The sequence below is a fragment of the Silene latifolia genome, chromosome 2, assembly GCF_048544455.1.
Source record: "Silene latifolia isolate original U9 population chromosome 2, ASM4854445v1, whole genome shotgun sequence".
NCBI classification, from domain to species: Eukaryota; Viridiplantae; Streptophyta; class Magnoliopsida; order Caryophyllales; family Caryophyllaceae; genus Silene; species Silene latifolia.
In genome coordinates, this window is record NC_133527.1 from 175,019,732 (window position 1) to 175,163,910 (window position 144,179).

The 144,179-nt window shown below is 39.2% G+C and overlaps 3 protein-coding genes and 1 non-coding gene across 4 annotated transcripts; 2 read left to right on the top strand and 2 right to left on the bottom strand.

Moving 5' to 3' along the window:
• Window positions 1–11,251: 11,251 nt before the first annotated feature.
• On the top strand, window positions 11,252–12,724 carry LOC141631254 (2-oxoglutarate-dependent dioxygenase DAO-like). Its single transcript, XM_074443952.1, has 3 exons — window positions 11,252–11,586; window positions 11,701–12,016; window positions 12,414–12,724. Exons 1-3 carry the CDS (start codon window positions 11,276–11,278, stop codon window positions 12,660–12,662), a joined length of 876 nt encoding a protein of 291 aa, XP_074300053.1. The 5' UTR covers window positions 11,252–11,275; the 3' UTR covers window positions 12,663–12,724.
• Window positions 12,725–13,319: 595 nt separating this feature from the next.
• LOC141641671 (putative L-type lectin-domain containing receptor kinase S.5) lies at window positions 13,320–84,355 on the bottom strand. The gene is made up of 4 exons (XM_074450325.1): window positions 84,157–84,355; window positions 83,868–84,021; window positions 83,329–83,789; window positions 13,320–13,705 (listed from the first exon to the last, which is right to left on the bottom strand). The coding sequence occupies exons 1-4, from the start codon at window positions 84,353–84,355 to the stop codon at window positions 13,320–13,322; spliced, it is 1,200 nt and encodes a 399-aa protein (XP_074306426.1).
• Window positions 54,951–55,057, top strand: LOC141644932 (small nucleolar RNA R71). Its single transcript, XR_012544532.1, has one exon. It is a non-coding gene; the product is annotated as a small nucleolar RNA R71 (small nucleolar RNA).
• A 7,854-nt stretch (window positions 84,356–92,209) lies between the features above and the next one.
• Window positions 92,210–93,072, bottom strand: LOC141641672 (uncharacterized). Its single transcript, XM_074450326.1, has 2 exons — window positions 92,749–93,072; window positions 92,210–92,587 (listed from the first exon to the last, which is right to left on the bottom strand). The coding sequence occupies exons 1-2, from the start codon at window positions 93,070–93,072 to the stop codon at window positions 92,210–92,212; spliced, it is 702 nt and encodes a 233-aa protein (XP_074306427.1).
• Between the last annotated feature and the right edge of the window lie 51,107 nt (window positions 93,073–144,179).

A 144,179-nucleotide genomic window follows, 5' to 3' on the forward strand; every position in this document is an offset into this window, starting at 1 on the left:
AAAAAATTTACTTATTATGTAATTTTTAAACTTGTCATTGGCAAATTTTCTGGCGTCGGAGAAGTAAAACCAACAAAGGCCAGAAATAGTTGGATGACAATATACATTGAGAATATTCGGTAAAAATACCCATACTTTTACTATACAACGGTACATCCTCTTACTATCCATTTATTATAAGCATTTAAATAACCTATTAATCAACATATACACAGGAAGGAGAAATTAGCATGATCGGTATGGAACGACTACGTTGGTTTAGTTCAAGCTTATATTGATGCATGTAAACAGTCCAGTGAACCCGCTACCAATGTCATCCGATGTGTTCAACGTTGTCAGTAGGAAGATATTATATAACTATTTGTGTATATAAAATTTAATTTTATTAATGATAATCATTAACAAATCACATTTAATATTCGATGAACTATCCAGGTGGAGTTAGAGTGACAACTACAAGACACGCCACCCGCTTCTACTTCAACCATGCAATCCCAGATGTGGAAGCGTTCCTTGGAGAGTAAGCTTACACAACTATTGTTGATAATAATTTTCCTACGACTTTGAATTCTTTTTTGGAAAATGTTTGATTTTGACTTTTCTAATGCAACAAAGACTACATTCCGGTGAAGAACCAAGTGACTCAAATGTTATATCCTATATGTAATACTACAGTTTTCTATGTCTGTTGGTACTCTATCGACTGGGACTTACTCTGTCGAGTAAGTATGTTTTTACGCGAAACAGTAGCTGACCTGATAGGTACTCGATCGAATACGTGTGACACTCGATCGAGTAAGGGGCACTCGATCGAGTAAATCACTTACTCGATCGAGTATGTGCGTATTACGGGTTGTTTTAGCCGGGTTTTATTAATAACGCGAGATTAATATAAAAGGCTTCCGTCATTATTCTTAAACACTTTTAATCTTTCTAAAAACCTTTCAAAGAAAAAGAGGAGTTACGTAGTTTGTGTTCTTCACGTTGTTGACAAATCCCAAGGCTAGGATCGTCGGATTATCGTGTTCTTTATACCGTTTTGATCGTCGTGTCAAGGGTAAGCTTCTCGTATAATTTTTATAGCATTTCTTTGAGTTTGGTTAAAACCCTAATTGGGTAGTTTTGGGGGTTTGGGTGTATTGTGTGGATTTGGTAGTAATTGTATGTATATGTGTTATAGGAAGAGGATTCGTAGAGGAACGTTTTTGATTAGCTGCTGTGACGGTCTCGTGTGATTGTTATTCCAGGTAGGTTTTCCCTACTTAGTATTGTTTACATGGCATTGTGATAATTGGTTGTTATTGTTGTTGTATATCACATCGGTATTGAATTGGATAATAGTTGATTGTATTGTTGGTTGTATAACTGTCTGTGGTTTGCGAGGTGCGTCCTCGGCTGAGTGGAATCACTTGCGGGAGTGGCTTCACTCCCTTGATTCGCCTTCTGTGGAACCCGCCACAGAAGGGATGTGCACATTTAGGAACTTGGGTTTATCGCTCGGATGAGATGAGCGGGGCTTAGGTGGGAACGGCTGCGGTCCCCCACTAGCGGTGTGGAATACTTGTTGCGATGAGTATTCTGGAAGGACTACACACTTTAGTGTGTAGTCAGGTGTGTGGAGTTATGATGGAGAATGGTGGATTGGTTTGGATTGTATATTGTTGCAGCTGTGTTGTTTCGTATAATCAGTACTGACCTCGTTTAATTGTTTTAAAAACTGTGGTGATCCATTCAGGAATGGTGAGCAGTTATTGAGCAGGTATGAGATGATGCGCATGAGATAGCTGGGTTGAGTCATCACGAGCTGTTTAGAAGTCTTCCGCTGTGTCAAAACATTCTTTCACATCGTTTTAGTTGGCTTGACAGTTTTGAGGAACATTTGTACTTTAATTTATCAGTTTTGGTTTTGGACTTGTATCATGTTAAACATATTTAATAAAGTATGTTTCTTTATTGTCTATTTGATATACCTTGCCTCGGGTAACCGAGATGGTAGCATTCCGATGCCTTAAGTGGTCCTGATAAGGCACTTGGAGTATGTGGGTGTTACAAAGTGTATCAGAGAGACGATTTTGGAACCTGTAACTAATGAACCCAATGAACTTAGGGAGTCAAAATAAAATGAACCCGGGTAGGAGTTGTTAGAAGCTAATACAAAGACTTGGTAGACGTCCTAAAGTCGTGATCTCGCCCTACAACTTTGAACCGGTCACTATGGAGTGTGTGTGTCGGGATTATTATGTGTTTATCTTGTTTGATGCATGTTTATATAGAAATGCGATGTGTGAAGCGGTGGATGAATGCATGTGGAGGATAGGGGATGTTGTGGTGAAAGATGACGAGTACATGAGTATGTATGTTGATTGGATAACGTAATTGTATGATGAATGATTTATAACGTGGCTTGTTAGAAACATGTGAAATAGGGCGTTGTTTGTTACGTATACTCATATGTTTATTGTTTATATATATATATATATATATGTATATATATATATGTATATATATGTATATGTATATATATGTATATATATATATGTATATATATATATATATATATATATATATATATATGATAGTTGGTTGGAAAGTGGTTTTTTTTTCTTTTTTTTTTTGGTGAAGGGTAAATATATATATCAAAAAAATAGGAAACTCCAAGTTTGTATACAGATCAACTTATATCAGCCAAATAAACAAAACATTTCTTCTACAAAAAATTATTGTATACTGTCTATCCATGCTTTATCAAGGTTGGAAAGTGTTGAGATAAGCATGCGGGTAGTATACGAGTCAGCATGACTCGATCGAGTGGGGGCACTCGATCGAGTAGGTGAGTGACTCGATCGAGTGGGTGTGACTCGATCGAGTGGGGTGTTTTTAGTTTCTGGACAGTGTGCTGTTTTTGGGCACTCGATCGAGTAAAGATATAGCTCGATCGAGTGACGTTTTGGATGCATTCTGGTCAGGTTCTGGAGTCGAGGCACTCGATCGAGTGGCATCAACTCGATCGAGTGGGTTCTGTTACTCGATCGAGTAGGTTCTGCACGGGTCATATACGTGTTTGAGATATGGGATGTGTGTTTATGTTTACCTTTCTCTTATATAGTCTCAAGATGCCGCCAAAGAGAAATGCGTTATATGCTAGAGCTGAGAACATGAGTATCGATGAGATAGTTAAGATGTTGGAGCGCCAAGATGCTCTCACTGAGGCCCTAAAAAAGTTCGGAAAAGACAAAGAGGCGGGTGTGGATTTCGCCAAGATGAGTATAAACATTGCAAGGTTTAACCCAAAAGAGTACATGGGCACAGGTGCGCCAATATTGCTTGATAATTGGCACAGAGAGATGGAAAATATACTTAATGTGGTTCATTGCCTTGAGGACTTTAGAGTGGAACAAGCTGCATTCTACTTGAGGGATGCAGCCGGAGAGTGGTGGGACAAGGTTAGGGATAGTGCCTTAGACATATATATGAAACAGGGGTTCTCAGCTATACCTTGGAGTGAGTTCAAGAGAGCTATGCGTCGAGAGTTTGTGCCGGAACATGTGCGTAGTAAGTTGAGGGAGGAGTTTGATGACTTCAAGATGGCACCGGATATGACAGTAGCTGAGTACTATCATAAGTTTAATGAGAAGTCTAGGTACGCAGAGGATATGGGGCTGAGTCAGAAGAACTTGGCATTGAGGTTTGAGAAGGGTTTGACACCCAAGATTATGAGAAGCTGCCGGTAGGAGTCCTTATTGATGTTAAGGAGGTCTATGAGTGCGCTGGGAGAGCTGAGAGGTTGGTAGAGATGGCTAAGGAGAACAGGGAGAGAGCTTCTGAGAAGAGGAAGGCTGAGAGTGAGGGTGGTGGTCAGACTAGTTACGAGAGGGGCAACCATAACCAGGTGAGGGCTTACTCTTCGGGATCGGGGTTCAGTGGTGGACCTTCTTATGGGCGTGGCCGCGGTGGTGGTAGTAGCATATGGGGTTTATCTTGCTTTAACTGTGGCGGTGTGGGCCACAAGAGACATGAGTGCACCAGTGCTGTGGGCAGAGGTTTTCAGAGGCAGTCACAGGGGAGTTTCTCTCAGGGTCTGTCTCAGAGCTATGCTAGTAATAGGCCGGCTGGGTCGTGGAATAATAAGGGTGGTCAGAAAAACAACAGTGGGGCTAACCGTAATGGCGGTAATTCATATCAGAGACCAGCAGCGAACAACAACCAGGGGTCGGGGTCGGCTGCTAAGCCGTCTACTTCTGCTAGTACTGTCCAGGGAGGTGGACAGAAGACCAATGGTAAGCTCTTCATGATGGAGAAGAAAGCAGTTGAGGATGAGGCTCACGTAATCACGGGTAATTTTCTTGTTAATGGTGTCTTTACCTTTGTTTTGTTTTATTCGGGGGCTTCACAAGTTCACAGTCGTTTGTATCATCGAGTCATGCTAAGATTTTGGGTTTGAGGGAGTTTGAGTCTGTAAAAGAGGAGGTATTTATACCGTCGGGCGAGTCTGTATCGTGTGGGAGGTTGTATAAGGGTGTGTCTATGATAGTTGGGCAGGTTGACCTACCAATAGACTTGTTAGAGTTTCCTCTGGATGGTTTTGAGATGATAGTTGGTATGGACTGGTTGGGTAAGTACAAAGCTAGAATAGACTATTACCAAAAGAGAGTCTCTTTGAGGGGTCCTAAGGGAGTTAGTGTGTCTTATCGTGGGTTTGTTGTCAAACCCAAAGTCAAGTTGATTGCAGCGGTGACATTGAAGTCATATATGAGGAAGGGGTGTCCGTTGATCTTATGTCATGTGAGAGATCATAGTATGGTGAGTTCGATAGTTGAGCAGATACCGGTGGTGGGTGAGTCGCCAGATGTCGTTCCGGAGGAGATACCAGATTTACCACCAAAGAGGGAGATAAATTTCGGTGTTGAGTTGAAACCAGGGACGGGACCAATCTCTAAGGCCCCGTATCGCATGAGTCCTAAGGAGTTGGAGGAGTTGAAGAAACAGCTGGATGATTTGATTGATAAGGGATACATTAAGACCTAGTATATCACCGTGGGGAGCACCAGTTCTGTTTGTGAAGAAGAAAGATGGGAGTTTGAGATTATGTATCGACTACAGAGAGTTGAACAGAGTTACAGTGAAGAACAAGTATCCAATGCCAATGATAGATGATTTGTTTGATCAGTTGAACGGGGCAACGGTCATTTCTAAGATTGATTTGAGGCTGGGTTACCATCAGGTGAAGATTCGGGAGGAGGACATACCGAAGACAACTTTTACGTCGAGGTATGGTCACTATGAGTATGTTGTGATGCCGTTTGGGTTATCTAATGCACTTGCGGTGTTTATGGATTTGATGAACCGGGTCTTCAGTCAGTTTTTGGATCGGTTTGTGGTGGTCTTTATCGATGATATCTTAGTCTACTCTAAGACTAAGAAGGAGCATGAAGAGCATCTGAGGTTAGTGTTGCAGGCTTTGCGTGACAATCAGCTGCATGCAAAGTTGTCTAAGTGGGAGTTCTGGCTTGAGGAAGTTGCCTTTCTGGGGCATGTGATTTCAAAGAAGGGTGTAGCTGTGGATCCAGCAAAGATAGGGGCAGACACTCGGTGGGAAGCACCGAAGAATGTGGCAGAGATCAAGAGATTCTTGGTTTTGGCAGGGTACTATCGTCGGTTTGTGAAAGACTTTTCCAAGATAGCCAGACCTATGACAGCGTTGATGAGAAAGGAAAACAGGTTTCGTTGGGATAAAAGTTGTGAGATGGCGTTCCAAACACTAAAGGAGCGTTTGACCATAACTCCAGTCTTAGCATTACCTGAAAGGTGTGAGAACTTTGAGGTGTATACAGATGCTTCAAAGAATAGTTTGGGATGTGTGTTGATGCAGAACGGTAAAGTAATTGCCCATGCTTCTAGGCAATTGAAGCCTTATGAGGAGAACTATCCGACACATGATTTGGAGTTGGGTGCAGCTGTGTTTGCTCTCAAGATTTGGAGGCACTATCTTTATGGGGCAACCTTTAAGGTGTTTTCAGATCACAAGAGTCTCAAGTACATCTTCACTCAAAAGGAGCTGAACATGAGACAGAGGAGGTGGATGAAGCTGATTGGGGATTATGACATGGATATTATATACCATGAAGGGAAGACTAACGCGGTTCTTGATGCGCTGAGCAGGAAGAGTGTGCATGCTCTATGCAAAGCTATGTCTTTGATGAGGTTGAGAGATGAGGTGGGGAAGATGGGGATACATATGATACAGAAAGGGGATGCTAGAGGGGACTTGACAGTGGAGCCAGATCTTTACGATGACATTCGCATGAAACAGGCTTTGGATCCTAAGATTGAGGAGTGGAGAGCTGGAGTAGAGAAAGGGACAGTGTCTAGATTCTTTATTCATACAGATGACAGTGTGAGATTCGATGGCAGGTGGTGTGTACCCAATGATTAGAAGTTGAAAAAGGTAATTATGATAGAGGCGCATTGCACACCATATTCGGTACATCCAGGCGGTGACAAGTTATATAATGATTTGAAGAAGACTTTCTGGTGGCCTGAGATGAAGAAAGAAAGAGCTGAGTTTGTGGCCCGATATTTGACATGTCAGAGGGTTAAGGGAGAGCAGCGACGACCACAAGGTAAGATTCAGTCTCTTGAGGTACCTGAGTGGAAATGGGAGTCTATCTCTATCGACTTTATAGTGGGTTTGCCGAGAAGTCAACAGGGTAACAACATGATATGGGCAATAGTTGACCGTTTGACTAAGTCAGCTCACTTTGTTCCGATGAAAGATACTTGGACCAAGATACAGTTAGCTTTGGCTTATAGGAAACATGTGGTTCGTTTGCATGGGGTGCCTAAGGATATAGTGTCAGATAGAGATGCGAGGTTTATATCATGGTTTTGGAAAGAGTTGCAGGAGTTGATGGGAACTACTTTGAAGATGAGTACTGCATTTCATCCTGCGACAGATGGACAGATAGAGAGGCCCATCAAGACTTTGGAGGATATGCTGCGAGCTTGTGTGATGGAGTTTGGTGGTAGCTGGGAGGATAGGTTGGATCTTATTGAGTTCTCTTATAACAACAGCTATCACACGAGTATTGGGATGACACCGTTTGAGGCTTTGTATGGGAGGAGGCGCAGGAGTCCGATTTGCTGGGATGATAGAGCTGAGGCAGTGGTTTTAGGACCACAGATGGTAAAGAAGATGATAGAACATGTTAAGCTAATCAGACAAAAGATGAAAACGGCCCATGATCGACAAAAGAGCTATGCAGATTTACATCGTCGTGACATAGAGTTTTGGGTTGGGGACAAGGTTCTGTTAAAAGTGTCTCCTATGCGTGGGGTCATGAGATTTGGTAAGAACGGGAAGCTGAGCCAGAATTTTATCGGACCATATGAGATTTTGGATCGTGTGGGTGAGGTTGCTTACCGGTTAGCGTTGCCAGCAGCTTTGGATAGGGTACATAATGTGTTTCGATCATGTGTCCCAGTTACGGAAGTATGTGAGCGATCCTTCACATGTGTTAGAGGTGGCGAACATTGAGTTGGATGAGTCCTTGTCTTACCTTGAGGTGCCAAAACAGATTCTTGATCGCAAGGTTCGGAAAACTAGACATGGGAAAACGGTGTTACTTAAGGTTCTTTCGTCTAACCATGAAGTTGAGGAGGCTACTTGGGAGGCGGAGGAGGCTATGAGGGAGCGGTATCCGTCTCTTTTTGATCAGGTATGTGTGGTTACGGGGACGTAACCATGTTTCTTTTAGAGGGGTAGGAGATGGCCGCCTAAGGTTTTTATATGCTTTATGATGGTTTTAGTATAGTTAAAATTTGTTTTGAGTCGGTTTGGGTGTTGGTTTGGAGTTTTGTTTTGAGTTTTGGTTATGTTGTAGTGTCGGAGTGGAGATAGTACGTTTTGTTTTTGTGTATGGGTTGAACTTCGGGGACGAAGTTCTTTTTAAGGAGGGAAGACTGTAATACTACAGTTTTCAATGTCTGTGGGTACTCTATCGAGTGGGACTTACTCTGTTGAGTAAGTATGTTATTACGCAAAACAGTAGCTGACCTGATGGGTACTCGATCGAGTACGTGTGACACTCGATCGAGTAAGGGGCACTCGATCGAGTAAGTCACTTACTCGATCGAGTAAGTGCGTATTACGGGTTGTTTTAGCCGGGTTTTGTTAATAACGCGAGATTAATATAAAAGGCTTCCGTCATTATTCTTAAACACTTTTAATCTTTCTAAAAACCTTTCAAAGAAAAAGAGGAGTTACGTAGTTTGTATTCTTCGCGTTGTTGATAAATCCCAATGCTAGGATCGTCGGATTATCTTATTCTTTATACTGTTGTGATCGTCGTGTCAAGGGTAAGCTTCTTGTATAATTTTTATAGCATTTCGTTGCGTTTGGTTAAAACCCTAATTGGGTAGTTTTGGGGGTTTGGGTGTATTGTGTGGATTTGGTAGTAATTGTATGTATATGTGTTATAGGAGGAGGATTAGTAGAGGAACGTTTTTTATTAGATGCTGTGACGGTCTCGTGTGATTGTTATTCCAGGTAGGGTTTCCCTACTCTGTATTGTTTATATGACATTGTGATAATTGGTTGTTGTATATCATATCGGTATTGAATTGGATAGTGGTTGATTGTATTGTTGGTTATATAACTGTTTGTGGTTTGCGAGGTGCGTCCTCGGTTGAGTGGAGTCACTTGCGGGAGTGGCTTCACGCCCTTGATTCGCCTTCTGTGGAACCCGCCACAGAAGGGATGTGCACATTTAGGAACTTGGGTTTATCGCTCGGATGAGATGAGCGGGGTTTAGGTGGGAACGGCTACGGTCCCCCACTGGCGGTGTGGAATACTTGTTGCGATGAGTATTCTGGCAGGAATACACACTTTAGTGTATAGTCAGGTCTGTGGAGTTGTGATGGAGAATGGTGGATTGGTTTGGATTGTATATTAGTTGCAGATGTGTTGTTTCGTGTAATCAGTACTGACCTCGTTTAATTGTTTTAAAAATTGTGGTGATCCATTCGGGGATGGTGAGCAGTTATTGAGCAGATATGAGATGATGTGCATGGGATAGCTGGGTTGAATCACCATGAGCTGTTTAGAAGTCTTCCGCTGTGTCAAAACATTCTTTCACATTGTTTTAGTTGGCTTGACAGTTTTGAGGAACATTTGTACTTTACTTTAGCAGTTTTGGTTTTGGACTTGTATCACGTTAAACATATTTAATAAAGTATGTTTTTTTATTTTCTATTTGATATACCTTGCCTCGGGTAACCGAGATGGTAGCATTCTCATGCCTTAAGTGGTCCTGGTAAGGCACTTGGAGTATGGGGGTGTTACACTATATCTCGAGTGAGTCGGAAGATATGCTATCGGGAGATAATTTGAGTACAATCACGGAGATTAAGAAATGTCAAAAGGTATTATTGCACTTTTAAAGGGTTCTAATGCTGAACTATCAACTACCAGCTTTCCAGTATTTTGTTTTTTTGAATATATTGTGAATATTACTAAAAATATTTCGATGTCATGCAAATATAGGCTCGGAGACATGTGACGGTTGCAACTATATATGATGTTGATTTGATTGTCAAGTGGTACTATGATTGCTGCAAGCATTGTACAACCAAAGTTCTCAAGAATGATGCAGATAGGTTTGTTTGCAAGAGGGAAAAATGCTTTGGCAGTACGGAAAGGTTTGAAACTAGTATACCAAGGTATTATAGAGACTCCTAAAGGCTATTAAAATAAATGCTTTTTCCATTATAGCATACCTCACTACTTGATCAAATTCCTTTTACACGCAGGTATCAGGTAAAGTTTCGTGTCATTGGTACAGATAATGAAATCTCCTAGTTTGTCATCTTTCTGCCCATTTCTGCCGCAGAGACCTTGATGAAGCTTGCGACTTGAGTCTCCTAAAGGCTATTAAAATAAATGCTTTTTCCATTATAGCATACATGGGGATATCATTAATAATACGTATGATATGAGAAAAAAATACTCTGCACAATTTTCTTCATAATTCTATTTTCCTGTATTTTAATCCAAAGGTATTACAAGTTGACTATCTCCTATTGCAAATGTAATCGTATAATATTATTATTTTTATTAATGAAGTAATTTATATTTTTAGGTTAAGTTAAAATGTTATTCTTATTTGGTGTGAAAACTATTAAATTTTCTCTCTTATACCGCTTAGCATGTTACCACTTACCAAGTTATAATATTTAACGTGTTCGTACATTATTATCTAAAAAACCGCTCTTTTGCACGAGATCTACACATATCACAATATATACTTTAGTGAGAATATATTTTCTAAATATTTTACTATAAAACCATTTCAATAAACGTTTATGTGAAAATATTTTACAAAGAAAATCTTGAATTTTTTTAAGCAAACATTTTCAAAAATATTACGATAATAATTTTACCAAGATAATTAATATGTTAGTTAAAAAAGTAATGTTGTTTCCAAATTATATATATCAACTAACATTCTTCAAAAAAAAAAATGACATTAATTAACATAGATCTAACTATCTACTGATCTATACACATCATATATATCAACTAACATTCTTCAAAAAAAAATTTGAAATTCAATCTACTTGTTATTCAAGTTTCATGTTAATTCCTAATCTAACTAAAATATATTTGTTAGATTAAGCGAAACATAACGATTGATAACATGATAATAAATAACTCAACATCATCAAAATGTAACTAGTACTCGATATAAAATACTTCCTCCATTCCAAAATAATCTTCCTAATTTGACTTTTGAGATCAAAGTTCAAAACTTTGATCATAAAAAAAGTCTTTTACTAAAACTATTTTTTTGACTCGAAAAACATTTATATAAAAGGAGAAAAATCAAGTCAAAGTGGTGTTTTAGAGAGGTGCAAATTAAAATAGGAAGATAATATTGGGATAGAGGAAGTATATCCACAATTTCTTTCCAAAAACCATCAAAAATTTATAATTGACTTAATTTCAGCTCATTTCAAATCAGCTCATCTCCATTCAATTGAGTTCCGTTCAACTTCAATCAGTTATGCAGCTCATCCCTTCACAAAATAACTCTAATTTCAATTCAGCTCAACTCCATTATGTTCAATTCAGTTCATCCCCACTCCATTTAATTCAGTTCAGCTCATATCAGCCGAAAAGAACAGCCTTAAGTTTTGCATATAAAAACATCCAGGTCGTGCTTTAAAATTTCAATATAATAATATCAAACTTAGAGAAAAACAAGAGAAAAGAGGGAATATGGGTGAAGAAATCCCAGTAATAGATATGCAAAATGTTGATGAAAATAAACTTAGAGAAGCATGTGAGAAATGGGGTTGCTTCAGAGTTGTGAATCATGGAGTACCAACAGAATTAATGGCTGAGATTAAATCCGTCGTCACGAAATTATTCGTTCTTCCAGTCGAAACTAAGCAAAGGACCAAGGTAGGGCTACCGGGGACTGGCTACCTGAGGCCTAATCCTGTTAATGAAGCATTTGCTGTTGATATCTCCTCTTCTCTTTCTCTTCCTTCCTTTTGTTCTGATCTTGATGCCTCTCCTCAACAAAGGTACTTTTTTACTTTACGTATTTCCTCTGTCTCGATCATATCTTTACGCTTCTGTTTTAAGTATGTATAAGTTGTACATGTTTAATTTTAATCAAGTAAACCAATATATGGCAGGGAGATAATTGAGAGGTATGCTGAAAATATGCACAAGTTGGGAATTGACATTGCGAGTAGGATGGCCGGAAGCTCAGGGGTAGACGATGACAGTGTCAAAGTTTGTCCGTCACATATGCGGATGAACAAATACACAATTACTCAGGAAAACATCGGCACTGGTGGCTTAGAGACGCATACAGATGCTAGTCTATTCACCATACTCCTGGACGACGAACATTTGGGAGGCCTCGAAATTGTTGACCCGTCTGGTCAATTACTCGCTGTTGATCGCTTTCCTGCTTCATTTCTCATCAATCTTGGAGACATTGCTGTGGTAATTACTTCATTTTCGTTTCGCCTCCTTCATTATTTGATTTGTTTTAGACTATATCTCCTTTAGATGGTCTCATACATAGACGAGAAACAGGCAAATTCTTGTTTCAAACAGCCTGAAATAAGACGGACAAAAATGTGATCATTTTAAGATAAAATGTAAATGTTTTCTGATAAAATGCTACCATTGACTTAATGTTAAAAGGCGAAAACTTAGTTATAACATTAAAATTTTTATTATTAAATGGTAACTTTCTATTAAAATTTATGACATTTTTTCGTCTGATGTCTAAGACTATCATAAGTGAGACCTACTCATTTCAGACAAAAAAATGTGACCATTTTATAACAAAATGTAACTATTTCCTGATAAAATGCATTGCATATGTGAAATGAAGGCTTGGAGCAATGGCAAAATGCGAAATTTGAAGCACAGGGTTGTATGTAAGGATGTTGGGATACGTATGTCGATTGCAACGATCATAGTGCCAACGATTGATGAAGAGATAAAAGCTCATCGGAAATTCATAGAAGGTGACCGCCCACCCAAATACATTCCCTTCCGTTACGCAGAATATAGGAAACTTCGAGCTGCTACGAAGTTGATTGATGGTGAAGCCCTTGAACTTCTGCTTTGGAAAAACTAGTTTCCGTTCTCAATATTAAGGAATAAGGATGCATGCATGATAATACAATTAATAGATCCTACAACCAGTTGTACCCAGTTGTATGCTCTAGAATCCGAGCTATACAATAAAATTTTCGAGTTTTGTTTTAAAGAAGTCGAGCTATACCATAAAATTTCTGAATTCACTCAAACATAAAAAAAATATTAACTCGATAAAATTACACATAAGCTCGATAAGATATAACTTGGTTGTAGGATGCTATTGTACCACTGGAGGTATAATGTTATTTGTGGATGTATTGATGTAATAGCTAATGTACTACGCGTGGGCTATTTGTACTCCCTGAATAGTTTACACTTATTTTATTTTATGAGTGGAAAATGAAGCAAGTGTAAATTATTGACTGGGACGGAGGAAGTATTACATTTGATGAAATGCGTACATTTCGTTGAACATGAATTTTTCAAGCATTTAGAGTTAAGAGTGATAAGTCGTGACATTCATACTTCGTAGCTCTTTTTCATTGTTATGGTCGATATTTGTTAGAAACAGAACTCCTGTATGATTCAAAATGAAGTGTTGGTAGTCGAAAGAAGCACACTTTTGTATCGCAAATTAGCAAGGTAAGGCTCATGCACCATGGAGTACTGATCACTGGTTCATGGAATGTACATACTATGAGGAGACAATGGGGAAGGAGTCGGTGAAAGATTCTGACATGGTGTCGCCAATGGGGCATGTAGAAGGCCACACAAAGGAGGGCCTAAAAGGCGGTATATTAGGCATGGGTGCTAACCCGGACAAGATCTGGACCATAGCCTGCGTCTGGGGCCGTTGGCTAGAAATCGGGTGAGAGCAAGCCAAACCCAAGAGCAAAACCCGGCTTGCTTCCTCAGCCACGTACTCCATCCCAAGTCTTTCGTCAATGGCGCCTAAGATGGACCCTTCACGGTGCTTTGACCAGACCCAATCAACTAGGCACTGGTAGCCTCCTCTATTGGTCGATGGGTGAAGTCCACAAGCCACCTCGAGAATCACAGCGCCAAAGCCATACATGTCGTGTTACGAGATATCGGGATATGTCGAGATATCGACATATTCATAATTAGGAAATACGGTATCGTGATATATCGTAGAGAATAATATTGTGATTTTATAGCATATAATATATTTGGTTACCAATATTAAGAGATTTCGGTTGTATTATATATACACCGTAATTGTAATAGTTAGAATCACGAACTATTATCAATAATATTACGATTTCCTCTATACTTTCCTCTCCCTCCGATTCTAATATGGTATCAAAGTCATTAGTCTATTTTCGATGTATATATATGTTCCTTGCTAGCTACTCCGTATATATTTCGTGTATCTTCGTAGATTATATTCTCTTCTATATTTCTTTAGTTTAGGTTATTTACTTTCCTTTCTACTCATTGTATTGTAACTATATATACTTGTATTCACCATTCAATACAAATACACAATTCATATAATCTTTTCAATACTCTAATATGCTATCGAGCCAATAAAGATCCGTCATCTCTCCATTACATCCAATTTTTTTTCGGTCCTCAATTCTCCTTTAACCCTACCCTTCATCTCCTCCCATGGCACCTCACAGTAGCATCATTCCCAATCCGGGTAACCCTAACTCCCCTTTCATTGATGTCAATCTCTCCCAATGCAAAGAACTCACCCCACTTACCTACTTCTCATGGAAAAGCCAAATCTCCAACATCCTGTTTGGATACGACATACTCAAATTCATTGACGGAACACATCCTTGCCCACCTGCCATTCTCACTGATGACACCACCAAAATAACCAAACCGAACCCTGCTCACCACACGTGGCAGCGCCAAGATCGTCTAATTCTAGGAGCACTCATTGGCACGCTCCCCACCAACATCTCCTCCCTCCTCCCTCCTCACTAACGCCACCACTTCCCGTGAAGCATGGCTTCTCCTTGCCCAAACCTATGCCAATCCCTCTCGTGGCCATATACTACAAGTCAAAGACACACTCGAATCCCTCACAAAAGGCAATCTCTCCGTTTCCGACTACATGACACAAATCAAAACCTACACCGACAAATTAGCGGCCCTAGGTAAACCCATGGATTCAGAGGACATCGTAGCTAAGGTGCTACGTGGTCTTGATAGCACATATCAGTCTCTTATCGATGCTGTCCGAGCACGTGACACCACGATATCTTTTGAGTCCCTCCACGAAAAACTAATCACCCATGAACTCGCTCTAAAACAAGCACCTCCGCCATCCACCCCTCTTCCTGCCACCGCTCTTGCTGCTCAATCTCGTCCCTCCTACAATCGTCAAAACACTCAACCTGCCTACAATCCACTCCTCCTTCCTACACCTCCTTCCCAACTGATACCGTCGTCAGGTACCAAAAATAAATACCTAGTTACACTAACAGAAGCTAGCAGTAAGTAGGGTCGATCTCCACAGGGAGGCGGTCACTATCCACTTGTCTACTTGGTCCGTCTAAGGTCACAGTGGGGGTTTTGAGTTGTTTGACTAAACTAAACAAGATTAAAGGTAAGAGAAATAGAGATAAGAGAAATTAAGCAGAGGGAAAGGAAACTAGGATGTCGGGTCATCAATGAACGTCAATTAATTGCAGTTAAGGTCACATATTAGTCGATGTGTCGGTCTAAGGGGAAATGAATATCTCCTTCCGGTCTCAATTCGCCCTAAAATACTATTAGCTTAGCTTCCGCCCTCACTAAAGCATTCTATTGGTCACTGCGGGTCTCACCCCTTCCAACCTTCCGGTCTAGGTCAAGGTTTACCAAAATTAAAAGGCTAATTGCATCGATTCAATCAGCAAGATAAGCAGCGATTAACAGCATAGATAAAAACAGCGACGACAATCTGCAAACTAATTAGCAATTAACGTTCATTCATTGACTCCCCTAATCCTAGCAGGGAGAATTAGCTAGACATGAGTAAAATTAAAGCAAGAGCAAGGGAAAGAAGAACAATAAACATTAAATAAAGAGAGTAAAAGGGAAAGAAAGAGTTACAGAATAAGATCCGAAAAAATGAGAAGAACAAAGTAGCAGCAGCAACAGGGAAAAAGTATTGTAAAGTAGTGTATGAGATGATGGGAGAGAGGAGAAGAGAAGAGCGTTACAAATGACGTCTCCCCTTCCTATTTATAAGAAATAGGAATTTTATTTGACCTAATGACGAATTAAAGCTAAAAAGGCCCGAGCCCTATAGAAACCACTCGATCGAGCCTATTTAAACTGCTCGATCGACAGAACTAACCTCAAACCACTCGATCGAGTAGAAAATCTACTCGATCGAGTAAACCCTAAATTGAATCTATTCGATCGACCATAATACATACTCGATCGACCTATTATTCCATCCAAAACCACTCGATCGGCTAGTTAAGTACTCGATCGAGTGATATCTAACTTTAGCAGCTCATAACTTCGTTAGTTTCAGCTTCGACTTGTCTATTTAGCTCCCCAAATGGCTTCACGCATCCCAAGACAACTACATTTTCGCTCCAAAATCACTCTTCCTCTAAATGCATGCAAAACGGACGGTAAAAGGCTTGAATCTACTACTTTCTGGTCCATTCCTGCAAATAGAACAAAACAAACCAAAGTAGCATATTCGGGGCATTTCGTAGCATAAAACTACGATAATAGCATAGAAATACGTGCATAAAAAGGCCTAAAATGACTATATAAAATGCACGTATCAAATCTCTCCAAACCAAACCATTACGCGTCCTCGAGTAAACTAAATGCAAACTAATGGAACGGAAAAGAAAGCTCAGAGCTAGCTACAAATGCCCACTTAAACCAGTTTAATGCACGTAAACTAACACTTATAACAAAACAGTCAAATGCAAACGAGTTATAAGATGTTTATAATAAAGCTGAACCGTCGACCTTGCAAGACCTTTAATAATGGACTCTCACGGGTCACTCTTCTCTCATGAAGCAAAGGGTGAACATATATATGTAGGAGAGAAAGAAAAATAGTCGCTCACCTAAACTACGACCCACATAAACATGCATGCAACTAATATGATAGACAATTCTAGCTACCGTACACACATTCCAACCAAACAAGGTCCTGTCATAGCCGAGGGCTTACAAAGATATGGTTGATGTCTTAAATTTGTAACCCCGCAAGTGTACGGTCACCCGTTGTAGTATTGCGGGGGACGAACCCAAGAGACGGAAATTTGGTACTAGGATTGGTTACTCGGCTACTAGTTTAGTTCGGTCTAAGAGAGTGAAAAGAGTTCTAAGCTAATTGGCTAAAGGCAAACTAAAACAACAAGAAATTAAATAAGACTAAAACAATTGTGAGAAAACAATATTAGAGAAACTAGGACAATCAGGTTCACCAAAATAGCAAGGAGGGGGGGGGGGGGGGGAATATGGGCATGAACTAGTGGTTATCTAGGCTATCACAATGAGTAGATTTAATCTCTCGATTTAATTCTACACTTAAGTTAAGATCAATTGACTTACTCATTCAACTAACCTATGTGAGTCGGGAATAGGTTTTTTCATGGAGTCCATACATATAACGCATTCCTACCCCTTCAAACAAGTCAAGAGTCACTTGATCTAGCACTAACTCCCGCATGGATTGTCTATCAATGAATCGGGCCGGGGTAAGGGGACGTTGTTTAAATAAAACGAATTTACCTTTCATGGTAACGGATGTGAACTTAAGGCCGGGGAATGCCGGATCGGAGCTCATGTCATTAGCCGCTGCCGCCACCATCTCCGCTTGTTGAAGAGCAAAATCACCCTTTCTCACTCTCTTTTTTGGTGCCCTTTGTGATTTTTGTAGAGGGTTAAGGGTTAGGGGGTGGTTGTGGTGGCTTGTTGGTGGTAGGGTGGTGCTTGAAGGTGGTGGGAAGTGGTTGTTGGTGATTCCAGGGGAGAGGGGTTAGGGTTAGAGGGAGAATGAGGGAGTAGAAGTGTCGAAATTTATGAAAGATTGGGTGTTTTTTCGGGTAAAATCGAGTGTCAGGGGGTTCCCAGCCGGTCGCCCGACTGGGGAAACGGGTATTTTCGATTTTTTTCAAAAAGTCACAGGAACTTCCCAGCCGGTCAGAAGACCGGCGGCTGGTCGCCCGGCTGGGAGAACACTCAAACACTAAATTTACCATATATGCATTCCCAACCGGAGGACCGGCTGCCGGCCTACCGGCTGGGACTCCTCCTTCTTCATTTTGTTACATTTTACTCAATATGCGCATTCCCAGCCGGTGGACCGGCTGCCGGCCTGCCGGCTAGGACTCCTATTTCTTCCCCCCTTTTTTTCCAATTCACGTGTACATGTGTTCCCAGCCGGCTAACCGGCTGCCGGCCTACCGGCCGGGACTCACCATCCTTCAATTTGTCAAATTCCAATAAAATGTTCCAGGAACTTCCCAGCCGGTCAGAGGACCGGCTGCCGGTCACCCGGCTGGGAATACGTTCCTTACTCGTTTTCCTCAATATACCCTTAGATCCGTATCCCATCACCATTTGGCCTCGATTTTCGTGTTTTCGACTTTTAAAACCGACTCATAACGTCGGAAAAGGCCAATTGATGGTCAAACGCTTGTTCTTCATTCAAAATCCCAAATTTCTCAATAAAAGTAACCGACATCAATCAAAATGTCAAGTATCATCCGTCCAAAATTTCTCATTTCCTACCTATATGCATGATATTTACAATTGGTAGTTCTTGTGGGACTCCACCAAACCAAAGATTGCATGGTTTCAAGATTAATCATCCCCCAAGGGTGGGGGGTCTTCCAAATCTACTTCATTACGGGTCTCAATGGGTTGACCCTCATATAAATACTTCACCCGGTGCCCATTAACTTTGAAATGCTCCCCTCTAAGATTCTTCAACTCATATGATCCATAAGGGAATACAGTGACTACTTCAAAGGGTCCCGACCATCGGGACTTCAACTTACCCGGAAATAATTGGAACCGGGAATTGAAAAGCAACACCTTGTCCCCCACAACGATCTCTTTCCTCGTAATCTTAGAATCATGCCATTGCTTGGTTCTTTCTTTGTAGAGTTTGGCATTTTCATAGGCATCCATTCTCAATTCATCAAGTTCATTGAGTTGAAGGAACCGCTTGTTCCCCGCTACATCCAAGTCGTAATTGAGCTCCTTGAGAGCCCACCTTGCCTTATGCTCCAATTCAAGAGGCAAATGACAAGATTTACCATAAACCAATCGGTAAGGAGTAGTGCCGATCGGAGTCTTGTAAGCGGTCCTTAGAGCCCACAATACATCATTGAGCTTTGCACTCCAATCCTTTCTAGACTTGTTCACCACCCGTTCCAAAATAGCTTTGATTTGTCTATTTGATACTTCCACTTGCCCATTGGTTTGGGGGTGGTATGCAAGAGCTACTTTGTGCCGGACGCCGTATTTTTTTAGTAAGGAGTAAATGGTGCGGTTGATAAAGTGTGATCCACCATCACTTATTACGGCCCGGGGCACTCCGAAACGAGGAAAAATATAATCTTTGAAAAGCTTGGTGACTACCTTTGAATCATTGGTAGGGGCGGCGATTGCTTCAATCCACTTGGACACATAATCCACCGCAACCAAAATGTATTGGTTGCCAAATGAAGATGAGAATGATCCCATGAAATCTACACCCCATACGTCAAAAAGTTCCACTTCAAGAATGTTGTTCAAAGGCATTTCATCTCTTCTTCCAATGTTACCTCTTCTTTGGCAAGAGTTGCAAGAGTGAACCATAGCATAAGCATCTTTGAATAGAGAAGGCCAATAATATCCACAATGTAGAACCCGAGCTTGGGTTCTAGAAGGGGACAAGTGTCCTCCATAAGTGGTGGCATGACAAGCTTGGAGAATAGTCTGGCCTTCTTCTTGAGTAACGCATCTTCGATAGATCCCATCATTGCATCTTCTATATAGGAAAGGGTCTTCCCATACATATCTCCTAGACTCATACCTCAATTTCTTCCTAGCTTGGTTGTCAAATTCTTCGGGGATAAAGTTTAAGCTCAAGTAATTAGCTATATCCGCATACCAAGGGTCGGAGTGTGTGATAGCTAAGATAGAGTCATCGGGCAACCACTCTTCAATGGGGATTCCATCATCAACATCCCCTCTAGATTCCTTAGTCAATCTTGACATATGGTCCGCAACAAGGTTTTCGGATCCCGGCTTATCCTTGATTACAACATCGAACTCTTGTAGTAACAAAACCCAACGAATTAGTCTTGGCTTGGCGTCTTTCTTGACCATGAGTTGCTTGATAGCGGTGTGATCCGTGTAAACAATAACTTTTGAACATAAAAGATATGGTCTAAACTTCTCAAAGGCATACACCACCGCCAACATTTCCTTTTCCGTAGTGGTGTAGTAGCATTGAGTGTTGTCCAAAGTTTTGCTCACATAGGCAATCACATGAAGCTTCTTATCATGACGTTGACCCAAGACCGCTCCTAGAGCGAAATCAATAGCATCACACATGAGCTCAAAGGGGAGATCCCAATTCGGAGGTTGAACAATTGGCGCCGAGACTAGTTCTTGTTTGAGCCTACAAAAGCTCTCCATACAACTTTCATCAGATACAAAGGGAGTGTCTTTGGCTAGAAGTGAGGTGTGGGGCTTGGCAATTTTTGCAAAATCTTTTATAAATCTTCTATAAAAGCCCGCATGACCCAAGAAACCCCTCACACCCTTGACATTGGTGGGTGGGGGAAGTTTCTCAATCACCTCTACTTTAGCCTTATCCACTTGGATCCCCTTACTCGAAATGACATGACCAAGAATCACTCCCTCTTGCACCATAAAGTGGCATTTTTCCCAATTCAAGTTGAAGTTGTATTGGATGCAAGTTTGGAGCACTTGGGAGAGGTTCTCTAAACAATCATCAAAGGAATTGCCATGGACACTAAAGTCGTCCATGAACACCTCCATCGATTTCTCAATGAATTTTGAAAAGATGGACATCATTGTTCTTTGAAATGTCCCGGGAGCATTGCATAATCCGAATGGCATTCTTCGATATGCGAAGACGCCATAAGGACAAGTGAAAGTTAATTTTGCTTGGTCATCCAGGTGAATGGGAATTTGAAAGAACCCGGAATAACCGTCAAGGAAGCAAAAATACTCATGATTAGTGTAGATACCTCATTTCTGCACCTCCCGCAAACCACCCGGTGATGATTGGGCCGCATGTTTGGTACGCGGAACGATTTGTGACAGTTCGTAAGTTTATCGTCAAGTGATTGCTCAAACACTAATGTCTACCTCTTAGTTGTCATCTAAGCGTCAATACAGTCGTTTTGACAGTAATTCGAGTACATTTGGAGTCCGGGTCTAAAACCGTCTACATTTTCTGATAACCGCTAAATCCCGAGTCAGAATGTTCTGGAATGTTCCGGATATTTCTATTCCATATTTTATAAATCTTTCACAATATTTTATTCTTTGGTAAAGTATTTCTCGTAATATTCATACAAAATATTAAGGAAAATAAGATTACCCCGTCATTCCATAAACCAAACACGGAAATCTTTCTTTCGTAGGAGGAAACCACTTGGGAACAGACGCAACAGGTGTTGCGCCTCTTCCAAGAGACGTAGTGACTGCTGCGCCTCTTCCCAGGTTCTTTTCTGCGTATTTTTCGTATCTTTTTCATATCTTTTCGAGATTCACTTCCAAAGTCTCTCCGAAACCCTATTCCTTCACGTGATTAGTATAAATAGGAGCCTTCGCTTCTCATATTTCTCACCCGAGTGTCCGCCCTTCTCTTCTCCCTTTGCATTCTAGACCACGTTCTTACTTTTTGGCGTCTACGTGCTTGAACATTCGACCACGTAAGCTCGGATCCTTCTGAGTACCAGCCTCGTTTGCATGACCGACCAATTTGACCAACTCCACAATTACTCAACTTAACTAATCTTAATCGTTTTCCTCTTACGAGGGCACTTTCGTTACATTCGAGTCGAGCATCACTAATTATAAACTTAGTTCATCTCGTTTCCTCAAACATGTAAGTCTGAGGGTGTAAATCTCTCTTTTATTTATTGTTATTTACTTTTTGTATCATTAATGTAAGGTTTATGTCGAAAATACTCGTTAAAACCGATTTCTAAAACCATGCTTTAAAACTCTTTTTTACGGATTACCAGAAGATAACCGTCGAGAAAGGACGCAGCAACTGCTGCGCCTCTTCGAAGGAGCGCAGTACCTGCTGCGCCTCTTCGTGAGGCTGCCGCAGTTCCTGCTTCCTTCCTTCTTCCTTCGTCCTCTGTAAATTCGTTTGCTTTTATTTGTTTTCGTTTGTTCTTCAATTCTTTGACATACAATCACAATAATTTCACATGTATATTGTTTAAACATCCTTAATACGTTAATTTCATCATTAAATTCGACTTAAATCCCTTATAATCCAATATTTGCGGGTTTTCGTCATTAAACTCAATCCGGGTTGTAGAAATTCGATTCTTTCATATCGAGTTTCTGGAATTCGACCTTTGATATATTTCCATCTGTCTATTGTCATTAGTTCGTCTTTAATTCATTATGTTTAACCTATTTAGTTCACCTATGCCACTAATCAATCTTTCATCCATGTAAATAATTCATTTGCGTTCGTCTCATCCATGTTTTATTGCTTTTATGACTCATTTGCATGTAATTAATGTATTAAATCACTTTCATCCGAGTCGAATATTCATAATCAATCCTTAAAATCATCAATTAACATTAACGATTTGCAGTTCCGGCTTCACAACCAGAACTCACCCTTGGAACAGACGCAGCAACTGCTGCGCCTCTTCCAAAGGGCGCAGTCCTGCTGCGCCTGTTCCAGGTTGATTTCTGCCTCTGAACTTCCGTTCTGCCTTGACCTGTTTAATTAGTTTACGTACAATTAACTATTAACTGTATTATCACCTACTGATTTGTTCGTTGATTTTTGCCTTTATTCTTTTTCCCAAATCATCCGTTTTAGGAGTATTTTCGACATAAATCGCTAAACCCGATGTAATTATTGTATTCTTTATTGTATTTATCATTGTATTTTGTATCATTTGTATGTTTTCACATGTAATTGAACCTTAATCCTAACTTCGACCCAATTGTTTGCTAAATTAATTGTTCACCGACTTAGTTAATCTTCACATGTTAGGATCAAAACTTGGATGTTGCATTGCATGCATATAATCGGCAATATATCAAGTACGAATAACTTCCCTAATCATTAGTAGAGGCCGCTATCGAGGCGGGCGGGATTAGGTGTTCGATCAAAAGAGCTTCCTAATACGTACCCTCACCCCTTACTCAAGATCTTTGTGAACATCCGTGTTCATTGGCATCCAAGAGAGTCATTCTAGACATAGAATGCTAAGGGTAACGAGTTCTTGGTGTTCATGTCACTACTTTGTGTCTTGACATGACACGAGGTATTCGAACGGTTCCAATTTCCCATAAAAATTGGTGGCGACTCCACAAATGCAAACACTTGTTTCCCAAGCGCCCCCGTGGCCGCATGGCCACAGTTTGGCGACTCCGCTGGGGAATAATACACTTACGTGTAGCCAAAAGGGTGAAACTTGAACAAGGTTAGGGAATAGTTTGTACAAGACAATTGTCGGTTTTCATAACTCGGTCTTCCTAGATCGTTTCATTCGGCCTTCCTAGGCCCAACCCAACCCATTCGACCAATCGTCCCGTCTAAACGGTCCTAATTCCTATTTGGGCCTAAGGATGGATAGCGATTGGCGTCATCCATACCATGATGCTTACTCTTGTTTGTATCAAGGACCTTCACTACTTGAGGAAATGGACTAGGAATCGGCCTTACTCTTGTTTGGTACGAACCTCTCCACAGACTTCGGGTTTGATTGTTCGGTATGGCAACCCACCCTTTGAACCAAAACCCTTTTAAATGCACTCAGCATCCCATTATAATGCTTGTTTGTACCTTACGTGATCACCATTTCTAAACGAAACCATGACGATTTTTGTAAAATCAAAACCTCTTTTAAAGTGTAAATTTCGAAAAAGGCCCATCATTAGCGCAAAACCAAGTCGAAATTCTGTCCACTTGTCGAGTCAAATTTCGGGCCCAAGCCCATTTAAAAAAAACCTCACTTCGAGTCCACTCCTACAACTACACTATAGTTGACTAGGACACACATTTTCAAACTTGGTCTTTTCTTCAAAAGCTCACTGACACAAGTGGCAGACACCCACTTCACGAGTCAAAACTTTTCTTTCTTAGTAAGTGTGCTAGAATGGTCGATCGTGTTTTGATTCGTCGTCGATCTCTTATCCAGTTTCCAAGATGCCTGAAACAAGCGACGCGAACTTCAATCAACTCCAAGATAGTAATGATCGAATCCTAGCCGCGCTGGCTCAAATCCAAGTTACTCAAGACCAAGTGCATGATCGCCTTGACACCATCGAGGGCCGGATCTATACCGTAGAAACGAGGATTCCTCCTCGAGAAAGTGAAGTCGTTGATGACTTTGTGAATGATTTCAGGGACGACAGCCCTCCCATGGGTGTGACTGCAGTTGAGAAAAGACTCCAATACTTAGAGGAGCAATTGATGTACCTTAAAGGGGATGACATTTATTGGGAGAATAATCGCAAGTATGCGGCCGTAAATTCCAAGTTGCCAACCAGCTTCAACATGGCGGATATCCCTAAATTCAAGGGGCATGAGAACCCTTTGAACCATATCCGTGCCTTCAAGGATTACATGTCTATCAAAGGCATCAAACCCGAGATGTTCTTAAGGATCTTTCCTTCATCTCTTGACACCATCCCAAAGCAATGGTTCTACTCTCTAGAACACAAGAAGATCGCTACTTGGGAAGATGCCGCGATCGAGTTTGCTAAGCAATATGCGGATAATGCTGAGATTCAAGTTAACATGCGCACTCTAGAGGTTCTTACCCAAAATGACAAAGAAGGTTTCACCGGCTTCCTAAGTAGGTGGAGGAAGACTGGTACCCAACTAGTTGAACGCCCGGATGAGGCTACCCTTGTGGAGAAATTTGTGGACCACTTAAAGCCCATCTATGCCAATCATTTGAGGTACCAAAACATCAAAACTTTCAAGGACTTAACCGTACTAGGAACGAGAATTGAAGATGACATCCGTAAAGGGCTCTTGTCCAAAACTGTAGGTCGAGGATATCAAGGCTCAACAAGTCGTTCTTACGGCTCCACTAGCAAGACCGATGAAGTTAACCTCCTCGAGCCATCCAAGAAGAGTACCCCACCAAGGAAGTTTAAAAATCTTGGGGACACATACTCCAATGCTCTAAAAAGGCTAATGAAACAAGGCAAACTCCAACCCATAGGACCTACTCCCAAACCTGAAAAGAAGTCCAAGTTCTGGGACGAGAACTCATACTGTGAATATCATAGGGGCAAGGGGCACGACACAGAAAAATGCTACAAATTGAAAAATGTGCTTCAAGACATGATAGAGGATGGTCGACTACCAATACCGCCGGGAGGTAAACCCAACAACACTCAGAATCCTCTTGGAATTCTAGTGATCACAAGTGAAGAATCTTTCTTAGATTATTCACACCTCATTTCTCCAGTTAAAAATGAAATCCACGCAATCGAGAATGAAGGGTTTTACTCTACCATTTCCCCTACCATCACCGACTTCATTACATGGGCAAGAAGTGTGGATAGGCAAGTTTGGGAATTAGAAAATGTGGTGACAACTCTACATGACCTCAATGCGACACCCAAAGAACATACGCCATTAATCTTTTCTCAAAATGCCACTATGCAAGAAATAGTCGCCGTGGTTGACAAACTAGTCGACCAAATCACACGACTAGAAGACGAGATCATGAGAATGAGGGAACTAGCTACGATCAATGGAGTATGGGCCGATGATGATGAGGACGAGTATCTCATTGAAAACTCTCTAGTCAAAGAAATAGTCCAAAATGGTGAAGACCAAGATGTGGACCACCTAACTCGTTCGGGGCGCCCATATCAAAGTACTACTCAAAATGGTCCAACCAACGTTGTCACACCAAATGATAACGAAGTACTACTCAAAACTCTCCACTGATCATTTGTTTAAGCAATTACAGAAGACAAAGGCTGATCTTTCAGTCTGGCAACTAGTAGCAAGCTCATTCCCACATCGCCAAGCTTTACTTCAAGCTTTGGCCAAATTAAATGTAGCGCATAACTCCACACCCGACGATGTAGTCAACTTGGTCTTCCAAGAATCACCGAAGCTAAGTAATCCTATTACTTTCTCAGACGAAGATTTGCCACCCTTTGGCGCTAATCACAACTTGGCTCTTTACATCACCGTCGTTTGTCTAATGAAGAATGTGCCAATGACCATAGTTGATGATGACTCCGCGGTCAATGTCATATCCCTCAAAATGGCATACAAACTAGGCATGAAAGAGTCGGATTGGACCCCTACCAATCAAGGTGTCCGTGCATATGATGGAACACGACGATAGGTCGTAGGGCTCGTTAACCTGACCATAGCCACAGGGCCAATTGAGCGAAAGGTTAATTTCCAAATAGTGGACATCGAAGCTTCCTTCAACATACTTCTGGGAAGACCTTGGATTCACGCTTCCAAAGCAGTAACATCCACTCTTCACCAAAAGATCAAAATTCCACTAAATGGCAAAGTGGTGACAATCACTTCGTCACCCATTAAGGCGATAATCGAAAAGAAGTCAAATAATCAAGTCCTTGCAGATCCAGTATATGAACTTGGGGGCGTTCAAAGCATAAGTGTCATAGAAAGTGAATTGGCACCCCTATAATATGATCCCTATTCCAACTTGGTGGTCAACCACATACTCAAATCCCAAGGATACTTCCCTGGAATGCCTTTGAACCCTATCCGAAGAAACACCTTCGCACCCTACAAGGAAGGCAACTAAAAAAGGATACCACTTGGGCTAGGATACAAACCCACTAAAGAGGAAGTTCTCGAGATGCTTGCTCAAGTTCAAAACCGTAAGTACGTAGGAGTCCAAATGCGACCCTATCTCCCTACCCTAAATGGATACTTTGTTAAGGAAGGAAGTTTAGAACTCTTTCACGGATTTCCCGAACCTTGGCACTATCTCGAAAGGAAGCTAGCCGAAATCGAGATCTTTCACGAGCTTTGACCGTAAGTACGTAGGAGTCCAAATGCGACCCTATCTCCCTATCCAATCAAGACATAGGCCCTCTAGCCTAAGAATAGCTCCCACTGTTTTCACAGTGTGCGGAACTCATCCTTCTTGCACATCTCATGATTGCAAGTGTACTCAATTTCCGTTATAAATATCTCTCATTGTTCCTTATTGCCTAGAACGATTCTAGAAAATCTACTTCTTAATTAACATAGCCACAATGGTATCTTAACCATCTTAATGTGTTTTGATTATGGTTTTGTTGGAAACCATGCGCAATCTCAATTGTCAATTGTCACTTGTGTAACACCCTTACACAAAATTGCATCATAAACACTTTGCTTTACTTCTTTAATGCTTCTGCAAGCACTTAAGGGTAATCTTTACAGCTTACTTGGTAAAGATTACTTAAATTCGATTTTTGAAAACAATTCATCATACTCAAAGCATATGAAGTGTTATACATCATTTCTTTTTAATTGATTCGGCAGCGGAAGCAAATGAAATCAATCAAATATGTTCAATTTAATTGAACTAGTCATGAATCTTATCAACATAAGACTCCTTACTGGCGCTAATATCATGTGGATTTATCTTCATAAATCCGGATATTCAAGATGTATTATAATACTCCAAAAGTCTTAAATCATTCTCAATGATCAATATGTCATCCACATATCGGACTAATTAAAAATTCCGTAACTCCCACTAAACTCCATGTATAAACACAACTTCTCGACTTATCGAGAAATGTTTTATCGCATGATCAAAATGTTGATTCTAACTCATTGATGTCCTACTTAAGATCCTCTCTTAAGTTTCACATTATCTTAGGATTGCAAGAATCTATAAAACTTATGACATGTATTGAATACATTGCTTCTATTGAAGAAGTGGGTTTTAGATTCACTTGCTGTGTATTTCATAACCTTATAATGAAACACAATCCCTAAGAAGATCCAAATAGACTTAAGCATTTCAATTAGTGCAAAACCCTTTGCAACTAATCTTGCTATGAAATATCTCTTTATTAGTGCAAAACCCTTTGTCACTAATCAAGCCTTTTATTTCGGATTTTCATGGCTCTAAGCCTTGTATTGAGTTGTGACTTAAACACTCTTATGTAAGTCCTTTGTCGATTACTTTCCAGAAGTAATCAACTTGAATCAAACAATTTCTTTTGTAAGTTATAAGCTCTTTACTTTCTTAAAAGTAGCATGAATTCATCATTTTTAACAAGTGACGAATTTAACCTCCTAGGTTTTAAGGAAACAACGTCTTACACAAAACATCTCATGTAGCCAAGAAAGACCAGTTTCTTGCGACATAACATTTTTTGTGGCATTCTTTGTGGCTCTTGAATAATTTCTCCCACTCTGTCTTCTAAAAATAAACTTGTATTTTAGAAAGACAGCTTCACGAGCCGCAAACTCGTCGTACTCGTGATAATTGAAGAGGGAAAAATGAGCATTTGTTTCTTGTGAAAACTTACAAACATGGTACCCTTACCATTTCATATCTCATATGATTCGATTTAGTGGAAAAATAATTTAGACAAAATGATAAAATCCCCAAAAGGATCAAGTAACTCAAAATAACTTGATCGAAGTCCAAACCTTATCGAATAGCGTTTGAATTCTTATCCAATCATACATTATCCCATAATGCGTGTTAAGAGAGATTAATTTGTGATACTATATCACAATTCATTTGGCTTATATCAAAGTCTTCACTTTAATAATCCCATCACGACTAAATCGTGATTCCTTGAACTCTTTGAAATTCTTCAAAGATTTCTCTATTTACCTTATTAAGTGAACATATTAGTGTCAACTTAAATCGTTGGTAAAAGATAATGATCAACCTATTTTGGATAGATGATTTACAACCTCGATCTCCTTTTCAACCAAAAGGCATGAGACATCTTGCTTTGAATACAAGATACGCATATACCATTAACAATCTAATGGTTTCAAGAGTACTCGATAACTCTTTACGTTCATCATTCCAAAATTTAAGGTTTAATCTTGGGTTACCAATTTGAATCTTACATCATCTACATGATATATCATTCTAGTTTGTTTTAGAATATAATCACCTTGATAATGGGCTAGCCATACATCAAATCGTGGTGTATAGGGTCACAAAAGTGAAAACCCTTTTTGTATCTTAACAAGTTTATATTCTTATTTAGAGTTTATGCACTTAATAGTCACAATTAAGTACAACTTTAAATCCAAAAACTAGATTGAGTACACAATTACTCTATCTCTCGACATTATTGTTGCTAGTCGTCATATTCTAATCATCCTATGTATCAAGTACAATGATGAAAACCTCCACTTGTTTCTAATATTGTGAAGTGGTACTAGCAAAATTTATGTTTAATCAAATAAACATTTAAAGAAGAAGGTCCCATTAGATGTCCCACAACTAACTTGTTGATTCTTCAATAATTTGGGGCAGTTTCCTTTCTTGTGTCCAACATTTAAGACAATGGAAACTTTATTGGTCGGGATTGATAGGTTTAGTATCGTCATTCCTCAATGACTTTACTTTTAACATTACCTTGTATCAATTCCATTATTATCTTTACTTCTTGAACCTCGTCCTCATCTTAACGGTTTAAGAGAATGCTCCCACTCATTTCAATGAGTCTTTGCTTTGAGAAGCAAAATTGAATTCATGAAGATTACTCTTCATTTGTTCGTTTTAGTCTTAAAACTTTCATTAAAGTGGTTGCGTTATTTTGGTCAATTACGAATTCTGAAAATCTAATCACCAAAACAATTTATCGCTTCAAGGTACTTAATTCAATTAAGCATATGAAACATAGTCCATTGTAAGTAGAAGTCTTAGTCAAGAATCAAAAACCTGTTTAATAATGAATAACTTTAATCTATACTCTTTACAAGAGATCCTTAGCAATGGTTCGTTTGAGGTTTTAGAAGCAAATTCAAATTTTGTCTTTAGTTACGATGTTTTAATGGAGATTCGTCATCAAAATCGAAATGATATCGTATATGAATTGTGGTAAAGAAATAGAACAATATAAAAAAACGGAATAGAGGAAAACTTAACATTTATCGTTTTATTAATACTTGAAAAACAAGTATAGCATTTACATAGTGACCTCTACCCAACTATGATAAATGATTCCAAGACCCAAATTCATATTGACTTAGGCACGGTGGGGCCGATACATCCTTTATCAATATAACTCGGTGGATTAACGTTTAATCGATTCTACTTTTAGAACTCTTGGTCGATAATATTACATTAACATTTATCTTTAGCCCAAAACACATTCGACAAGGGCACGGTGGGGCCGATACATCCCTTATCAAAAACTTTTGTTGAGTTCAATCCAAATTTCGAATAAATGTGTCCATGATCCAAACCCACATTAACTTGGGCACGGTGTGGCCGATACATCCCTTATCAACATGAATTCGGTGGATAGACATTTATCACCCACTTCCCCTACGTAACAAGGTTTGTATCCCGGTGGGGCCGAGCGCACTCCCTCGCGAAATAGGTTTTCATGGTTTCTACTATTTGGTAAGGCTATGTCTCAATTGATTGTTTTAGCGAGAGGTCATGTCAATTTATTATCTATCACGTTTTAAGTGAACTAAAGCGGTGAACTACGATAATTTTAATTGACACGGTCGATGAACTCGATAAAATAAGGATGCATGTTTTAGTTATGGCGATTTAGCGATGCATGTGACATAAAATAAAATGCAAGCATAAAGATAAATAAATCCTAGTATGGCCTTTCCTAAAATAGAAAAACTATTTAACTATTACATATTCGGAAACCAACTCCATTGGTCCCTTGAACTTCGGTTGTGGCACGCATCTCGAGGTAACACCGTCTTTATGTATCACCATCTTGAAGAAATCCGTCTTTGGGAACTCCGAGATGAATTTAAATTACATAATAAATTACATAATTTCCTATTATACATTTGTAACTAAAATAAAATAAATCTATTAAATTACAAAACGGTGATACGAGATCACAATAAAATTACAACCGAATCGATATTCCCATACATTTCGGGCAATATCAATTAAAATCTAAGGCCATACTAAGTAAAAATTACATAATTCAAAATTACATAAATTAAAATTATGACAATCATAAAGAAAAATGCAGCATTATAATATGTATGAACATGCTCAATTTTATGCTAAATTGCCTTTAATTAGCCAATATCGTATATTACTCGGTTTTTACGGATTTGCGTGATTTCAACATTTTTATAATCACAAAAATACATAAACTCATATTTATGCATAAGTTAATTACCCTAACCTCTTAGGACTCAAAATTTAGTCTTCACTAATAATTTGACCATAATTAACCCATATTTATAAAATTGTTCATAAATGGACCAAAAATTACAAAAATAAGCTATAAACTTCAAATAAATCACAAAATTTCAAATAAATTCAAAATTTGAAATTTAAATTCATGAACATTCTGGAAAAATACCATGACACTCATAATGTTCAAAATTTTAGGTTAAAAATTTCGAAATTTTCCCGGAAAAACAATGTTGCGGTTTATCGATTTTTAATAAAAAAATCATAAAAACATGGAAAAATTATATTCATTAACTTTTCAATTTTAGATCTGAAAAAGATAACAAAAAGCAACATTAGACGTTTTTCCTAAGTCATAGATTATGTTTTATTAATTTTTCACTAATAATGTCACTATTTATGCTATTTTTCTTCAAAAATCCATAAATCATGCAAAAAGACTTTTTTATAGCCAATTATTTTACAAACATCTTTTAAAATTGCATGTGACAACATATTAATTTTCTATGACCAGATTCGAAATTTAACTCATATTAACATATTTTTCACCTAAATCCGAATTTAATAATGAAAAATTCATTTTTCGAGCATAACAAGTCCAAAAATTATGAAAATTTACAGGTTATCTCAAAATAATATATGTGACAACATATCCAAAAATCAACTGATAATTCGAAGTATAGCTAATTTTAGACAAAAAATGACATTTTTACTCATAAAATCATATTTAAATGACATTATTGTAAAATATGAACAATAAAAAACCGTAAAATTAACCAAAATATCCTAAAACATTTTAGGACCAGAAATATTAACATGCATGAATTAATTTCGTGATATATCATAATAACACAAATTTTACAAGTTTTATTTGTTATTCTTATAACTCGGAAAAACTTTTAACCGATTTGCATGCAAACAACCGTGGCTCTGATACCAATTGAAGGAAATGTAGATCTATATACATAAACATACTCATATATGTTATAAATTAATTTGTCATAAAATTAAATAAGGGTCTTATGCATGCAAACAAGGTAGCAAAATAAAGAAGAAATCACCCTTACATTGTAATTTCGGTTCTTATGGGCACAAGTGAGTTCTCCTACTCACTTGTTCTTGAGCTCTCCAAATGGAAGAACAAGGATTCAAGTATAGAATCCCTCCCAAAAGCATATACCCAAGGAATACTCATAATAACTAATATTATTTAGATCTAGTAATAATATTAATTTTACTATAAAATTGACACAATATAAATTGTAATTTTACTCTTGAATATTTCGGTCAAGAGAGGAGTAATTTTGTGAGTTTATTTCTCTAGAATTATCATAAATTGTAGAGAGTTTTATTATATTTTCTTACACTAGAAAATTGGATGGAAAGAATGAATAATGATGTGAAAGAGAAAAGCTCTTCTCTCTTTCTAGTGGGATGGCCGAAATCTTGCATTGGGTAGTATGCCCAATGCCTTTTGATTTTGCTCTTCTCAAAAGCTTAGGCTTGCAAGGCTACTACTTAGATATGATAATTATGTTTTCCACTCAAGATAAAAACACAATACATATCTTACACTACCTCCTCATTTTCGGTTTTTAAGTATAAAATGGAGAATCCATTTTATTTTGTAATTTGTCAAATTTGTCACATGTAACATGTTACATGACATGTCACAATGTAATGTATTTTTAACATATTAAAAATCAACATACTCATAAAATATGTCATTTACAAAATCGACTATTAATTCGTAATTACTTGTACCAAAAATGTTTCCAAATTATAAACTACAACATTCTGTATTTATAATAATTTATTCATTCCGTTTCAATTGTTTCTTTAAACAATAATTTCATTTAAGTAATAAAATAATTCGATTACTTAGACCGTGTCTCATTTAATCATATTTACAATAAGATACATATATTATACTCACAAAATCATCCGTCAATTTTAAGCAATTTAATTAACTCGTATCGGTATACGATTAATTAAATAATCAATTAAGAGTATTTCCCTATAGGTATGACCTAAGGGGATCAACTGATCACCACCGTCGCACGACAGTAATGTCAAACTCTAGTCAGCCAATCATTACCGATATGTGTTGACCAGTTGACAGTAAAATATTACATCCCACATGTATTCTTAAAATGAGATTTAATAATGATATTTAAATCATGTGATCGCACTATTGTTGAGGACACATTTCCCAACAATACTCACAACTTGAAAAGACATGCCTCGCTATTGTGTGGGCAACGAAGAAGCTACGACATTACATGCTTAGCTACTCCGTCAAAATATACTCCAACATGGATCCAGTCAAATACCTCTTCGAGAAACCCGTCCTCAACGGACGATTAGCGAGATGGACTTTGATGCTCTCAGAGTCCGATCTCAAGTACGTGCCCCTGAAATTTACAAAAGGGCGCGCCGTTGCCGAATTCTTTGCATAAAATCCCATCAATGATGCACAAACAATAGATATTTGGTCATTTCCAGACGAGGATATACTCCAAACTGATGTAGACTACTGGGACCTTTACTTCGATGGAGCATCAAACTTAAGAGGATTTGGAATAGGAGTGTTGCTCATTTCTCCTGAAGGCGAGCATACACCAATCTCTGTCAAACTCGACTTCGAGGTGACAAATAATGCTGCAGAATACGAAGCTTGCCTCATTGGACTACAAGCGGCAGTGAGTTTAGGCATTAAAAACCTCCGGGTACATGGAGATTCATCCCTGATCATCAATCAAGTTACGGGATCTTGGAAAATCCGAAGCGAAAGCTTAGCACCTTATCAAGACAGAATAGACCAAGTTGCCCAATTCTTTGATCACGTGACCTATCTACACCTACCTCGGGAAGAAAATCAATTTGCGGATGCTCTTGCAAAACTCGCATCTTTGATTAATATGCCAGATGACATGGTGGAAATACCTTTGTGTATCGAACGACTATCAGAGCCAGCTTATGTCCACCAATCATCGACGAAGAGGAAGTCACAGAGGAGCCTTGGTTTCAAGCAATCCTAAATTTCAAGCTCAACGGTACCTATCCACCAGATATGGACAAAAGGGGACAACGTGCTATACGTCTACTAGCTTCCCAATACGTCCTCATGCAAGAAGAACTATACAAAAGAACACCTTTTGGTGTAATCCTACGTTGCCTTGATCATTCACAGGCGCGTAAAGTAATGGAAGAAGTTCACGATGGAGAATGCGGTCCTCAAATGAGTGGGCCCATGATGGCAAAGAAAATCACACGTTTGGGGTACTATTGGACCACAATGGAATCCGATTGCATCAAATACGTAAGGCATTGTCACAACTGCCTAATCTTCGGGAATGTACAGCATGTCCCTCCTTCATTGCTCTATACAATGACATCTCCTTGGCCATTTTCTGCCTGGGGAATTGACATAATCGGGAAGATAACCCCAGCCGGAACTGGAGGTCACTGTTTTATCCTAGTGGCAATCGACTATTTCACCAAATGGGTAGAAGCGGCTTCCTACACTAGTCTCACGGCTAAAAACGTGGCAAAGTTCATACAGAACAACATCATCTGTCGATACGGTTGCCCACATGAGATCATTAGTGATAATGGATCACATTTCCAAGCTGAAACTGAGCAATTGCTAGCCAAGTACAAAATTAGGCATCACCACTCTTCGCCATATAGACCACATACTAATGGCGTGGTAGAAGCGGCAAACAAGAATGTTGTCACAATTCTCAAGAAAATGATTGACAACTATCGAGATTGGCCAAGCAAAATACCCTTTGCTTTATGGGGATATCGCACATCAGTTAGGACGCCCACTGGGCCCACCCCTTTCTATTTGACCTATGGCATGGAAGCGGTACAACCAGTCGAGTTAGAAATACCATCCTTGCGTATCTTACTCGAAAGTCAAATCCCGGAAGCCGATTGGAAGAGCGATAGATATGAAGAACTCATCCTCCTGGATGAACGTAGGCTACGCGCATTGCATAATGTCCAAACCTATCAAGCACGTATCAAACGGGCCTTCAACAAAAGGGTCAAGCCAAGGAACATCAAGGAAGGAGACCTAATACTCAAGTCGGTTAGAGCTCTTTTACCTGTCGATCCACGAGGAAAATTCAAACCTAATTGGGCCGGGCTATTTCTAGTCAAATCCATACTTCTAGGGGGTGCGGTTAGAATTACAGATCTAGATGGGAATGAATTTGCCAACCCGACAAACCTTGACCAACTAAAACGGTATTATGCCTAGAATAGGAACAAAAACGCGTCTCGCGTAACCTCACGTGTCGCTCTTGTGGCACCAAATAAACGGCCCCTGGCCAAGCTGAAATAAGCCAATGTCACTCTGCTCTTGCATTTTGACAATTCGTCATCCTCATATCATCAAATAAACTAAATTTGCACCTTAAGAGTAAGCAAAAAGCTCATGCTTATCCTCTAAGTTCATTACAAGCTCTTGCTTAGAACAATTATTCTTTTATATTTACTCGAACTACGTGCAAGGGTTTGATTTCATTTTTAAATGAATACGTAGGCAATCTTTCACAGGATACAACCCATTTAATTTCAAAATGTAAATAGAAGGACATTTGCAATCGCATTTGGAATTCGACAAGAGTAATAAATGGAAAGTCACAACGGTTTCATAACCAATTAACCTCTTTTATTTCATTTCTTTAATAATAATATGCCACATAATAATAATAGGCTAGGATTCTAAAAACCCCACCTTCTTATTACAATAATAATAATAAATAATAATAAAGACTTAGGCTATTCTTCCGTTTTTCCTTTTGCCTTTGTCATTTTTATCATATTTCTTATCCCGACCTCGAGCCGGACGCTCTTGCGCCACTTCGGACCTAATCACCAATGGTCTCTCTCGTGGCCTAGCCTTACCATTCTTGTCAACCACCATCTCGACGACAGGAGAGGTATTCGGTCTCTTCGAAGGATGAACAACTCGAAACCCGGCTTCTTCCTCTCCCTCAGTCAGATGCTTCTCTTTCTCCTTTTCCACTTCGCGCACCTTGTAGTCAAGGGGCTCGCGCTTCCTCAATCTCTCACGCTCCTCTGGGGTAGTAGCTTTCCTCCACCGCAGATAGGAGTCCGACACCCATAAGGCACTAACAGAAGAGTTCAAGAACCAGACATTTCTTTGAGCCCATTTAATGGCCCACTTCCTTCGACTCTCAGTAGTAAGCGCCACGGCAGTCTGCAGGACAGTGTCAAGCTTCGGGATCATCTACTTCATTCCAACTTGTCTCATCAACCTCTCCGGGAAGATGCATACCATGAATTCCAAGCCAGGAATGCGCACAGATCGGGTAGGATCCAAGGAAGATACTCCAGTGACAAATTTGAGATGCCACCATGGTACAACCCATCTAATCAAAGGGCCATCATCACTCTTTAGTTTGTTTTCCCAGTAATTGCAGACCCGAGTGAAGTCCACCAAGTAAAGCCTAGTCCTCATAGCAATCGAACGAACATGATAAGAAGGAACATAAACTAGGGGCTCGATCAATCGAAGGCGCTCCATAAGCCAGACCTACCAAAAGCGGGTATTAGACACCGAAAAAAAAAACGAACGAAAAAAAAAAAAAAGAAAAAAAAAACGAAAGAAAAAGAGAAGAAAGAAAGAAAAAGGAAAAGTGTTCTTTTACCTGCAAAATAGTGGGACTTCCCAAATACGGTAGGTCGCGATTGGCTTTCCTATTATCCAAGCCCAATAGGATCTATCCTAAACATAAACAAGCTGGCCTCCTGCGCAGCTCCATTTGCTCAACTAGGCCCAGGAGACGGGGATCACCTCTCAAATCTTCATCAACATGCCCTTGAAGGACATATACATGCAACACGCAAAACCCAAATGCCCTTCGCCTGGCAACATAAGAAACGGTGAGGTCGGCCTTGTTAATGAATCGATTAATAAAGTCCAACATCCGCACTCCTTTCGAGGTCACTAGACGGTCCACCTCAATTCTAGACAATCCAAGCAAATCTCTAAATTTGTTCTTATACCCTTGTGAAGTAAAAGGAATAGCAGGCAAGTGTTCTGGGTCCCACCCACCAATCGCAGCAATTTCTTCAGGAAATGGACAAATGTCACCTCCGGGGAACGCAAAAACATGATAATTCGGGTCCCAATAATCAAGACAAGCATCTAGGAACGGTTTGACAACCTTGATAAGCTTCAAACTCAACAAAGATCCAAGATTATAAGCACCCATAACGTGTTTCTCCATGTTGGAAAACTCGTTGGTCCACTCTTTTAGACGAATCTCCAAAGTATTCATGATGAGTGATTATATTGAGAATTTTATATAATAAGACGAAGAAGAGACGAAAGAATTGTGTGAATAAAACCTCCATCGACGTCTCTATTTATTCTAAAATCTGTTTCCAAAAATCCGCCAGAACGGATACACTTGGGAACAGGCGCAGCACCTACTGCGCCTCTTCAAAGGGACGTAGCTCCTGCTGCGCCTCTTCCTCAGCTTTGTTTCTGTGAATTTCCGCGTTGGATCTTTCCTAAATCCTTCAACGAATAATTTCCTATTCCTACGGGTTATTGTTTTGGTAAACACGTCAAAGTTGCCATATTTCGTGCTTCCTAATTTCGCGGATGCACATTTCGAGGAAATATCAGCATTTTCGTCATTTTAGCACACTTACATAATTCTTTCTATTTTTTTTCTTTTTCGGGGAATCATTTCTCCAATCTAATGTAATCTATTTCAAACTTATATTTCTTTATTTATTTCTTTTCTGGCGAATCATTTCGCTCCCGTCCTATACTACATTTCTAACTTATAGATTTCTATTTTTTCTTTTTTTAGGAGGTAACCCTCCCTACCGTCCGGTCATTTTCGTTAAATTTTTGCATTTTTCTACTTTTTTTAGTACTTTCGAGTCATATGGTTCGCGCTAATTTAGGCCATATGTATATACAAATGCATGTTTTGCGTGATTTCTATGTAAATTTCGGCAGCATGACGGCGTAAACCGTCATCTACCAAACCTGTTCAAAGCTAACCTCCAGGTACAAGCAACACAACCCAGCAGCAAAGGCACTCAGGCCGTCATATATATAATCAAAAAGGAAATGTACAACAAACTGGGGGCTCGAGCCCCAAGCAAAATCCAAAATGTCCAAAAAAGTAGGTCCTAAAGTGTACAAATGTGCAAAATACAAACAACAACAAAACAAGGCTACTGCCAGTCGCCCTCTAACTCCGCGACTCTCGCCTCGAGAGCGGAAACCTCGGCATCACGAACCTCGAGCTCCCTCAACAAGCGAGCAGTCTCCTCCCGAGACTGGGCCAACTCTCGCTCCAGCTCACTCCTCCCCTGCAAGCAACAAAATTGGCTCATGTCAATCATTTCAAACAATTACAAGGAAAGTTAGAAAATCAAAATTAGGAAGAAAAGACATAAACGAAAGGTTCATACCTGACGACCTCGACCACCGACAAGTGCCTCGATGGCAGTAGCTCTCAACCGGTTTGTCACCCTCCATAACGCCACAAACCGGGACAGCGCAACCTGCATTTTCAAAAAGAGGTTCTCAATAATGGGATAAATGCAATCAAATGTGTTCTTACACAAGAAAACCATGCAAATTGGAGGCTTACCCTCTGAATCAGATGCTGCCAGTCGTCCAGGCCAGCATCCGTCACAGCTACGTCAAAGTCACGCAGCTCGGAGATCGTCATCCTCCCGGTCGCGTCAGTGTACTCGAGGGTCTCAGGGTACTCTGGGGGCTCATGCCCGCCGCCTCGACCTCCTACAAAAGCAAATGATTCCCGTCAATCGATGATCTTTCATCGTATTCTCAAAATCAGCAAAAATAAAGTAGGATAAAGCACTTACCACAACCGGCCAGTACGCCAACCTCCCGTAGAGGAACGCCGAGTAGTCCTCACCAGGAAGAAGGAGGGCGTCACCACCAACGCCAGCCAAGTCAACCTCCCTCTCAGCCTCAGAAGGCTACCTGAACATCGTCCTAGGAGGATCGATGGGAACCGTCAAGACATCCCGAGAGCACTGACGAGCCAAACGCTCGCCCAAGTACCACACAGGACCCATCGACGTCCTCAACAGCAGCCGGCTCGAGCTCCTAGGTCGAAGGACCTCAGCTACAAAAGGAGCGCGCCAGCGTACTCCGCCCAAGGCCTGGGCACCCACTGGGAAAAGATAAACAAGAAATCATTCTTATGATCGGTTGAAAAAGTAATGAAGAAGCAAAACGAATATAAGTGAGATGCTCACGCTGTCCAGCTGAAGAGTGTTCACGTCCCGCCGGTAGACACCGTGACAGAAGCGCTTGCTCCTCGTCCGACACATCACCCAATCCTTCACGACGGGATAGGCCTTCTCCAACGGCTTCGTCCTCTTGGACGAGAGGCTCGGAAAGTAGGAGTACACCCACGCCAGTGAAGCAAGATAGTCAATAACGATCTTTCGTAACTTGATTAGAAAAAGAAGTAATTATTAGTCTAAATGAAGGTTCGTACCTCCAACAGTAGTCCATGGCCGACAGCACCAGGAGAAGTCCCATTTTCCATCAACTCCGGACGAACCATGGCCCTCATGAAACGGATGAGGACCGCAAAGCCAGCAATGACCCATTCCCAACGTCCTAGGGAGCTCAGGTCAGAAAGGAAAGGAAGGAGCTTCGTCGACAGCCTCTCTCCCTTGTCTCCGAGGTAGATCGAAGACAAGAACCACCAGAGCCACAACCGGACTCTCTACTCAGCTGTACAGGGTGGAGGAGCCGTCTCTCTCCCGTCAATCACCACCAGCGCCGGGGTCTTCCCCGCAAAGTAGTCTCAGACATAAGAACTCGGCACCAAACCAGGCACTGGAACAGCCTTCGGCGATAATTTCCAGCCGATCAACCTCCTAGCCTCGGCCGAGTCCACTCTCATGGAAGTCTCTGGCCACTCCACCTCCTCACTCCCACACGGCAGCCCAGAGATCATGCCGTAGTCCTCCAACGTGACTCCCACCTCACCAAAAGGCATGTGAAAAGTGGAAGTCGTGTCCCAGAATCGGTCAAAGAAAGCGAGGACCAGGCTAAGGTTAGCCCGCAGCTTCCTCTTCGCGATATCCCTCCAAGCCTACGCCAAGGCACCAAATGCTCCCTGCTCGATCATGGCGCGCTCCTCCGCCGACAGCCTCTCGTAGCACTCCATCGCCGTCGTGTAGCCCGAGAATGATCTGATGTTCCCGGCCTCCTATTGTGATTTGAAACAAAAGCTATTTTCAGTTTGAATGAAATTGGAAGAAATTGGAGTGAATGAAATGAAAGAAGATGAGTGATGAGTAATGAATTCCTATTTACCAAGCTCTTCACCGTCCTATAGGACAGGTGACCCTCCGCAGCCCAAAGCAAGTGACGGCTGTCCCAGATCTCAGCCCACGCGGGTGCTCCTCTCAGCTGATGACCTCCTCGTCCCACGTTGGCCCGTCTTGGGGCCTCCTCCTCCTCGGCAACCTGTTCCTCGAGGATCTCGTCCTCAGCAACCTCCCCGGCTGCCCTAGCCGCAGCAAAAGCCTCCTCGAGAGCACGAGAAGCGTCAACAGCAGTGTCTATCTCCATGGTAGCTCTCCCAGAAGTAGAAGCCTCATCAACTGCAACGTTAAAGCAAATTTAGGCCGCGTCAAGTGACGACGAGCCTTGATTAGGGGATTTTCGAGCTTTCGGAAGCCCTGAAATCGCTCTTTTCTCGCCATCTTTGGCCGTATTCCCACAAATCCGATCACTCTTGTGGTAATTTAGGTCAAGTCAATCCTAAGTTGAAGCCTAGTCATGGGTTCAAGTCGAAATTTCGGCAGCATTTCGTTATAATCGCAATTATGCCCTAGAAAAGTGTCCTGAAAAAGCCGTCACAAACCAAAATTCTGAGATGGTAGGAAGTTTACCCATCATTCTAGGATTCCAAATATCAATTTTCATCGCAAATGGGCAATCCTAAGGCCATTTTCGAAGCAATTTACGGTTTAGCTGTGAAACCGTCTCAATTTCACTCAAATGCTCAAAACTCAACGAAAATTCGATACAAATAGATGGTTATGATCCTTATACTACCAATTAGCCATTTACATGATCAATTTTACAAGGCAAGATCATTTGGGGGAAAAGCCCCAAATTTTCGACATTTTAGGGTTGGGAACCCTAAGTTTGTCGATCCAATTCATCCTTTATAGAAGACTAATGCAAGAATGATATACATACCTCGATTAGTCATGGCGAATGCAAGCTTTTAGATCAAATTTTGGCGGAAATGGTTGAAGTTTGAGAGAGAAATTGATGAAATCGTGTTTCGAACAAATGAAATGAAACCCTCTGTTTATCGCGTTTTTACGCAGGAAAGACACACTAAGGAACAGACGCAGCAGGTGCTGCGCCTATTCCAAGAGATGCAGCTCTTGCTGCGCCTCTTCCTTAGCTTCCCTCCATACGAGTTTTCAAAAATTCGTTATGAGTTCGTTATTTGTGGGCCCATCTTTGGTGCGCCTCTTCCCCGATGCCATTTTATCTTTTTTGGTCCGTTTGACGATAATTCTTCGTTCAGACCCGCATTTCTAAGCCAACTGCAGACTATTATACATTATTTATCGCTCCCAAGACCTTGCTTGTCACAACGAGTAGGTATTCTCTCACAGGTGTTTCGACACGCCTTTATTAAGTTAAGTTCCCCAGCGAGAGTACACGGATAGACTTTCCCTCTCGAGACATGGAGATCAGTTCCCGATTAAGTTCCCCAACGAGAGTTCACGACCGACAGTCAATTCCTCTCGAGACATGGAGATCAACATCGACCCCGAATTCTTCCGAAGTTTGTTTGAAGCTGAACACAAACAGATTTCTCCCAGCAGTTCGAGACTGTGTCCTGCTGTCTTCCCTAAAATCATCGTTTTCTTATTATTCCTCAGGCAAACCTTCATATCTCTTAGGTACCCCTTTTCAGGATAAACCCTTCAAATCTTTCAGAAATTTACCGTAAATCCTTCAGACGACCCCTTTCAGAATCCCTGTGACCCCTAATGCCTTCATACACCAAGTTATCTTCAGACCAAAGAGTTTTTGCCGAAGCGTCTTCAGTCCCGTTTCACCCAGGGGTATCTCACATATGATCTCTTCTTATGGCTGGCGAGCCTCCTTACGTAGTCTAATGGACTTTAAACGACCCTCCCCGATAGTCGACAGACTCTAAAATGTTCCCGACGACAGGTCCTTGGTTCAGACCCCTTTGAGCCGCCTCGCGTCGCCATAGTCGTCAGGTTGTAATCTTCGATTGACCTGATGGCTATACTTTGACTTTCGCCTTGTCCAAGCCTCAGTCAAAGTGGGGGCTCTGTAGATACCTCATTTCTGCACCTCCCGCAAACCACCCAGTGATGATTGGGCCGCATGTTTGGTACGCGGAACGATTTTGAGATTATTCGTAAGTTTATCGTCAAGTGATTGCTCAAACACTGATGTCTACCTCTTAGTTGTCATCTACGCGCCGATACGGTCGTTTTGACAGTAATTAAAGTACGTTTGGAGTCCGGGTCTAAAACCGTCTTCATTTTCTGATAACCGCTAAATCCCGAGTCAGAATGTTCTGGAATGTTCCGGATATTTCTATTCCATATTTTATAAATCTTTCACAAACTTTTATTCTTTGGTAAAGTATTTCCCGTAATATTCATACAAAATATTAAGGAAAATAAGATTATCCCGTCATTCGATAAACCAAACACGAAAATCTTTCTTTCGCAGGAGGAAACCACTTGGGAACAGATGCAGCAGGTGTTGCGCCTCTTCCAAGAGACGCAGTGACTGCTGCGCCTCTTCCCAGGTCCTTTTCTGCGTATTTTTCGTATCTTTTTCATATCTTTTCGAGATTCACTTCCAAAGTCTCTCCGAAACCCTATTCCTTCACGTGATTAGTATAAATAGGAGCCTTCGCTCCTCATATTTCTCACGCGAGTGTCCGCCCTTCTCTTCTCCCTTTGCATTCTAGACCACGTTCTTACTTTTTGGCGTCTACGTGCTTGAACATTCGACCACGTAAGCTCGGATCCTTCTGAGTACCAGCCTCGTTTGCATGACCGACCAATTTGACCAACTCCACAATTACTCAACTTAACTAATCTTAATCGTTTTCCTCTTACGAGGGCACTTTCGTTACATTCGAGTCGAGCATCACTAATTATAAACTTAGTTCATCTCGTTTCCTCAAACATGTAAGTCTGAGGGTGTAAATCTCTCTTTTATTTATTGTTATTTACTTTTTGTATCATTAATGTAAGGTTTATGTCGAAAATACTCGTTAAAACCGATTTCTAAAACCATGCTTTAAAACTCTTTTTTACGGATTACCAGAAGATAACCGTCGAGAAAGGACGCAGCAACTGCTGCGCCTCTTCGAAGGAGCGCAGTACCTGCTGCGCCTCTTCGTGAGGCTGCCGCAGTTCCTGCTTTCTTTCTTCTTCCTTCGTCCTCTGTAAATTCATTTGCTTTTATTTGTTTTCGTTTGTTCTTCAATTCTTTGACATACAATCACAATAATTTCACATGTATATTGTTTAAACATCATTAATACGTTAATTTCATCATTAAATTCGACTTAAATCTCTTATAATCCAATATTTGCGGGTTTTCGTCATTAAACTCAATCCGGGTTGTATAAATTCGATTCTTTCATATCGAGTTTCTGGAATTCGACCTTTGATATATTTCCATCTGTCTATTGTCATTAGTTCGTCTTTAATTCATCATGTTTAACCTATTTAGTTCACCTATGCCACTAATCAATCTTTCATCCATGTAAATAATTCGTTTGCGTTCGTCTCATCCATGTTTTATTGCTTTTATGACTCATTTGCATGTAATTAATGTATTAAATTACTTTCATCCGAGTCGAATATTCATAATCAATCCTTAAAATCATCAATTAACATTAACGATTTGCAGTTCCGGCTTCACAGCCAGAACTCGCCCTTGGAACAGACGCAGCAACTACTGCGCCTCTTCAAAAGGGCGCAGTCTTGCTGCGCCTGTTCCAGGTTGATTTCTGCCTCTGAACTTCCGTTCTGCCTTGACATGTTTAATTAGTTTACGTACAATTAACTATTAACCGTATTATCACCTACTGATTTGTTCGTTGATTTATTCCTTTATTCTTTTTCTCAAATTATCCGTTTTAGGAGTATTTTCGACATAAATCGCTAAACCCGATGTAATTATTGTATTCTTTATTGTATTTATCATTGTATTTTGTATCATTTGTATGTTTTCACATGTAATTGAACCTTAATCCCAACTTCGACCCAATTGTTTGCTAAATTAATTGTTCACCGACTTAGTTAATCTTCACATGCTAGGATCAAAACTTGGATGTTGCATTGCATGCATATAATCGACAATATATCATGTACGAATAACTTCCCTAATCATTAGTAGAGGCCGCTAATGAGGCGGGCGGGATTAGGTGTTCGATCAAAAGAGCTTCCTAATACGTACCCTCACCCCTTACTCCAGATATCTGTGAACATCCGTGTTCATTGGCATCCACGAGAGTCATTATAGACATAGAATGCTAAGGGTAACGAGTTCTTGGTGTTCATGTCACTACTTTGTGTCTTGACATGACACGAGGTATTCGAACGGTTCCAATTTCCCATAAAAATTGGTGGCGACTCCACAAATGCAAACGCTTGTTTTCCAAGCGCCCCCGTGGCCCCATGTCCACAATTAGCAAGTCTCTCGAGCATTTGATCAATAAATGGCAATGGGAAGTGATCCTTGATTGAGGCGGAATTGAGTTTCCGGTAATCAATGCACATTCTCCATCCCGTAAACGGACGGGTAGAGATGAGTTCACCTTCATCATTCTCAACCACGGTCATACCGCCCTTTTTGGGGACAATTTGAACCGGGCTCACCCATTCGCTTCCCGAGATGGAGTAAATAATTCCGGCCTCAAGCAATTTATCAACTTCCTTCCTTACCACCTCCTTCAATTTCTCATTCAACCTTCTCATTGGTTGAGCGGAAGGAGTGAATTCATCCTCAAGCTTGATGCGGTGCATGCAAACTCGAGGATCAATTCCTGTAAGATCATCAAGACTATACCCAATGGCTTTCTTGTTCTCCTTGAGAACATTTAAAAGTTTTTCTTTTTGAGGAGCCGTTAGGTTAGAATTGATGATAACGGGGAAGGCTTTTGCCTCATCTAAATAAGCATATTCAAGGGAGGAGGGCAAGGGTTTGAGGTCTACCTTTGGAGAGTTCTTACTCTCATCTTCATCAAGGATGGGTGGTAGAATTTCATAATCCTCTTCCAAATGCTCCCCCGAGCATTTATCCTTTGCATCTTCAACCAATTCTTCTAGCATGTCTACAGCATAGACACTCTCAAACATAGGTTGCGACATTGCTCCGGTTAGAGAGAATTCAACAACATTTCCTTCCACCTTGAAGGTGAGCTTTCCCTCCTTGACACAAATATTGACATCTCCGGTTTCTAGAAAAGGTCGACCAAGAATGATTGGTGTTTGTTGGTCTTCCGGAATGTCAAGCACAACAAAATCCGTCGGGATATAAAAGTTACCCACTTTGACTGGTACATCTTCAATAACCCCTATCGGTCTTTGTACCGATCTATCCGCGAGTTGTAGTGTCATGGAGGTGGGAATCATATCATGAAGTCCAACTTTCTTGGCAATAGGAAGAGCTAGGATGCTAACACTTTCACCAAGATCACAAAGTGCCCTCTTAATGTTCACATTGCCCACCGTGCAAGGGATAGAAAAACTACCCGGATCTTGTAATTTTTCGGCATGGGATTGAGTAGAATGGCACTACATTCTCCTCTAAGAGGGACTTCGCCATTGTGAGATCCCTGAAAAAATCTCCTTTTTAAAAATATGTAAATAAATATGGAGTCGCCAGTAGGTTTTATAAAAAAAACATACAAAAACAATTTAAACGGAAAAGGCCCCTTTTGATCCCTGGTATGGGGACTGATCCGTCACTCCGCCCTAAACCAAAGATTGCGGATTCGGGGGTAAAGGTACGATCAGGGAAGGTGTTAGGCACCCGGATCGCCCATCAAACTGACGACCTCTACTATTTATTTATAATATTATATATTTGATGAATCTAACAATAAAAAAAGATTAATTAATTATACAATTTTATATATGACGATATAAATTGGAGACAAGGACAAATAAACTTGGTTAGTAAATACAATAAAATAGAGAAAATGAATAAAAGACAAAATAAAAGAATTTAAGAAAAAAGAAAGAGTAAAGAAAAAACTTATTCGATGTCGGTACACTCAGGCCTATGTGGATGTTGACTATTAATGAATTTCGACTTTGTCGTAAATTATTGGCTCTTATTCGCTTATATAGAAACTGGGACAATTTGAATAGTTTGATTTGAAGCTGGAATAATTGTATTTGAGATGGAGTATAAAAATATAGAATTTATGGTCTGGTTTAAGGTTTGGATCTTTCGGTATTGTATTTGTGTCGCTGGTTTTGTGTTTGTCCGTCTGTCTTCCGTCTGTATATTTTTTGTGAGCCTCCCCTCTGTGAAGGTATTAGGATGGTATTTATACTTATATATCCGTCGCATGGAATCTGACCGAGGCTTAGAATTTGTACCCGATAAGAGTTTCAGCTTGTGTTTTGTTCTGTCCCTTATCACTTTGTCTCCTTGACTTTTTTATTTGTAATTAGGAGTTGTAGTACCAGTGGGGTACGTTTAAGTGTTTAACACTATTTTAATTTCAGGCCCGTTTTCTTAGAATACGTACGTAACCATTTGAATCGCATTATAGTCTGGCTCTTCGTTAGTCGGTAATATTATTCACTAATACTCCCTCCATTCAACTCCACACTACACTTATGCTTTTTGCACGGGTATTAAGAAACGGATTAAAAAAACGTTTAAAAGTACATAGGGAAAAGAATGGTGGGGTTAAAAATGTTAAAAAAATATAAATGTGGGATTTTATGGTGGAATAGAGTGGGCCAACAATGGCATTTGATGTAAATAAGTTGTTGGAATTAGGATAAAATTGTCTTTTTCATTTCCTTTTTAGAAAAGGTGTAGTGTGGAGTTGAATGGATGAAAAGAGTATATGTGTAGTGTGGAGTTGAATGGAGGGAGTATTGCACATGGTGAATTGTACGTAAAGTGGTAGATGCCCCCGGCCCATTTGCAGTTAAATATCGTCTTGAGTGCGACATATAAAAATGTATAATTTATCAGCTGTTTACGGTTTTGTGTCGTGAATATATTAAAGTGGGCTAAATAGGAATAAAGGGCTAAAGGGTGGTTTCATGCCAATTTAAGTGGTTTTTCGGGAAATAAGCGTAAAGAGCCTTTAATTATAACATTGTCAATTTTCATTTAGTCATTAAATTTGAGTCTCATCATCGGGTACCCGCAAGGCTAGGTAGACATTTTGAGGTGTCTACAGAAGCCCCCACTTTGACCGAGTCTGAGTAAGACGAAGGTCAAAGTAGTCCGGTCGGGACAGTTAAAGGATAAGAAACGTACCTGGGCCTCTTATATTACCTGTCTGGAGTAGCTGGAAATTGGCTTAGCAAAACTTCGTTTTACTAATCGGAATGAAATCGAATCGGTATAGCCAAACTTTGTTCATTTGATGCAGGATCGGCATGACAAAACTTTGTTTTGTCAATCTGGAATAGAGCTGGTAAAACTTTGTTTCACCATTCTGGAAACGGTCATGGCAAAACTTTGTTTCGCCGGTCTGGAATCTGGTAAAGCAAAACTTTGTTTTGCTGTCTGGAATTTGGAGTAGCCAAACTTTGTTTAGCTGGTATGGAATTTGGTTAAGCAAAACTTTGTTTCGCTTAAGGGTGAACCTGTAAAATTTGATTTCACAAGCTCGAATGCGTGGCCGACCGAGGAATTCAAAATTTTATTTTGAAAAGGGATTAGAATGTAAAATTTGATTTTACAAACTAGGATTTGCAAAATTTTATTTCGCAAAAAGGACAAGTTCAGAAAATTTTATTTTAAGAACTCAGATGCATGTCAGGGCCTGCCGACCAAAGGGTTTCAAAAGTTTATTTTGAAAAGGATGGATAAGAACGTAAAATTTTATTTTACAAACTTAGATGCGTGTCAGGGCCCGCCGACCGATAAGTTTGAAAATTGCAAAATTTTATTTCGCAAAAAAGGCAAGTTCAGAAAATTTTATTTTAAGAACTCAGATGCATGTCAGGGCCTGCCGACCAAAGGATTTCAAAATTTTATTTTGAAAAGGATGGATAAGATCGTAAAATTTTATTTTACAAACTTAGATGCGTGTCAGGGCCCGCCGACCGATAAGTTTGAAAATCGCAAAATTTTATTTCGCAAAAAGGGGTAAGTTCAGAAAATTTTATTTTAAGAACTCAAATGCATGTCAGGGCCTGTCGACCAAAGAATTTCAAATTTTCATTTTGAAAAAGGATGGATAAGATCGTAAAATTTTATTTTACAAACTTAGATGCGTGTCAGGGCCCGCCGACCGATAAGTTTGAAAATTGCAAAATTTTATTTCGCAAAAAAGGCAAGTTCAGAAAATTTTATTTTAAGAACTCAAATGCATGTCAGGGCCTGCCGACCAAAGAATTTGAAAATTGCAAAATTTTATTTCGCAAAAAAGGCAAGTTCAAAAAAATTTATTTTAAGAACTCAAAATGCATGCCAGGGCCTGCCGACCAAGAATGAATTTTAAAATTTTATTTCGAAATAGATAGGTTTGAAAATCGCAAAATTTTATTTCACGAAATAGGCTGGAAAATTGCAAAATTTTATTTCGCTGAAAGACTGATTGAAATTTTTTGATTGGCTTTGAAACTGGCAAAATTTTATTTTACGAGGAGATTAGACTTTTTGAGAAAGCCCCCACTTTGGCTGAATCTGGAAGATGAATGACAAAGTAATCGACTGGATATCTGGAATAGTTAGTGACAAATATATGACAACTAAAATGCAAATGCATGTCCTGGATGACTAGACATGATGCACTGATGAATGCAAAACGTTGTTTTTGAAAACATTCGAAATGAGTATTGAAAAAGTTTTTTTTTTTAAAATAAAAAAATATTTTGAAAAAGATGGGGTCTGACCCAAATGTGATCCAAGTAGAAGGACTGGACACGGTTACTCTGGAAATATCTCTGATGTGGAGAATATTTATCATTTTTATTTGACCTATTAGTTTGAGCTATTCTTTGATGAGTTCTGCCTTCTTTACAGTAACAAGCTCTACTAATTAAGTAAAACTAATACCATAGAAACAAAATACTTATATGACCGTATAAACTTAGTGTACATCCCCCGAATTCTTAGATGCTGAACGAGGGTGATAAATGGAATGGAGTAGAAGGTTCTATGGTGTTAGAAGACACTGGAGATCTGTGTGCCTCTCTCACTCACCTAGATGAATGAAAGGATCGTCCCAAGAGGAATGGAGATATTATAACTGTGGATTTGACTCGTCTGAGAAATGAAAATGACTACTCTGCAATTTGATTTGAATTGTAGTTTTGACTGGAATTTTTATTGTCTTTTTTACTGGAACTTTTTTTTTGTCTTGTGAATTTTTGAGATTTTTGACACTGAATTAAATTGCAACTTTGGCTTGATTTTTTTTTGTCTTGAGAATTTCTGAGACTTTTGACATTGGAGTTGTATCTATTTGAGATCATAGTTTTTTGTCTTTGACTTTTTGACACTTTTGTCGCTGGAGTTTATTGCAACTTTGACTGGAATTTTCGTTGACTTATGAGAGTCTTTGGTTGAATATTTTTTAGCTTGTATTGGTACTTGGACTCACATCTTAAGTTCATTTTAAGGGACTAATGGTCACCTCTCTTGTTTTAATAGCATGGAGTGTGCGCTCCCGTGTCTTATTTGTTATGTTTGAACACGGGTGTACTAGGAATCTGGTTTGAATATGTTCGAGCTAATTTTATAGCATGAATGGGAATGAATGATAATATTTGTTAAAATGGTCATATGAGTTTGTGCTCATCTGGTAGTCATTTGGAAATATGGAAATTGACGAATCTGGTAGATAAAGAGTTGTGCTCATTTGGTAGTCATTTAAAATATGGAAAGTTGACGAATCTGGTAGAAAAATGGAATCTCCAAACCTAGAGGTCACCTAGAGACACGGCGATCAAGAAATTATCACACCACATGAGATGGAAAAGGTGGTCAAATGCACGCCCTCGTTCAGGCTGATTCTAAGAGGTCGATTGATCTACACTACATAGATACGCCCTAAAGTATTTCAAGTCTATTCTACTAGTTAAGGGTAAAAAGTAGAACAAACGACTAATAAAAATGACATATGCTCTTTTTTGTTTGGACTCAAAAAGGACTAAGATGGTCCTATTTTATAGTGAAATGTTATGTAATAAATTATAGGTAGTGACAAATTAGTGATCACATGGTGCCCTTCCAATATAATTGTGGATTGCTCTTTCATGGCAAAAGACAAATGAGCTACGGTAGGTCAAGTTTGAATTCATGGAATGGGATTAGCCTGCTTTGACTACAATTTCTTTTTGTTGCAAAATGACGAGAGTAACTTGGAAGTGGCAAAGGCGTTTTATGTGTAACATTGTTGTACAAGTTTCTAACACAGATCACAATTGAGTCTTTTTTTTTCTTTTTTTTTTAAAAAAACAAAAATTATCATGGAGATTAAAAAAGGAAAAAAGTAAAAACAAAAAACAAACAAACTGTTTTTTAAATAAGACCCCTATTTTTAGAAGAAAGAAATAAATTGAGAAAAGAAGACACTGTTTTTTTTTAAAAAAAAGACCAGAAAAGGATTTTTTTTATTTTTGAAAATAGAAAATCGCAAACTTGAATGCAAATGAGACTAACGATTGTATGCTTATGCTTGCATGATTTTATGCTAATGGCCAGCCCAATGCCTAACTAAGTAACTATTTACATTGTTGATCCATTCTACACTACTCTGATGCAACGAGACACTAAGTAGTCATAAATTAGACACAACTAATTTTTATACTAAAATTCATATTATACCCTTAATAGTTAGTTATTTGTATGTGACTAATTGATGCATAAGCTACTATGTAAACCCAATTGCTCACCTTAATGACTCGGCTGAATGAAGTATTTTGACGCAACTAACAATATTACGCAAGTTAAATTTTTAACACGATCAGATGGCTCACGGAAAATGACAAATTTTATGAGATTATAAACAAAAAACAATGTACATACATATTATCCTAGTCAAAGGTTCTACGGGATCTATGGTTAGATTTATGGGTTGAAAATTGGGTACTCACGACATTAAAATACCACAAGGGCATCTCTCGCTTTTGTGCTCCCCCAGTCAAATGGACCAGACGAGTTGCCAAAACGCGACGTCATGAGGTGGAAAATATGTGTAAGGCCTAGTCGGTCGAATGGACCTTCTAAGTATACAACATACTTTACCAAGGGTAAATTAGGGTAGCTTAAGATGACATAATACGGGCTTACGGAGAGCCTATGCCTTTTTTGTCTTAAATAATATACAAATATACAAAATATAAAGTATAATAAAAATACCATATTAATATACAAAATTAACAACAGAAAGGAATAATAAAAATAATAATAATAACTAATTAGAAAAGTGGATGCGAGAGCATTGCATGCATGCGAGAGTTAGAAGATGTACGTATAATTCTTTTTAGTTTATCAATTTCTTCGTACCAGCATATTACGTCCAATATTTGATCAACCATGCAATCGCTATTTCATCTTAATCAATGCGTTAGCGGTGCTCGAGCTGGAAAAAATCAATGTCAAATATATATTATTACAATTAAATTTCAAGTCTTACCCTCCTATTAAATCCCCAGCGGAGTCGCCACTGTGAGATCTCTGAAAAAATCTCCTTTTTGAAAATATGTAAATAAATATGGAGTCGCCAGTAGGTTTTATAAAAAAAACATACAAAAACAATTTAAACGGAAAAGACCCCTTTTGATCCCTGGTATGGGGATTGATCCGTCACTCCGGCCTAAACCAAAGATTGCGGATTCGGGGGTAAAGGTACGATCAGGGAAGGTGTTAGGCACCCGGATCGCCCATCAAACTGACGGCCTCTACTATTTATTTATAATATTATATATTTGACGAATCTAACAATAAAAAAAGATTAATTAATTATACAATTTTATACATGACGATATAAATTAGAGACAAGGACAAATAAACTTGGTTAGTAAATACAATAAAATAGAGAAAATGAATAAAAGACAAAATAAAAGAATTAAGAAAAAAAAAAAGAGTAAATAAAAAACTTATTCGATGTCGGTACCCTCAGGCCTATGTGGATGTTAACTATTAATGAATTTCGACTTTGTCGTAAATTATTGGCTCTTATTCGCTTATATAGAAATTGGGACAATTTAAATTATTGGCTCTTATTCGCTTATATAGAAATTGGGACAATTTGAATAGTCTGATTTAAGGTTTGGATCTTTCGGTATTGTATTTGTGTCGCTGGTTTTGTGTTTGTCCGTCTGTCTTCCGTCTGTATATTTTTTGTGAGCCTCCCCTCTGTGAAGGTATTAGGATGGTATTTATACTTATATCCGTCGCATGGAATCTGACCGAGGCGTAGAATTTGTACCCGATAAGAGTTTCAGCTTGTGTTTTGTTCTGTCCCTTATCACTTTGTCTCCTTGACTTTTTTATTTGTAATTAGGAGTTGTAGTACCAGTGCGGTACGTTTAAGTGTTTAACACTATTTTAATTTGAGACCCGTTTTCTTAGAATACGTACGTAACCATTTGAATCGCATTATAGTCTGGCTCTTCGTTAGTCGGTAATATTACTCACTAATATTGCACATGGTGAATTGTACGTAAAGAGGTAGATGCCCCCGGCCCATTTGCAGTTAAATATCGTCTTGAGTGCGACATATAAAAATGTATAATTTATCAGCTGTTTACGGTTTTGTGCCGTGAATATATTAAAGTGGGCTAAATAGGAATAAAGGGCTAAAGGGTGGTTTCATGCCATTTTAAGTGGTTTTTCGGGAAATAAGCGTAAAGAGCCTTTAATTATAACATTGTCAATTTTCATTTAGTCATTAAATTTGAGCCTCATCATCGGGTACCCGCAAGGTTAGGTAGACATTTTGAGGTGTCTACAGCCATCTCCTCCAATGCTCCTCTTATTGGTCAACACATCCTTCAAGAACTTTGTGTAGAGTGGCATTTGAGTCACTACCTTGGTGAAAGGCAATGAGACCTCAAGCTTTTTCAACATATCCACAAATTTGGAGAATTTCCTCTCCTCATTCATGGCTCTACTTCTATTGGGAAATGGTATTGGAGGATTAATGGTGACTTGCTTGGCGTTTGCTTCCTCATTAACTTCATTTCCTTTCTCTTGATTTCTTTCAATCACTTTTTCTTGGTCTCTTTCAACCACTATTTCTTCCAACACAAAATTATCGTCATCCTCAACATAGGCATCCACTTTCCCTTTCTTGGTAAGATCAACCCGGCTTGATGGTGAAGGAGGTGGGCTCTCCTCACTACTTCTCATAACATCCCTCTTCCTCTTGGCTTCATAATCCTTGTAAGGATCCTCCAAGTCTTTACCACTCCTCAAGGTCACCAAATGAGCTTGTTGGTGTGGTGGTGGTCCATCCCTAGGATGAGAACCTTGAGGAGGTAATGAATGAGGTGCCCTTTGGGAGGATGCGGGATTTTGGCTAGCCATGTAGGAGTCAAAAGTTCGTTTGTGAGCTTGGACGTTTGACAACTCGGTTTTCAAGGTTTTGAATTGGTTGTCTACCTTAGCATCCATATCCCTCAAAAGTGTTTCAATGGATGCGTTGGGATTGGGTGGTTCTATGCATAGTTGGTTTTGTGGAGGTTGGTTGAAATTTTGTTGTTGTTGATACCCTTGTTGTTGGTATCCTTGTTGTTGGTATGGGGGATTTGGGTTTTGATTGCGGTAGTTATCTCTTAGATGGGGTGGGATGTAGTTTGGATTGTCTTGTTGCCTTTGGCCACGATAATTTGAGCCTTGGCCTTGGTTTTGATGGTATTGTCTAGAATGATCGGGTTTGGGTGGAGGCATGTATTGAGATTGTTGGTACTTGGGATCCAATGGTTGTCCCGCATATGAAAGTTTCGGATCTTGGTTAGGAAAAGCACGATAAAGAGTCTCATGGCGTTGGTAGGAGACTCTAGATGCACCTTGCCCTTGGAGAGCAAAACGCTCTTGTTGTTGGTCCTCTTCCGGTATGGAAGAACAATACTCAATGGCATGCCCCACACCACCACAATAATCACAAAACATTTGAGGAGGGTAATGCATGGGTGGAGACCTTGGTTCTTGGACGTAGTAAACCTTGGAGTGACTAGGCCCAAACTTATTAGTGCATTTTGACTCCCCTTGCTTCTTGGCCAACTTGAATTCTTCAAACTCCTTCGTCAAGTTATCCAACTTCGCTTTGTATTCCATCTCAATCTTGGAGGATCCTTCACCTTTGTAGTCCACATCTCTAGCATAACTACTCTCCATCTCGGAAATGTTTTGAATCATTTCCGTGATTTGAGCATTGTTCATTCCGTCAAAGTTCCCACCGGATGCCGCCACTATCATGTCCCGGAACCTTTGCTCAAGAGTTTGAAAGAAGGTTTGGGTGGTCATCCATTTCGGGATGCCATGATGAGGACATGATGAGAGAAGGTCCCTAAAGCGCTCCCAAGCCTCACTTAGAGTTTCCAACGGCCTTTGCTTAAAGGTTTGAATCTCGTGACGGATCCTAGCGGTCTTGGAAGGCGGGTAGAATTTGTTGATGAAGGCTTTAGAGAGGGCTTCCCATGTAGTAAACGTGCCCGGTTCGTGGGAATTGAGCCATTTCTTTGCATTATCTTTCAAAGTGATTGGGAAGAGCATTAAAAGAATTTTCTCCTCCGTCACTCCATTATGCTTAATAGACCCCGCCTTTTCCTTAAAAGTGGTGAGGTGTTGGTGAGCATCTTCGTTCTTCATGCCATGGAAAGTGTCTTGTTGCATGTAACTAATTACATGATGCCGGAGTTCAAAAGTGTTTGGAGCAATGGCTCCATAGTTAATAGCCGAGCATGCCCAATTGGGATCCGGCCTATTATAGTAGCCCATGGGTTGATCCGCCATGTCTTCATTGAAGGGATTGTCTCGTGGAGAGTTAGGTTCACTTGAGTGGTTGGAGTGTAGAGAATTTTGTGGTGAATTTTGTGGGATATGGAGGGGAGATAAGGTGGAAGAGGAGGGTGGTTGATCTAGGTTATCTATTGTGTAGTTTTGGTTGGTTGTCGGGTTAAAATTTGGTGGAAACCCTAGAATTGACGAGAGTACCAAACTCCGTAGTCTTCTTCTTGCTCGGAAGATTTTCTCGGGGTCAAGTGGATAAAGGGGTCCAATATAACACCTATTCATGCACTTCAAAAAGAGATCAAATAGTCCCAATGCAAGAATTGCACTAGGACAAGAGGAGAAAACACAAACAAACAAGTAAATAACAAAATAAAAGAACTAAGCCTAGATGAAAACAACTAATCTTATCCAATGTTACCGTCCCCGGCAACGACGCCAAAAACTTGATGTCTTAAATTTGTAACCCCGCAAGTGTACGGTCACCCGTTGTAGTATTGCGGGGGTCGAACCCAAGAGACGGAAATTTGGTACTAGGATTGGTTACTCGGCTACTAGTTTAGCTCGGTCTAAGAGAAAGTGAAAAGAGTTCTATAGGCTAATTGGCTAAAGGCAAACTAAAATAACAAGAAATTGAATAAGACTAAAACAATTGTGATAAAACAATATTAGAGAAACTAGGACGATCGGGTTCACCAAAATAGCAAGGAGAGGGGGGGGATATGGGCATGAACTAGTGGTTATCTAGGCTATCGCAATGAGTAGATTTAATCTCTCGATTTAATTCTACTCTTAAGTTAAGATCAATTGACTTACTCATTCAACTAACCTAACTCATACTTGTTATAAAGTCCTAATTGCTAATCAAGTTACTCACTCAATTAGTGGATGGATTGTTAGTAGAATTACTCAACTTAATCATTTGGGCAATTCATCAAACACTTTATGGGCGTAACAAGTGATGCATGCAAACAACCAAAGAATTACTACTAATTCATGCCAAAACCCCTTCCTTAATGCTACAAAGGATCCCCCTTCATCCTAGCAAGCCACTACTCACTCATGGGGATGTAAACAGTTGCAAAAGATAAAGAATTTAACATGGAACAAACAAGGAGGAAACATGGTTGCAATTACTATCAACTATACTATCAAAATGTAAATAAATGAACAAAGAACAAAAGTAGAAGAGAATTATACCAAAGAATGAAGGAAAGTTGCAATCTTGAGTAATATGGAAGAATAATCTTCAATAGATTCCAAGTTACAACCCAAACATGAAATATAAAGAACCCAACTAAATTGTTTCTAAATTATAATAACAATAGCTTAAGGATTAATTGAAGAAAGATTCAAATTTTGATTAAGGGTTTGTGTTCTAATTAGGAGAATAATTCTAGATCTAGGGTAGTGTGTACAATTGATTAAGGGAGGAGGTATATATAGTTTGCACCAAGATTAGGGTAGGATTTGTAAATGGGCTTGAAATACGGGTATGCGCTTCTAGTCGGTCAACCGGCTACCGGGCCTATGACCGGCTGGGGAGTTCCTGGAAGTTGAATTAATTTTTGACATCATCAGGTAGCTACGGCCGGGCAACCGGCTGCCGGTCACTGACCGGCTGGGGGGCACGTTGACTTCCTCTTGACTTCTGGGCTTAATGGGAACTCCCAGCCGGGTGACCGGCTGCCGGCCCCATGACCGGCTGGGAAGTTCCTGTAAGTTGAATTAAGTCTCAGCTTCAATGTTCTCCCAGCCGGGTAGCCGGCTGCCGGGCCACCGGCTGGGAATTGCCCCTTGCCTAATCTTGCTTGAATTGTATACATTTGGCGTCCCCAACCGGCTGACCGGCCTACCGGCTGGGAGTACTTCTCAGCATCAATTCCTCCTTCTTCTATACTTAGTCTAGACAACCCGTCTTCTTTACTTCATTTCTCCCGTTCCCGCCTCAATTCCTGCAAAGGAGCCACAATGTCATAGTAACGGGAATCGGGGCACGAAATGCAAGAAAGGACATATAAAACCGACTCAAATGGAGCCGGTAAGTATGAAAATAAGGGAGGAAAAGGGTGCAAAAGAATTCTATATCAATGGTAAAGTGAGGCAATGGGTAAGAAAAGGCAAAACATTTATGGGAATGTGGAGGTATAGGCGGCCAAGCTAGTACCTAAACAATACCAAATAACAACATCCATTTCCAACTCAATTATAGAATTAAGCATAAGTGTCCTTCATTTGGCACAAAACTCACCAAACCGAACTGAGCATACTCCTCATAAGATATAAGTAAAGCATAGGAGCAGAAACCGTCTCATCAAACAACATCTTTTTTTCCTCTTTTTCTTTTTCTATTTTCCACGGTTCCCTTTTCTTTTTTTTTTGTTCGAAATTTTTTTCTTTTTCTTTTTGTGTTTTTTTTTTCATCCTCCTTCTCCCATAAATTACCAACTCCAAATCAATGGATACAAGCCAAACTTGGCACAATGAAATACATACCGCAAAAACATACTAAATTAGCTTGACATGGCAGGCTAAATTTGGAATGTAGTTAAGGGTCAACATGCAAATTTGGCTAATGTGGAGTTAAATGGGTAAAAATGAAAGAAAAGGGAATGTAAGCACCTCCCTGCATGTGACACCAACCACTAACCCGAATGTATGTAGGCAAAAAGCAATTGAATTTCATAAAAGTGCAAATTGATGATACATGTTATGCAAGGAGTATACTACTCACAATCATACATGAAACCGGTCATGGACGACACCAGTTTATAAGGCTCTAATTCCTTAGAATTTATAAGTAGGTTGCCAAAATTTCAGATCAAGTCTATTTGTTCAGCTAAATTTTAACATAAACTCGTAGATATGCAAAAAGACAACGCTAAAAGGATAATAGTTTATACAAGGCTTAAGCAAAAAGCCAATTGCAGTGCAATTTCATCATTGAAATCTACCGTTCCGACTCAACCTATATGCAAAAATAAACGTGAAAATTTTTTATTTTTCGGAATTTTTCGATTTTTTTTATGGGATTTTTTTTTTTGGAATTTTATAAAAAATAAACAACAATGCAAACGGAAATTAAGTAAACGTGAAACAGAAATGCAATAAAAACAACATGCAGACATAGATATGGATGCATAACCTCCCCAAACCAAACCGTACAATGCCCTCATTGTACCAAACCATGGAAAGGAAATGCAAACTAAAAGAGAAAGAGAGTAAATACGGAAAGCTCACAAGATTGCGAGAATAAGGGACCTCCCCAAACCAGCCAGCAACGTGGGAGGTCGCTAATAGCTCAGAACATCGTCACTGGAAGCTAATCCAAGCAAAAGGCATCCAAAGGCACTCGATCAAGAGAGAATGATACTCGATCGAATGAACTGGGCATACTAACTGCTCGATCGAAGAATAATAGTGGTCGATCGAGTTGTTTCTCCTTGGCAGGTACTCGATCGAGTAGAATTTGTGCTCGATCGAGTAAGAACAGTAGCAAAAGTTCTCGATCGAGTATAAAAGGTACTCGATCGAGTCATCCTCAGTATGTTCTTGCAAGACGCAATAAAAACAGCCCGCAAAACTAACAAAGCAAGCATAACTGATATAGTCTATGGTACGAAGGCCAATTATTACACACAATGAAAGGGAAATGTTTTAGCAAAATAAATAAAAATAAAAATGTCCGGGTTGCCTCCCGGGTAGCGCTAGTTTCAGTCAGGTCTCAGCTCGACCTTCTTTTCTTCAACGACTGCTCCAGTCAATCAGAATCAAAGCAACTCAAAGCTCTTAACATTAGATCGTATAACTGCGCATGTGCTACACAAGAGCATAAGTAGCACCAAAGTATAATAGCAACATAGGAAAATAACATGTATAAACGTTTAAGTCTAACAAATTTCCTACGAGAGCTCCTAAATTTGTCAACAAAATAAAGGAGATCGGGAGCAATCAACAATAATTTAAGGCTCCGTTTCAGATTAACAAGTTTGTGACGACAAGTACGGCGAAAAACTATTAAATTACTTGTCCAGCTAAAAGGGGGTATGGCATTAAAATATGGAGCATGAGTCAAATGAGGCAATGTACTATTTAAACAAACAATAATATAATTATCGTCAACTACCTTGGTTTGGTCGCTCTTAGTGATGGAATTATCGACAAAGGAAGATATTACCTCTTCCGTGCTAGGAGCGATCATTGACTCAACTGTCTTCTCATCACCCTCCTTAGTGGAATCCGTCCCCTAAATCGCAGCCTCAAGCGCATCCAGCTCGGCCTTGAAAAGGAGAGATTCACCGTAACCATTATCTTCAGCAAAATCGTCATCTAGAACAAACCCACATGATGTTTCATTGCTCACACTGGCCAATTCAGTCGATCGAGTAGAAATGTTACTCGATCGAAGATTCTCCTCTTGATTTTCACTCTATCGAGCACATTGAACTGCTCGATCGAACGTTTTCTCTGGAAATCCACTCGATCTAGCACTATTACTAGCTCGGTCGAGTGATCTTTGCAGTGCAGCGCAGAAATCTTCATAGCTCGCTTCATTTTTGGATAGATCTTCGTAATCCGAGTCATCAAAATCATTAATAGCGCTAGGCAGCTCGGGTCCTTCATGGGAAAGACCACTCTTGGTGTAGGTAAAGTATACCTTCTCTGGTTGCCCAATATCCGACTCAGTAGCTAGCTGAGCTATCTGAGACTCCAGCTCAATGAGTTGAGCTTCTTTACGTCTATCATCTTCTTGCACTCGGAATGCAAGTGCCTTCACCGAAGACTTCAACTCAGCAATCTCTTCTTTCTATTTATCAGGAGGGGGAGCTTGTTGTTGCGACGGCCAGAGAAACGGAGGCTTGTGATAGCCTCGTTGATAAGGTAGATGTGGCAGCACAACTACAGAGGAATGGCTAGCTCGTCTACGGTGCTTGAACGCGTAGACCTCGTCGTTCTCTGCAATGCAATTAGCTGCATTGTGCCCAGCAGCACCACATCTCCCACAGTAAATCACTTGTTGCGCCATAAAATGAAACATAGGTGACGGGTCAAAGGTACTCAAGCCTTCCCTTTGACGATCTTTTACCTGGAACTCTCTAGGTAGGACCTGTAGGACCTATCAAAACAGCACTAAAGAAAAAGATGAGATCTGCCTCAAGGAATAAATCCTTTGAGGCTAAAAACAGACAAAATTAAACAAGTAAATAAAATAGTTGCCTCCCCGGCAACGGCGCCAAAATTTGATACCGTCGTCAGGTACCAAAAATAAATACCTAGTTACACTAACAGAAGCTAGCAGTAAGTATGGTCGATCTCCACAGGGAGGCGGTCACTATCCACTTGTCTACTTGGTCTGTCTAAGGTCACAGTGGGGGTTTTGAGTTGTTTGACTAAACTAAACAAGATTAAAGGTAAGAGAAATAGAGATAAGAGAAATTAAGCAGAGGGAAAGGAAACTAGGATGTCGGGTCATCAATGAACCTCAATTAATTGCAGTTAAGGTCACAGATTAATCGATGTGTCGCTCTAAGGGGCGATGAATATCTCCTTCCGGTCTCAATTCGCCCTAAAATACTATTAGCTTAGCTTCCGCCCTCACTAAAGCATTCTATTGTTCACTGCGGGTCTCACCCTTTCCAACCTTCCGAACTAGGTCAAGGTTTTCCAAAATTAAAAGGCTAATTGCATCATCAGCAAGATACAATTATAAGCAGCGATTAACAACATAGATAAAAACAGCGACGACAATCTGCAAACTAATTAGCAATTAACGTTCATTCATTGACTCCCCTAATCCTAGCAGGGAGAATTAGCTAGACATGAGTAAAAGTAAAGCAAGAGCAAGGGAAAGAAGAACAATAAACATTAAATAAAGAGAGTAAAAGGGAAAGAAAGAGTTACAGAATAAGATCCGGAAAAATGAGAAGAACAAAGTAGCAGCAGCAACAGGGAAAAAGTATTGTAAAGTAGTGTATGAGATGATGGGAGAGATGAGAAGAGAAGAGCGTTACAAATGACGTCTCCCCTTTCTATTTATGAGAAGTGTGAATTTTATTTGACCTAATGACGAATTAAAGCTAAAAAGGCCCGAGCCCAATAGAAACCACTCGATCGAGCCCTTTTAAACTGCTCGATCGAGCAGAACTAAGCTCAAACCACTCGATCGTGTAGAAAATCTACTCGATCGAGTAAACCCTAAATTGAATCTATTCGATCGACCATAATGTTGGAAATCTATATCTCATTACTTAACATATTCATATATGTTTCAAATTTAATTTAGTCATAAAATTAAATGATGATCTTATGCATGCAAACAATAAAAGAATAAGAAAGAAATCATCATCTTACATTGAAGATTTCGGATTATTGGGCACAAGTAAGATCTCCTTCTTACTTGTTCTTGAGCACTTCTAAAATGGAAGAACAAGGATTCAAGTATAGAATCCCTCCCAAGGAATAATACCCAAGGTAACTACTTAATAAAATTAATATTATTATTACTAGAACAATATTAATTTTTGAATAAAATTGACCAAAAATATTATTTTGTTCTCTTAATATTTCAGCTAAGAGAAGGGAGAAAAGGAAAGATTTTTATCTCTCTAAAATTCTTATTTTAGATGTATGAATGAATGAATGATACACTAATCTTTTTAGTAGTGTATATGGTAAAAATTATAAAAGAAAAACCCATGGTTTTTCCTTCAGAAAACCGGGTAGAAGGGGGAGGTGGTGATGCCCAATGCATGATCAAAGTGCTATTCACAATAACCACTAGGTATGCATGGCTTGGTTTAGGAAGAAATGATTATGTTTACCACTTACTTAATCAACATAATATTTTCCTAATATCACCCTTAATTTTGGTCCATATTAAGATAAAATGGATTCCATTTTATCTTTGTCAATTTGTCAATTTGTCACATGTCACATGTCATGTAAAATTGTTATGTATTTTTAACATATTAAATATCAACGCATTGATAAAAATACGTCATATACAAAATTGACTTAGTAATTCATAATTACTTGTACCAAAATAATTTACCAATTATAAATCACAACATCTTGTATTTATAATAAATTATTCATTCAAATGCAATTGTTTCCTTAAACAATAATTTCATCTAAGCAATAAAACAATTCGATCACTTAGACCGTATCTTATTTAATCAAATTATAATGAGATACGTAAATATTACTTCCAAAATCGTCCGTCAATTTTAAGTAATTTAATTAACCCGTATCGTCATACGATCAATAATCAATTAAGAGTGTTACCCTTTAGGTGTGACCTAAGGAGATCAACTGATCACCACCGTCGCACGACAGTAATGTCAAACTCTAGTCAGCCAATCATTACCGATATGTGTGGACCAGTTGACAGTAAAATATTACTTCCCAATTGTATTCTTTAAAATGAGACTTAAACATGTGATCATCATGATCGACAGTTCAGATCGCATTATTGTCGGAGGACACATATTCCAACAATCTCCCACTTGTCCTCGACAAGTGTGCGTCACCAATTCTCGTGTCCTATTACTATCTCCCACTCAATGCAAGGTGTCTTTCAGGTCGTACTTGCAAGTGATCATATCAAGAGTGGTTTCCTCGATCTGGAGAATAACTGATTGACCGGATTTATCTACCATGGATATCTTCCGAGCGTGGCCACGCATTTCCAGTTCATTACTCCTCGAGTGGCCCTGAGATATTGTTATAACCCTGACTAGGGGTGGACAATTCCTATCGCACTCATTCCCTTCGACTAGCCACAGCCATCATAACCCAAAATATGCCCATTTGACCCCATTTACGAAGGTCGTAGTAACACAAATCAAAGTTAATCTGAAACTGTGCCATCTTAGGTGAATAGTCTTTAGTCAAAAGAATCGACTCATTAGAATACTATAGTAGCTCTCGCCACGACCATGCTATATAAATTTGCCAGAACTCTATAAGCGGTCATAAGGCCCGACAAAGTGTTCCTAACAGTCTGCCTATGTGATCGAATAGTCATCACACATGACTCCATGGCACTTGAACTTGCCATCAATCGCATCACATTCTAGTCACTTCGAGACGTCACCTCGTGTAAGTAACTATGGGCGAATACAATGCTAATCCGTGTTCACTTTAATGGGGTTCAATTGTCTCTACAACCCGTTTGGATGTAACAAAGTATAAGGTGAGTTAATAATAACTCAAACGACAAATGTCGACATCACATTCGGGTAGTCAATACCGTATTTCAACCTTGTGATGCATATCATAAGTGTGTAAACACTAGTCGATTGCAATAGAAGTTTAACATACCATGTGTCCATGTGTTCAAACTTCTTTTATCGCATTTTCCTTTACAATCATGTTATCTCTCATAGCATGAACCTCACCAAGTACACATATACATTCCCAACCTCGGTTTAGGTTCGTTATCTTGAAAGAACTTTCTGGTTGTTTATCACATAACCAACGAATTTGTGGTGAATGATATAACTTGCACCGATCAAGTACTACACCCACACACAATGCACTAGGTATATGTTTTGTAGAGTCTTGCAACAATTGTCAAGATGATTAGCCTAGTACTTCTCACAAGTCCTAGCATTTTAGAAAATATTAGTTTTGAGTAACTTCTTACTTCAACTAAGTATCTTTCCAAACCTTTTATTTCTCCTTTTAGCTTGAAAAGCTTAGGATTTTCATAAATCCTTACGCGTGTTCGAACTTTAATATGTGCAACTTCTTGACACATAACATAGTGTTCTATCCAACACTGAAATCGCTCATCGGTTCTCCTCGAGAATTCATGACGATTCTTCTATGGCTCACCAATGAATCATAATGCTCTTATGCATATGATTCATTATTGAACATGTGCATGATTATTCTAATGGCGGAAACATTAGTAACTTTTAATCATGTCATCAACCATTCTTAGGTTCAATGAATGACCATGACTGCTAATGGCAATTCCATTTTCATTAACATGAATAACCTATGTTTCTCGTTGATTCGATGTGTATATCTCAATACTAATCCAATATCTCATGATGTGATTGGATTCATCATAGTCCATTTTCATCCAGAATTGAAAACTCAAATACTTCTTTGTGAAAGAATAGTATTAGCTCGTCATTCTCAATGAGTAATGAGTTATAAACCTTTACAAGATGATTGCTCCCACTAAATTCCATGTCTTCACACGATAATTTCCAACTCCCACTTAATTCCACATGTTTTGCAATTGACTACTCAATTGAAACATTTCAAGAATTGAAATATATTTTGCTTTGCTAAGTTATTAAGATAAAACCATATATGTTCCCATCATATCCTTTCAAAATACCTATTTTAAAGAGGTTTCATCTTAACCTTATGGAAAGAGATTTTAATCTCTAACTCATTCATTTTATAATGATGCGTAGCAATGTCATTATTTAAATATGAATAATATCTAATATACGTCCTTCTCAAAATACCCTTTTCGGAAGGAGGTTTAACCATTTCATTTTCATAATGAGGTTAAGTAATGACATTAGCGTGGTTAACATTTAACTTAGCTCTTGTGGATATCGGCATATCAATCTTTGCAACTTTTAGTCACAAATCTCATTTATTTTCTAGGATGCAACTTTGATTCATATAGGCTCTTAAGTAAATATCAATATTGAAACTATTGGTCAAATGTTGTTCATGAACTAGTCAAAACTCTTGTTAAGACTTTACTTTAGTCATTCTTATTCCAAAACTTTCTTTTGGTCTCCTCGTGTAGTTATCTTGAGAACATATTCTTTTGATTACTTCACTTGGTCTCTTTTCTCACGTAGATATCATCTATTCGAGACCATAGATCTCATCTATTCGAGTATACTATCTGTATAGGTATACAAATCATTCTTTCTTGCGTAGATATCATTCACACAAGTACACAAATTTTGCTTGGTGTTCTTTTTGTCTTCATTTTCTCCCACTCTATCTTTAGAATGAATACACTAGAGATTCAAAGATAGCTTATGAGACACAAATAATGATTTTGAAGTGTAAGGAGGACTATCTCATAGGTTGACTAATTGTTTTAAATTTGATAAGTGTACTTGGTGATTGACATTCCTTTAAGAGAGTTCATCAACTTAATATCACTTTATAATTGATCATACACAAGCCTTAAGCTTGTGGACATATCGAGACCATAGATCAATCTAAAGCCTTAAGCTTTATAATGAATCCCATCATTATAGTTGTCTATTAGATCACTTTAAGTTAATGATTATATGTTTCTATGAGCAAGCGTATAAAGACGAATTTTAGAACAAGGATAAAATACGATAAAACGGGTGACTTGGGTTGCAAACCACGCCACCATTATCCAAAATACAACCATTATCCAAAATACATTTCCATGTCGAACACGGAAATCAAAAGGTTCTAAAATCCGAAACATAAATTAAAATAAGACAATAAAAAGCCAAGCTTCATGGAAGCTACTCCTAGCTTCTTGATGGTTTCTCAAGCTTGCTTTTCTTTTCCCTTGTCCTTGCTTGGTGGAGGCCCTATTTACCATAAAAGGGGATATATTATCACAACTTTGTATCACAATACCATAGTTGAATTAGAAATATAAAAGAAAGGATAGTCATTTACCTACTGGAGTGATCTTTCCAGCTTTAATGTCACCAAGATATTTGGAACAATTTCTTTTCTAATGTCCAACACCATTACAATAATGGCATTTATCAAGAGGACCCTTCTTGATTTTGGAAGTGCTAGCTTCATAAGTCTTAGCTTTGGTGAAAGTGGGAGCTTGCTTCTTACCCTTCTTCCCATTCTTCTTGAACTTCCCCTTGCTTTTGGTGCTAATGTTAAGCACATCCTTAGGTGGGTTAACATTTAACCCCATGTCTCTTTCGGCTTGCACAAGTAACTTGTGCAACTCTTCAAGAGACACGTCCTTGTCTTGCATGTTGAAATTCACCCGGAATTGAACATACGCTTTGACTTTGGATAAGGAGTGTAGAATTCTATCTACAATGAGTTCTTTGGGGATTTCAACCTTTTGAATCTTCAAGGTCTCGACTAGCTCCATCAATTTGAGCACGTGAGGGCTAACCTTTTGGCCCTCCTTAAAGTCGAGATCAAAGAATGCCGCGGCCGCCTCATATTGGACGATCCGCGGAGTTTGTGAAAACATTGTCACAAGCTTGGAATAGATTTCATTAGCGGTGCCCATCTTAAAGGCTCTCCTATGGAGATCCACCTCCATCGCAAAGATCAACACGTTTTTCATTGCGGCGGACTCCTTGTGGTAAGCCTCATATGCTTCCTTAGTAGCGGCACTCGACCTAGCATTAGGTTCGGGTTGAGAGGCCTCGGCGAGGTAACGAAGCTTGTCGTCACCTTGGGCGGCTAATTTGAGTTGGGCATCCCAATCGGAGAAATTTGACCCATTCTTTTCAAGTTTACAACAATCCATAAAGGATCGGAGCCATAAAGTATTAGTGAGAGGCGTGGCGTTGGTGTTTGGAGTGGCCATTGGTTATGAGAAATAAAAGCGGTCTACAAAACAAAATAGAAGGAATAAAACATATGTCGTTTTCATAATAATAATACTCGTAAAAATTTTAATTTAAACAAGTTTTATTGCATTTATCTAGTGACCTCTACCCAACTTAGATAAATGATTCCAAAACCCAAATTCATATCAACTTAGGCACGAGGTAGCCGATGAAACCCTTCTCAATATAACTCGGTGGATTAACCTTTTAATCGATTCTACTTTTAGAACTCTTGGTCGATAAAATTACTCTAATGTTTATCTATAGCCCGGAACACATGCGACTACGGTCACGAATACTTCCGTTGAGGTCAATCTAAATTTCGAATAAATGTGTCCATGATCCAAATTCACATTAACTTGGGCACGGGGCAGCCGATGAAACCCTCATCAACATGAATTCGGTGGATAGACATTTATCACCCACTTCCCCTACGTAACAAGGTTTGTACCCCGGGGTGGCCGAGTGCACTCCCTCGTGAAATAGGTTTTCATGGTTTCTACTTTTTGGTAAGGCTAAGTCTCAATTGTTTATTTTAGCGAGAGGTCATGTCAATTTATTATCTATCACGTTTTAAGTGAACTAAAGCGGTGAACTACGATAATTTTAATTGACACGGTCGATAAACTCGATTATAATGACAATGCATGTTTTAGTTATGGCGATTTAGCGATGCATGCAACATATAAATAAAATGCAAAGCATAAATTAAATCCTAGTATGGCCTTCCTAAAATAGAAAATCTAATTAACTATTACATATTCGGAAACCAACTCCATTGGTCTCTTGAACTTCGGTTTTGGCACGCATCTCGAGGTAACACCGTCTTTATGTATCGCCTTCTTGAGTGACACCGTCTTCAAGGAACTCCGAAATAAATAAATTACATAACAAATTACATAATTCCCTATTATACATTTGTAATTAAAATAAAATAAATCTATTAAATTACAAAACGGTGATACGAGATCACAATAAATTACAACCGAATCGATATTCCCATACATTTCGGGTAATACCAATTAAAAACTAAGGCCATACTAAGTAAAAATTACATAATTCAAAAATTACATAAAATAAAAATATGACAATCATAAATAAAATGCAGCATTATAATATGTATGAACATGCCCAATTTTATGCTAAATCGCCTTTAAGGAGCCAATATCGTATATTAAACGGTTTTTACGGATTTGCGTGATTCAACCTTTTAAAATCACAATAAATTACATAAAATCATATTTATGCACAATTTAATTACCCTAACCAACTTAGGACTCAAAATTAGTCTCCACTAACTATTTGACTATAATTAACTTATATTTCTTAAAATTGTTCATTAATGGAATCAAAATTACAATAAAATGCTATAAACTTCAAATAAATCACAAAAATTTCAAATAAATTTGAAATTTGAAATTTAAACTCATGAACATTCTGGAAAAATACCATGACACTCATAATGTTAAAAAAACTTAGGTTAAAATTTCGAAATTTATCGGAAAAACAATGTTGCGGTTTATCGGATTTATCAAATATAATCATAAGAACATGAGAAAAATGTATTTATCAAATTTTCAATTTTAGATCTGAAATAGGTAATAAAAAGCAACATGTGACGTTTTTCCTTAGTCATGAAGTATGATTTAGCAATTATTCACTAATTAAAGTCACTATTTATGCTATTTTTCATCAAAAATTCATAAATCATGCATAAAGACTTCATAATAGCCTATTATTTTACACACATCTTGTAAAATTGCATGTAACAACATACTAAATTTATATGACCAGATTCGAAATATTTCTCATATTAACCTATTTTCATTTAAATTCGATTTTTATCATGAAAAATCCATATTTCGAGCATAAGAACTCCAAAAATTATGAAAATTTACAGGTTATCTAAAAATAATACATGTGATAACATATCCAAAAACCACTGTAAAATTCTAAGTTTAGCTAATTTTAGTCCGAAAATGACATTTTTATCATAAAATCACATTTTTAATGTCATTATTGTATAAGATGAACAATAAAAATCCATAAATTAACCAAAATATCCTAAATACATTTTAGGATCAGAAACTTTAACATGCATAATTTATTTCGTGATATATCATAATAACACAAATTTACAAGTTTTATATGTTAATCGTATAACTCGGAAAACTATAACCGATTTGCATGCAAACAACCTAAGGCACATGATACCGCTTGTTGGAAATCTATATCTCATTACTTAACATATTCATATATGTTTCAAATTTAATTTAGTCATAAAATTAAATGATGATCTTATGCATGCAAACAATAAAAGAATAAGAAAGAAATCATCATCTTACATTGAAGATTTCGGATTATTGGGCACAAGTAAGATCTCCTTCTTACTTGTATTCTTGAGCACTCCTAAAATGGAAGAACAAGGATTCAAGTATAGAATCCCTCCCAAGGAATAATACCCAAGGTAACTACTTAATAAAATTAATATTATTATTACTAGAACAATATTAATTTTTGAATAAAATTGACCAAAAATATTATTTTGTTCTCTTAATATTTCGGCTAAGAGAAGGGAGAAAAGGAATGATTTTTATCTCTCTAAAATTCTTATTTTAGATGTATGAATGAATGAATGATACACTAATGTTTTTAGTAGTGTATATGGTAAAAATTATAAAAGAAAAACTCATGGTTTTTCTTTCATAAAACCGGGTAGAAGGGGGAGGTGGTGATCCCCAATGCATGATCAAAGTGCTCTTCACAATAACCACTAGGTATGCATGGCTAGGTTTAGGAAGAAATGATTATGTTTACCACTTACTTAATCAACATAATATTTTCCTAATATCACCCCTAATTTAGGTCCATATTAAGATAAAATGGATTCCATTTTATCTTTGTCAATTTGTCAATTTGTCACATGTCACATGTCATGTAAAATTGTTATGTATTTTTAACATATTAAAAATCAACGCATTGATAAAAATACGTCATATACAAAATTGACTTAGTAATTCATAATTACTTGTACCAAAATAATTTACCAATTATAAATCATAACATCTTGTATTTATAATAAATCATTCATTCAAATGCAATTGTTTCCTTAAACAATAATTTCATCTAAGCAATAAAACAATTCGATCACTTAGACCGTATCTTATTTAATCAAATTATAATGAGATACGTAAATATTACTTCCAAAATCGTCCGTCAATTTTAAGTAATTTAATTAACCCGTATCGTCATACGATCAATTAAATAATCAATTAAGAGTGTTACCCTTTAGGTATGACCTAAGGGGATCAACTGATCACCACCGCACGACAAAGTAATATCAAACTCTAGTCACCAATCATTACCGATATGTGTGGACCAATTGTGAAGAAATATTACTTCCCAATTGTATTCTTTAAAATGAGACTTAAACATGTGATCATCATGATCGACAGTTGTGATCGCATTATTGTCGGAGGACACACATTCCAACACATAATACATACTCGATCGACCAATTATTCCATCAAACCACTCGATCGGCTAGTAAAGTACTCGATCGAGTGATATCTAACTTCAGCAGCTCATAACTTCGTTAGTTTCAGCTTCGACTTGTCTATTTAGCTCCCGAAATAGCTTTACGCATCCCAAGATAGCTACATTTCCGCTCCAAAATCACTCTTCCTCTAAATGCATGCAAAACGGACGGTAAAAGGCTTGATTCTACTACTTTCCGGTCCATTTCTGCAAATAGAACAAAACAAACCAAAGTAGCAAATTCGGGGCATTTCGTAGCATAAAACTACGATAATAGCATAAAAATACGTTCATAAAAAGGCCTAAAAGGACTATATAAAATGCACGTATCATTAGGCTAAATAGACAGGCTAGTCGCGTCTCTATCAAAAATAACCAACTGGCTCTAACTAATATAGCTAGGGAAGTCGGGTCGATCTCCACAGGGAGATGGGAAAATGTCAGCTTTACTAAGTCCGTCACGGTAACCAAATTGGAGGTTTTAAATTGTTTGTTCTAAACTAAGAGATTAAGGAAGAGAAAAAGGTAAGAAAATAAAGATCAAGCAAATAAGGAGAAAGCAGCTAAGACAGTCGGTTCACCATGATCATTCAGTCAAGCAATCTAGATCTCAGGTCAATGCAAGTATGGTCTATGGGGCAGTGAATATCTCCTTCCGGTCTCAATTCACACTAAGCACAAATAGCTTAGCTTCCGCCCTCACTACGATGCCCTAATGTTCGCTACGAGTCTCACCTTTTCAAACCTTCCGGTCCAGGTCAAGGTTTACTACGATAAAATGCCTAATTGCGTCGACTCAATCAGACATAAACAATTAATAGAAACGATTAACAACAGAGACTACACAAGCATTAACCTAATAATTCAATTACTGTTCCTTTATAATCATGGATTCCCTAGTCTTAGCCAAAGGGGAATTAGCTACACGCCATCATCGAATCAACAATAATATTGCATAGAAAATATGAATTAAACATGGTAAAATAAACAAGAGAGATTCAAATAAGCAATTGCAGAAATAAGAGAAGAAAAAGAAGTAATAGCAATAAGGTAAATTAAGATTAAGGATTTAAAGGAGAAAATAATACCGATTACAAGTTCCGAATTCGAGTTGTAGAATAGAAAAAGAGTAAAAACAGTGAAGGAAGTCTGTGTGTGGAAGAAGAGGTGTGGAAGAGTTACGCAGTCTACTCCCTAAAGTAGCACACGAAATCTCTCCCTAAACCTAATCCAAAAGCCTAATTACAAAATCCCATACGAAAATAGGCGGAAAAACACAATTACACGGTAAAACCACTCGATCGAGTGACTATGCAGCAAATCCCCTCGATCGAATGGAAAAACCATTCGATCGAGTAACTCCTTATATAAGCCTTCTTGATCGAGTGATAATAAAACTCGATCGAGTGAAATTCCAAGAAATAAAGCATTTGATCGAGTAAAAAGTACTCGATCGAGCTATATTGGCACGTTTAGGCACTATGACACCTTCCGAAATCAGCTCACGCGTCTTCAAAGTGATAGATTCCAAGCTCCGGGTCCTTGTTCTCCATAAATGTATGCAAAAAGGGACGAGTTTGGGCTCGATTTATCTCCTCTTCGGTCTATACCTGCAATTTACACAAGACGGACCAAATTAGACTATTCGGGGGTATTTGTAGCTAGAGGCTACACAAAATAGTACAGAAATGCGTGTAAAAATGAGGTAAAACTCTTATATAAAACACACACAACAAATCTCCCCAAACCAAACCTTTGCTTGTCCCCAAGAAAACTATGAATGCAACTAAGAATAGACAATGGAACAGGACTAACGCATCAGCTACAAATCATCCACCAAAACCAGTTTAATGCAACAACTAACAAAGGGGCAAAAGATAAGTGCAAACGAGTTAAATCAATGTTTCGAACTTACTGAACCGTCAACCTCGCAAGACTCAAAGATATCGGACTCTCACGGGTCGCTTATCACTCAATTTTAGGCACAGGGTGAGTATATATGTGAAAGATAGAAAGACGTAAAGACACTCACCTAACTCGACATATAAGGACATGCATGCAGTTTATATGAATAAAGTCTCTACAACCGTACATATGCATTCCAACCAAACTAATGACCAAGACACATGCTGAGGACTTACATTTGGGTAAGTGAGGTTATGGGTAAGAAGGGGCTAAAATGAATTTGGAAATGTTGAGTTAATAGCCAAACTAGCAACACGGATCCAAATTATGAAACTGCATCCCAACTTCGTACTCAATATAACAATACAGAACGGTGCAAATTCGATGCACTCAACTCACAAAACACCATAAACTTGTCAACTCCCCATAAAATATAAATAAAACATGGGAGTGAAAATCGTCTATACAATTTTTCATCTTTCGCATATGATTTTTCTTTCTACTTTTTTTCATATTTCCAATTTTTTTCCTTTTCATTCCTTTTTTTTTTCATTCATTTTTTTTTTCATTCCCTTCAATTCTTCCACCTAGTTCTGAAATCAGATAAATATAACCAAACTGCAGTAAAGCATTCCAAACAGCTACTCATCACCAGCTTGGCTGGGGTAGGAAAGGTTCTAGAATGTAGCTAGTAGGACAAAAGGCAATTTGGCTATGTGGGGCTCATGGGTAGAATGAAATAAAAGGGAACTGCCTCTCCTAACATGTATCACCATCCACAGACCGAATGCATACAGGTATTAAGAAGACTAGACTCATGCTTATGCAAATTGATGTTACATGCCTTACAGAGAGTACTACTCACATCCTAAATAAAACCGGTCATGAATGTCACCAGTTTATAAAGCTCTAACCTCAAAATGTAATGTAGCTTGCCAATATGTGAGTCAAGTCTATTCGTTCAGATAAGAGAGAAACAAAAACTCGTAAATTATACACATTATCATGCCAACTAAATGTCAAGAATATGCAGGGCTAAGGTAGGGATTCAATGTAGCGTCAAAGTTCAAACGTTCCGGCTCAATTAAACGTGAAATTTTTTGAAATTTATGTGATTTTTTGAATTTAAGAACGACAATGCATGCGGAAGTAAATAAACGTGCAAACGGAAATGCAAGAAAACATGCAGACACAGATATGGATGCATACCTCCCCAAACCAAACCGTACAATGCCCTCATTGTACCAAAAATAGTGAAAGAAATGCAAACTAAGGAGAAAAGGAAAGCAGGGGTCGGAATACTTACAAGACATCATGAAAAGGAACCTCCCCAAACCGACCATGAACATGGGAGGTCATAAGAAGTCAAGCAGTAGCTCAACAGACGAAAAGTAGCATCTTGAAGATGAAACAGCTCGATCGAGTGGCTTGGAATAGCTCGATCGAGTGGAATGGTGTCAGAAATGCTCGATCGAGTGAAAGTATTACTCGATCGAGTAGTCGTGGATTTGCAGCTTGTCGATCGAGTATAGATGTTACTCGATCGATTGATTATCAAAGCAAAAGTGCTCGATCGAGTAGAAAAACTACTCGATCGAGTTTCTGCACCTGCAAAACACGTATAAGAAGCAAGGGAAATAAAAAAGACGCATAGTTTAACGTTTAAAGTTCAACAAAAAGCTAAAGGCAAAGAAATAGTTCCACAAAAATACAAAAAAACAGTCCGGGTTGCCTCCCGGAAAGCGCAGGTTTAAGAGGTCCCGCACGACCTTTCTGGCATCAATTAACTGGCGCGGCAAGCTCGTCGAAGTACAAGACTTCAACACGATTGTCTGCTTCATTTGCTTCGTGAAAATGCTTCACATATTGCCCATTCACCTTGAACCGATTTCCTTCGGGACTCTCTAGTTCGACGGATCCAAATTTAGTAACAGCTGTCACCGCGTAAGGACCACTCCACCTGGACTTCAGCTTGCCAGGAAATAATCGCAGTCGGGCATTAAACAGCAGCACCTTCTGCCCGACATGAAATTGTCGATGTAGAATTCTTTTGTCATGACATCTCTTCGTCTTTTCCTTGTAAATGCGCGAGCTGTCATAGGCATTAAGCCTAAACTCTTCCAATTCATCTAGTTGCAAAAGACGATTCTGACCACACAACTTAGGATCAAAGTTAAGCTCATGAATTGCCCACCATGCCTTATATTCCAACTCAACAGGTAAATGACATGATTTCCCATAAACTAACCTATAAGGTGATGCACCAATCGGTGTCTTAAAGGCAGTTCTGTAGGCCCATAATGTGCCTTCTAATTTAAGACTCCAGTCCTTCCGTGATTTAGAAACTACCTTAGGCAAGATCTCTTTAATCTTGCGATTAGAGACCTCAACCTGACCACTGGTTTGGGGATGATACCCCAAACCACGCCGGTGTTGAACACCAACCTTAGACAGAATGGAAGTTAGTTTCTTCTCTTTAAAGTGCATTCCCCCATCACCAATGACGACCCTAGGTACACCAAATCGGGGAAATATGACCTTTTGGAACATTTTAATCACGGTCTTGGCATCGCAATGGGGTGAGGCGATTGCCTCTACCCACTTCGACACATAATCGACAGCTACTAAAATATACCTGTTACCTTTACTAGATGGGAACGGTCCTTGGAAATCAATGCCCCAGACATCGAAAACCTCAACCTATAAGATACCTTTTTGTGGCATCTCATGTCTCTTTTAAATGTTCCCTGATCATTGGCAGGTATCACAAGCTGAAACAAAAGCCTTAGCATCAGCAAACAAAGAAGGCCAGTAAAAACCAGACTGAAGTACCTTAGCCACGGTGCGCGATGGACCGTGGTGACCACCATAGGAAGAGGAGTAACAGCCTTCCAGGACTACTTTGGTCTCCCACTGCGGAATACACCGTCTGTAGAGACCGTCTGCACATTCCTTAAAAAAATAAGGATCGTCCCAAAAATACTGCTTAGCGTTATACAAAAAACGCTTCCTCTGCTGATGAGAAAGGTCAGGCGGCAGCTTGCCACTGACAACGTAATTAGCTATATCAGCGTACCAAAGTTCTTGGTTAACAATAGAAGACAATATGGCAAATAAAGAATCATCAGGAAAAGACTCATCAATAGGTAAAGAATCTTCCCCCTCTTGTCGCGACAGATGATCAGCTACAACATTCTCAGCCCCTTTCTTATCTTTTATCTGCAAATCAAACTCCTGAAAAAGAAGTATCCATCTCAATAGCCGTGGTTTAGCCTCCTTCTTAGCAAGGAGGTGCCTCAGAGCTGCATGGTCAGTAAAAACAGTAACTTCTGACCCAATCAAATAAGAACGAAATTTCTCTAAGGCATAAACTACATCTAGCAGCTCTTTTTCAGTGGTGGTGTACTTCGCTTGAGCCTCATCCAGAGTTCGGCTCACATAGTAGATTGCATTTAAATCTTTGTATTTCCTTTGGCCTAGCACTGCTCCTAATACATACTCACTGGCATCACACATTATCTCGAACAGCAAATCCCAGACGAGAGGCTGTATGATCGGCGCAGATACCAAAGCTTCCTTTGTCCTGTTAAAAGTAGAAAGACACTCGTCAGTAAACACAAAAGGGGCATCCTTAAGCAGCAGTTGTGTAAGTGGTTCAGCAATTTTTGAGAAATCCTTGATAAACCGGCGATAGAAGCCGGTGTGACCAAGGAAGCTTCTTACTCCTTTAACATTAACAGGAGAAGGTAATTGCTGAATCACTTTCACTTTTGCTTTATCAACTTCTATTCCCCTATCAAAAACTAAGTGCCTTAAGACAACTCCCTCGTTGACCATGAAATGGCACTTCTCCCAGTTAAGCACGAGATTAACCTCAATGCAGTGCTGTAACACTTTATCAAGGTTAGACTGAAAGTTAGAAAAATCACTTCCATAAACACTGAAATCGTCCATGAAAACTTCCATGATAGACTCAATATACTCTGAAAATATCCCCATCATGCACCTTTGGAAGGTGGCGGGGGCATTACATAAACCAAAAGGCATGCTGCGATAAGCAAACACGCCTTGAGGATAAGTAAAAGTAGTCTTAGCTTGATCATCTTGGTGGATAGGGATCTGAAAGAACCCTAAATACCCGTCTAAATAGCATAAAAACTTATGAGAAGCTAACCTTTCTAGCATCTGATCAATAAAGGGAAGGGGAAAGTGATCTTTCTTGGTGGCGACATTCAGCTGTCTGTAATCTATACACATCCGCCAACCAGTCACTACTCTAGTGGGTATTAACTCATCTTTGTCATTCCTAACCACGATAGTCCCTCCTTTCTTAGGGACCACCTGCACTGGACTCACCCACTTAGAATGACCAACAGAATAGATAATACCTGCGTCGAGCAGCTTTATTACCTCAGCCATCACAACATCTTGCATCTTCTGATTTAGCCGGCGCTGACCCTGTCTGCAAGGTTTGTGATCTTCCACCAGCTCTATCCTGTGCATACAAATGTCGGGACTAATCCCCTTGATATCGTCCAAGGAATAACCCAAAGCTTTCCTGTTTTTCTTAAGCACAGCTAACAAGGAAGTCAGCTATTCATTATCAAGCTTAACACTAACAATGACTGGATATTGCTCAGTATCATCTAAGAAAACATATTTTAGATGAGAGGGAAGAGGCTTACGCTCAGGCACCTTTACCTCAATGGAGCAAAGGGTACTGATCATTTGTTCCACTTGCTCTCCCTCAGCGTCGGTGAGTTCACGCTCATCTAAATCATCTTTAAGAAAATCCAACACAGCGTCATCGTCATCTGGGTTATCTGCACACTCATCCAAAAGCATAAGAGCCTCTAGTGCGTCCCTTGTAAAGGAACCGGACCAGAAGTCATAAAGAGATTCATCAATAATATCAACAGAATAGCATGTATCCTCTATCATTGGCCGAGCCAAAGTGCTAGGCAGACTAAAAGTAATCGCATCATCCCCTACTGAAAGAGTCAAACGCCCTTGTTTGACATCAATAATAGCCCCAGCTGTACAAAGGAACGGTCTTCCTAATATAATCGGGGTCCGGGTGTCCTCAGCTATGTCTAAAACAATAAAATCTACTGGTATAAAGAACTTGCCTATTTTCACAGGCACGTCTTCTAACACACCTAAAGGTCGCCTAACATATCTATCAGCCATCTGCACGGTAATGTTAGTCAATTTAAGATGACCTATATTCAATTTTTTGCAGATAGATATGGGCATGACACTGACACTGGCTCCTAAACCACAAAGAGCCTTATCAATTACCTCATTACCTATAATACAGGTAATAGAGAAACTACCCGGGTCCTTCATTTTAGGTGGAGCCTTATTTAAAAGTAAATTACTAGACTCTTCCAAAAATGAAACGGTCTCAAATTCACTTAGCTCTCTCTTACGCGTCACAATATCTTTCATGAATTTAGCGTAAGTAGGTACCTGGGTAATAAGTTCGGTAAAAGGGACAGTTACCTGGAGGTTCCTGACAACGTCCACAAACTTACCGTACTGTCGCTCGACCTTCGCGTCCTTCAGACGACTTGGGAAGGGTACTCTGGTAGCAACGAGTGGACCCGCGACTTTCTCTTTACCTTTATCAGCACGTGACGTCTTCACAACAGGGGAAGATGACACAGTAGCGGAATTAGATGTCAAAATAGGATCTCCGCTGGCTCTGGCACTCGATCGATTTCTTTTTTCACTCGATCGAGTGATTTTATCTTGGAAATTACTCGATCGAGCTGTTTGAACCACTCGATCGAGCTCTTGGATTTCTGGCTCACTCGATCGAGTATAATTTTCACTCGATCGAGTGACTTTATCTGCTAAACTGTTCGATCAAGAAGAATTTATTGGTCGATCGGGTTCTTCAAATTGAGCACTACTCGATCGAGTAGTATTTATACTCGATCGACCATCTAGATGGAAAATTTCACACGATCGAGTAGTATTTGCACTCGATCGAGTGCCAGGACAATATACAGCAAGGATATCGTCCGTATACTCGTCCAGCTCTTCTTCCGGGGCATTATCAGCTGTCACAACCCCGTCTTTTGGCATTTTTGGCCCCTCATAAGCAAGGCCACTTCGGAGATTGATGGCGTTAACTGGGTCACATGTCGGTGGATGGTTAGCTTGGTCTTTCGCGAGTGTTAACTACGCGACTTGTTCTCTTAACTCCATGATAACGGTATCATTCTTGTTGCATTTCTCCCCAAACTGTTGTGTTAAGTTCAACATCAAGGACTTCAATTCGGCAATTTCCCCGTTCGTAGAAGGGGGGTCTGGCTGCGGCGCTGGCGTAGAAGGAGTAGAAACATTTGTCATTTCTTCATATAATTGAGAAAAAGGAACTCCTTGCTTGTATTTCTGATAAGCAAGGACGCGCTCTATTCTTGCCATACAATCAATGGGGTCATGCCCCTCCATGCCGCATCTACCGCATATCTCCACATGTTCAGTAATTGCACAAACTTGTACATGCTTACCTATAGCCTCCGTAATCTCCACACTACCTAGACTTTTGCTAGGACTTTCCACTTCAGCTGCTACCAATTCGTTAACTTGCCCACTTCCTCGGGGATTTCCATATTCGGCAACATGAATGGGCATCTCCTCAATAAGACGCCACCCTTGATCATCCTCCACATTTTTCGTGAATCTCCCCTTAGCTACACTATCAAGGATAGCTCTTTGATTTCGATATAACCTGTTGTAAAATTGGGTACATAGGAACCAATGCTTGAAACCGTGATGAGGCACAGAACGGACGAGCTTCTTGAACCTAGCCCAAGCCCCATCCAAGTCTTCAGTGGGAAATTGCTCAAATGAATTAATCTGAGCTCTCAACGCATTAGTGCGCTGCGGTGGAAAATATCGCCTGTAAAAGGCCAAAGCAAGAGAACTCCTGTCGGTTACACCGGCTGCTTTCCTATCTAAATCCCTCAACCATTCCCGGGCATCATCAGCTAAAGAAAAGGGAAAGAGAACTCCCTTCACTTTGTCTTGTGTCACCCCAACAGCAAGAGGAATGGTAGAGCAATACTCTGTAAATAGCTCTATGTGCCTGCACGGATCATCTTCAGGTACCCCCCGAAGAGATTTCTCTCGACCAGCTGTATGTAGGATGGGTGTATTCCAAACGTTCCTGATTCAGTATTGGGTAGTAAGAAACCTTTTGGATGGGAATCCACATTAGGCTCTGAATGGCTGGCTATATTCGGCATCCTGGCAGATAGAATTTACAGACTGGAGCAGGTATGACAATGTTCTCTTTCTAGAACATATATCCTGCAAACTAATCAAAAACTTTGCAAAAAAATGAGATCAGTCTCAAGGAATAAATTCCTTGAGGCGAAAGATAAACCTAAATAAAGCAACAAATTTGCACCACCTCCCCGGCAACGGCGCCAAAATTTGACAGGTTAGTCGTGTACCTATCAAAAATAACCACTAGCTCTAACTAATATAGCTAGGGAAGTCGGGTCGATCTCCACAGGGAGATGGGAAAATGTCAGCTTTACTAAGTCCGTCGCGGTAACCAAATTGGGGGTTTTAAATTGTTTGTTCTAAACTAAGAGATTAAGGAAGAGAAAAAGGTAAGAAAATAAAGATCAAGCAAATAAGGAGAAAGCAGCTAAGACAGTCGGTTCACCATGATCATTCAGTCAAGCAATCTAGGTCTCAGGTCAATGCAAGTATGGTCTATGGGGCAGTGAATATCTTCTTCCGGTCTCAATTCGCCCTAAAGTACAGATAGCTTAGCTTCTGCCCTCACTACGATGCCCTAATATTCGCTACGAGTCTCACCTTTTCCAACATTCCGGTCCAGGTCAAGGTTTACTACGATAAAATGCCTAATTGCGTCGACTCAATCAGACAGAAACAATTAATAGAAGCGATAATTAACAACAGAGACTACACAAGCATTAACCTAATAATTCAATTAATATTCCTTTATAATCATGGATTCCCTAGTCTTAACCAAAGTGGAATTAGCTACACGCCATCATCGAATCAACAATAATATTGCATAGATAATATGAATTAAACATGGTAAAATAAACAAGAGAGATTCAAATAAGCAATTGCAGAAATAAGAGAAGAAAAATAAGTAATAGCAATAAGGTAAACTAAGATTATGGATTTAAAGTAGAAAATAATACCGATTACAAATTCCGAATTCGAGTTGTAGAATAGAAAAAGAGTAAAAACAGTGAAGGAAGTCTGTGTGTGGAAGAAGAGGTGTGGAAGAGTTACGCAATCTACTCCCTAAAGTAGCACACGAAATCTCTCCCTAAACCTAATCCAAAAGCCTAATTACAAAAGTCCATACGAAAATAGGCGGAAAAACACAATTACACGGTAAAACCACTCGATCGAGTGGTTTGAAAATACTCGATCGAGTGACTATGCAGCAAATCCCCTCGATCGAATGGAAAAACCATTTGATCGAGTAACTCCTTATATAGGCCTTCTCGATCGAGTGATAATAAAACTCGATCGAGTGAAATTCCCATAAATAAAGCATTCGCTCGAGTAAAAAGTACTCGATCGAGCTACATTGGCACGTTTAGGCACTATGACACCTTCCGAAATCAGCTCACGCGTCTTCAAAGTGATAGATTCCAAGCTCCGGCTCCTTGTTCTCCATAAATGTATGCAAAAAGGGACGAGTTTGGGCTCGATTTATCTCCTCTTCGGTCTATACCTGCAATTTACACAAGACGGACCAAAGTAGACTATTCGGGGGTATTTGTAGCTAGAGGCTACACAAAATAGTACAGAAATGCGTGTAAAAATGAGGTAAAAACCTTATATAAAATACACGCATCACCAACCCAATGAGGAGACCCCTGCCCCATTAAAAGGACGTTGCCAATATTGTAAACATATTGGACACTATCTCTCCATCTGTCGCAAATTTAAACGCGACTTCCCTAATGTTACACTCCCGTCTTTCGAAAATCCTTCACCTCGCTCCAACTACCGCAACCCCACTCCCCCACAGGCTCACACGGCAGCAGCTCCTCCTCCCTCCACTCGCCCTTGGATCGTAGATAGTGGTGCTAGTCACCATATCACTCATGATCTCAAAAACATTTATCTTCACAGCCCGTATGATGGCTCTGACGATGTCATCATCGGTGATGGTTCATCTCTACCTATCTCCAACATAGTTTCTTTTCAACTCTCTATTTCTAACACTACTTTACAATTATCTAATGTTTTATATGTTCCTCGTATCGCTCGTAACATACTTTCCGTTTCCAAGTTTTGTCTTGACAATAATGCTCGTATTGAATTCTTACACTCTTCTTTTCTTATAAAGGACATCAAAACATCCCAAGTACTTCTTCAAGGACGGCTTGAATATGGCATCTATCTATGGTATCCTCCGCCTCCTCAAGCACACTCCAGTCACCTATCGTCTTCACTTGCTTGGCACCACAAGCTTGGCCACCCCTCAAGCACCATTGTTTCCTATTTATGTACTCAATTTTCTTTAAACATTCCTACTACTAGTCATTCAAATTGTAATGCGTGCGATATTAATAAAAGTCACAAGTTATTATTTTCCGAGTCATCCTTACGCACCACTGCACCTCTCGAATTGATCTTTTCTGACGTATGGACATCACCTGTTCTATCCTATGACAATTTCAAATATTACGTAATTTTTGTCGATCACTATACTAAATATATATGGCTTTATCCCCTCAAAAATAAATCCGACACATTCGATGTCTTCCATCGCTTCAAAGCACTTGTTGAAAAATACTTCAACCATCCCATCATTCAATTTTTCTCTAACAACGGGGGTGAGTATCTAGAGCTAACTCCGTCCCTTTCTAATCACGGTATATCCCACCTCACATCACCACCCCATACTCCGGAACACAACGGGTACGCTGAGAGGTGCCATCGACATATAGTCGAAACTGGACTCGCACTCCTGTCTCACGCCCAACTCCCTCTTACTTTTTGGCCACATGCCTTCTCAACAGCTACATATTTAATCAATCGACTCCCAACCCCAACCCTCTCACACGCCTCACCCTACCTTAAACTCTTCCAAAAATCACCTAATTACCTGAAACTTCGAAGCTTCGGGTGCCTTTGTTACCCATGGCTTCGACCATACACTCATCACAAACTCGAGTCTCGCTCCAAACCATGCATTTTTGTTGGTTACTCTGCCACACAAAGCACGTATCACTGCCTAGATCCCGTCACTAACCGTGTGTACACCTCTCGTCATGTAAAATTCATTGAATCCGACTACCCATACACCCGTCTCACACAACTCTCTCCTGCAACTGATTACACCGCTGCTGCCTGGTGTCCTCTTCCTCTGCCTGTCATACCCCCTCTCATGCCTGACAATGCACCTCCCTCACCACAGTCCTCTCCCTCGACCCCTGCATCACCAATTCCCAACACTTCCTCCCCTGCTTCTCCTACTCCAAACTCCACCACCAACTCTACTGACCCTCCCATCACGACCCCTACCTCTTCACACCATCAGTCCGCACCTTCACCACCACCCCCTCCACCTACTCGAACTGTCACTACCCGTCTCCAAAACAACATTATAAAACCTAACCCTAAATATGCCAAGACCTCCATTCTCTCCTCCCCACATTACTTACCTACAACTGTCAAACAAGCACTCACCATTCCCCATTGGCCTCAAGCCATGCTTGACGAATATAATGCCCTTACTCGCAATAATACTTGGTCCCTTGTCCCTCCCAAATCCACCTGTGACCGCAATATCATTGGATGTAAGTGGATATTTCGGATTAAATACAATCCCGACAACACCATCCACAAATACAAGGCTCGTCTCGTCGCTAAGGGATATATTCAATGTGGCCTTACCGGTGTGGAAACACTCTGGAGCAATGTACCCTAGTGTACCATGCACCCCTCCGCCCTCAAGATCAGCATAAGAGGTCTTCTCATGGTCCACAGCCTGAGCAAGCCCAAAATCACCTAGGCGGGCATTGAAGTTGTTGTCAAGCAAGATATTGCTGGCCTTGAGATCCCGATGAATGACCTTTTCATCATACTTACAATGGAGGTAGTGTAAAGCAGATGTCACCCTTGTTAAGGCCTTGTATCGAAGTTCCCAGCTTAAAGGAGTCTGCGTTTTCTCACAGAAGATGTGCTTGTCTAGGCTTCCATTCGGCATGTACTCGTACACCAGAAAAAGCATTCCATTGTGATGGCACCATCCTAATAACTTAACGAGATTGCGATGGCGCAATCTGTTGATAATAGTAAGCTCAGCCAAGAAATCATGTTTACTCTTAATTCCATCCCTGCGGCCTCAACAGTTAGATTAGACAGCAATGTGGTTAGAATCGGGATCAAAGTCGCCATTCTTGTAGGTATCAAACTCGACAGCGAAAAGCTTGTTGGAGGCTTCACCATCAGAGCTAGCATTGGTGAGGCCAAGGAACTGGCCGAAGCTGGAAGGAGGTACGTCGAGGTCTGGTGCGATAACAAAGGCGAGACCCTCGCCTGCCGTAACACGACTACCGTCAAAGTTTTCTGGATGAAAAAAATTTAATAGGAAACTAGTATTAAAAGATGCGAAGACGACTCTGGAGTCGTTGTCGTGTTTCCATAAGATGTAAGGCTGGTTGAAGAGGACGCGGCCGGAACGACTCTCCAGGCTATATTTACCGGAATAGTCAGGGGATATTTGGAGAGCATTATTGCTTATTATCGCCGGCTCCACCACCGTAAAGATGTCGTAGTATGTGCTGTTGAAGGGTAACCCAAATGTGTTGTTTGAGTATTTTATGTTATCCAAGGCCCCGACAACCGATACCGCCACAAATAACACAAGCTGATAGAAAACTGGCATAGATGAGATTGACATGGACTTCATCAAATCAATTCCGTGAACTTAGTGTTTAGCTTTTTGGGGAAGGTCGGAGGAGAATTATCAATGGACTTTTGTCTAATATGGTACATTGGTATGGTGATTAAGATAAGGATTACTGGAAGACCGATCATTAGGGGTCGTTTGGTTACCCACCAAAAAACATAGAAAGTACAATTCATGTGAATTGCACAATGGGTAACTTGTTTGGTTACCTCAATTTACATGAATTGGAATTTCCCATGAATTCTAATTCCTGCATAATGGAGGAAGTTGCTTACCTAGACCCCCCTAGGTAAGTGGGAATGCCTACATGAATTGCAATTCTTATATGCAACCAAACAACATTTTCTAATTCACATGAATTCTAAATTCATGTGATCTTTCACTTCCTACTTCCAAGGCAATGAAGATTCCTGCATGCAACCAAACGACACCTTATTTTAGGAGTATTTTAATAAATAATTTGATCATTTTCATTCAATTAACTCCATTTGTCATCAAATAATTAATCATCTTCTATTACTTAGGTTTTTGACTATTTGTGCTAAAAATAAAGGTAAACAGAAGTTTTTGGGGGTTGACATCAAAGCATGTGCAAAGGGACAGCAATCATGAACAACACATATTGAGTACTCCCTCCATTCAACTCCACATTACAACTTTGCTTTTTCACGTTTGACAACGCATGTTTTACGCGGTTAATATCTTTAGCTATGTATTTGCAAAAATTATAAAAGTTAGATCTTCTTAATGTACTTCTAAAGACGAATCAAATAAGATCCCACATGAATATATTTTCACTTATGTATCGAGAGAAAATCAAGATTGAATGTTCACTTGTGAATAGTATACAAAATAGAAACTTGTAATGTTGAGTTGAATGGAGGGAGTAGAAGATTATGGTGAGATAGAACATCATGTGCAAAAGGATATCTCATTGCTAGACATATCAAACAAGTCCGAAGTCAAGTCAGATGCGAACGGGTCAAATGACTCATGTGCAATGTTAGGACAAAAAAGTCCGAAGTCAAGTCAAATGCGGACGGGTCAAACGACTCATGTGCAATGTTAGGACAAAAATGTTTTTTTGACGCAGTTTTATTTATAGTCCATCCATTCAACTTTATACTATCACTTTTTTTTCACATTTATCAACGCGTCTTTTACGCGTTAAATATCGTTAGCTATGTATTTGCAAAAAAATATAAAAGTTAGATATTTTAAATGTACTCGTAAAGACGAATTAAACAAGATCTCATATGAATATATTTCTACTTATGTATTGAAAAGAATTGAAATTGAATATCTAATTGTGAATATTGAATAGTGTATAAAATAGAAGGTGGTAGTGGGAAGTTTAATGGAGAGAGTATTTACTTATTCATCATGGAAAATCAATTAATTTTAATATTGTCTAATGTCTAATTTTTTACCAAATTTATTTCCCAAACTAGCCATTGTCAAGATTAATTATATTTTTAAAGTTTCAAAAATGGTTAAAATAAGAATTAAAATTTGAGAATGGTTAGTTTGGTAAATACCTTAAGAAAAATGGTCATTTTAGTAAAAGACCAAACTTAGAGCATATAAAGTGCAGGTTGGCCCGTTCCACTTGACCCAAAATTATAATTTAAATCTGAGTTTGGCCTTTTTAAACATCAACTAGTTTTGTGGCCCGTGAAATTCACGGGATGTTTTGTTTTGAGTGTGATGTTTCTAGTGTTTTTAGTAATTGAAATTTTATAAAATATCAAAACATATAGTAAACTCACCTTATGAATAAGTCATCATTGATTGCGTACTAAGATTACGGGCATTTACATGTTAACATAAAGATCAAAGTCGATAAATTAAATAAGCCAAAGTAAGTGAATATTGCTATTTTTTCGAAGGTAAATGATGAAAAAAAAAACAAATACCAAAATAAAATATACATTTGAAAAAAAAAAAAAAAAAAAACTATTAGTCATTCACGTTGACGATAACGTTGATGTCGTCCATTTTGTAGTTAGTCTCCAATATATAGTTATTTAAGCTATCCTAGTATTTTACTTCTCCATATAGTTTTTTTTTTTTTTTCTAATGAATCGACTCTATAATAAAAAAAAAAGTAACTCAGTAATTAGTTTGAATTAACCAACAAAATAGTGAAATTTGTTTTATGCAATATTATCGTTGTTAACTTAAGTTTCGTCTTAAATAGTGAAAGAAAAAAGGAATGAGAATGAAGTCGTAGAGATGTAAGTATATTACCTTTGAATATCTCAACACCACAAATCTTGATAGCTCCTAAATGAGAACAAAACAAACACAAACGATGAAATTGAAAATGTGATGAACATTTCACAACCCTATGGAACTTACATAAAAAGTAAATAAATTAGTTAATAATTTTAAAACCTTAATACACTTGGCTTGATGTTAATAGAATGATAAGAAAGTTTAGTAATACATTTAGTTCTACTGACGATAGAGATAAGAAAAATTTTGGCTTATAAATTTTGTCTTCCATCAAAAATATATAAAGAATATAGGATGCGTTTTATGACTTTTGAGCATCCTTTTTTCATTATTATCAAAATTAATATAGGTATAAATATGAATCAAGGTTCATGACTTTTGAGCATCATTGTTCATTATTATGAAATTTAATATAAACATTAATAAGGAATAAAGAAAAATGGAATGTATAAGTTTTGCTTGATTATTATTATTATTATAATTTATTTTTTTACAAGATCCACTTTACATGAGATTGATTTAAGATGTTGTCTTCTTATGTAATTAAAATATGACATGTAAATGATGATAGTTAGTTTTACTTGCCTTTTAATTAGATTTATATATTTTATATCTAGATTATTGAGTTATAGATTTTTCTCATTATTATGAAATTTAATATAGACATAAATATGGAGCAAAAGAGAAATGGAATGTAAAAAATTTGCTTTATTATTATTTTATTTTATTTTTACAAAATTCACTTTGCATAAGAGTGGTTTAGAAATTATCTTATGAAATTTAAAATATGACATTCAAATAATGGTAGATACTTTGCCTTACTTATTAATTATAGATTATAGTTTTATAAATTCAATTATTATTCCATGCATGTCAAAAATGAATAAGAATTAATGGGGTGTGAAAATGTCATGTGAAATGAAATTGAATGTTCTAAGCTACCCTTAAAGCGAAAGAATTCATTTAATTATCTATGTATGTATACTTTATCTACCAACTTTTTAAATAAAAATGAAAATTAGGATTGTTATAATAGTTATGTAGGAAACTTTTTGTTATTAATTATTGATTAATTTCAACAATTTATTCGAGGGAAGATGAACGATTTTGTGAATTGAAAGGGAGGTAAAAAAAATTATGATAACTACAAATTATAATGATGGTGTGAGAAAACCAAAAAAACCATCCTACTAAATAAAAGAAATTAAAGGTTAAATAAATAAGTAGATTAATAACCAAATTTATGAGAGGAAAATAAAGAGTTTGTATTAATTTATTTTTTGTGTTTGCAATTAATATTTTTTTAATTTTTTTGTACTTTTAAGAATGTGACAGTTTTAAAGTAGCCTTTTAACTGTATTGTATAGATACAATTTTTTTTTGTTTTCAACTTCATTTATTCTTCTTCGTTCTTAATTTCATGTATTCGGTTTTTTTTATTTCGAATACATATAATACTACTCCATATGAAATATCTCGAAATTTTTAGCTTATAGTTAATGCGTAGTTTTTTATTGTAGTTTTTATTTTAAGTTAATTAAGTTTAAAGTTAATGGAATATGGATGGATTTTTATAGGAAATAAGTGAATTAAATTAATGCAATATAATAATAAATTGATAATCCATATCATATTAGTTTGCCAAGTCACATTGTTATTGCTTACGTGGCTTTTTTTCATCCTATGTGGCATTGTCTACGTGGCTTTTTTAGGCTAGCCTTTTAATAATGTTTTATAGATTTGATTGGGTCTAGTTAATGATCACACTTAGAATTAACTCGAAAACGATTAGTTTACCGTATTATTTTTGAATTTTTTATGCGAGGAATTACAACTGGTTGAGCAAACGACAAGAGGGATAATAACAATAAGTTTTAAGAAAACGAGCAACCCAGTTGAATGTTAACTAGTTTGAAAACCCGTACTTCGTACGGGTTAATGATCTTAATTATTTTAAAACAAGTTATAACATTATCGAATAGGTGTTTCGAAGTTCAAATTCGGGTGTCAAATAATTCTAGAAAAAAAATGAAATATCCTAATCCCTTATGGTCTCTTGATACGTACTTGATTCTAAGCATTAAATAGCCTCTAAAGCTTTGTTATCTCGAAATCTAGCAAAATTTATTAAGTACTAATTGTCTTGGTAAGACTTTACCTACTAAAGATTTGTGAGTCAATGCGGCTATTCTAATTAAAATACGATATTAAAGACGTAAGTAGATCAGTAGAAAGAACATAGCGAGAACGGAAGTAAACATCTAGTAAGAAAGAGAAACAAACGACACAAGCAAAATGGTGACGCGGGAAACTCAAAAATGTGGGAAAAACCGCGGGGGGAATGGTATCCCGCCAATGATCCACTGGTAGCAATAGTATTCGAGGGTGAACCTAGCTGGAACGATCAGGAGGTACAATAATGACCTCCAAATGACTAAGTATTAATGATATGAACGATGTATAAAATTCTAAGTGTGTTGATGATGTTGATTGTTGTAGGTGATGAGTGATATTTCTTCGAGTGAAGTTGATTATGAATGAGATATCCCGAATGTCTTGAGTTTGCTACTCTTTTATAGCCTTTTTTAGGGTAGTTGCACGCGCTTCCTAAAAACTCTCAACCATATGTTCCACTTCCTATGAAATAGGAAGTGGTTGCTGACTTTGTCTAAGCTCCTGCTGATCTCTGTAATGTTTCTGCTGACCATTTTAACGTTCCTGCTGAGCATTTTAATGTTCCTGCTGACTGTTTGTTACTTAATTCAAACGTGGCCTTTGTATTACTTGAATGTCCAGGTTCATCCCCCCTTGTTCTTCCTTGCGTCCAGCAGCCTGCTGCCTTGTTATTGGTCCGTATGCCTTTAATTTATCCAATCGCGAGTTGCCACGTCATGATGAGAATGAGAGGGTATTTTTACCCATACAATTACCCCCAAGCAACTGCCAGGTTCTGTTCTCGCTTGATGGATGCTGGGAGTTGCTTCCCTCCTGGACGCTGCATGTAGTGGTGATGTCGTAGCGTGACATCAGCCCACTTGCATTCTTATCCGCCGAGTCTGACCATTAGAGGTCTAATCTGGGTGTCTGTTGTTTTTGTTTTATCTTAATGTTCTTACTGGTGTACTGCTGCAGGTTTGAAGCAGCCAGTTCCCTCAAGAGATCACAGCGTGATTAGCCGTTTATTTGCTCTCCCTGTTGCAACTCATTCTTACCCCGTTGTAATTTCTTCCCCTGTTGGCGCATCTGCCTCCAAGCCTCTTGACATTAATGAAGGATGGGATGAGGGAGAAGAAGAAGAAGAAGAGGAAGTTGATACCTCCAACAGTCAGCAAGAACCCCCAGCTGCCGAATTCCAGGTGTCGTCTGGTAAGACTTTGTTTTCTATGGGTTTTCGTTCTTGCTATATGGCCATTTGCGTTTATGTTCTGACTATGTTCCTGTACTAGGGAATACTCTTGTTTCCTCTCTCTCGCTGCTGGATAGAAAGAGGAAGCAAGTTGCTTCTGCCTCATCTGGTCCTTCTCCCAGGAAGAGGCCATCGCTCCCTGCTGAAATGGAGCCGGTTAGCACGCATGTCCCTATCGAGGTTGCTCCTCTGGCTGTAGTGGCTCCTAGGCCACTCTTGCCCAATACTTCCACCGTAATCCGACTTCCCAAGGGGTATGGCTCCAGTGGGGTACCTCTCTAGTCTCACGTGGAACATTTCCTGCTTCCGGCTGCTGCCCATTCTTTGGAAATACTCCCCTCCCTGCTGTGCTAGATGAAGCTCCTGGGCGCGCCCTGCAGGTACCTTTCTAATTCCCTTTACGTTTTACTGGTTTATTTTGTTCGTGCTGCTAACTGCTCCTCTAGCAGGTTTTGCAGGACGGCATGTTCCTGCGCAGAGAGGTTGTCAAATTGATTGGGGAGGTGAACAACCTTAATATCAACATGGGGAAGGTGGAGGCAGATCTGGCGCTGGCTAGAAGGGAGAGGGTGGTTGCCCAAAAGAAGCTGGCTGAGGAGAAGGCAGCTGCTCAGAAACAGCTGGATGCTGAGAGGAAGGTAGCAGAAGGGCGTATGGAAGAGGCTCGCAAGGAGGTGGAGCTGCTGAAGCACCTGCTCTTGATCTCTACATTGGTTTCCGCCTGGGAAACAAAGATCAAATATATTAAGGAGTTCGAGGAGGGTGTGCACTTCAACTGGGACCTCGCTGAGGGGGAACGGCTGTTTCATGCTGCATATCCAGTCAAGCCGGACTTCAGCCTCATCAATGACTTGCTGGGTGGTGACGAAGGAGATACCAGTGCTAGGACTGAACCACCAGCTGTTGCGTTGGTCGAGGAGGTCAGGGAGGAAGCCCTCGTTGCCCGAGGGGAAGATCCATCTGGAGGAGAGGCTGCTGTGGAGCCCAACATCCATATAGATGTTCCTGCTGGTGCCACCCCGGGTTCTACTGCTGCTGCCTAGTTTAGGCATTTTAATTTTTTATCTTGATGTTTTGTTGGGCACCCTGTATGGTGGCCCATTGTAATCCAACTCTTGGTACCTGGTAGTTTTGGGCATCTTTTAGTACTTTTGTTTTTGCCTCGTAGGAGGGGCAAAAATACTTTGCTTTTCAAGTTCCCCCTGCTAAGGGGTGTTTATGAAATTTTCGTTTTGTTCCTTCTGTTGTTTTGCTAGCAATTTTTTTGTTCTTTCTGTTTGTGTGCCGGCTTCGTACTTGTTGAGGTGTCTATGGTGGTTCAGGGAGCTTTCTGTCCATCAGGATGCTCGAATCCCTCTGTTTCGACCACGCGCACATTGGGTACTTCCTGCATGAGGGATAATTTTGCTAGTTCATGTTCATCAGTTAGCCTACTAGGACATTGCCTTAATATTCAACTTACCGTATCCAGATTCAATCCAAAAACAATGATAAAAAATGGAAGCATTTTCATAAATCCAAAATAGTTTAGGGAGCACAAAGTGTGTTCCCCTAGAGTTTTACAACAACTTAAAAGAAATAGAGTTTCGTTTTGGCCTTTTGAAATACTAAGTACGCTGCTTCCACATTTTGTTCCTTGTGACACCTTCTGAGGTTGACACCAAGAGAAAATAAGAAAAAGGGTTTTGACTCAAAGGATTTGAAAGATACGTTGTAAGTTGTCATTTCCTTAGTAGTACCCGCTGAATTCAGGAGACTTAGGATGTGCGTACTGAACGAAAGACCTTGCCTGTTGACTTAGTTGTTCCCGCTTATGAGAGAGTGAGCTGTAGCTCCAGCAAGTGGCTTCTGGGGTTGATCCCCTTCAAGCGATAGCTGCTTAATCAAGGACACTTTTAGCAAGTTAGTTCATGTTCCAAGGTTTCTGGAGTACTGAATGCTAGGATTTAAGGGTCTTGGGATGTACCTAGTGAAGGTGGAACTTCTGGGTCCTGCACCTGGAACCTCAGACATAATACGTTTTTAAGGTGAATGATGTTCCAGGATCTAGGGACAGCTTCCCTATCCATGGTCTCCAACTTGTATGCCCCATTACCCATGATGCCTTCTATGCGGTAGGGGGCTTCCCAGTTGTAGGCAAATTTTCCTGCACTCTGATTCTTGGTGTTTGGGAATACCTTCATGAGTACCAGGTCCCCTACCTACAGCGTTCTCAGTCGTACGTTTTTGTTGTAGCTCATGGCTGTTGTCTGCTTGTAGGCTGTCATCCTGATTTGGGCGCTGGTTCTTGGCTCATCGATGGTATCCAAGCTGCCGGCCATTTCTACCTGGTTCCTCTCTTCGGTGGCATTGACATACCAATACGTTGGTATTTGGACCCTAGAGGGAATAATTTCCTCGGTCCCATATACCAGACTGACTGGTGTTTGACCTGTTGTCACTTTGGGGGTGGTTCTATCAGACCACAGCACGAAGGGAAGCTCATCGGCCAAGTTGGCTCCTATCTCCTCCAACATTCTTTCAGGTTGTTCATGAGTATCTTGTTGCTGGATTCTGTCTGACCGTTGGACTGTGGATTCCTAGGAGTAGATTTAAACAGTTTGATGTTCCACCTGGTGCAGTAGTCTTCCGTTCTGTTATATATGAATTGTGACCGGTTGTCACAAATGATTTCTGAAGGGATGCCATATCTGCTGACTATGTTCCTCTTGATGAAAGATATCATATGCTACTCCAGGACCTGAAGGAAAGCTTCTGCCTCTATCCATTTAGAGAAGTAGTCCGTCATTGCCAGCATGTACGTCCTGTTTCCAGAAGCACGGGGTAATGGTCCCACATTATCCATTCCCCATTTCATAAAAGGCCAAGGCGAGATGATCGGATGTATATGTTCTGCTGGCTGGTGGCTGACAGGGGCGTGCCTTTGGCATTCTTCACATTTTTTGACGTAATCTATGGCGTCCTTCCTCATGGTAGGCCAGAAGTAACCCTGCCTTAGTATCTTATTGGACAAGCTCCTACCCCCTGTGTGATTTCCACAATCACCACTATGGATATCACACATTACTGCATGTGCCTCATGTGCGCTTAAGCACCTCAGATAGGGTCATGCCAAGGACTTCCTAAAAAGGATACCGTCAATGAGTACGAATCTGGAGGATTTCATTTTGAAACTCCTGGCGTCTTTCTGGCCAGGTGGTAATACCTCATCATGTAGCCAACCAATGTAAGGCGTGCGCCAATCATCAGTTTCTTCCTGGGGTGCGGTAGTACACAGTATCCCTGCTTCGTATGTCCACTGGGTGGTTGCAGCCTTACTGGCGTTTTGTTGTTCATTCTGGCGTATGACAGGTTTCATGACATGGATGAATGGTATAGAGCCTACTACCCCTGGAGTAAAAGCTGCTCCCAGGGTGGCGAGAGCATTTGCTTCAACATTCTGGTCCCTTGGTATCTGCTGGATGTGGAAGGAGGCAAAGAGGAGTTTGAGCCCCTTATCCACTTCTAGATAGGCTACCATTTTAGCATCTTTCGCCGTGTACACGTTATTCACGTGGTTAACAATCAATTGGGAGTCATTACACACCTTGATGTGGTTGATTTGCATTTCTAAGGCTAATTGGAGTCCTAAGATTAGGGACTCGTATTCAGCCTCGTTATTCGTTGCTTTGAACTCACATTGTACTGCCTATATTATTTGTTCCCCCTTAGGTAATTTCCGGACCAGCCCTACCCTGCCCCCTTCGTGTTGGATACCCCATCAACATGTAATTCCCATACCTGCTCCCCTTTAGCCTCACTTAGGGTCAAAATTTCACTGTCGGCTTGTTCTTGAAGGGTGGGACTAAAGTCTGACACAAAGTCAGCTAGGGCTTAGGACTTTACGGCTGTTCGGGGTTCAAATTTCAGGTTGTACCCACTCAGATGGACAGGCCACTTAACAATTCTCCCTGACAGTTTGGGTTTCCTCATTATGGTTCTCAGGGGGTAGTTGGTCACGACTGAAATTGCATGTTACTCAAAATAGGGACGCAATTTGTACGAAGCAGTAACAAGTGCTAAAACGAGTTTTTCTAGAGATGTATACCTGGTCTCTACAGGTAACAAAGACTTGCTTATGTAGTATACTGGTTTATGCATACCTTCGTGCTCTCGTACCAGTACAACGCTCACAACCGCCTCTGTTACTGACAGATACAAGTATAATGGTTCTCCCTGTTCTGGCTTGGAGAGAAGAGGAGGGGTGCTTAAGTACTGCTTGAGCTCCCCAAACGCCTTTTCATGCTCCTGCATCCATTCAAACTTCTAGCTCTTCCTTAGGATGTCATAGAACAATCGGCACCTGTCTGAGGTTCTTGATATGAACCGGTTTAGGGCTGCTACCCGTCCTGTGAGCCTCTGTACGTCCTTTGGCTTCTGAGGGGATTCTAACTAGAGTACTGCTTTTATTTGCTCAGTGGTGGCCTCTATCCCTCTTTGCGTTACCAAGTACCCCAGGAATTTCCTCGAGGAGACTCCAAAGGTGCATTTCAGGGGGTTCAACTTCATATGGTATTTTCTGAGGATCGAGAAGGTATTTTCCAGGTGGGACATATGTTGTTCTGCCTTCTCAGATTTGACTACCATATCATCAATGTAAACTTCCATTGTTCTCCATATCTCCTCCTTGAACATTCTGTTCACCAGGCGCTGATAGGTGGAACCGGCATTCTTGAGGCCAAAGGGCATAACATTGTAGCAGTACAAGCCTCTGTCGGATCTGAAGGCTGTTTTCTCGTGATCCTTAGGATCCATTTTTATCTGGTTATACCCGCTCCAGGCGTCAAGGAAGGTAAGTAGCTCATGCCCTGCTATAGCGTCTACCATGGAATCAATGTGCGGCAGGGGGAACGGGTCTTTTGGGCAAGCTTTGTTAAGATCTGTGAAATCAACACATACTCTCCACTTGTTGTTCTTCTTGGGTAAAACCACAACATTTGAGAGCCATTTTGGGTAGTTAACTTCCCTGATCTTGCCTGCTGCCAGGAGATTATCTACCTCCTGGTTTATCACCTCGTTCCTTTCAGGAGAAAATTTCAGCCTTTTCTGCTAGACTGGAGGAAAGCTGGGGTCTACGTTTAACCAGTGTGTAATTACACTTGGATCTATTCCAATCATGTCGCTATGGGACCAGGCGAAACAATCCATGTTAGTATGTAGAAATTCAATTATCTGCTCACGGAGGTTACCTGCACAATCAGCTCCTACCAGCATTTTTCTTGCTGGAAACTGTGGGTCCAGGACTACTTCGTCGAGTTCCTCATAGGGAGGTGTGATATACTCGCTCTGGACGCACAGTTTCTGTAATTGCTATGGTGGGTTTCAGAGCGTTCTTGTAGCAATCCCAAGCTATAGTTTGATCGCACCGTATCTCCTGTATCCCCTTGGGCGTAGGGAACTTCAGGCTCTGATGGTACGTTGATGGTACCGCTTTCATTTCATGGATCCAAGGCCTGCCAAGTATCACGTTATAAGTTGACGAACCATCAATGACCAAGTACCGTACCTGTTTGTTCATACCCCCTGCAAAGGTAGGAATCACTATTTCTCCAAGGGATTGTTTAGTTTCTCCGCTGAAGCCTACCAAGGGTACTGCGTTCTGCACCAGGTCTTTCTCGCTGAATACCATGTTCTTCAAGGTTTCCAGCATTATAAGGTTCACAAAGCTTCCTGTATCTACCAATATCTTTTTAACGAGCCAGTTCCCTATGGAAAGGGTAATGATCAAGGCGTCATGGTGGTGTTCTGCCTCATCGGGTATGTCTGCCTTGTCGAAGGATATTGCTGGTAGATCCTGTCTACTGACTCAGAGGGAGAACTCTGGTCTATCTCCTTTAGTCTCGGTTGCATGGTGCTTTGCTGCTGAATAAGTGAGACCAAATATTTTCGATCCTCCTGTGATGACGCTCACAACCTTTGAGTAAGGTGGAGGTGGGGATGGTTGGGCCTGGTCAGCAGTATTGACCTTTCCAGATTTCGCTCCCTTGGGGAGCAGATGATCCAAGCATCCAGCACTGTAGAGGTGCTTCACTTCCTTTCGTAGTACTACACAATCTTCTGTATTGTGGCCAATATCGTTGTGGTAATCACACCTTTTGCTGGCGTCTCTTCTATCGTTCTCCCTGGGTGTAGGCTTCTTGGGCCACCTGGCCCTCTGCCCCAGTTCCCTGATTGCCTTCAATACCCCAGCAAGTCCAGTGGTGAACCCATACTCGCTGAGCTTAGGTGGAGCCTCGGTGCTCTCTGTTTCTCCTGAGACTTTGTTCACTGTGTTCTTGCTGTAGGGTTTGGCTCTTTCGTTCTTCTTCTCCGTTGTGATTTTTTTGCTGGATGACTATGTTCCGTACAAGTCCCTCCTATCCTCATCCTCCTCTAGGCGATAAGTAGCCTCTGCCATTTGTTTGACTTCCTCGAAGGTGGCACATGGGTGCTTGATCCTTGTACAAATCTGAGTCGTGGTGCAGTCCCCTTTTGAAGGCATTGACTACTGTTGTAGGGTCGCACCTAGGGATATATATTTTTTCCACATTGAATCTAGCGAGATAATCCCTGGTGGACTCCTCAAAACTCTGGACGATCCGGTATAGATTAGTGGATAATTTTTCTGGCTTGCGACTGCTGGCGAACTATTAATTAAAAACGTTTACTAACCCCACGAAGCTGGAAATAGACTTGTTGGAAAGGTTAACGAACCATTGGAGTGTGGCTCCTGACAAGGTGGAACCGAATCCTTTGCACATGCATGCCTCCTTTTCAGGCCATGTTGCTGCAACCATCATTGTTTTGGCAGGGATTTTACTGAATGAGAAAGCCCTGCCAGGGGATTTAAGGAGGGGTGATCTAACTCAAATAACTTGCCTGACTAGTATTACTAAGTAAATAAACAAACGACAAATGAAGACACAAAGATTTTATACGTAGAAAAACCCTGGGAATAAGGGAAAAAACCACGGGCACCAAGCCAGGAGTGATTGTTACTATGATTTTAGATAGCCTGACAGAGTATTTATGTATCAGGCGTGACAGGTAAATATATTACTTAAGAATACAAGAGTGGAAGTGAGAATGAGAGTGTGTTCGATGTCCCTTCTGTTTTTATCTTAACTTCAATTTATACTAGCTTCCAAAGTCCTCCTTTTCTTCCGTTTAGGGTTTCCTGGTAAATAGGGCTTGTGCCCTATTTACCCGGAGGTAGTTGACAGCATTTTAGCCGTTGTCTTTGACTCTTCCCTCTATCTTTTCCTTCTGAATTACTCTTCCTTGTTTGTAGGTATTATATTTAAACAACCTGGTTATTGCATGCTTAGCTTGTGCAACTTTTTTCTTGTGTCTGACGTGATCTCCTTTCAGGCTAGGGTTAGTTATTGCTTGTCTTGTATTTTCTCCTGCTTGGTGCCTGTCCATATGCTGTTAGTGCCTAGTTTCAGGTATCCGTTGCTTGAGTCTTGGTTTTGATCATTGTCTGGCCTCTGTCAGGTCAGGCAGGATAATTCTGGGCCCAACAATTGCCCATTATCTGCTTATTCCATTATTGGGTCTGGCCAGGAATAAGGAGATAAAAATTTGGGCTAGGCAAAAAACTGTGTAGGAATCTCTTAACGGATTAGAAGTCGTGTTTGATTCAGCTTCTTGTAACGGCTATATTGCCATAAATAGGGTAGATTCACAAAACCCTAGGAGAGTCATGATTAGTCTCAACCACTTGTTTTCCTAGCCGTTTTGATTTTGCGGTTATAAATACTTTGCCTTGCCCCATCTTGCTTTCATATTCCAATCTCAAAATTTCTCCTTCCTCTTTCTAGAATTCTCTCTTTGCAAAAAATCAATTTTCAGCAAGAACTAAAATATGGTTGGTGGTAGAAGAAAGGCGGCTGCTTCCAAGGCTCCTGCTGAGGTTGAAAAGGTTCCTGCTGAGGTTGAAAAGGTTCCTGCTGAAGTTGAGAAGGTTTCAGATGTCATCCCTGAGGATGAAGTGGTGGAGGTGGTTGCTGCCCCAGAGATTTTATTCATGTCATATAAAGGGGTTGAATATACTCCTGTTAAGGCTTTGGCAGCTTCTTTCCACGAAGCCAATCAGTTGAAACCAACCTTTGAGCATTATTTGAAAGGTAGGGGCCTCATTCCTAGTGAGGCTTAGGTTTGGATCCCTGAGAGTGGTCCAGTCCGGGCTAATTGGGGTAGTCCAGGCTGGTTCTGTATTTTTGAATGGGCATTCAGGGGTGGATGTCAGCTTCCTCTTTCTTCTCTTATGGGTGAGGTGATTAGGGCTATCAGGGTTCCTCCATTTCAACTTATGCCAATGGTTTGGAAGATTGTTCATTCAGTTGAGCAGTTGTGTTCTAAACATAAGTTGGTTATCACCCTAGACGACTTTAAGAATGTCTACCACTTGAAGAGTCATTCTACTGGACGGTTCAACCTTCGAGTCAGGTCAAAGATGGCTCATCTGATTACTAACTTTGATTCAGGAGATGATAAGGGATGGGCTCAAACTTATATGTTTATCAAGGCTGATTCAATTGCCCTTGACCTGGATTATCTCAATTATCCGGCTGTTGAAGGAGGTAACTTTCTTTTCTATTGTATTTTTTTTTTACAGTGATATATTTTGGGAAATCTACTTACTTGCTTTTGTTTCTTGTAGTAAATGACTGGGTGAATAATCCTAATGCTGAGGGGTCGGCTGGCCAGATAGCAGCTTTTATGGCGTTGCCTGAAGAGGAGAGGGCATGGCCTGCCTGTCTGGGGCAAACACCTATGCCTTGTTTCAAGAAGGCTAAATTGAGTACTTATAAACCAGTGAAAAGTGCTAAAGCGTCAGGGGCTTCTTCGTCAGGGAGTAAGTTTTGCTTTCTTTTGTTTTGTTGATTCCTGCTTTGGATATGTGTTAATATTGCTGATTTAGAGCCTCGTCGTGCAGCTACCAGGGTTTCTGCTAGGATTGCTAGTTTTGGTTTGTCCTTGGTGAAGGCAGGGGTTTCCTAAATCACAGGGGAGAAGTCTAAGAGCAGTGAGGCAACAGGGAGTGACAGTAATGTACAGATTCAGGAGCCTGTGCAGGAAGTCCAGTTGGTGTCCCCTGAGAAGGTTGTGGATGAGGGTGGTCGTGCTGAGAAGAGGAAAAGAGTAGATGAATCATCAAGAGGGGTTCATGAGGTCAGGGGGGTTAGGGCTCGGCTGGATGAGGTTCAGTTTGCTAAGGAACAAATCCAGGCCCGGGCTTTTATGGTTGATGATCCTTACTACCAGTATCAGGCAGAGGATTCTTCTGCCCGTGTCTTGGCTGCTATGTATCGTACCAGGGATTATGCCGCCAACCTGATCACTCTGCTTCAGGAGGTATATTTTTTTGTTTAATTTTGTGTGTGTGTTTGTGTGTGTTCATTTGTTTTTGTTTTCTGGCTTAGATGGGAGTGTTTTCTTTGCTAGAATATCAATGATATGCTGAGGGGTGCCTGTCAACTGGATTCTGTCCACGGTCTAAAAAATACCCTGGATTGGGAGGTACAGATTTTGAAGAAAGATACTGCAAAGTTTAAGGCTGAATTGGAAGTATTAAAAGCTGAGAATCATTCGTTGAAGGAGGATAATGAGGTAGGGAAGGCTCGGTTGGTGGTGGAGTCTTCTAAACTGAAATCTGCTCAGGATGCCCCAAAATCTCTACAGGCCAAGTTTGACACCGTTCAGGAAGAGTTGAAGGCTGAGAAGCAGGCTATGCAGGAGCAGTTGAAGGTGAATGAAGAATTGGCTGTGGAGAGGGATCTGGTACAGGCCAGGTATAAGGATGCTGCACTTTACTTTTTTGGCAGAGGTCGTGTGGATGCCCTGAAGGAGCCTGTTGAAGTCATGCCTTTTTGGAATCCTGGCCAAGAATTGGCTAATCTCAACACTACTTATCCTGAGCTTTGCAAGCTACATGCTGATAAGGAAGTGGACTCTCCACCATCCAAGGAAAAAAGTGGTGATGCTGAAGAGGAAGGGGGTGAGGACGAAGAGGAAGAGGAGGTTGCTGATGAGGGAATTAGGCCCTGTTCTTTCTGGCTTTTTAGAGTGAATCGAATCGAATGAATCGAATGGAGCTGAATCGAATCGAATCGAGCTGAATGAATCGAATGGAGCTGAATCGAATCGAATCGAATCGAATCGAATGGAGCCGAATGGATCGAATCGAATCGAATAAGTGAAATGAATCGAATGAATTGAATAAAGTGAATTGAAATTTGAATCGAATGAAAATCATATTAATAATAATAATAATAATATTTAATATTATTGTTATTATCAACTATAATAATAATAATAATAATATTCATAGTATAATACTATTTATACTAAAATTAATATTTTTAAGAAAAAAATTATAATATTATACTCCCTTGTTCCCGTAATTTGTTGTCCTATTCCATTTTGGGGTGTCTCATTCAATTATTGTCCTTTCTATTTTAAGAATGAACTTGATGAACAATTTGATCATTCACACTCAATTTGGTCCGCTTGTCATTTTATAATTGGTCACTCCTCTTTCCTTGGTCTTTGTGCCAAAATCAAATGACAACAATTGACCGGGATAGAGGGAGGAGTATATGAATAATCATAAATTATAATAATGAAAAAATAGTAATTTTTTACTAATAATATTCCTAATAACAATAATAAATAATAATGTCAATATTAATAATGATATTAGTAAAAATAATTGTTTCGAATAAAAACACTCAAGTAAGCGTTGCTCGAATCCGGGTCGGGTCAACGCGCTCCTCTGAGACGATGGCACCTCGAACCTATGCTTGCTCTCTACGGATGGATCTTTCACGCGTATCAAATAGGGCCTCAGAGGGTTCGCAATAGGTCCTTCTCTGATGCCTTACGATACTGTTGGATAGTTGGGACCTTGCTTGAAGCTAAGGTTTCCGTGCCCTCTCATAGTAGCTCGAATAGTCTTACTTATAGAGAGAGGAAGTTGTTGGTGAGAAGTATTTTACCATTGATGGGTGAATAATGAGGTATTTATAGATTTCTATGTGTACCTCAAATGATGGCTGGCAAGCATAGTTACCATATTCGCTATGAATACGCCTTATCGATTCGCGATTCGTTTATAGAAAATGTGTTATATGTATTTTCGAATCGTTGATAGAATTCGCTTTTAACAATTCGTGATTCGTAGAGTATCAAGCGAATCCGTAACCATGTTGGCAAGCGTGTTGACTTGTATGACCCCGTATTGGCTACTGGGTCAAGTCGGTTGGGCGTGCCCCATCAATAATATTAATAATAAATGTTATTAATTTTAATAATAATAATACCAATAATTATAACAACAACAACAACAATACTACTAATAATAATAATAATAACAACAATAATAATAAATAATATTATTATTATTAACATTATTAACATTATTATTCATTTTAACAATAACAACAACAACAATATTATTCATTTAATAATAATATTCATAATAATAATAATAAATAAATTATTAATAACATTATTATTAACACTATTATTAAATATAATAATAATAATAATAATAAAGAATAATATTAAAAAAATAGTATTATTGATAACAAAATTAATAATAACTATTAAATTTAAGATGAGTAAGTTTGAAATGAGTGAACTTAATGGAGCGAATCGAATCGAATCGAATCGAATGGAGCGATGAATGAATCGAATCGAATGGAGTGAATCGAATCGAATCGAATCGAATGGAGTGAATCGAATCGAATCGAAATGAATCGAATCGAATCGAATGAATCAATCAAGTAGGTGAAAATAAGCCAGAAAGAACAGGGCCTTAGTTCTGCTACAGCTTCCATGGCAGGCTGACCTTTTTTGTTTTTGATGTTTTTGTGATGTTTTAGTTTGTGTGGTTTTGGCCTATCCAGGGAGGGATGTTCCCTGGACAAACAGTTAGTTTTTGGTTTGTTTTTTTGGAGGTTTGTTTTGTCTTGCCCCAGGAGGGATGTATCCCTGGGTAAACATTTTGTTTTGGTATAAATATGTCATCTTTTTCCCTTGATTTCCTTGATTTCCTTGACTGGCTTGATTTGTACCTGTAAATAATTCATTTGACGTTTTTCTGTTAGAATAATGCCTGTCAGGAGGGCTTATAGCCCTCATTCTGTTTTTGGGAAATGATGGCTCTGTTGCCTGTTAGGAGGGCTTTTTCTGAGAGGAGGGTGGTTGCCAGTCAGGGAGGCTTATGGCCCTCAGCCTGTCAGGAGGGCTTATTTGGACAAGTAGTCTGGTCTATTCTACCATTGTACTTATTTTTTATGTATTGAGCTCAGTTTAGTTTTTAGGTTAGGCAGGCAAGTGACAAATTTATTGTAGAGCATTTCAGGAATGCTTTTCAGATTGGGTGGAGTGGCCCTCAATCCTGAATATTTGTTTAAGCCTAAGTGTAGCATATAACAAATGAAAAGAAGGCGTGAAACAAGTTTTCAGGATTTGATATAAAATGATCTAAATAAGCAGACTAGACAGAGCTAAAAATATCAGGCATGTTTTTCAGGCAAATTGGCAAATAGCAGGAAGGCACATTTTGTAGGGGATTTACTATAAGGTTGTATTGAAACATATAAGGAGTTGATAGTTTTACCTGTTTCTGGTTTAAATATGAAATAACTTTAAGTGGGAAATGTTCCAGGATCTGGGGATCATTTCTCCTTCCAAGGTTTGCAGCCTGTAAGCTCCTTGTCCTACTATTGAATCAATTAGGTATGGTCCTTCCCATGTGGGAGCTAGCTTGCCTGCATTTGTCTCTCTGGTGTTAGGGAAGACTTTTCTTAGGATCAGGTCTCCTTCCTTGAATACTCTGATGTTGACATTCTTGTTGTAGCTTCTGGCTACTGTTTGTTGGTAGGAGGCTATCCTGACCTTAGCTGCATCCCTTAGTTCTTCGGTTAGGATCAGGTTATCTTGCAATAGTGGTATGTTCTCCTCTATGGTATTCAGGCTGCTTCTGGTGGTTGGTACATGAATTTCTGCTGGGATTACTGCTTCACAGCCATAGACCAGGGAATAGGGTGTCTAGCATGTGGCTGTAGTCCTGTCAGCCCATAGGACTAAGGGGAGTTCTTCAGCCCATCTTCCTTTTCTCCTTTTCAACTTTTTCTTCAGGCAACTAATTACTACTTTGTTGCTTGATTCTGCCTGACCGTTGGCTTTTGGGTAGCCTGGTGTGGATGTGACTAGGTTGATATTCCATTGTGCACAGAAATTTGCTGTCCTCTTTCCCACAAATTGTGTACAGTTGTCACAGACTATTTCTGAAGGTATTCCGTATCTACATATGATATTTCGTTTGATGAATGATATGACATCCTTCTCTTTGACTTGCCTGTACGAATCTGCCTTTATCCATTTGGAAAAGTAATCAGTCATTGCCAGCATGAAAACTTTTTGTCCTGGTGCTTGAGGTAATTTTTCTACTATATCCATGCCCCATTTCATGAATGGCCAGGGGGCTGAGATGGAATGTAGTAGCTCTGATGGTTGGTGGATATAAGGGGAATGAATTTGGTAGGCTTCACATTTAGAGCTGTATGTTATGCAGTCAGCTCTCAGGGTTGGCCAAAAGTAGTCTGTCCTGAGAACTTTACTTGCCAGGCTTCTGCCACCTTTGTGATTTCCACAGTATCCATCATGTATATCTTCTATAACTTGTTTAGCTTCGTGTGGTTTCGGGCAACGTAGGTAAGGTCCAGCCTTAAGTCCAGCTATCAGAGCTTCATATTCAGCTTCATTGTTTGTGGCTTTGAATTCACAACTAATAGCCTGTGCAATTAGGTCTCCCTGTGGTGATTTCAATACTAGTTCTAGACCAGTTCCTTTCATATTTGTTGCTCCATCTACATGTAGGGTCCCTTCCTGGTCTGATTTATGGGTGTCAAGGTGATTGACCTCTTTTATGAGGTCTGGACTGAATTCAGCCACGAAATCTGTTAATGCCTGAGACTTAAATGTTGTTTTGGGTTCAAAGGTTATGTCATAGGTGTTGATCCTGCCTGACCTGACAAATACCCAACAATTATCCTGCTAATGCAGAGGTTATGTCATAAGTCTGCTAATGCCTAAGACTTAATTGGCCGTCAATCATCCTGTCTCTGGGCCCAACAATCATCATTTTTTGTTTGTACTGGTTGATGTGCTCCAGCGGATCCTCTGTTCCATCATACAACATCATTATTGGCGTGGTGAACCCTTTTGGCATGCTGAGTAAGGCAATGTTGTCCACAAAGGGGGGATCCGCATAACACGTATTTCGGGGTTTCCATCTCCATGGGACGTTGTAACCCTGGAACCTTACTGAGTAGGGACCTGATATCCTGCAACTATTGTTCTACATGGCCTCCTACCCCCATAACCTGGTTGTGGGGTATTGAGTAGGCCCCATATGGATTTGGTGCTCCTCATGACATGTAAGGAGGGACCATGTAGCTTCCAGGTAATGGTGTTGAGTTCACAATAGGCCTGAACTGGCTGTCTGGAGTATATGATATGTAGGAGCACATCCCGGGATATGCGTTTCTTGCTGACTGTTCCCCTGGATTGCTTCCTGGTACCACTGGTGTACTGCTGTTGGCTGATAGGGGATATGGAGTCAGTGCTCCTAATCCCATAGGATTGAGTACCATGGGGTACGTTTGCGGCATCCTTGGTGGTGGTGAAACCCCTTGATGCGTGTCTTTTATATAAGGTTTTCACCTCATTTTTACACGCATTTCTGTGCTTTTTATGTAGCATCTGGCTACAAATATCCCCGAATATCCTACTTTGGTCCGTTTACTGTAATTTGCAGGAATTGACCGAGGAGGAGCAAAATCGAGCCTTGATTGTCCCAATTGTATGCATTTACGGGAAATAAGGAGCCGGAGTTAAGGAATCTTACACTTGGAGGACGTATGAGCTGAGTTAAGGAAGGTATTCAAGTCCTGGTGCGCCTATATAGCTCGATCGAGTGCTTTAGTGCTCGATCGAATGCTTTACACACTCAAGGCTGCTCGATCGACCAGCTTAAGGAGTCGATCGAGGATGTTCAGCAAGCAGTGCTCGATCGAGAGGTAGTTCTAGCTCGATCGAGTGACTTGGAGTTCGATCGAGTGATCATCTTACTCGATCGAGGGGATTTCGTGTGTTTTTGGTTTATTTCCGCCTAATCCTTTATGGGCTTTTGTAATCAGTCCATAGATTAGGTTTAAGACAATTTTTCAGTATAAGACTGAGGAGAACACTACGTTACTGCTATCTTCTTTACTACGTACATTTCATCTGTTACTTTTGTCACTGTTCTTTGGAATTCTACTCTCTACCTTGCTACTCGGATTCGGTATTATCAATTTAATTATTTCTTTATCGTATTTATTGCTTTTAATTCCTTTTCTCTCTTTACTTTATAATCGTTCAATCAATTAGATTATTCATCATGTTTAGTTTGAATTGTTTGGTTATTGTAATTGTTAATCTGATAATTATGAGTAGCTAAATCCCTATGCTAAGACTATAGGGGACCCATGATTTGAAGGGAGAGTAATCAAATTACTGGGTCAATACCGGTACCGTCTTTGTTGTTTAAATGCTACAAATAACTGTAATTGCCTAATTGAGTCGACGCAATTAGACCCTTATTCTTAGTGGACCTTGACCTGGACCGAAAGGTTGGAAGAGGGAGACTAGTAGCGAACAATAGAGTATTGCAGCGAGGGCGAAAGTTAAACTGTTTACACTTTAGGGTGAATTAAGGACCGAAAGGTGACGTTCGCTACCCCCCAGACCGTACTGCATTGACCTGGAACCTAGATTACTCGACCGGACGATTATGGCGAACCACTTGTCTTAGCTATTCTCTTTTATCTGTTAAACTCCTCCTTTTAATTTCTCTTTTCCTTGCCTCTTTTAGTTTAGAAATCACAATTTAAAACCCCCATATTGGTTACCTTGGCGAACCTAGTTAGCAGACAAATTCCTACCTCTCTGTGGATTCGACCCGACTTCCCTAGCTATATTAGTTAGTTGGAACCAGTTGGTTATTTTTGACAGGTACGCGACAGACGTGTCAAATTTTGGCGCCGTTGCCGGGGAGGTGGCGCAATTTTTGTTGCTTAAATTAAGTTTGTCTTTTGTCTCAAGGAATTTATTCCTTGAGGCTGATCTCATTTTCTGCAAGTATTGACAGTTTTGCAGATTAGTTGTTGCTTCGAAGGTTGGTTGACGATATGCCTACGATTACAGAGCATACAGAGCCATGTGGTAGATGTGGCGAGGAAGGACATGATCTCTACGAATGTGTAGCGAGTATAGAGCGCGCTCTTGCATATAAGAGGTACAAGCAGGGAGTTCCTTTCTCCCAGCTATATGAAGAGATAAAGAGCGTTGCTACCCCTTCTACGCCAGTATCACGACCGGCCTCTCCCTCTGCAAGAGAAGAAATTGCCGAGTTGAAATCCATTATGCTGAGTATGTCACAGAAATCTGATACGGTTATATCGGAATTGAAAGAACAAGTCGCACAGTTGACACAGGCGACGGATCAAGCCAAGTTTCTCCCAATTTGCGATCCAGTCAGTGCAATGAACTTCCAAATTGACCCTCCTCATGAAGAAGACAAGATATTGGCAGCTAATGATGATTCAGATGATGATTTAGACGAGTTCTTGCAGGAAATACTTGCTGCGTGTGCAGTAACCACTCGATCGAGCAACTCATCTACTCGATCGAGCAGTTCTAATCATCCAGTCACTCGATCGAGTGACACCGGCGGTCGATCGACAAGTACAGAACCCCAAATTGGTTGATCGAGTAACCACGCTGAAGAAGACACTCGATCGAGTGTCAAGGCAGGTCGATCGAGTGAAATTGAAGAAGAAACTGGTCGATCGACCAGTAAAGGTACTCGATCCAGTGTATTAAGTGGCGGAATTCCTAATTCAGTATCTAATACCGCCACCGTGTCATCTTCCCCTGCTGTGGAGACGTCACGCATCGATAAGGGAAAAGAAAAGGTTGCGGGACCCCTCATCGCTACCAGGGTACCCTTCCCAAGTCGTCTGAAGGACGCAAAGATCGAGCAACAGTACGGTAAGTTCGTGGACATCGTGAAGAACCTCCAGGTAACTGTCCCGTTTTCTGAACTTGTCACTCAGGTACCCACTTACGCTAAGTTTATGAAAGATATCGTGACGTGTAAGAGAAATTTGAGCGAATTCGAGACGATTTCATTTATGGAAGAGTCTAGTAACCTGCTGTTAAATAAGGCCCCTCCAAAAATGAAAGACCCGGGCAGCTTTTCTATTACCTGTGTCATAGGCAATATGATTATTGATAATGCCCTTTGCGATTTAGGTGCCGAGTGTCGGTGTCATGCCCCTTCTTGTATGCGCAAGAAATTGAAGATGAGTCACTTCAAGGTGACTAACATTACCCTACAGATGGCCGACAGATCTGTTAGGAGACCTTTAGGTGTCCTGGAGGATGTGCCTGTGAAAATAGGCAAGCTCTACATTCCAGTAGATTTCATCGTTTTGGATATAGCTGAGGACACCCGGACCCAAATTATTTTAGGAAGACCGTTCCTTTGTACAGCTGGGGCCGTTATTGATGTCGACAAGGGCGTCGACTCTTGCGATGAGGGGATGACGCTATCACATTTAGTTTGCCTAGCACTTTAGCCCACCCAATGATAGAGGACACTTGCTATTCGGTCGATATCATTGATGAGTCTATTTATGACTTCTGGTCGGGTTCTTTTATGAAGGACCCACTGGAAGCTCTCATGCTTTTTGATGAGTGTGCAGATAGCCCGGAGGACGATGACGCTGCGTTGGATTTGCTTGTTGATGATTTAGATGAGCATGACGGAGAGCAGGTGGAGCAAATGATCAGCACTCTTTGCTCCATTGAGGTGAAGGTACCGGAACGTAAGCCTCTCCCTTCTCATCTTAAATATGCTTTTTTAGACGATACAGAGCAAGATATCCGGTCATCGTTAGTGCCAAGCAAGCTTAGTGATGATCGGTGACTTCTTTGTTAGTCTGTACTTAAGAAAAACAGAAAGCAATGGGCTATTCACTGGATGATATCACGGGGATTAGTCCCGATATTTGTATGCACAGGATAGAGTTGGAGGAGGATCACAAGCCTTGCGAGACAGGGTCGCGTCGTCGGTGAACGAACCGGAAGATGCGAGGATGTTGTGATGGTTTGAGGTAATGAAGCTGCTTTGGATGCGGTATTATTTATTCGTAGGTAATTCTAAATGGGTAAGCCCAGTCGGGTAGTCCCGAAGAAAGGAGGGACGATCGTAGTTAAGAATGAGAAGAATGAATTAATACCCACCCGAGTAGTGACTGGTTGGCGGATGTGCATAGACTACGACATAATTTGAATGCCGCCACTAAGAAAGATCACTTTCCCCTTCCTTTTATTGATCAAATGGTAGAAAGGTTAGCTTCACATAAGTTTTTCTGCTATTTAGATGGGTATTCGGGTTCTTTCGGATCCCTATCCACCCACGATCGGCCAAGACTACATTTACTTGTCCTAAGGGCGTTTTTGCGTATCGCGAGAATGCCTTTTGGTTTGTGCAATGCCCCCGCCACCTTCCAAAGGTGTATGATGGGGATATTTTCAGAGTATATTGAGTCTATCATGGAAGTTTTTATGGATGACTTTAGCGTATATGGAAGTGATTTTTCCGATTTGTCTGTCTAACCTTGAAAAAGTGTTGCAGTTGTATTGAGGTTAATCTTGTCTTTGGCGGGAGAAGTGCCACTTTATGGTCAACGAGGGAGTTGTCTTAGGGCACTTAGTTTCGGATAGGGGAATAGAAGTTGACAAAGCAAAGGTGGAAGTGATTCAGCAATTACCACCTCCAGTTAATGTTAAGGGGGTGAGGAGCTTCCTTGGTCACGCTGGCTTTTATCGCCGGTTTATCAAGGATTTCTCCAAAATTGCTAAACCACTTACACATTTGTTGCTTAAAGATGCCCCTTTTGTGTTTTCGATGCTTGTCTTTCGCTTTTAACAGGTTAAAGAAGGCCTTAGTCTCCGCGCCGATCATACAACCTCCCAACTGGGACTTGCCGTTCGAGATCATGTGCGACGCGAGTGACTATGCACTAGGAGCGGTGCTTGGTCAGAGGAAAGACAAAGCCTTGAATGCTATTTACTATGCGAGCCGAACTCTGGATGAGGCTCAAGTGAAGTACACTACCATCGAGAAGGAGGCGTTAGTTGTAGTTTATGCCTTAGAAAAGTTTCGTACTTATTTAGTTGGGTCGAAGTCACTTTGTTTTTACCGACCATGCAGCTTTGAGGCATCTCCTTGCTAAGAAGGAGGCTAAACCGCTCTTCGAGATGGATACTCCTTCTTCAGGAGTTTGACCTGCAGATTAAGGATAAGAAAGGAGCTGAGAACGTTGTAGCTGATCACTTGTCGCGACTGATGCGACAAGAAGGGGAAGATTCTCTACCTATTGATGATTCTTTTCCTGACGATACTTTAATTGCTGTTATATCGTCTATTGTTGACCAGGAACCCTGGTATGCGAGATATAGCCAACTTTGTTGTCGTGGCAAGTCGCCGCCCTTTGACCTTTCTTCTCTCAGAAGAAGCGTTTTACGTATAACGCTAAGCGATTATACGGGATGACCCTTACTTGTTTAAGGAATGTGCAGACGGTCTCTACAGACGGTGTATTCCGCAGTGGGAGACCAAAATAGTCCTGGAAGGCTGTCACTCCTCTTCATATGGTGGTCACCACGGTCCATCGCGCACCGTGGCTAAGGTACTTCAGTCTGGTTTTTACTGGCCCTCTTTATTTGCTGATGCCAAGTCTTTTGTTTCAGCCTGTGATGCATGCCAACGATCAGGGAACATTTCGAAGAGACATGAGATGCCACAAAACGGCATCCTAGAGGTTGAGGTTTTCGATGTCTGGGGCATTGATTTCCAAGGACCGTTCCGTCCGATAAAGGTAACAGGTACATTTTAGTAGTGTAGACTATGTGTCAAAATGGGTTGAGGCAATTGCTTCACCTCATTGTGATGGTAAGACCATGATAAAAATGTTCAAAAAGATCATATTCCCCTGTTTTGGTGTCCCTAGGGTCGTCATTAGTGATGGGGGGATGCATTTTAAGGAAAAGAAACTCACTTCCATACTGTCTAGAGTTGGTGTCCAACATCGGCGTGGTTTGGGGTATCATCCCCAAACTAGTGGTCAAGTAGAGGTCTCTAATCGCGAGTTGAAAGAGATCTTGTCTAAAGTAGTTTCTAAATCACGGAAGGACGGGAGTCTTAAGCTAGATAACACATTATGGGCTTATAGAACGCTTTTTAAGACACCAATTGGTGCATCACCTTATATGTTAGTTTATGGGAAATCGTGTCACTTACCTGTTGAGCTGGAATGTAAGGCCTGGTGGGCAATCCGTGAGCTTAATTATGATCCTAAATTGTGTGGTCAGAATCGTCTTTTGCAGCTTGATGAATTAGAGGAGTTTAGGCTTAATGCCTATGACAGCTCGCGCATTTACAAGGAAAAGACGAAGAGATGGCATGATAAGAGAATCTTACCTCGGGAGTTTCATGTGGGGCGGAAGGTGTTCTTTGTTTAATGCCGGTTGAGACAATTTCTGGCAAGTCAAGTCCAGGTGGACTGGTCCATACACGGTGACGGCCATCACCAAATTTGGATCCGTAGAACTTGAAGACTCCGAGGGCCACAGATTCAAGGTGAATGGCCAATACGTGAAGCATTACCATGAGGCGAGTGAAGCGGACAACCGCGTTGAAGTCCTGCGCTTCGACGAGCTCGACGCGCCAGTTACTTGATACCAGAAAGGTCGTGCGGGACCTCTTAAACCAGCGCTCTCCGGGAGGCAGCCCGGACAGTTTTATTTATGCTTTTGTTGAACTATTTGTTTTCTTTGTTTTATTTGTTTTTCTTCAGCTTTACGTTAACATTAGACGCTGCTTTATGAACAATTTCTGTGCCTTCCTTGCTTTTATGCGTCCCTTGCAGGTTAAAGTACTCGATCGAAGGGTCTTTGTGTTCGATCGAGCACTTTCTGACGCGGCTGTTACTCGATCGAGGGAAGATGTCCTCGATCGACCATATCCATAACCGTGCTTACTCGATCGAGTGGGTTGTCAGTCGATCGAGCCCTTCCAATACACTGGTTCACTCGATCGAGCTGTTCCAGGCGCTCGATCGAGCAGTTATGATCTCCAGCCGCTGCTTTACGTCTACAAAGCCACTGTTTGATTTTCTTTCAACCTCCCATGTTCATGGTCGGTTTGGGGAGGTCCCGCTATATGAAATTTTGTAAGTTTTCCGACTCCACTCTTCCTCTTCCTTTCAGTTTGCATTTCTTCCCTATTTTTGGTACAATGAGGGCATTGTACGGTTTGGTTTGGGGAGGTATGCATCCATATCTGTGTCTGCATGTTCTTGCATTTTTGCTTGCACGTTTATTTAATTCCGTATGCATGGTTGTTTTAATTAATTCCACAAAAATCATATAAAAAAAAAAAAATCATAAAAATCAAAAATTTTCGAAATATTCATGTTTAAATTGAGTCGGAACGTTTGAACATTGACGCCACTTTGAATCCTTACTTGAGCCCTGCATATTCTTGACAGTTAGTTGGCATGATTATGTGCATAATCTACGAGTTTTTGTTTCTCTCTTATCTGAACGAATAGACTTGATTCTATATGTCGGCAAGCTACAATACATTCTGAGGTTAGAGCTTATTAAACTGGTGACATTCATGACCGGTTTCATTTAGAATGTGAGTAGTACTCTCTTTAAGACATGTAACATTAATTTGCACAAGCATGAGTCTAGTCTTCTTAATACCTGTATGCATTCGGTCTGTGGATGGTGACACGTGTTAGGAGAGGCAGTCCCCCTTATTTCATTCTACCCATGAGCCTCACATAGCCAAATTGCCTTTTTGCCCCACAACTACTTTCTATAATATTTCCTACCCTAGCTGAGCTAGTGACGAGTAGTTCTTGGAATGTGTTATTGCAATATGGTTATTTTATCTGATTTCAGAAGATGGTGGAAGAATTGAAAAAAAAAATGTGTTGAATTGGAAAAATTGGAACGAAAGAAAAAAAAAACGAAAAAAAAAGATAGAAAAAGAAAAGAAAAAAAGAGACAGAAAATTCAAATGAAAAAAAAAGAGGAATGAAAGAGAATGAGAATTGCACAATGTTTCACACTCCCATGCCTTATTTATATTTTATGGGGAGTTGACGACTTTTTGGTGTTGGTGAGTTTAGTGCATAATTTTGCACCGTTTCATCTTGCTGTTATGAGTACGAAGTTGGGATGCAGTCTATATTTGGATCCGTTGTTGCTAGCTTGGCTATTAACCCCACATATCCAAATTCATTTTAGCCCATTCTACCCATTACCTCACTAACCCAATTGTAAGTCCTCGGCACGTGTCTTGGTCATTAGTATGGTTGGAATGCATATGTACGGTTGTAGAGACTTTATTCATGTTAACTGCATGCATGTTCTTATAGGTCGAGTTAGGTGAGTGTCTTGCTTCTTCCTATCTTTCACATATATACTCACCTTGTACCTGATTTTGAGTGACGAGCGACCCGTGAGAGTCCGACATCTTTGAATCTTGCAAGGTCGACGGTTCAGTAAGCTTGAGACATTAATTTAACTCGTTTGCACTTTTCAGTCGCCACTTTGTCATTTTGTTGCATTAAATTGGTTCTAGTGGATGATTTGTAGCTGATGCATTGGTCCCGTTCTATTGTTCACCCTTAGTTGCATTCATATTTGCTTGGGGACAAGCAAAGGTTTGGTTTGGGGAGATTTGATGCGTGTCTTTTATATAAGGTTTTCACCTCATTTTTACACGCATTTCTGTGCTTTTTATGTAGCATCTGGCTACAAATATCCCCGAATATCCTACTTTGGTCCGTTTACTGTAATTTGCAGGAATTGACCGAGGAGGAGCTAAATCGAGCCTTGATTGTCCCAATTGTATGCATTTACGGGAAATAAGGAGCCGGAGTTAAGGAATCTTACACTTGGAGGACGTATGAGCTGAGTTAAGGAAGGTATTCAAGTCCTGGTGCGCCTATATAGCTCGATCGAGTGCTTTAGTGCTCGATCGAATGCTTTACACACTCAAGGCTGCTCGATCGACCAGCTTAAGGAGTCGATCGAGGATGTTCAGCAAGCAGTGCTCGATCGAGAGGTAGTTCTAGCTCGATCGAGTGACTTGGAGTTCGATCGAGTGATCATCTTACTCGATCGAGGGGATTTCGTGTGTTTTTGGTTTATTTCCGCCTAATCCTTTATGGGCTTTTGTAATCAGTCCATAGATTAGGTTTAAGACAATTTTTCAGTATAAGACTGAGGAGAACACTACGTTACTGCTATCTTCTTTACTACGTACATTTCATCTGTTACTTTTGTCACTGTTCTTTGGAATTCTACTCTCTACCTTGCTACTCGGATTCGGTATTATCAATTTAATTATTTCTTTATCGTATTTATTGCTTTTAATTCCTTTTCTCTCTTTACTTTATAATCGTTCAATCAATTAGATTATTCATCATGTTTAGTTTGAATTGTTTGGTTATTGTAATTGTTAATCTGATAATTATGAGTAGCTAAATCCCTATGCTAAGACTATAGGGGACCCATGATTTGAAGGAGAGTAATCAAATTATCGGGTCAATACCGGTCGTCTTTGTTGTTTAAATGCTACAAATAACTGTAATTGCCTAATTGAGTCGACGCAATTAGACCCTTATTCTTAGTGGACCTTGACCTGGACCGAAAGGTTGGAAGAGGGAGACTAGTAGCGAACAATAGAGTATTGCAGCGAGGGCGAAAGTTAAACTGTTTACACTTTAGGGTGAATTAAGGACCGAAAGGTGACGTTCGCTACCCCCAAGACCGTACTGCATTGACCTGGAACCTAGATTACTCGACCGGACGATTATGGCGAACCGCTTGTCTTAGCTATTCTCTTTTATCTGTTAAACTCCTCCTTTTAATTTCTCTTTTCCTTGCCTCTTTTAGTTTAGAAATCACAATTTAAAACCCCCATATTGGTTACCTTGGCGAACCTAGTTTAGCAGACAAATTCCTACCTCTCTGTGGATTCGACCCGACTTCCCTAGCTATATTAGTTAGTTGGAACCAGTTGGTTATTTTTGACAGGTACGCGACAGACGTGTCACCCCTGGTGGTTGTATTGTACCCTAGGTGGCCACCGTTCCTGCTGGATATACTTGCTCGGATGGCGTGGTTGCCCCTGGTGACAGCATATCCATATCGAGCCTGGTTACTAGATTTTGCGGTAGTAGCCTCCCTGAGTACTCCCTGGCATTCCCCTGGCCGAGTGTTGACCTTGCCATCTGCTGGGTCGTTCCCAGGGGTGACACTGCATCTATCTTATCCTGTAAGGACTGGTTGTCCCTTTGTAGCCCTATCACCTCCTGCTGCAGGGACGTCATCTCTTGGAGCATCAGCTGTACCGGATCCGGTTGTGACGCTCCTGGGAGACGGGCTTCTGTCAGGTGTCCTGTTGATCCTGGGCGCTGCGGGCTCCCATCCCTGCTAGGCTTGGGTACAGGATTGATTACTGGTGATTTGCCAGCCTTCCCTGCTCTCAGATCTGGGATTTTGAGGGAGTAAGGAGGTTTTGCTGATACCTGGGGCTGGGCATGGCCTGCACTCACTCTGCTGGTAGGAGCCGCCATTGTTGGAACACCGGAGGTTGCTGGCGTCGCCCCTACTACTGGAGTTTGCGCTGATGTACTCATTGGATCTGATGCGTTCTGATTGGATCCTGACATCACCAACTATAGAGATGTTAAGATTTTTCGAAAAAAGGTATTTTAACCAAGATTTAACCACAATGCCCCACGGTGGGCGCCAAATTGTTTTGGTAAGATTTTACTGACTAAAGATTTGTGAGTCAATGCGGCTATTCTAATTAAAATATGATATTAAAGACGTAAGTAGATCAGTAGAAAGAACATAGCGAGAACGAAAGTAAACTGCTAGTACGAAAGAGAAACAAACGAAAAGAAGGAGAGACAAACGACAAAGGCAAAATGGTGACGCGGGAAACCCAAAAATGTGGGAAAAACCGCGGGGGGAATGGTATCCCGCCAATGATCCACTGGTAGCAATAGTATTCGAGGGTGAACCTAGCTGGAACGATCAGGAGGTACAGCAATGACCTCCAAATGACTAAGTACAAATGACATGAACGATGTATAAAATTTTAAGTGTGTTGATGATGTTGATTGTTGTAGGTTATAAGTGATATTTCTTCGAGTGAAGTTGATTATGAATGAGATATCCCGAGTGTCTTGAGTTTTCTACTCTTTTATAGCCTTTCTTTAGGGTAGTTGCACGTGCTTCCTGAAGACTCTCAACTATATGCTCCACTTCCTATGAAATAGGAAGTGGTTGCTGACTTTGTCAAAGCTCCTGCTGATCTCTGTAATGTTTCTGCTGACCATTTCAACGTTCCTGCTGACCATTTCAATGTTCCAGCTGGCTGTTTGTTACTTAATTCAAACGTGGCCTTTGTGTTACTTGAATGTCCGGGTTCATCCCCCCTTATTCTTCCTTGCGTCTAGCAGCATGCTGCCTTGTTATTGGTCCGTATGCCTTTAATTTATCCAATCGCGAGTTGCCACGTCATGATGAGAATGAGAGGGTATTTTTACCCATACACTAATCATCATAAGTGTAAGGGAATTGGGGCGCTTTGATAGCCCTTATGATTAATATAAAGACACGTGTGAAATTAATGAATATTTTACATTTGCTGTATTTTGTGATGAGGGATAAAGCAAATGTAAACTATTGACTGGGACGGAGAAAGTATATATATTTTGTTTGAACCATATACCTACCCTTCAAATATGGACAATTTACTTACACATGTCATGCTTTTAAATTAATCATTTCAATTTTTTTTGTCCAATTAATAAAATTGTCTTACATAATAATAATAATAATTAATCTTCTAATTACCGATACGCAGAGGTCATTTTTATGTTCTTTCTTTCACAAAGCACATGTAATGTATACTCCTATGATCATCTTATTGCTATCATTCCACCGTGAAGGCGTAAAAGATAAACTCACCTATGATTTTGGTCACTATAAGAAAACATACAATTTAGTGACAACAAAACTATACTTTGTTAAATTTAATTTTAACCGTTAATAATAGAAGCTCTTAAGAACTCTCTTTCACAATAGTTAAGTGACTCAAAAGATTTTGAGTTGATTTCCAAGTTTCAAAGATGGCTTCTATTTAAAATCATAAGATCACTCTACCTTATGTTAATCTTCCAATGTGAGACAATTCTACTATTTATACGTAGTATATTCACAAGACCTTCATTATTTTTCAATGTGGGACAAATAATATACTAAGAAATACCACATCTTTTTCACACCTAGCTCGACATCCAACCTAAATACTTAAGAGACTCAAAAGATTTTACTATTTATAGTATGATGAGTTGATGACCCCACCTTTTCTACTATTTATACGTAGTATGTTCAACACATCTACATTATTTTTCAATGTATGACATATAACATACTAAAAAGTACATCTTATTTTTCGCACCTAGTTCGGCATCCACTCGATTTAATAACGATTTGATCTTTGGAGTCGGGCCTCCTACTGCCCCTTAATTGATGTATGAACTCCGTTTGTAAGTCTTGTAATTTAAGTACCTATTTAAACAAAAAAGGATTGAAGACGGATAATTCCGTCTCAAATAAAAATTCGTGATATAAAATATAAATAAATTTGGTATTAAGACTACATAGGTCGTTATAGCCTATGGGTCTTTTAGGAAAATGTTTTTGTAACATTTTATTTTGAGTGTGTTGGCCGTTTCTAAAGCAGTTTCTAAAGCTAAGATGGTAGCTGAACCATGAGCTCTTTGCTATACTTGGATTTCTTCAACTTTTGTCCACTTAATTATTTGACTAATATTCAGTGAGTTGGTCCAATTGTAATGAAATCATACCTAACTCATTTTTATATTTCTTTCTCATTAAATTGAATAATTAAAACATTATAACCCATTTTAATACAAGAAATATTGTTATAATAATTAAAACATTCTCCACATTAATTTTTTTATCATATTGTGAAGATAATGATACATAACCCTTAAGAACTCTCTAAGACAATACTTGAGAGGCTCAAAAGATTTTGGGTTGATAAATAAATTCCAAGGATGCCTTCTATTTATAATAATAGGATCATCCCACGTTGTACTAATCTTTCGATGTGTGACAATTTTATTATTTATATATGTTCATTGTTTTTTTTTTTTGTCTAAACCATCCGGTAATCCGAACCACATTGGGCCGACTAATCCGGATTTCGGGGTGTGTCCAAGGATTACGGTATTTAAACCCCTCCCAATCGCAGTTGTGGGGGATCGATCCGCAGACCTCCCTACCAAGCGCATCCCCATGCTACCACTGCGCCAACCAACGATTGGTTATATATATATGTTCATTGTGGAACATATAAAATACTAATAAGTATATCATCCTAAATATGTGCAAATAATATGAAATCTATACTCTAGTGATAGCATTTCTTACCACGAATCTAACTATACTATTTTCATAATTTTTTTAACGATACTTTTTTCTTTAAATGAAATGTAAAAAGTTTTTGTATAAAAATTAGAAAAATCACTTGAATATAATTTAGGAAATAAATATTATAAAAATTAAAAGATTTTTTACTTTATTTCTTATATAAAAAAATATTATTTATGATACTTTCCTAAATTGATTTTTGATGATGTGGAGAACTTAGAATCGCTTGAAAAAAGCCTCTTTTATAAATATACTAGATAGATTTAATGCTCGTGCGATGCACGGGCCGTGTTGTAATATCTTATGATATATGATCCAATAATACTATAATTACCAATAAACTTAAAGAGTTCATTTCGGCTGATATGAACTGAATTATTTAAATGGATTGAACTGAATGTAGCTGAGCTGAACTAAATGAAGCTGAAGTGGGTCATGTTCTTTTTCGCTGATAAGTGCTAAACTTAACTGAACTTAACTGAATGAAGGTGAGATGAACTGAATAGAGCTAAGCTGGACTGAATGGAGATTGAGTAAGAGTTGGTTTTTGAAAAGATAAGCCGAAATGAATAGAGCTGAACTGGACTGAAATTAAGCCAGAAAGAACAGGGTCAAAAATTAAATCAAAAAGAACGGGGTCTTAATCTGTGAAGGATGGGCTGGACTAAACTAAACTTGAATAAAATAGAACTGAACCAAAATGAGATGAATTTAAGTCAGAAAGTCTTAATTTTGTGAAGAGATGAACTGAAATGAACTGAACTGAAATGAGGTAAAATTAAGTCAAAAGAAGAGGGCATGCGAATTAATTTGTCACCCTTCGATATTTTTTTTTTTTGTGAAATTATTTATTTGTTCTTAGATAATATATATGATCTCATATCATATGAATCTTTAGCAATTAAGTAGTTGACAAAATGTGCGAGTTTGTACCTAGAGAGATTTATTTTTTTTTTCCTCATGATTTTGGTAGGTGATAAGTTGGCTTTTATTTTAATTCATATTCTTATATAAACACTACTAGTTTAGAACCCGTGCAAAATTGCACGGACATGCGTAGATAGTATATATAAATAACGTTTGAGAACTTTTGAGTAAAACATTCTATACTACATGCAAAAATCAATGTACTGTGTACGCAATTACAATAATCAGTAGCATTCTGTCATTTGGATTTAATCATTTTTCCTATCTTAGTGTTTGTCCATCACTACTCTAATTAACAAAGTCGTGTGCATAAATATCACTATAAATTACTTACAAAAGCATTTATAACATCTATTTCATATAAATAGTGTTAACTGTAAATATAGTGTTAACCAAAAACAGATAGCGGAAGTCGTTTTTAGCATCTTCTTGTCAGGAAACTCGCGTTTTATATCTAAATCAAGGAGAGTAGCCATGCTATAACTTCTACTTCCAAATGAATGTGACGCCTAGAAAGTAGAAACCTGCCACCAATTATACAATTCGTGTTACGCAAGTTCATGACTTGCAATTACCAAAGAATGAAATACACATACTTCAATTTCATACTTGTACATCATCACTCGTACAATTATACTTTTATAGTTTTATCTATGTAATGACATTAAACTATCACTCGTATAATGTACTTTTAAACATAAGAATCGTTAAAGACAAATGATGGTGGGCGGGGTGTTGAATCTGCAATTCATGGTTGCTTTGTTTTCTGTCAGTATAAATTAAAACAGATAGAAATAAGTCAGAAAAATTATACTATAGACAACAAATGTGCCTAGGACAGATACTGATCATTCGACGCTAATTCAGTTGCATTGATCAATTTACCAATGTAGTAATATGTTATTATTAGAGAAAATGTCCTTGGTGAAGCAAAATCTAATTTTTTATCACGGTATTTGGTCACTCCTATATAAAGACGATAAGAGAGGCAAGTAAAATTATGAAAACTAATTTTTTTGTCCTTTTTAAGCTATGTTTAGAGGAACAGGTAGACATTGATGTTAACGTTGACATGCTCTAAAATAAGCTATGAAGTTCCAATGCTCCAAGAAAAGTCATTTTTTTTATTCTTCGATCGTCAATCATCGCATACCTATATTGTAAACAGTGCCACAACAATCAAGATGCATTTTAGAATCCTCACTTGTACACTTTACATGTAAATTGAAAATAATAATACAACTGTAATAGTTCGAAGGGAAATCAGGAGAATTACCATGATGAGGCTCTAATATCATAGGAAACTGGTTGTGCACAACTAAACAAATCGTTAAAGTTCATGCCCACCTCGGTTTAAAATCAAAGTTGTACACAGAAAAACAGTACAACTCAGATTATCTGATGAATCATAAAATAAATTGGAGTCTCCCCAAAAACAATTACCCGTCTACCACAAATGTTGACATGCCTTCTATAAAACAATGAGGGTTGAGAAGAATAGAAGTTGTATTTACTGTCAAAAGAATGTTACATATTTATAGTGAACTATGCATGAGTAAATAAGGGAAGGAGCTTATACAATCAACCTAATTGTAGGATACAATATATTGTTGCTGTTGATACAAATATATGGCAAATATTGTGATATGATTGTGAAGATTTTATTGTGTGGGAATATTGACTGAAATATTGTTAATACGCCCCCTCAAGTTGGACGTTCTTGTGATAAGGTCAAGCTTGTCACGCAGTTCATGAAATTGTTGTTTGTGCAGTGGCTTGGTTAGGATGTCTGCTAGTTGGTCCTTCCTGGCAATGTGAGAGATACGTATTTGACCGAGCTGCAGTTGTTACTTGACATAGTGAAAGGAGATAGCCATGTGCTTCATCCGTGAGTGAAATACTAGATTCTTTGCGTATAGTGTGGCTGAAATGTTGTCGCAGAATATGGCAAGAGGTTTGATAACGTGGATGCTGAGTTCGGATAGAAGATTGCGAAGCCATAAAGTTTCCGTGGTGACTGAGGCAATAGCACGAAACTCAGCTTCTGTCGTGGAGAGAGCAATTCCTTTTTGTTTCTTTGAGGACCAAGCAATGGGGTTGTGTCCAAGATACGTGATGTAGCCGGTGGTGGATAGATAATTATCTTTGTCACCTCCAAAATCTGCATCACAGTAGGCATGAAGGCAGAGAGGCGTGTCTTTGTATAGTTGGATTCCATGGTTTGGGGTTCCTTGAAGGTATCTTAGTAGGCGTTTGAGTGTCGTCCAATGAGTCGATGTGGGATGATGAAGGAATTGGGCTAGTCGATTGATAGAGAAAGCAATGTCGGGCCGGGTGAGAGATAGGTATTGAAGACTCCCAACGATGGCTCGATAGGTGGACTGCTCGTGAATGGGGTGTTGATCTTCCCGGATGAGTGGTGGTGACGTAGCCATGGGTGTAGTATTGGGCTTGGCATCGGCCATTTTGTACTTTGTAAGGAGGTCTTGAATGTATTTGGATTGACTTAGGTGAATTCCTAGTACATTCGGAGTTACTTCGATGCCTAGAAAGTAGGATAAAGGTCCGAGGTCTTTTAGTGAAAATCGAGTAGAAAGTTTAGCGATAAAGGTTTGTAGGTGCGATGAGTTAGGTCCTGTAATTATAATGTCATCGACATAGATAAGCATATAGATGGTGAGAGTAGGTTTTTGTAAAGTAAAAAGCGACGGGTCAGAGATAGATTGATTAAAACCGACAGTGGTGAGGTAGGTTTTAAGTTCAGTGTACCAAGCTCGAGGAGCTTATTTTAGTCAATAGATTGCTTTATTTAGTTTGCAGACAAAGTCGAGATTGGTTTGGTTAATAAATCCAGGTGGTTGACTCATAAAAACATTGTCTGTAAGGTTGCCTTGTAAAAATGCATTGTTGACGTCGAGTTGCCTGAAAGGCCAATTTTTTGTTACAGCGAGAGAGAGAATAAGACGAACAGTGGTGGGTTTAATTACGGGGACTGAAGGTTTCTGTGTAATCAATACCGAGTCGTTGATGGAAACCTTTTGCAACGAGACGTGCTTTGTGTTGTTTTAGAGTTCCATCGGGATTGAATTTATTTCGAAATACCCATTTACAACCAACAATATTTTGAGCGGTCGAGCGTGGGACTAAGGTCCATGTATGATTGCGGGTTAGAGCATCGTACTCATCCATCATGGCTTTGCGCCAATGGGGAAGGACGAGCGCTTGTTTTTTACAGTGTTGGGAAGGTCGGTTGGTAGCGAGGTCTTAAGAGCGATTTTAGCATACTTTGGGTTGGGCCGGCGAATGTTATTATCCAGCTGGGTGGTGATAGTTTTGGTTGGTTAGGAAGGGTTAGGACGAGGTGTGTCGGGGATGGGGATAGTGGAGGATGTCGTGGGAGTGGTGACAGGGGGTTCGATGGAGGTGTCATTTGGTGAGGGAGTCGTGGAGGCAGATGGGATGGTTGTTGTTGGGGTGGGATCGACAGAAGGTGTGGAGGCGGTGGGAGGACGACGAGAGTAGACGTGAGTAAGGGGTGGTCAAGGATGAGGCGGCTGAGGTTGATGAGCAGGAGGTAGAATATGTAGAGAGAATGTGGTCCATTCTTCGGTGGTAGGAGATGGTAGGGTGGTTGTCGACATAGTGGCGAAGGGATAAATGTCATCGTAAAATTTTACGTGGCGAGAGGTTTATATACGATGAGTGTTTGGATCAAGATAATGAAAGGCGCTTTGCGTTGTAGAATAACCGACAAAGACACGGGGAATAGAGCGGTCTTCCAATTTGTGTTTGGTGTAGGGTCTTAACCATGGGTAACATAGACAACCAAAGTTATGTAGGTTGGTGTAGTCGGGTTGCTTGTTATGAATCATAAAATATGGTGATTTACCATTGAGTGATCGAGTGGGTAGTCGATTTATGAGGTAAGTGGCGGTGCTAAAGGCAAAGGGCCAATACTTGGTGGGTAAATGCGCATGTTTGAGAAGAGCTAGACCCATTTCAACAATATGACGATGTCGCCTTTCGGCATATCCGTTATGTTCGGGGGTATGCGGAGGAGAGGTCGAGTGAGAAATCCCGTTATTGAGAAGGGTGGTATTTAATTTAACATATTCGCCTCCATTGTCGGAATAGAAATATTTAATTGGTTTATTGAAATATTTTTCTACGACTGCTTTAAATTGAATAAAAACTTGGTTGGTGTCGGATTTTCGTTTTAATGGATACATCCAAATATACTTACTGAAGTGATCGACGAATATGACGTAATACTTATAATTATCAAATGATGGCACGGGACTCGTCCAAAGGTCAGAGAACAGTAGTTGGAGCGAGTCAGTGGTGCGAAAAGAGGAGTGCGAGAATGGTAATTTCTTGCTTTTGGTGATATTGCAAGACTCACAGTGCTCAAAATCATGAAGGGAAAAATGGAAATCTTTATTAATAGTTTTCATTACATCATATGAGGGATGTCATAGTCTATGATGTAAAGATAGCGGAGCGGATCCTTTGGTTGTACTGTATGCATGCGGTTTTAGAGGACTCCACTCGTAAATTCCGTCTCTAACTCGGCCCTGGAGAAGTGTGGTTCCCGTTGCCATCGCCTTAACAAAGAAACAGTCATGTGCGAAAATAACATATGCTTTATTATCTCTACATAGTTGAGATATTGATATAATATTGCGCGATATTTTCGGGACGTGAAGGACATTAAATAAATTAATACCAGGAAGGTTGACAGTACCTGTGTTAGCAATTGGGAGGCCGAAACCATCACCTATCAAGAGCTCATCAAGGCCGGAGTATGGTGAATGAAAGGCGAGTGTGTCGAGGTCGTGGGTCACGTGGTGACTAGCACCATTGTCCAGTAAATAACTCGGGTTGGGAGCCGAGTAGCCTGTGGGCATAGCAGCGGCATTGGCTTGAGGTGGTGGTTGATGGTGGCGGTTTGGTGGTGGGGCAGGGAAAATAATGTGGGGGTAGAGCTTACGGAAGAAGGGGCAGTTGGCAATGACGTGACCGGTTTCACGGCACCATTGGCATCGTCCTTTGAAAGGGCGAGGGTTGGCCTGGTTAGATGGTGCGGCAGTGGTGTGGGTTTGGTTGTTGTAAGTGGCGGATGGTCGATATTGATTGCGAGACTGGTTGTAGTTTTTATGCGCAGCATTACCAGAGGGTTGATAATGGTTGTGGATTGGTGGGTTTTGTTGAAGGATTAATTCTTGTTGGAGTAGTTTTTTGTGGAGCGCCTCGAATGGAATTGGTGTATCGCGGGCTCGAACTTGGTCTATGACAGATTTGTAGAGTTCGTAATCAAGGCCATTAAGGACTCTCGAAATTACGTCTTCGGGATCGAGTATTTTGCCCATAAGAGCAAGTTGATCCACGCAAGCTTTTATCGAGTCTATATACTCGGTAATGGTTTGATCCGTGGTTTTAGAAATCGAATCAAATTTGGTTTTAATTTGTTGTATGTGAATGCGCGACGGATTAGCATAGGTTTGGGCAAGAATGTCCCAAGCTTCCTTCGCTGTTTTTGCCCGAACAATTAAGGTATGTAGGGCAGCGGTTATGGTACCCATAAGGGCACCAAGGATGAGCCTGTCTTGTTTTAACCAAGACATATGGGCACGGTTTGGTATTTCCTGTTTGGCGGCATCCAAGGTGATGGCAGCAGGAGCGGGTTGGCTGCCATCGAGGAAGCCTAAAAGGCTGAGGCCAAACAGGATGTTAGTTAGTTGAAACCTTCATGTAGTGTAGTTTAGAGGGTTCAATTTCACTACATGGCTAAGATTAGGTGCCGTAAGTGGTTGGGCAGCATCATGGGGGTTGGGAATGATTGAGTCGTGTTGGGTGTTGGTCATGGCGGAACTTGGGTGTGCGTGGTGTTTAGAGCGTTTGAAGGTGTTGCGTTTTGGTCGAAGGAGGTTGGATCGATGGAGACTTCCTGATACCATATAAAACAATGAGGGTTGAGAAGAATAGAAGATGTATTTACTGTCAAAAGAATGTTACATATTTATAGTGAATTATGCATGAGTAAATAAGGGAAGGATCTTATACAATCAACCTAATTGTAGGATACAATATATTGTTGCTGTTGATACAAATATATAGCAAATATTGTGATATGATTGTGAAGATTTTATTGTGTGGGAATATTGACTGAAATATTGTTAATACCTTCAAACTAATGGACTTGGATTTGAATCAAGTCAATGAATAATGGCTATGGTTTGCTCCTTGTGCACCTACTTAATGTCAAGAATCATTTAAGATTAAGGTACCACAAATTCTTGCTTTAGACGGTATTAAGCTAAGACGTACTCACAATCGATTAAATAATGTTAGAATGAAAAAGAGATTGTGAGAGGTCTTAAACTCTTAACTTAAGAGCAGGTTAAGCAAGACCTATTATTAAGATACTTATCTAAGAATGTTAAAACTGTAATGGTAGTTGAAGTGGTACATTATACAGATATTGTAAGTGTCAACTAAATGAATCAAAATTTACGAAATTGGACTAAGAAACAACTTTTTTGGTAAATCAAGCATGTTGTAAATGATCATTACTGCACCATCCAAAGAAATTAACAAAAAAAGGGTAAAACCAAGAAAAATGATAGATTACTCAATGGTATCTCACATGTGTGTTTGGCGGCTATCTTTGAAAACTCTCAGGTTTTGGTTTTTAAATGAAGATTAAATTATTATAGACCTGTTAAAGTTGGTAATAGATTTTTCAAGTAAAAAGAATAAACCACGGATATGAGGGTTTGGTGCGACTAAATTTGGACTCGATCTTGGGAAATATAGATAAGATGCAAGCAAAAAGTGCAAATTCTGTATTAAAAATTAAATGATTATTAAAATCACGAGGGGATAACCTTACATAATATCCCGTTGATTCATACCTAGAAAACCCTTCCTATTATCTAACTTGACAATGAGATGCAACAAATGAAAAGGTAGGACATCTTGCCTTTAAGGTGTATGACCAAAACAAAAGATCAACTACATCGTGAAATTCGTAGACGATGGGGGTGAACAGTGCATAAACTCACTGTAAGTAGAGGTGATAGATTAGATTTTTTAATGTAAGAAACTATTTCATTCAACTATGAAGAAACATAGAAAAGTTTTTTTTTTTTTTTAATAGCACAATATTCCTGCCAGCCATACATAGAGCCGTTGCTCTCCTTCAATCAAGGCTCCATATCTTCCCCTTCCATACTTGTAATATATTATAGCTGTTACATATTCTTCCCGTAAATAGCTCGATATCGTTAGTGTATATATAGCAAAGCATGTATCCTGTACAACGCAAGTTCATTCAATACAATTATCTATGATCCTATAATTCTCTATTTACAATATGGTATCAGACTAGGTATCATTATTTGCACATCTCTGCCCTTTTTTTTTCTCTTCTATCTTTCGAAATTTAGTCTCAATGACGAACTCTGATTCCGGTCAAATTATCGATCCCACAAAAACATCTTCTCCTTCATTCGTTCATATTGCACATCCTGGCCATAGCATTTCACCGATTTCATTTAATGGCCATAGCATTTCAGGGGGAGGGGGACGTGATAACAAGACTGACCGTGGCACCTCCTCTGCTCCTTCAAAATACTTTTGTATTGCGTGTCAAAAACCGGGTCACAGCCTTAAATTTTGTTACCAAGTTACTGGGAAATATCCCGAATGGTGGGGAGATCGCCCTCGTCCCCGCATTCTCCTTAACCCCAATGATACGGACTTAAGTAACGTTGTTTTTGTACATGACGATCGTGGTAAAACCACGACTAATCATGCCAAACACCAAGCCTCTGCTGCACACCCAAAGGTAAGCATGGCATCCGCTCAAATTAATGTTGCAGGTACCACGGCATCGACTTCCCGTCCTCCTATCAATCCTCTTGATAAACTTGATCTTAATACCTTGTCTCCTCACGAATTAGAGGAGTTAAGTCACTTATGGCATTCACGAAAATCCGACACATCCTTGGAACGTCTCAATGGTAATGTTTCTTCCTCGTTTTGGATTATCGACACAGGTGTATCGCACCATATGTCGGGTTGTCTTGACCATTTTACCAATCTTCATAAAATAAAACCTTTGTCAGTAGGTCTACCGAATGGGGATCTGACTTTGGCAACACAATGTGGAGATATAATTTTGTCTCATCGTCTTATTTTAAAGAATGTCTTATATGCAGCTAACCTTTATTGCAACTTAATTTCCGTTTCAAGTCTTTTATTTGATACTTCTCTCACGATACAATTTTCTCACAATTTTTGTTTAATTCAGGACCGTTCCTCGAAGACGGTGATTGGAGCGGGTGAACAACGTGAGGGGCTATATTATTTGACGGGTGTTCGAGCTCAAACGGCCAAAGTTTGTACGGTGGGGTCACTCGATTCCATCGAACTCTGGCATCGAAGGTTGGGACATCCCTCTTCCAACATTTCTCGTTTTTTACCTTTTATTTCTCAAACTTCTCGTTCTAATTTTCACTGTAAGACTTGTGATATTTGTCTCCGCGCGAAACAAACTCGCGAACATTTTACGTTAAGTACTAATAAAGCCGACTCAATTTTTGATTTAATCCATTGCGATCTATGGGGACCATACTCCGAAAATGGCTCATGTGGGTCTCGTTATTTCTTAACTATTGTTGATGATTTTTCAAGATCTACTTGGGTCTATCTTTTACGTCACAAAAGTGCCGTACAACAAACTCTTTTAAATTTCTTTGCTTTAGTTGAACGACAATTTCAAAAGAAAATTAAAATTTTACGAAGCGACAACGGCAACGAGTTTAAATGTCTTATCACTTTTTTTAATGCCAATGGAATTATTTTTCAAACGTCCAACGTCGATACTCCCCAACAAAATGGCTGGGTCGAACGGAAACATCGTCACATTCTAAACGTTGCCCGCGCCCTATTATTTCAAGCTAGTTTACCTATCTTCTTTTGGGGGGAGTGTATCTTAGCTGCCGTACATTTAATAAACCGCACTCCCACATCGCTTCTTCATGGCAAAACACCATATGAGATGCTCTTCTCAAAACCGCCACCCATGGAAAATATACGGATTTTTGGTTGCCTTTGCTACGCAAAAACTTTGAACCGCACTCGTGATAAGTTTGCACCTCGTAGTCGGAAATGCATATTTATTGGTTATCCTTTTGGCAAAAAGGGGTGGCGTGTTTATGACCTTACAGATGGTTCCTACTTCGAGTCTCGTGACGTCGTTTTTATTGAAAATGAATTTCCATATCAATCTCTAAACATTCACGATAACGATGACACTTCGACATCTTTTCTGTGTGACACTCTCATACCCATTGACCAAATTGTCCATACTACTACTTCCACGGTTGACAACCCAACCATTTCCTCCACAACATCTTCCGCTGAACCCTCACTTTCTCTTCAGGAGACCGAAACCATCCCCACGACGACTGCCCAACCTACGGCAGCATCCCCCGACCCCACCATACCCACGGCACCCCCTGAAATGGGTCGTGGTCATCGCTTGAAGTTCCCAAATTCGAACCTCAAGGACTTTGTTCAACCGTCTACTCGCCCCTCATCTCACTTTCTCACCACTTCATCATCGTCTTCAGGTACTAAGTTTCCTATATCTCACTATGTTACTTATGATAAATTTTCTCCTAATCATAAAATTTTTTTATCGGCCGTGACTAACCACCACGAGCCTAGTTGTTTTAAAGAAGCAATGCAGGTTCCCGAATGGAAGAACGCTATGCAGCTTGAAATTGATGCACTCGAGAAAAACAATACTTGGACACTTGAGCCTCTTCCTCCTAACAAAAAGGCAATTGGTTCTAAATGGGTTTACAAGATCAAATATAATGCTGATGGTACAATTGAACGGTACAAAGCGCGATTAGTCGTTATGGGCAATCGACAAATTGAAGGGGTCGACTATAATGAAACATTTGCTCCTACCGTTAAACTTGTCACCGTTCGAACTTTGCATGCCATTGCCGCTGCTAAAAATTGGAGCCTACATCAGATGGACGTTCACAATGCTTTCTTACATGGAGACCTCGACGAAGAAGTCTACATGAAGCCTCCACCAGGTTTTCACTCTTCCACCGATGGCAAAGTTTGCCGCCTACGCAAATCTCTATATGGTCTTCGACAAGCACCCCGCTGTTGGTATGCTAAACTTGCTTCCGCTTTACTTAATTATGGTTTTAAACAGTGTCCATATGACCACTCTCTCTTTTCTATATCAACATCCACTACCGAAGTTCACGTTCTCGTCTATGTTGATGATCTTGTTATATGTGGTAACAACAATGCCATGATTACCAAATTTAAAAACTATCTCAAGTCGTGCTTCTATATAAAAGATCTTGGGGCGCTAAAATATTTTCTTGGTCTTGAGATTGCTCGCAATAAAACGGGAATTTTTGTATCTCAATGGAAGTATGCTCTTGATATCCTTACTGAAACCGGGTTACTCGGGTCTAAACCCGCCTCGGTGCCCATGGAGCCCAACCACAGATTGGCTACATCAACTGCTGCTCTCTTAAAAGACCCACAACCCTATCGTCGACTCGTGGGCCGCTTGGTTTACCTATCCATTACTCGCCCGGAGCTCATCTACTCGGTACATATTCTAGCTCAATTTATGCATGCTCCAACACAAGAACATTGGAACGCAGCCCTACAAGTTGTCAAATACCTTAAAAATTCACCCGGCCAAGGAATTCTTCTTAGATCCGACAGCACTCTCAGTCTTCAGGCCTATTGCGACGCAGATTATGCCAGTTGCCCCACTAGTCGACGGTCCATCTCTGCATACATTGTTTTCCTTGGCTCATCCCCTATCTCATGGAAGACAAAGAAACAAGCGACAGTCTCTCTTTCCTCGGCTGAAGCCGAATATCGTGCCATGGCCTATACAACGCGTGAACTGAAATGGCTCAAAGGATTACTTACCTCTCTCGGCATACCCCACAAACATCCTATTGAACTTCATTGCGACAATCAATCCGCACTTTACATTGCCCGCAATCCGGTATTTCACGAACGCACAAAGCATATAGAGGTTGATTGTCATTTCATAAGGGATGAGATTCAAAATGGTACAATCTCTACAAAATACGTTCATACAAAACACCAATTGGCAGATATATTTACAAAGGCCCTCGGACGTACTTCATTTGACGACCTTCTCTCCAAGTTGGGCGTTTCTAAACTCCACGCTCCAACTTGAGGGGGGGTAATAGCACAATATTCCTGCCAGCCATACATAGAGCCGTTGCTCTCCTTCAATCAAGGCTCCATATCTTCCCCTTCCATACTTGTAATATATTATAGCTGTTACATATTCTTCCCGTAAATAGCTCGATATCGTTAGTGTATATATAGCAAAGCATGTATCCTGTACAACGCAAGTTCATTCAATACAATTATCTATGGTCCTATAATTCTCTATTTACAATATTTTTAAAGTCAAAATTTAGAAGCTTATCAACAGAAGAATTCATACGCATCAAGTATGCAGTTATGATTAAAGTTAGAACCAAAAAACATAGGAAAACTTTGAGTTTTTTTTCCAAAATGAGGTTTAATAACAAATAAATTAACGAAATGGGGTAACTTTGAAAGTAATTACCAAAAATGGGTCCACGTAGGTTCGGTTTTGGTGAAGCTAGGTTCTGGATTATAGTCGCTTAGCCGGAGGACGACTTGAGGTAAAATCGCTCTCGAACCCGCGTCAAACTAATCCAACAACCACGTCCTATCCTCTACACCAAGTATAATTACTTGATATTTAATGCACTTAAAGCTTCTTAACAAATACGGAGTATAGTATATGAAACAAGATGCAGCAGTTATAATTTTAGATAAATTAAAATTGAGCCTTAATTAAGGCATAAATGGCCGCTTGGTATAGTGGTTAGAACTTTATTATCAATGTTGTTGATCTCAATTTCGATTCTGGACGAGGTCAGTTTTCATTTTTTTTTTTTTAAAATGCTATAGTCGCTGGGCCCCTAAGCGACTTTGGTTAAAATAGTTGGCCCTTAAAATTAACCGTAATTCCGTGTCACCCAAAATGTAGTCGCTTAGCGGGAAAGCGACTTCCATACAAGTCTAGCTTCGGGTGTGACGTGGACCCATTTTGAGTAATAACTTTCAACAAAGCCTCATTTTGTTAATTACTTTGGTTTTAAGCCCTAGTTTGGAAAAAAATTCGGAAAACTTGGCATAGCTAAACCAACAGTGAAATCGTTAATCATGATAAGTATAACACGCAACTTGAAATCAATAGCGAGAAAACTACAACTCACTCTGTCCCGGACCTCACAAAATAAGGCAAACGTAAACTATTCACTCAGACAGAGGGAGTAATAATAGATGTGTATTAAAGATCTCTAGAATAGAATGAGGATACGCGAACTGAAAATAAAGCGTCTTTTAGATGAGTAAAAATTGCCATGAAAAAAACACAACCCATGCTCATATTCCTATTTCCTTGAGCATACCGCTTCCACAATACTATGGCGCCGCTTTTTGTTGATAAATTTTTTGTTTGTATAGCTCATAAAACCTGCAATATCAATAGCAGTAATTAGTACTCTATACTCCTGATTAATTGAATGAATTTTCAAAAAATAAAATTGTATTTGAACATATTTTGTGCACCGATAAAGAAAGAAACTTACCATGAGAAATGCTAGGCTAATATATGGAGAAAGACTGTGGGAGAAAGTAAGATAGCCTCCATGGGATAGAGAACGGAAAAGAAGATGTTAAGCCGGGATGGCTATAGGCCTATAGTCAGTGGTGTTTAGACTTTTCTTTTCTAGGTTTTTTAATTTTATTTAGGTGAGTAGAGAGGTACAGGCACTACAGGGTATAGTCAATAGCGTAGTTGGGCGGGAATAGAATTCACCAGGAGTTGAGACGTGTACACTAGGATATTTAGTGGTTCTTCTATTATATTTATACTAGTATTGGTGCCCGGCTTTGCCCGGGCTACCTTTACTTAGCATTAATTTTTTTTTTCAATAAATAAAATTACTTAAAAGTTGCATAACCCATAAATTTATCATTAATATATTTTTCTATGACATATCCTAAAATTATGATGAAATAAAATTTGAGATAAATTCACTACTCCCGTCATTAATATTTTACTCTTATTAATGAAACAATACTAATAACATTTTACTACTTGCCCGTAATCATTGTTACTTTCACTACTCCCGCCGTAATTATTGTTACTGTCACTACTGCCGCATTAATATTGATAATTTCACTACTCCCTCCGTAATTGTTGTTACTTTCACTATTGCCGCATTAATATTGATTATTTCACTACTCCCGTTGTTTCTACCACTTTCACTAATCTCGCTGATAATATTGTTACTTTTACTATTCAAATGAGTGATTACTATCATATAACTATATCCAATGTTACTACACTTCTTTTCTTTACTGACGAAATTACTTTTACTACTTAGGCATGCAACTTTAAGAGAATTATATATTTATATAAATATATTACATATATGCATTAAATCAAATCGAAAGAATTATGCAATATTATATATTATGGAATCTAACTTGTATTATTTATAACCTATTTATATTATATTTTTGTATGTTAAATAATTAACATCTCTATACATCTAATAAACTATAAAGTTTAATAAAATTGCATAGATTTTAAATTTAATATATAATTTTATAATGATAATAGTTAATACCATAAGTGTGCATGTTTATACTAATTAATTATTTTATTTTAAAGAAATTTACCATCTTCTAGTCTTCTATAAATATTTAGGAAAATCACCAAGCATCTTCTTTCTTTTAGTCTCCTTGAAATTGACCATCTTAATTAATTATTTTATTTTAAGGAAATTGACCATCTTAATTAATTATTTTATTTTAAAGAATTGACCATCTTAATTAATTATTTTATTTTTAGGAAATTGACCATGTTTTAGTCTCTTACAAATTTTTAAGAAAATGACCAAGTTTCTATATAATTTAATTTTAACCCAACAATATAATATTTGCATTGAGAACCCTTAATCGGGTCCATCACACGGTGCTAGTGATTTAAAACTATATAGTATAATTAATTTGTATAACTTTCTTTAATTACATTGAAGTCCCTTGGTTTCTAGATTTAATATATAGTATTGATTAGTCTTAAACTTGTGCAAATTGCACGGGTTTGTTGTTTAATGTTGTGTATTAAATTATGTAAATAGAAAAGATTGCTCTTTAATTAAATTCATATTTAAATTTTTTTCAATGAATATCATTTCATTTGAAGTTACCAAGTTTGTGCCAATTGGAGGTATCAAAAATATTGGAATAATAATAAAACTATATTTTATATAAGGGTTTTTTTGATAACTTATACCTACCTAAGATAACTTTCTATAAAATCTTATACCTAAAATAATACTTTCTTTCAAACATGATCCCAAATCTTTAAATATAGCCCTAAATTAACAATTTTGCTCTTACTAATTTGATTGTTTTAAGTGGTGGTAATCGTGGATGTGTGGCTTAATAGGTGAGAGAATGGATGATGATGTTTAATTAGTAAGGGTAAGATCGTCAATGTACGACTCTTTTTGAGATTTGGTATCAAGTTTATAAGAAAATTTTATTCTAGGTATAAAATTTTAAAGAAAGTTATCTTACGTATAAGATTTGAATAGTGATTTATTCAAGGTACTCCCTCCTATTCTAGATAAACCTCCCTATTCATGGGGGGCACTAGAATTAAGAAGAGGGATTAAAATAAGGTAAAATATTGTAGTGTGGTTTGATAATTGGAGAGAGGGAATGTATTGTGGGGTATTATTGTGGGTGTGTGATTAAAATAAGTATTGTTGTGGTATAAGTTGATTAGAATAAGTATTGCTGTGGGGTGAGGTGGGGTATTGTTGTGGGTAAAGTGATTAAAATAAGTATAAAACTTTACTAAATACGGAAATAGGGAAGATATTGTGAATAGATGAAAAAGGAAAAAGGGAAGTTTATGTAGAATAGGAGGGAGTATAAGTTATAAAAAAAACCTTTATATAATCATATATCAAAATTCAAAACATAACAAAAGGTAGACAAAATTGAAGAAAAAAATAACAACAATTGTTACAGTGTACAATGCATTTTGTTTAACAATTTTAATTGGCCAATGCAATACTCGTAGTTATAAAAAAAATAGATTTGATTTAAAAGTTTGAGTTGCAATTTGTATAAATGATATATTAAGATTAATTATAGTAAAATACGCTTTCCAGTGAGCTAAATTTGAGTTTCTACTCGGTTTTGTTATTCAGGGAGTCTTCAAATAAACCCACTTATATAAGATGAAACAAAATTATTCTGACGAAAATTAACATAGACTTAGTGAAATCACAGATTGTTACACCCGTTTTTCATTTAGTTAAACTCGTTCACATGATAAAATGAATTTTTTAACCTGTGTATATCTAAAAATGATTTTTTTCCTCATAGTTTTTGACCCGTGTATATCTAGTTTTTTATCCGTGTATATCTAGTTTTTTATCCGTGTATATCTGGAAGTTTATGTAGAATAGAAGGGAGTATAAGTTATAAAAAAAACCTTTATATAATCATATATCAAAATTCAAAACATAACAAAAGGTAGACAAAATTGAAGAAAAAAATAACAACAATTGTTACAATGTACAATGCATTTTGTTTAACAATTTTAATTGGCCAATGTAATACTCGTAGTTATAAAAAAAATAGATTTGAATTAAAAGTTTGAGTTGCAATTTGCATAAATGATATATTAAGATTAATTATAGTAAAATACGCTTTCCAGTGAGCTAAATTTGAGTTTCTACTCGGTTTTGTTACTCAGGGAGACTTCAAATAAACCCACTTATATAAGATGAAACAAAATTATTCTGACGAAAATTAACATAGACTTAGTGAAATCACAGATTGTTACACCCGTTTTTCATTTAGTTAAACTCGTTCACATGATAAAATGAACTTTTTAACCCATGTATATCTAAAAATGATTTTTTCCCCATAGTTTTTGACCCGTGTATATCTAGAAATGATTCCCCCCACCCCCCAACCCCTCTTTCATTTAGTACAACTTAGTAGACGAAATAAATGAAAATTGACCCGTGCATTTTTAAATTGATTTAGTCAATTTTTTTAATGTTCAACCAATGAAATTATTAATATACTTCTTCTGCCCTAGTAGATAGTTTACATTTGTTTTATTTTGTGATGAAAAATAACGCAAATGCAAACTATTGACCGGAAAAAAGGAGGTTTATTATAGAGTTCATAAATCTCATTAAATGTAAGTCACAATATCACTTATGTGTTTAAAAAATTATATGAATAATTAATGTTAAAAATATTGTATAAATAATCACTCATATTTACCATGGTTTTTTTTTAAATTTGTACAAACAGTTACTCTATAAATAATTAGTACCAACCCAAACTTTTTTCCTTATAAAGTAATAGCTATACAAAAATACACTTAGTCTTACGGTCAAATATAAGCCTCACTTGAGCATATAAGATGAATAACATTCTGCTTTTGCGGTAAGCCAGTCAGTATCCATAATTCCATACTACTTAACCCATCTTTAGCTTGAGACGGATACACCTGTTTTAATAAAAAATTATGTAAAAAACACACGTAAGACTGATGAATATAATTCGAGCGATAGGTTTAAACGAACACAAAATCTCATTTAAGACGGAACTATCTGTCTTAAGCTTAATACGGGTAAAATAGTATATGATCATTTGCAAAAGACAAAAACAAATGTTTAAGATATTAGCAAAAAATTTAATAAACTATTCAAGTTGTAGATTATTTAACCCGTTTAATATTAAGACGGATATATCCGTTTTGAGAGAGATTTATTGACGAACGAATTCGATAGTACCCATAAGACCATAAGCCACGCGGCCCGAGCCCAATAATACCTTACCGCTGCCATATGGCCAAACCCTCATATTCATCCCAAATTCATATACCCTAGTAACGCTACCATAACTAGACCTGGCAAACAGATCGGGTCGTGTCGAGTTCGTGTTCGTGTCACATCTAAATGTATTAGGAGATTGGGCCTATACTAGGCCCAACTACCATTAGGGTTTGCCATTAGGGTTAGGGTTTGTCATTAAGTTGGGAGGTATTATAAATACCTCACCATATAGATATAAAACCAACACAACTCAATAATACATTTCCTTCTATACAATTGTCCCCCTATAATCTTAACATGGTATCAGAGCCTCACGCTTTTAAGGCCTAAAAATACGATATTTTGCTACCTGCCGGTGGGCATATGATATACAACGCCCACCGGTGGGATTCACGTTCGATTTCAATTTAGCCGTATTTTTCATTTAAAAAAAATGAGCGGATACAACCTTGCAGTCGTGATTCTTTGGGTAAATCTTGATAACAATGTTTGCTTTGACATGTGCAATGATAAAAGATGATGTTAGCCCTCTAATAAAGAGGGCACCAGAAAATCTTTGCAATTTGAAAGATTCAATCACACTTGAATATATTTCTCAAGTTACACAAAGTGGCGGTAGCATTGTTAGATAGATACCCATATTTATTTTAACCTACATACAACCCGAGAGAGCCTTTTAATGAAATACCCTATCACCCTCATCAAAAAAAAAAATCTCCTTGGTTTATCTTTGAAACTTGGTTACTCTTTTCAATTCCGTTCAAGGTGGTGTCTAAATCAATTTGGAGTCCGAAAAACTTAGCGTTCTCCTAATATTGAAATTGACGGATAATTTTCCGTTTTATTGATATTTGTCAGGTTCGATTAGGGTTCCTGCAAATTAACTCGTACTTTCGACAAGTCCGAAAAAATTAACGTTCTTGTTCGAAGAAATTTTCTAGCGAGTCTTATACTTGTTTATCTTACCAACCAACCTTGCGGAGATGAAGAGAATTAATGAAGATTGAAGAAGATGAAGATTGAAGATTTCAATTTTGTTATGTACTTTTTTCTTTGTATTTCTTCAATCGTAAAGTTCGTACTATGTACTGCCTTTACGATTGCGGGAGGGTATTAGGAGATTGGGCCTATACTAGGCCCAACTACCATTAGGGTTTGCCATTAGGGTTAGGGTTTGCCATTAAGTTGGGAGGTATTATAAATACCTCACCATATCGATGTAAAACCAACACAACTCAATAATACATTTCCTTCTATACAATTATCCTCCTATAATCTTAACATGGTATGAGAGCCTCACGCTCTTGAGGCCTAAAAATACGATATTTTGCTGCCTGCCGGTGGGCATATGATATACAACGCCCACCGGCGGGATTCACGTTCGATTTCAATTTAGCCGTATTTTTCATTTAAAAAAAAAATAAAAAAAAATGAGTGGATACAACCTTGCAGTCGTGATTCTTTGGGTAAATCTTGATAACAATGTTTGTTTTAACATGTGCAATGATAAAAGATGATGTTAGCCCTCTAATAAAGAGGGCACCAGACAATCTTTGCAATTTGAAAGATTCAATTACACTTGAATATATTTCTCAAGTTACACAAAGTGGCGGTAGCATTGTTAGATAGATACCCATATTTATTTTAACCTACATACAACCCGAGAGAGCCTTTCAATGAAATACCCTATCACCCTCATCAAAAAAAAAATCTCCTTGGTTTATCTTTGAAACTTGGTTACTCTTTTCAATTCCGTTCAAGGTGGTGTCTAAATCAATTTGGAGTCCGAAAAACTTAGCGTTCTCCTAATATTGAAATTGACGGATAATTTTCCGTTTTATTGATATTTGTCAGGTTCGATTAGGGTTCCTGCAAATTAACTCGTACTTTCGACAAGTCCGAAAAAATTAACGTTCTTGTTCGAAGAAATTTTCTAGCGAGTCTTATACTCGTTTATCTTACCAACCAACCTTACGGAGATGAAGAGAATTAATGAAGATTGAAGAAGATTAAGATTGAAGATTTCATTTTTGTTATGTACTTTTTTCTTTGTATTTCTCCAATCGTAAAGTTCGTACTATGTACTGCCTTTACGATTGCGGGAGGGTATTAGGAGATTGGGCCTATACTAGGCCCAACTACCATTAGGGTTTGCCATTAGGGTTAGGGTTTTCCATTAAGTTGGGAGGTATTATAAATACCTCATCATATCGATGTAAAACCAACACAACTCAATAATACATTTCCTTCTATACAATTATCCCTCTATAATCTTAACAAAACGGGTCACGCACCCTTCAACCCAAACCCGACCCAATTAAATTCCGTGTCGTGTTCGTGTCGACCCACATACATAAATGAGTCATCAAGCCTCAACCCTAACCTGTTAATTTCGTGTCGGGTTCGTGTCGTGTTTTCGTGTTTTGTCTATATTTGGAAAGTGTAAGTATATTTATGCGATGGAAAATTAAGAAAAATTAGGATTAATTTAGTAAATAGGTCATTCGTGTCGGGTTTGTGTTTAGAGAGCTCAACCCAAACCCGACCCAATTAAATCTCGTGTCGTGTTCGTGTTAACCCACTTACATAAATGGGTCATTAAGGTTAAACCCAAACCCATTAACTTCGTGTCGGGTTCGTGTCGTGTTTTCGTGTCGTGTCATTGTTTGCCGCCTCTAACCATAACCTCATCACTAAAACTTGAGAGAGACGGTCTCTCACTAAGTTATTGAGAAATCAATCTTTCGTACCCTTTTATTTGTATTTCGTACCTCTTTTGTTATTGATCGTACATAGTAATTTCGTAGTATCCATTTTATTATTAATCATGATTTGTACCTATTTTATTACCTTAAGTACCACTTTTTCTTAAAATTGTACAATTGTCTCTTAATAAAACTTATTTAGAGACCGTCTCTCAGAAGACCTACTCTATCCTCATATTCTCGCCCCTACCCTCCCCCTCTCACCTCTCTCCAACTGCAAAATTTTTACTGTTTGATTAATTACTACCCTTGATACCTTCACAAATTTATCGCATGTATGATACTTTTTTTTTCTTTTTCTTGTGTCATATTCCGTATTTTATTATCAGTTTAACGAAATTTTTTTACAATATTTTATTGTTATAAAAAGTGTTCAATTTTTTAATTTATTTTTTACTAATTCCAGATTTATTTTACAATAATTTTTTTTTTGATTTTTCATTTTTTTTAAATAAAATTCACCCATAATTAATTAGCTATTTTTTTTAGGGTTATTTAATGAAAATACTCCAAACTATTGGGGTACTTCTCAAAATACTACAAACCTTTATTTAACTACAAATATAATCAACTATTACACCACTTCTCTTTGAATAGAATTGACCCTTTTATTAACTTGTAGTAACTGGTAAAAGCAACTACGGGTCCCACATTTATAAGATCTTCATCTTCCTCCTATTCTTTATTCCCTATCACTGATATCCTGCAACTTTTTAAAAAAAAAGGTGAAAAGAAGAATTCTATCGTTCCCTACGTTTTAATTGCTCATCTCCTACAACATTATCTCTACTGGAGTTGTGACTCTCCTGCTCACCAAAAGACCATCCGGCAAGCTAAGACTCTCCTGCATTTAAAAGACATACCACTTCTACCAAATCATCAATCATCATATATGGATAAACTATACCCACAAAAATCAGGAAACAAACAAAACATAAACACAAAAAATGAAACACTTACCCAGATCATTTCTTGAAACAATGAAAAGAAGAAGAAAAAAGGATGGAATTAAAGAAGGTGAATGAAAATTAGGAAACTTGAAAGGCTTAGAAATCAAACAAATTATAAAACTAAGATCTTGATGTCTGAGTACAAAATATATCATCTACTCCATTTTCCCCCAAATTCCTCGGAATTGTCACCGTCAGCGGCTTCTGTAGGTACAAACCCGAGCCCCCTTAGATCCTAATTTCGTCTGCAATTTCAATTACGAGCATTGCAATTTCAATTCTGGCGCCTCGTCATCCTTTCTGTCTATTAATAAAATTATAGTGATTCCGAGATAACGCGTTTTCGGTCAGTGTGCTCATCTAATGCTCACTTGAATGATATTAGTAATTGTAATGATAACAATGCTTTTGATGATCAGTTTTGAAATAAGAGCTTTGTTTTCATGAAATTCGAATAATGGAGTAAGGAGTAATAGTTGGGAACAATTGACATGTTGTGGAAAAACTTGAAGGAAAACAATTAGATAAACAAATTAATAGCACTCAAAAACATACCCAGGAAAAAATTTGATTAAAAATGTACAGAGATCAAATACTTTCCCAGTTGGACTGAGAATAGAAGAAGAGAGAGAAGGGTAAAAAAGAAAAAGATACCGGTTCAGCAGGTAGCCCTTCCCATATTTTAGTTAAAGATGAGGGGTGTAATAGTTGGGTATATTAGTAGTTAAATTATAATTCGTAGTATTTTGAGAAGCACCCCAATAATGTGGAGTATTCTCATTAAATAACCCTTTATAATATTACAATTATATTTATGGATATCATTGAACTAGTATCTAATCCAATTAATAGGCATGTACGTGGAGTGAACTATAGATTGGACCAGTATGATAAAATCCAATTAATGGTGTTGTATGTTAGTGGAGTGAACTATCGAGCCAGCAAATTAAGTCAAGGGTATTTGACTTGTAGAAATTTGTGGCCTTGTATTTCATGAAAATGACAAAAAAGTAGATCTATGAATTTTTTTTATATTTGTAAAATATTTGCTTTTATAGAACAATAGTATTTACAATAGTACTTTTGTCAGAAATTTTTTTCAATTTCTCATTGTCTGATTCCGTCATTCGTCGAAGTTTTATTTTTTTATTAATTTTTTTAATTAGTTTTTAATGTTTTTTTTTTTGACAATTTTTCAATTCTTGATTACATCACTGGTAATTTTATTGATGCGGACTAATCAGATGAATAACTTGTATCATATTTTTAAGTTCGGCAATTTTGGTAGTATTATTTTATGTTGCATTTAATATTTTTGTCAGATTAAAATTTTTTAAATCACTGTCATGGAATTTGTAGAGTACAATTATAATTCTCTTTTTAATAAAGCAAGTAGATTGATCATTTATCATTATAGTATGAAACAACAAACAGATGATACCAATAAAAGGATTCAAAGAATGTGGGTACAATAGTTTTGCAATAAACAATTAGCCTTTGACATTTTGACTTTCAACCACAGTCTGACACATCAGCTCTGTGGTTGTTCTTTTAATAAAGAGGATATAGATATAGATATATAGATAGATATACATGACTAAGCTTAGAATAAAGTTCAACGCTATAAACAATGTTTTATAGCAAATCATCCAACGATTTTACTTACATGTGAGTTATGCCACTTAACAATTGGCATTTAATCCAAAGAAAATTGTATAATTAACATCATAGAGTAGTTAACCAATTCTTAATATTTTATGTAAGGTACAATATTACTATATCATAACTGATAGAATAACCGTAAATATGTAAAATATTTACTGGATTATTTGTTACCTCTATTGTATATTTAGTTCCTAAATTAGTTGCACAATTATAGGGCACATTTTATATTTATACTAACTTGAGATATCAATGATAAGGATCCATCAATCTCTTTCATGGTATCAAGACAAGGGTTCGATCTTTAATCGCTTCCGCTCATCCTAGTTTTTCTCCTCTCTTCTTCTTCTCACAAAGACCTCACGTCATCAACTCACCATGACCAACGATGCTAAGACGTCGTTCCACCTGGCTCTCTCCGTCAACAGCATTCGGAACCACATCACGGTTGTCTTGGGCATGGACAATGACCAATACCTGTTATGGGCAGCGTTGTTATTGAGTCACGCTAAATCGAATCGCGTGCTTCATCACATCGTAAAACCGAAGGGCCCTGCTCGCAAACCCCTTCTACTGCCGATGAACAGGAACTTTGGGATACTCTTGACGCTACGGTTGTAATACTACGGTTTTATGAGTCTCTGGGTACTCTATCGAGTGGGGCTTACTATGTCGAGTAAATATGTTTTGATTTACGAAACAGGAGTCTACATGTAGGGTACTCGATCGAGTAGCCTTGGTACTCGATCGAGTAAGTGTCACTCGATTGAGTACGAGACTTACTCGATCGAGTAGGTCGGTTTACGGGTAATGTTTTGACGGGTTTTGTTAATAATGCGAATTAGTATATATAACTTTCCGTCATCTTCTCTAAACACGTTTATAAACCTAATACACTCAAAAGAGATTTCAAACTACGTTCTTCGCATCATTCGCATTATTGGCAAATCCCGGAGTTAGAGAGGTCGGATTTCATTGTTCTTTACATCCTTGTGATCCTTGCGTCAAGGGTACGTCCTACATACCGTTTTTGTAGCATTTGGTTGAGATTGGTTAAACCCTAATCTTGGGGATTTGGGGTTTTATTGCTTATATTGTTGTAGTAGTAATTGTATGATTATATGTATAGGAAGAGGGTTCGTAGAGGAGAGATTTTGAACAGCTGCTAGATCGTCTGCTTTGTGTTTGCATTCCAGGTAGGGTTTTCCCTACTCAGTATTAGTCACATGATGTGTTGGTGATTTAATTATGATTGTTGGTAAAAGTATAATATCAGTATTGTGACGGTTGTTGAATATTATCGTTGTTGATTGTTGTTGGTTGTATATAACCGTCTGTGATCTTCGGGGTGCGTCCCTGGCTGAGTGGAGTCACTTGCGGGAGTGGCTTCACGCCCTTGATTTGCCTTCTGTGGAACCCGCCACAGAACGGATGTGCACATTAATGGACTTGGATTTATCGCTCGATGGAGATGAGCGGGGCTTAGGTGGGAACGGCTGCGGTCCCCCACTGGCGGTGTGGAGTACCTGTTGCGATGGGTACTCTGGCAGGGCTACACACTTTAGTGTGTAGTCAGTATGAGGAGATTGATTATGGAGTTTGGGGTTTGATGTGATGATTGAGCTATTTGTTGATTATCTTATTCTGATTGTTTGTGTGATTAGTACTGACCCCGTTTAAATGTTTTGTCAAACTGTGGTGATCCATTCGGGGATGGTGAGCAGTTGTTGAGCAGGTTTGATTAGAGGCATTTGGGCTAGCTGTGATGTGTCACCACGAGCTGATTAAAGTCTTCTGCTGTCGTACTTTAGTAGTTTGAGACTTTTGGTTTTGAGAACAATGTATTGTACTTTTGGTCAGTTTGGATTTGGATTGTAATCACTTTAAACTTTATTACTATTTAAATTCTGTTTCGTTATTGTCATTTGATTATCATTGCCTCGGGCAACCGAGATGGTGACGTTTTTATACCTGAGTGGTCCTGGTAAGGCACTTGGAGTATGGGGGTGTCACAAAGTGGTATCAGAGCGACGATCCTAAAACCTGTAACCAATGAATCTAATGATCCTAGGGAGTCAAGTTAAAATGAACCCGGGGTAGAGGTTGTAGGAGCTAATGCAAAGACTCGGGAGACGTCTTAAAGCCCCGAACTCGCCCTACAATTTTGAACCGGTCACATGGGGTATTTGTCAGGGTCGTATGTGTTGTCTATTGGTTTGTATATGTGCATAGTAGGGTGTGGAATAAAAGTTGAGAAAGATGTGATTTGTATATCGGATTGAATGAAAAGCATGTTGGTTGTTTATAATGTGGCATTTTAATAATATGAAGTAGATCGTTTGTTTATGCTTATTTTATTGAAATTATAAAGGTTATATGTTGCGTTGGGAAAGTAGATGAACATGCGGGTAGTATATACGAGTCTGCATGACTCGATCGAGTGGGGGGCACTCGATCGAGTAGGTAAGGTATAACAACCCGACCCACCACCGTCGTATCACACCCCACCTAAAGATGAGATGTTCACCTTTGGGCCCGTTTTGTCCTCACTTAAGCCCAAAAGCACAAGGCCTTGTTACTAAGTGGTGGATGGAAGCTCTTATAAATATCTCATAAGCCACTCAATTTCCCGATGTGGGACAAACTTCCTTCTCAATATCTTGGGGTGTTACAAACTCCCCCACTTAAATAACACAACGTCCCCGTTGTGTCCGGAGGCTGACCGCAACCAAGCCCAGAATCTTCCCCCGCTAGGTGGGTGACCCGGGTACTCCTGACCCTTCCCCCGCTAGGTGGGTGACCCGGGTACTCCTGACCACAGGCTCACCACACGGTCGCAGGGTTGCTCTGATACCATTTATAACAACCCGACCCACCACCGTCGTATCACACCCCACCTAAAGATGAGATGTTCACCTTTGGGCCCGTTTTGTCCTCACTTAAGCCCAAAAGCACAAGGCCTTATTAATAAGTGGTGGGTGGAAGCTCTTATAAATATCTCATAAGCCACTCAATTTCCCGATGTGGGACAAACTTCCTTCTCAATATCTTGGGGTGTTACATAAGGTACTCGATCGAGTGGGCGTAACTCGGTCGAGTAGGTAGTTTGATGTTATTCTGGGCAGAATCATGTTTTTGGGTACTCGATCGAGTACG

What these genes read in the sequence shown, in the direction of transcription:
- LOC141631254 (XM_074443952.1), top strand. Translation starts at nt 11,276, where the DNA reads ATGGGTGAAGAAATCCCAGTAATAGATATGCAAAATGTTGATGAAAAT. An exon ending in GATGCCTCTCCTCAACAAAG is followed by an intron (nt 11,587 to 11,700) that starts GTACTTTTTTAC and finishes AATATATGGCAG; the next exon opens with GGAGATAATTGAGAGGTATG. An exon ending in ATCTTGGAGACATTGCTGTG is followed by an intron (nt 12,017 to 12,413) that starts GTAATTACTTCA and finishes TGTGAAATGAAG; the next exon opens with GCTTGGAGCAATGGCAAAAT.
- LOC141641671 (XM_074450325.1), bottom strand. Translation starts at nt 84,355, where the DNA reads ATGTCAATCTCATCTATGCCAGTTTTCTATCAGCTTGTGTTATTTGTG. An exon ending in AATATCCCCTGACTATTCCG is followed by an intron (nt 84,022 to 84,156) that starts GTAAATATAGCC and finishes TTTTTCATCCAG; the next exon opens with AAAACTTTGACGGTAGTCGT. An exon ending in AACAAGCTTTTCGCTGTCGA is followed by an intron (nt 83,790 to 83,867) that starts GTTTGATACCTA and finishes TTGAGGCCGCAG; the next exon opens with GGATGGAATTAAGAGTAAAC.
- LOC141641672 (XM_074450326.1), bottom strand. Translation starts at nt 93,072, where the DNA reads ATGTGTGATATCCATAGTGGTGATTGTGGAAATCACACAGGGGGTAGG. An exon ending in AGGCAGAAGCTTTCCTTCAG is followed by an intron (nt 92,588 to 92,748) that starts GTCCTGGAGTAG and finishes ATCTACTCCTAG; the next exon opens with GAATCCACAGTCCAACGGTC.